The 141,943-nt window shown below is 38.8% G+C and overlaps 11 protein-coding genes and 1 non-coding gene across 26 annotated transcripts; 6 read left to right on the forward strand and 6 right to left on the reverse strand.

Moving 5' to 3' along the window:
• Nucleotides 1-6,918: 6,918 nt before the first annotated feature.
• LOC104426534 (probable LRR receptor-like serine/threonine-protein kinase At1g67720) lies at nt 6,919-15,285 on the forward strand. The gene is made up of 15 exons (XM_010039625.3): nt 6,919-7,583; nt 8,439-8,970; nt 9,133-9,638; nt 9,847-9,979; nt 10,092-10,163; nt 10,278-10,346; nt 10,418-10,489; nt 10,718-10,786; nt 11,683-11,834; nt 11,933-12,174; nt 12,597-12,723; nt 12,804-12,872; nt 12,958-13,144; nt 14,379-14,514; nt 14,616-15,285. The coding sequence occupies exons 1-15, from the start codon at nt 7,505-7,507 to the stop codon at nt 14,946-14,948; spliced, it is 2,778 nt and encodes a 925-aa protein (XP_010037927.2). The 5' UTR covers nt 6,919-7,504; the 3' UTR covers nt 14,949-15,285.
• A 7,839-nt stretch (nt 15,286-23,124) lies between these two features.
• LOC104426532 (probable LRR receptor-like serine/threonine-protein kinase At1g67720) lies at nt 23,125-32,517 on the forward strand. The gene is made up of 15 exons (XM_039305448.1): nt 23,125-23,793; nt 24,661-25,192; nt 25,355-25,860; nt 26,069-26,201; nt 26,314-26,385; nt 26,500-26,568; nt 26,640-26,711; nt 26,940-27,008; nt 28,035-28,186; nt 28,285-28,526; nt 29,043-29,199; nt 29,276-29,344; nt 29,430-29,616; nt 31,819-31,954; nt 32,088-32,517. The coding sequence occupies exons 1-15, from the start codon at nt 23,715-23,717 to the stop codon at nt 32,313-32,315; spliced, it is 2,703 nt and encodes a 900-aa protein (XP_039161382.1). The 5' UTR covers nt 23,125-23,714; the 3' UTR covers nt 32,316-32,517.
• Nucleotides 32,518-40,643: 8,126 nt separating this feature from the next.
• On the forward strand, nt 40,644-43,188 carry LOC104426535 (pentatricopeptide repeat-containing protein At3g09650, chloroplastic). Its single transcript, XM_010039626.3, has one exon. The coding sequence runs from the start codon at nt 40,735-40,737 to the stop codon at nt 43,042-43,044; it is 2,310 nt and encodes a 769-aa protein (XP_010037928.2). The 5' UTR covers nt 40,644-40,734; the 3' UTR covers nt 43,045-43,188.
• Nucleotides 43,189-48,782: 5,594 nt separating this feature from the next.
• Nucleotides 48,783-53,123, forward strand: LOC104426536. Of its 4 annotated transcripts, none has more exons than XM_010039627.3 (4): nt 48,783-49,154; nt 49,267-49,350; nt 49,493-52,630; nt 52,733-53,123. In XM_010039627.3, the coding sequence occupies exons 2-3, from the start codon at nt 49,309-49,311 to the stop codon at nt 52,622-52,624; spliced, it is 3,174 nt and encodes a 1,057-aa protein (XP_010037929.2). In that variant the 5' UTR covers nt 48,783-49,154; nt 49,267-49,308; the 3' UTR covers nt 52,625-52,630; nt 52,733-53,123. The 4 variants fall into 4 exon arrangements, with proteins under 4 accessions (XP_010037929.2, XP_010037931.2, XP_010037932.2 ...); XM_010039629.3 differs by having other exon boundaries at nt 48,784-49,154; nt 49,267-49,364; XM_010039630.3 differs by having other exon boundaries at nt 48,784-49,154; nt 49,267-49,364; nt 49,497-52,630.
• Nucleotides 53,124-54,298: 1,175 nt separating this feature from the next.
• LOC104426537 (40S ribosomal protein S23) lies at nt 54,299-56,391 on the reverse strand. The gene is made up of 4 exons (XM_010039632.3): nt 56,260-56,391; nt 54,927-55,082; nt 54,699-54,825; nt 54,299-54,602 (listed from the first exon to the last, which is right to left on the reverse strand). Exons 1-4 carry the CDS (start codon nt 56,262-56,264, stop codon nt 54,462-54,464), a joined length of 429 nt encoding a protein of 142 aa, XP_010037934.1. The 5' UTR covers nt 56,265-56,391; the 3' UTR covers nt 54,299-54,461.
• A 6,387-nt stretch (nt 56,392-62,778) lies between these two features.
• LOC104426538 (interactor of constitutive active ROPs 2, chloroplastic) lies at nt 62,779-69,073 on the reverse strand. 3 transcript variants are annotated; one of them, XM_010039636.3, is made up of 4 exons: nt 67,291-67,477; nt 65,832-66,018; nt 63,705-65,369; nt 62,779-62,986 (listed from the first exon to the last, which is right to left on the reverse strand). In XM_010039636.3, the coding sequence occupies exons 1-3, from the start codon at nt 67,308-67,310 to the stop codon at nt 63,717-63,719; spliced, it is 1,860 nt and encodes a 619-aa protein (XP_010037938.2). In that variant the 5' UTR covers nt 67,311-67,477; the 3' UTR covers nt 62,779-62,986; nt 63,705-63,716. The 3 variants fall into 3 exon arrangements, with proteins under 3 accessions (XP_010037938.2, XP_010037937.2, XP_010037936.2); XM_010039635.3 differs by lacking the exon at nt 62,779-62,986 and adding an exon at nt 62,996-63,158; XM_010039634.3 differs by lacking the exon at nt 62,779-62,986 and adding an exon at nt 68,482-69,073 and having other exon boundaries at nt 63,237-65,369; nt 67,291-67,387.
• Nucleotides 69,074-73,395: 4,322 nt separating this feature from the next.
• LOC104426539 (beta-1,4-xylosyltransferase IRX9) lies at nt 73,396-75,860 on the reverse strand. Its single transcript, XM_010039637.3, has 3 exons — nt 74,952-75,860; nt 74,427-74,640; nt 73,396-73,717 (listed from the first exon to the last, which is right to left on the reverse strand). Exons 1-3 carry the CDS (start codon nt 75,125-75,127, stop codon nt 73,574-73,576), a joined length of 534 nt encoding a protein of 177 aa, XP_010037939.2. The 5' UTR covers nt 75,128-75,860; the 3' UTR covers nt 73,396-73,573.
• Nucleotides 75,861-76,462: 602 nt separating this feature from the next.
• LOC104426541 (importin subunit alpha-9) lies at nt 76,463-84,587 on the reverse strand. The gene is made up of 11 exons (XM_010039638.3): nt 84,362-84,587; nt 83,586-83,847; nt 82,220-82,373; nt 81,871-81,973; nt 80,737-80,921; nt 80,291-80,370; nt 79,482-79,632; nt 78,319-78,400; nt 78,182-78,240; nt 77,804-78,109; nt 76,463-76,949 (listed from the first exon to the last, which is right to left on the reverse strand). Exons 1-11 carry the CDS (start codon nt 84,408-84,410, stop codon nt 76,776-76,778), a joined length of 1,605 nt encoding a protein of 534 aa, XP_010037940.2. The 5' UTR covers nt 84,411-84,587; the 3' UTR covers nt 76,463-76,775.
• Nucleotides 84,588-89,266: 4,679 nt separating this feature from the next.
• On the forward strand, nt 89,267-94,959 carry LOC104426542 (lipid phosphate phosphatase gamma). The gene is made up of 2 exons (XM_010039639.3): nt 89,267-90,196; nt 94,526-94,959. Exon 1 carries the CDS (start codon nt 89,489-89,491, stop codon nt 90,164-90,166), a length of 678 nt encoding a protein of 225 aa, XP_010037941.2. The 5' UTR covers nt 89,267-89,488; the 3' UTR covers nt 90,167-90,196; nt 94,526-94,959.
• A 358-nt stretch (nt 94,960-95,317) lies between these two features.
• On the reverse strand, nt 95,318-102,463 carry LOC104427912 (MLO-like protein 3). The gene is made up of 15 exons (XM_010040922.3): nt 102,058-102,463; nt 101,894-101,951; nt 101,333-101,661; nt 100,626-100,742; nt 100,437-100,497; nt 98,612-98,700; nt 98,333-98,407; nt 98,133-98,224; nt 97,839-97,888; nt 97,672-97,712; nt 97,384-97,557; nt 97,196-97,231; nt 97,016-97,083; nt 96,293-96,353; nt 95,318-96,190 (listed from the first exon to the last, which is right to left on the reverse strand). The coding sequence occupies exons 1-15, from the start codon at nt 102,187-102,189 to the stop codon at nt 95,810-95,812; spliced, it is 1,764 nt and encodes a 587-aa protein (XP_010039224.2). The 5' UTR covers nt 102,190-102,463; the 3' UTR covers nt 95,318-95,809.
• Nucleotides 102,464-105,461: 2,998 nt separating this feature from the next.
• Nucleotides 105,462-105,533, forward strand: TRNAP-AGG. The gene has a single exon. It is a non-coding gene; the product is annotated as a tRNA-Pro (tRNA).
• A 363-nt stretch (nt 105,534-105,896) lies between these two features.
• LOC104426543 lies at nt 105,897-115,060 on the reverse strand. Of its 10 annotated transcripts, none has more exons than XM_039305524.1 (8): nt 114,906-115,057; nt 113,298-113,381; nt 109,140-109,241; nt 108,010-108,738; nt 107,523-107,920; nt 106,710-106,808; nt 106,494-106,631; nt 105,897-106,218 (listed from the first exon to the last, which is right to left on the reverse strand). In XM_039305524.1, exons 2-8 carry the CDS (start codon nt 113,311-113,313, stop codon nt 106,069-106,071), a joined length of 1,632 nt encoding a protein of 543 aa, XP_039161458.1. In that variant the 5' UTR covers nt 113,314-113,381; nt 114,906-115,057; the 3' UTR covers nt 105,897-106,068. The 10 variants fall into 10 exon arrangements, with proteins under 10 accessions (XP_039161458.1, XP_010037942.2, XP_018720925.2 ...); XM_010039640.3 differs by having other exon boundaries at nt 108,010-108,783; XM_018865380.2 differs by lacking the exon at nt 114,906-115,057 and adding an exon at nt 112,060-112,314 and having other exon boundaries at nt 108,010-108,783; nt 113,298-114,896.
• Between the last annotated feature and the right edge of the window lie 26,883 nt (nt 115,061-141,943).

The following is a 141,943-nucleotide window of genomic DNA, read 5'->3' on the forward strand; positions in this document are numbered from 1 at the left end:
ATCCTCACTTCCTCCTCCCCATTCTTCTTATTCTTTTCTTTTTTAATTCGAATTATTTTTATTTTTATTTTTATTTTTATTTTCTTATTTTTTAATTTTCTTTTTCTTTTCTTTGTTTCTTAGCTTCTTCTTTCTTGGCCAATCGCCAACCACAATGGCTGGCGACTAGCCATAGGCGAGCCTTGAGCTCACTAGCGAGCATGAGGCTCGCCTACCTCTGGCAAGCTCAGGCTCGCTACTCATCAGCCACAAGCTCGCCCTCGCCAATCTGGTGAGCCTCAACCTTACTGGACTCGGGCGTTGCTAGATCGACGAGCCTTGTGCTAGTCATTGAGCTTGAGACTTACTTGTGGCCGTCATTAGCCATCACCATGGTTGGCGACCGGCCAAAAAAGATGGAAAACAAAGAAAAGAAAAATAAAAATGAAAAAATAATTTAATAATCGATTTTTAAAAATAAAAATAAATGAAAGAGAGTATATGGAGAAAATTATTTTCCTTACCGAATAGCGAAAAATATTTTCCACTTTATTTTCAAGTTTCACCCTAATATTGAAAAATAACTATATTTTCCTAAAAAATGACTTATTGAAAAATACTTTTCATAAATGTCATATTTTTCGCAAAACGAACAGAGCCTTAAAATGTTAATTTTTTCTCTTTTCTTGCAACAGCGACGGAATTTGCACGTATCTCCCATTCATTGAATGGGCAGGTTAGCAATTTTTTTTTACCACACATAAAGGAAGAGTCGCTCCCAATGCTAATCTCACCTTCACCTACCCCAACTTTCTATTTCCGCTTTCACGCTTTTTTTGCCCTTTACTTTCAGCGATATCTTTTCTTATTTTTTATGCAATTGGCTGGAAATAAATTTGTTCGGTATAATCATTACTTAAAACAAATTAATCTCTCCTACTCTTTGTTTTCATGAATTCATAGTGTAATAGACTCTCCAACATCAACTGACTTTTTAAGCATTTCATTCATAACACCAATCTCAAACTGCATGGCTAGATGCACATCGCCGCACCGACACCATGCATCAACGGGCCACATCCCCGATCCCTATGTCAAATCCGCGGCGGCGTCGGGCTTTCTTTTTTGATTCCGTTCGGCTAGAAGCCAAGCAAAACAAGCTCATTCAGATCAGAATGATCCTTGGGCTACTTCCCCGATCGCTTGTCGTGAAGCCCGTGTTGCCGCTCTCGCATGAATCTTAGACACTAAGAAATGCTTTTTGTAATATCACTTTACCTTTTCGTTGGCCAAAGCTTTTGTTATAGTTGTCTTCCTTTTTTCTGGATTAATGCTCCACTCACTCCTTAAAAAAGAACGGCGAGTGCATTGAATTGAATATCCAGCCCGCCTCGTGGCGTGTGGCTCCAGTCCTCCTCATGCTCCAACGGGGCAAAGTAGCGAAAAAGGGGTCGAGGCATTTAGACAAAACCAGCAGAGATTGATTGTTTTCTTTTTGAAAAGCCAATCGCCACCCAGCTTTTGATTAATAAAGTCGAGCATCAAAAGGACTTAGCTTTCGCGAGAAAGATTGGATCCTCTCAGGCAGGACGGGCTGACTAATTTGATTACTTGGTTTCCACCTATAATGAATGAACAAAGAGCATCCAGGTGCATGGGTCATGACATTCTAAGGTTTTCCCGATATCATTACATACAATTCTTACATAGATATGAAATTCCTTACTATATGCTTAATATTGTAAGAGAGAGAGATACAGAGAGGCAACGAAGTGACCCTAAACAAAGGTGATGACTGATGTTAAAACTAGCAGTGTTCAAGGTTCGCGATCGCACTATGATGGTAGACTTTTTTACTTTTGTTGATCAATGCATCTCTTTTAAGAAGTACAAAATTACTTGTTAGAAAGCACCGTATCTTTTAACTAATTCGTGATGTTGATATACTGGGTAAGTGAGCATATGGTTAGGACTTGGGTTAACTTAATTTAGGTAAAGAAAAGGGAGATAAAGGAGAGCAGGAACTTTTTTATGATTCAATGTCAAAAGGAAGAAAAAGAAAAAGAGACGTTGCGACTAATGTGCTCATCATTTCGAATGGTGGGCTGGGTAAACCCTCCTTATCCTGCTTTTGAAGACTTTCCTCCCGTGTTGGAATCATCTCCCCTATGCCTCAAGTATATATGGTCAAAGGGGCAAACCCTTCTGATACAGAATCATCTTTTGGCTTTGAGTGTCGAATTTGGATTGGATCCTACGATGCATAACCGGATTTGGACGAAACGGGGACCAATCTCATCCTCTGTTGAATTATTCAACTTAAGATGCATTATCAATTACTCATTTGACAAGCTCATCACCACTGTCCCTCTAAATACGAGGGATGCCTGAATAAACCCAATCCTCGTCTTTATAGACTAATCAAGATTTATTGAGATTAAGATAGACTGATTTGAGCTGTATGGCATTGATGTGAAATGGCAAATTGTAGTCTGCATGGCTACTTGCTTTCTTTTCTTCCCTAATATTTTGGAAGGAAAAACTACTAAAGTAGAGGTAATCTTACTTATGAATTCCCTCAAAAATTAAAAGATGAAAGATAACCATTCTAAATCTCAAAAAATTAAGAAAACGTCATAAAATAGCATGTGTACTTTTTGAAAGATTTTATGCATATTGCATTAATTAAACGTTAAAACATATGAGCGCAAATTTTACGAAGAGATAAAAGATAAAATGTAGTAATCATCCTAAATCATAAAAACTAGTTGTGTAAACGGGATGCAAATGGAGCTGTGAAGTCTCGTTCAAATAAAAAAGAAATTCAAAGGGAGAAACAAAAAATGGGCAAATTGGTTAAAATTTCCATTTCAATCTTCACCTAATGTTTCCTCATCTACGAAGCAAATGCTTGTATAATCTAATAGATTAAATCTATGACAAAAATCAGTGCGGAGGACTGGCCAACGAATAATGCGTTAATGACTAGAATATCAAGAAAGTAAAAAAAAAAAAAAATCAAAGAAGTGTGTCGCAATATCATAAAAAATAAACGATAAATTGAAAAGGCAAATAAAAAAGGTATAAAGTCTAGAAATAAAAATAGTCCCCACTGACGATACAATTTTGCATTTGATAGTTGGTGTGGCGATAGGTTTCATACAAATTATATATGGATCCCGTCGAAAAAGTCTTAAATAAAAGTAGATTAAATTAAATTAAATAAGAGCGACGCATCCGGCCACACCATAGTCAAAAGAAATTTTTTTTCTAATGTATGAGTTAATGTCAAAAGTCGAAACCCTGACTTCAAATCTGGTTTTATTCAACCAGCCGACATCCATGTTTTCATTACCCTCGCTTTCGAGGTAAACGGTCTGACTGGGAAGTCAACCATCTTGGCCTTGTCTATTTCAACACAAGTCCCGATCACCACTATTGTCAATGGTAATTCTCGCAGGTGGAGGTCTGCGCAGAGCCGAGGGCCTAGCTAACCTTGGACTTTTCCATGTAGATTGTTTTCGCCCACTAGGGAAGCTTCGAGAGGAGGGCTTCACGCCTCGTCAAAATAGACTACTCGAAAAAAGATTTTGATACGAAAAAAATACTTTCATCGTCTATAAAAACATTTAAAACTACATTATCATGAGTAATGAAATCATTTTTCGTCTATTAATTATTTAAAACAACGTCGAAACAAATAAAGTCTAAACTGATGGAGAAACAGTATTTTCTTTGCTTTTTTAACTTTTAGAAGAAAAAGAAAACTATTGCTAATTTTCCTTCTACAATTCCCTCCAAAAATTGGAAAAAAAATGAAAAATCAATTGAGGTTTTGAAATATTATGAAAATATCATTTACAACATTGCATGATTGTAATCGTAATTTATGAAATGATTCAAGTATTTCCCATTAAAAAGAATGTAAAGCCCCACATGTGTGTAGCAAGATTGACAAAGAAATAAAATTTCAAAACTAGAAGCCACCCCAAATCATCAAAACCATTGGTATAAAATGATCAACACGTGAAGTTTCATTCAGAAAAAAAAAATCAACAAAGAAATTTTCTTTAAAAAAGGGCGAATTAGTAGGTTGATCTTTAAAGTTTCCAATTCAATCTTGACCTAATTTTCCTCGATTATTAATCACGTGGTCGTTGTAGTGGCCAACAAAATACTTTTTAATGACTGGAATATGAGAGATGAAGAAATCAATCGAAGAAGAGTCAAAGATAAATGATAAAATAAAAAAGTGCAAATAATAAAAGTTTTTAATCTCTACAAATAAAAATAACTGCACGCGCGGACGATCCCGCGTATCCACACCCCTATATAATTGGCCATGGCCCAAAAATCTGAAATTAAAAAAAGAATAAGATAAAAAAAAATTAAATAGGTTAAAATAAGAGGGAAGCATCCAGTTACTGGCTTACAGCGACGGTCAAAAAGTAATTTTTTTGCTAAAGTCCAAAATGGTTTCTTCTAATCTGTTTTTCAAACGATTCTCGTATTTTCTATTTCATCGTTAGTTTCGTCCTTAGCCCTCGTGCCTAAGCCTTGATACGACGATGCTGCCGTGGTCAACAAGTTGACTGAAAAGTCAACAGTCTGGACCTTTGCTCTCAGGTCCTTGATCACCATTAGTATAGTAACTTTTTAGGGTTGGAGGGGGGCTAAAAATAAAGATTTCGACAAAAAAATTTCATGAGCGATCCTTGAATTTTCACTGGGTTTTGTACTAAGGTCATTCAAATTTCATTTTCAATTTCTAATGGGCTTGATTTTTCATTTCCATGCAATTGATGTGCTAGGAGCAGCTGCCGAAATATAGGCTCGAGACACTGAAATTTATCAATTGGAAAAAAAATGAAGGAAAATAAATTCAGCTCATTGGAAACAGGAACACCCTATAGTGCTATTTAAGCCAATCATGCCATTGAAAGTTAGTTGGGCTTGATGGGAATAAACTAATCTATGCGTAGGGTCAAGAAGTGACCTCCACATACTTCATTCGATAAAGATGTGAACTATTATTCTTTTATGAGTCCTATTTACGTATGTGAATTTGATGGTTTGATGACAACCTAAATTCTCTCAACCGGATTTATTTAACTTTTCTGTGATGTTACGATTAATAAGGCTTGTTCAATTATTCAAGGCCCACTTGTTTAGATTATCTTCATGGTACGGTTGAGGCCATGATTTGTATTGTAGCTTCATTGTGAATCACATGGAACCCGATAGCAATCTTAACCTTATATATTATAAAAAACTTTCACGTAATGATTATATTTAAGCTAAAGTGGTAATGATCGTGGTGGTTCCGAAACTTTTCTTCATTATTCCATATGGTTCGTTAACCTAGTTTTATTCAGGGAGAGGAGGAGGGTTGAGTTCTAAGCTCAAATTAATTTGTGGATACTAGTTTGCACACTTAATAACGCTCGTTTAATTATTCACGGCCCACTTGTTTAGGTTATTCTGATTTTCATTAATTCGAATTCTTCTTAAACTTTTTCGTTCACTTGCATTGCATGTGAATTTTTTTTTTTTTTTTGGGCATACGATAAAGATTTCGGATGAAGACAAACTATGCTAAAAATCAGGTAATTACTGAAAATCAGTTTAAATTCAAAAGTAAAATCTAGAGGAATCCGGTTGTTATCCACAGCAGATAAAGTATAAAGTTAGTCTAAAACTAATTTTCCAATTCGAAACTCGTCAATATCCTTTTAAATTTCGCAAAATCACATTAAAAAAATTTCGAAACAATATGGAGGTTTCGCTCCAAAGAGTCGCCCAAAAGAAAAGGAAAAAAAAAAAAAAAAAAAAAACCTCCTCCAAAGTTCACAACCCACTAAATTTTGATATTTTATTGTTGCGAAAATTTTCTAAATTCAAATACCATTTTCTCAGCACAAGGAAATCCACTTTTTTGGTCTTTGGAGGTTGTTTGATCCGGTCTCAGTTATTGCGCCAAGGACCAAGTCTCCAGCGATAGATGACCGGAGCTTAGGGCAACCATTTAAGGAGAGTCCCTTGTCCTTGTCAAAACTAGAAAGCTCTCTCGAAAGTGCTCATGGTCGCATTAACACTCGATCAATCACAGCCGTTGGATTGCACGACTCTCATTTCGAGCCCGACCCAATAATTTTCATGAATTGAGCGCACATGGAACGATTCATCAATGCATCCACGGTTCACACCCAAAATCAAAGATCGGACGTGTAGACACTCGATTTAATCACAACAATCGGGTCACATAGATGACTCTCATGTAGAGCGCACATTCATTGATTAGCCGATGCATCCTTAGTCAAGCTGTAATGTCCGCATTAATCTAATTAAGGTGTGGATTTACACTAAATCCTCTAATCACCACCATGCCATCCCAAGGAGGGTTTTGCCATCTCTCTCTCAAGCCCTAATGTCAAAAATGGTCTTCAATTTTCATTCAACATGTAACGTGATCTCTATCAATTTATTTAATGTGATTTCTGGACTTTTAATACATGTTTAATGTGATTTTTCAGACTATATCAAAATATTGAAAGTAGTATTAATTCAAGATTATATAATTCAAGATTATATATCTTGAATAAATTAAAATTTTAACAATCAAATTAAATAAATTAAAAAAGAGCGTAATCGCACCTGAAGCCAAATTTCTCCTCTTGTAAACGCCCCGTGGACTTGTCAGGTCGCACTAATTAGACCAGACACGGAGAATTAAGCCCTGCCACCGCAATAATGACGCCCTACGAAGGCGACGGACGAGAATGTTGGCGGCGCGTGAGGGCACGCGATCCTCGATGCGAGCGCGCCACGCCATGTGCCGAGACCTGAACCTCCAGATGGTGATGGCGGTGGGTCCCTCCCTCCCTCCCTCCCTCTCCCCCCGCCTTAAAAGATTATATGATGGCTGCTGAAGATCTCGTCTTGTTCCCAAGTTTTCTCCTCTCTCTCTCTCTCTCTCTCTCTGTCTCTGTGCAAGCGAGTAGTCGCGAGAGTCCAGCTTCCACACTGTCCCCCCTCCACTCCCACTTTTCGTGCGCACAGGCCACCCCCACAGCTCTTGTCTCTCCATTTTTGTCACCACGAAGCTCCGATGGGTGAAAGCAATGATCGAACGAGCGGATTTGAAGCCTTTTTTGCAGTTTATGGTGATGGCGATTTGTGGCCCGTTCTTTCTGTAAATGGCAAGTAGCTGAGTGGTTCCTTCTTCTCCTCTCACGGGATTTTTTTTTGGAAACTATCTGCTCGAACTGCAGCTTCCGCCATTACCAAACCTCTTCTCTCTCTCTCTCTCTCTCTCTCTCTCTCCTGTAAAGCGGCTCCTTTTCTTGGTCCTTTAAAATAAAGAGAAAAAGGGCTTCGCTCCAGTGGCCCTCTCTTTCTCCCTCTGTGTTCTTTTTTTTAATCCGAACGTTGCTGACAAACGGAGTGGCTTTTCTCCGTTCCTTTCTTCTGGGCAATTTTTCCTCTCCCTCTCGCCTCTCTGGGACTCGCGGGAGAAGATACGGATATGGGAAGAGGGCTCTTCCTGTTCTTGCTCGTCTTCTGCACTTCAGTTCTTATGGAGCTCTCCACTGCTCAGATGCCAGGTTCTCTCTCTCTCTCCGCCACTGTTGAATCTCCCGATTGCAAAGCCAAAGAATCTTTAAATTAAGACTTGCCTTCATATTTTATAGTAATTTGTGATTTTTGTATGACTTACTCCTATGAGTTTTCAGAAGTTCTCCGGATGATGATTCTTACCCTTAGTTTTTGTTCTTCTAAAAGGCTCCTTCTTTTGGTTGCTTATTTCAGTTGTTAGAATTACCTGTCACTGTTTGCTTCGACGTGCTAATTGTGCGGTTGCTCTGTTGAGGTTGAGCATTCCTCCACGCATCTGCACGAGCAATCTTGTGTCTGCGGGTCGTTTCCGTGTTTAATTTCGATGCGTTTCTTCGTCCTCTGCTTGTACCGAAGAAATTGCACAACGAATCGCTCCCGTGTAAACGAAAATGCATGGTCTTCCTGTCTCGTTAAAAATTCTATTTAGCATCTATGTGAAAGTTCATAGCACAATCTGTTATAGACAGATGAAGGTGTTTTTATTTTGATGTTTTGAGTGAGTGAATTGAAGAATCAAAGACATATCAAGATTGGTACCTCATTGCCCCTGGTCAATTTGCTGGTAATTTGTATGGCCTGTGATTGTTGTTTTTCTAATATATGGACATTAAGAGCGTCATAACCTTTATCCTACCCCTGTTAATTTCATGACATATTTCAGGTAAAGAAACGTTAAAAATTCTTTGAGACATGCATTCAGAATCTGTAACTGGTGACAAGATTGCTGCTTTTTTGCAGTCCTTTGTTGATGAGATACAGATTTCCCGCATCTGCTTCACGATTTGCTGATACACATCACTTTTTCGGGTTGGCCAACTGATATGCATGATTTCATTCGGCAGGTTTTGTTAGCTTGGATTGTGGAGGATCTCAGAGTTTCACTGATGAGATTGGGCTTGAATGGACTCCGGATGACCATTTCACCTTTGGAGAAAGAACTAACGTTTCTCTCACGAATGAGACAAGAACACAATATACGACATTGAGATACTTCCCAGCCGATGACAGAAAGTACTGTTACACTTTAAACGTGACCACTAGGACAAGATACTTAATAAGGGCGACATTCTTGTATGGGGACTTTGACAGCAATAACGTCTACCCAAACTTTGAGATCTCCTTGGGACCTACTTTTTGGTCCACAATTGTCATTTCTGATGCCAGTACTATAGAAGTGCGAGAGCTCATATTTCTGGCCTCAGATCCTACCATAAGTGTGTGCTTATCTAATGCTACCACGGGCAACCCATTCATATCTACCCTTGAGCTTCGTCAGTTCAATGGTTCGATGTACTTTACTGGCTTTGAAAACCAGTTCTATCTCAGTACCTCTGCCCGGATTAATTTTGGTGCAGAAAGTGAAGAGCCAGTCAGGTAGATCTAGAACATTGTGGATGTATTTCTTCTGGCTTTTATTTCTCGGCTGTTTGACTAGTTTCTCACCAACCTTGTATTGTATGATTCCAGTTTTAAAAGAGTCTAGACTATGAATAAGTTGTTTGTCCTTATTGCTCACATGCGGTTCTTCTTTGGTAGGTATCCAGATGATCCATTCGATAGAATATGGGAGTCTGACTCTGTAAAGAGAGCAAACTACCTTGTCGATGTGGCCTCTGGCACCAAAAAGGTTTCAACCCAATTGCCAATTGATGTTAACCGTGACGAGAGGCCACCTCAAAAAGTTATGCAGACTGCTGTGGTCGGAACAAATGGATCGCTCACTTACCGCTTGAACTTGGATGGGTTTCCTGGTAATGGTTGGGCATATTCCTACTTTGCAGAAATTGAAGATTTGGCTCCCGAAGACACAAGGAAATTCAGGCTGGTGCTCCCAGGCGCGCCTGATATCAGCAAAGCTGTTGTCAATATAATGGAAAATGCTCAAGGCAAATATCGCCTGTATGAGCCAGGATTTGAGAACCTAACCCTCCCATTTGTACTGTCCTTTAGGTTTGGGCGGACAATAGATTCTTCAAAGGGTCCACTATTGAATGCCATGGAGATAAACAAGTATGTGAAGAAAATCGATGGTTCTCCAGATGGTGGGTCCCTTGATCAATTTCCATTGAGTTTGTTACCGTTTGCAAGATTGTTGCTAATGCAATGATCATATTATGATTTATCACACTTGGTGTGGGCTTGTAGAGCCCTGTTTCTGGCACATCTAAATTATTATGCTAAATCCACCCTTTGTCAGCATGATATATGTAGTTTTATTGATTTAACTTAAGGTTTTTCCATGAGCTGCAGGAGGAGTTATTGCTAGCATAATTTCACCCTATACCTCAGCTGCTTGGGCACAGGAAGGTGGAGACCCGTGCCTGCCAGTTCCATGGACATGGGTGCACTGCAGCTCAGATTCACCTCCACTGATAACTGCAGTGTATATGTCTACTTCTTGTGATGTGCTTGTGTGAACACATTTTCTTATTCTAGGAGCATGTCAACGCTGTATGAACGACCAAGTTTTGAAGTTATAAATTGTATTTCTGCAGCAAATTGTCTGGTCAGAATTTGACCGGAAACATTCCTTCAGACATTACAAAATTGAGCAGCTTGGTTGAGCTGTAAGTTTATGTAGAAATTCCCTTTTCACTCGATAGTAGTTGATTTCTTTTCGATGTCTATGCTCGAACTTTTCATGCCAAATGTTGAAGTATGCCTTGGCCTATTTTCTGAAGGTGGCTCGATGGGAATGCACTCACTGGTTCAATACCCGATCTTTCTTCATGCGTGAACCTGGAGATCATGTAAGCTCCATGGATTGTCCTCTTTGAATGGACTTAGATAATTTAATGCTGATGAATCTCTTTTGTGATAGTCATCTTGAGAACAACCAATTGACTGGTGAGCTGCCTTCTTCTCTCGCGACTCTGCCAAAGTTGAAGGAACTGTAAGCATTCTTAAACTTACATGAGGATTTCTCATTTACCATGGCGACAATTCAAAGAACTAGTGTATCGTCTTTCTGAATTTCACATGTGGATCTGACCGATATGTGATTCTCAGGCCTCGAATGAAGTATTGATATAATTTTTGATTAGTGAACAGTTTTCTGCTATGACTTTTGTGCTGTGTCTGAGTAAAAACCTTATGCACATGCTAAATTTGATGGCTGTAGGTACCTCCAGAATAACAAGTTATCAGGCACAGTGCCATCTGGTCTTCTCAACAAAAAATTGAATCTGAAGTGGGTACAGCCTCTGATAAGTCTTACTGCGATGCTGAATGCTCCTGCAATCATGCACACATCACACTTTATCTCATTACATTTAACTTAAATCGAGTTATTCCGTGTATGTTGGCCTAATTGCAAAGGGCCAACAAAAGCAAGGGAAACTTTTTATTTTTGTTGGCATGATGCAGTAGATAATGCCAAAATTATGGCTGTTGGCCAGACCACACAACACACTGTTACTTTGTCATAAAAATTATCCAGTATTTACTGTTGGCCTCATTAATTTGACTGAAAGGTTTCTCAGACGTGGGTAACAGATGTTTTGGAGCTCAGATCCTTATCTAGCTAAAAGTATTATGTGTCATTCTGTAGCATTGTGTCGGGGTTAGCCTTTTGATCTGTGGAGATCCTTCATTCTGTCACCTGCTTTCATTTTGTAGTTACCAGATTAACTTTTGATCAGTTGATTATGGCAAAGCAAACGGCTTGTTCTCTTGCTAAGCTTTTGGTGGTACTATGCCTTCTAATTGCTTCAATCTATGATTGAAGCTGCCACAATCTTTTGCAGAACAATATAATCATCTTTATATAATTTATACGTCTCTCATAGTGAAAGGATGTCTCTTAGAGATCCATATTTTAGGATTTTTATTTTCATACCCAGATTTTTAGGCGCAGTTTGTGTTTTGGCGCCAGATGTGGGATTACAGCACTACAGATAGCTTCTACTGCCAAATTATCTCGATGCTTTTTCACATTTTCTTGAAATCTTTCTTTTAACCCTGTAGATATTTATATCTGGACTTGGTTCATCATTCTTTACTGAGTTTTTACTTTTCCGTACTTTTTACTGCACCTGTATCCTTGTCAATTATTTACCAGTAGCTTCTTAACACTGTTCTCAACAGTTACACTGGAAATATGAATCTTCATGAAGGAGGGAAAAGTGGAAGCCAGACTAAGATTATCATTGGTTCATCAGTCGGAGCTGCTGTTCTCCTGGTAGCCACAATTGCCTCCTGTCTCTTCATACGGAAAGGAAAGAGAAATTCTAAGCATGGTATGAGTTTGGAGCAATCAAGAGAATGACGTATCCATCTTGTTGTGTTGACCTCTCTATTCTGCAATATTCTTATTTTTTCGTGAAATCTTTGCTAGATGACAATGTGCAAATATTGCCGACGCAGCGGCTAGTTTCTTCCTTGAGTAATGCTCCTACAGAAGCTGCTCATTGCTTTATGCTATCAGAAATTGAAGAAGCTACAAACAGATTTGAGAGAAAAATTGGTTCTGGAGGATTTGGAGTTGTCTTTTATGGGAGACTGATAGATGGAAGAGAAATTGCAGTCAAGGTTCTGACTAGTGATTCCTATCAAGGAAAGCGAGAGTTCTCAAATGAGGTAATTGTACCAAATTTTGAACCCTTTATGTTTAGGGATGCTTAGTAGTCTCTGCCGGGATCTGCCACATGAATTTGTCACGAGTTAATGTGCTTTTCTTTACCCACAAGGAGTAAGCACATGCTACTACTGGGATCTTCTTGACTAAACTCAAATCCCTAGGGGAGTGAGTAATGAAATAACTCCTTGCCTGTTTAATGGGAATTCAGTATATTTACCTTTTCTTGTCCTTAAATTTTAGTAGCTGCAAAGTCTTTTGTGTTGATGTTTCTGAAGCATTTTTCTTTGAATTACTATCTGAATATCATCCAACCCTTTGTCACTTAGATTAATTTTCATGAAACTAGTACTCTGCACTGACAAAATTGTCATTAGCATCAGTTATCAGCTACATCGTCTAACTAATGCTGTATGTGATCTAGGTGACTCTTCTTTCAAGAATACATCACAGGAATTTGGTACAATTCCTTGGATATTGCCAAGAAGACGGGAAAAACATGCTGGTTTACGAGTTCATGCATAATGGAACCCTTAAAGAGCACCTATATGGTAAGCTCATACGCTTTCGTCATGCCGTGAGCCTCTGTTATCACGTGTCTATATTAATTCTATATATATGTATCTCTAAGGTCCATTGACTCATGAGTGGAATTTTAATTGGATCAAACGCCTTGAGATTGCTGAAGATGCTGCAAGAGGTCGGTAGTCCTCTATAAACTGGTTTAATTCCCCATAGAAGTCATTTTAGCTACCAAAGTTGGTAATCTTATTCATTGTGTTCAGGGATCGAGTACCTTCACACTGGATGTGTTCCAGCCATCATACATAGAGATTTGAAAAGTAGCAACATTCTTGTGGACAGCAACTTGAGAGCAAAAGTTTCAGATTTTGGTCTCTCAAAATCTCAAGTTGATGGAGTCTCCCATGTCTCAAGTGTGGTTCGAGGAACTGTTGGGTATCTGGACCCCGAGTAAGGCATCTTTTTGGTCACGCCTTCTGTTTTTCAATGGATATATAGTTTTTTGAAGTTGAAGCAAGTTAATATGGTGTCATTATGTCTTCATGCATTTTTATCTTTGAATTGGGAATACATCACCTTGGGCATGTTTTGAAAAATCTGACTAGGCAAGCTTTGCACTTATTCATGAATGTGTCTCGGCCTCCTCACTTTCCCTTCTTTGATAATTATAAGATCTGTTGAGAAGCATATTCCATGAAATTGCATTCTTTGTGCTAGCTCTACGCTCCACATGTGAAGACTTTGTGTTTGTGTCTTGCCTTATCATTCTTCTGGGCTCAATGCTCCTACTCTCACCCCAACGAGGAGATGCAGTTGTCTCCACTTTGTACCTTAAGGCCATTAGAAAATGATGTTCATTGGCAAATTGCATTCGCAACTTATCTAACACCACTCACCAATGCAACTTCCAAGCCCATATGAGTTTGACTCATACTCACTTATGAAGCTGCTATGTCATTGAAGGAAACCTTATTCTGTTAGTGTGGATTGTTCCAGAGGGAAAATGGTAGCAAACTAATTGATGCAATCGTATACTATGTAAATGCATTGGCTGCTAAGCAGCCCCTTGTGCTAGAACTTCAGGCATACAATGTTAACTGGACTTTGATTTTTAGAATCAGACACTTTGTATGTGTACTTTTATAAGCATATGCATGAGTTGGTACTCTTCCCTAATTTTGTTGATGCTTTTGCATGTACATTATATAGTTTAATGATATAAGTGACTAGTTGGTTGTAAAATTATGTGGGTTTACAGCCAATAGTTCTAAAAGCTTAAACTAATCGATAGAGGGAGCCCACATGCATATAAGGCCCATTGATATACCATGGACAAGTAACGTGGGATATTTTAATGTGGAATTGACAAGGGGAGGGCCCCACACATGGCATAAACTGAGGTGAAATTTGGCTCTACTATAATGTTAAGTCCAACATAAAATGCTTAAGTTGTTAGAAGAGAGCATGGTTTAATATTTTTGTACTCTTAACACTCTCCCTTACATGGTGGTTGGACTTTGACCTAAGACTTAAGCATGAAAATATATAATCGGGGAGGTAAATGGCGGCTACAAAAATTTGAATTCAGGACCTCTCATTCTAGTACTATGTAAAGCTTGAACTATGAGAAAATGGCATAATTTAATTTAATGGTTCTCTTCTTATCTTTGTGGGAATTTGACAGGTATTACATCTCCCAGCAATTGACAGATAAGAGTGATGTCTATAGTTTCGGCGTCATTCTTCTTGAATTGATATCAGGTCGAGAAGCAATTTCTAACGAAAGCTTCGGTGTGAACTGTCGCAACATAGTCCAGTGGGTAAGTCCAGTGTAATAAGTACTATGAAACCTTCATTTTTAATTTCAAAGCAAAATCCGGCACGTGTATGTTCCTTCACATGTTGTACTCTCTAATTATAGGCGAGACTACACATAGAGAGTGGGGACATCCAAGGCATCATCGATCCGAACCTACGTGAGGACTATGACATCCAGTCGATGTGGAAGATAGCGGAGAAGGCTCTGATGTGCGTCCAGCCCCACGGGCACATGAGGCCATCGATCTCGGAGGTTCTCAAGGAGATCCAAGACGCATTGTTGATCGAGAGAGAAGCCTTGGCGGCACGAGAGGGCCTGTCGGATCTGTCGAGGAACTCGTTCCACTCGTCTGTCAACATGGATGCCTTTGATATTCCTGGGACTGAGAACTACGTAGCGATCGACGAGTCTATTGCGCAGCCAACTGCTCGGTAGAGCTTCATCTTCTCTTTCTTTTAATCCCTTGTGATGTTTCCTCTTCATTCTTGGGAGCGGCTGGTGATTGTATTCCTTGTTGTCTGGGGTTAAGGTTGAAGTATCTGGTGATCATGATTAGAATTGCCTGCCTAGTTGATCTACCCCGGTGAACCGTGGTGAGATCTCTTTCTGTCGGTTGGCTATATCAAGATATGTGCTAGCTAGCCCAGTTGATACGCTTGGTTATATAAAGATAAGGGTTTAGCCCAGAACATTTAAGTGGGAATTGTTTTCTATCACTCTTACTCGACGCCATGGTTCGAGTAATTATATCTGTGCATTCTCTTGATTCCAATGCTGAAAGCAAAATCCTGGTGGAATGATGAACTGCCACACCTGATTGGAGTTGGGATTATTCGGGTATTCATAGAGTCTTGCTGATAAAAAGGGGAAAAAATGATTATTGTGTCAGATGGACTCCCAGGTTTTAAAAATGATGTTAATATGTAATGACTCATGTAATAAATTTATAATTCATTAAGTGATATGATATATTCTTTGTGGGTTGGCTTTCTGACGGATGCTTTTGTCTTGTCATTTAGTAAACCAATTTCATAAACAAGTCCTACCGTCCCTAGCATTTTGCTTTTGCTACGTGTTGGGTCCTAATGAGCAATGCTGGAGATACAAAAATTGCTCTGCTAGATTGATTTACTAAGTGGTGGCGCAAGTCTCTAAGTGGATATTAAATTTAGTGGGCGTTGAAGCATTTAAATATTAAATTTTATGCTCATCTAGGGCCTAAGGTAATGACCTCAGGTGGCATGATCCTGTTGACCCCAAAGTCGAGGTCGTGTGACCCCAGTAAGGGCCGCCCGTGCAACCTCAGTGAGGGGTGCCTAAGGTCGCATGAGGTGGAAATAGCGAGGGTAAACATTAAATTTCGAGAGTTTATCAAGAGGGAAGTCGGAAGAAAAAAACTGAATAGTATTTCATAAATGCTTGAAGCCCAAAGCTTGGTAGAACTTGTATTGAGCTAAGGGTCTTTAGAGAACTTTGAAAATGCAATCGCATGTCTCCAAAACTAGCCAAAAAAATTGTCAAACGCCAGTGGCATATGGTCGGGGGCCTTCAGAGCCCAAAACCTAATTATAAAGTACAACCAAATGCATTTTTTGTTGAATCGTAAAGAGGGTGAAATGAATAAAGAAGGAAAAGAGGACGAAAACCCTTTTTAATGTTATGTTGGGAAGAAAAGCAAAAGAGGAAAGAGAAGAAAGTGAGGGAAAAGAAATTGGGCATGGAGAGAATACTTTGGCCTTCTGTTCTTGGAGATAAAAAATATTGGTGGATGAAATATGGAGAGTTTTCAAAAGGAGAAAGGTAAAATAGGGTTTTAGGACCTTTTTAATATCCTAAGATGTAAATTTTGAAAATTATGCTCCCCATGTTTTTGTCCTAGTCATGCTTCCCATCCTTTAAATTTCTCTCTCTCTCTCCATCTTCAATTTACTCCCTCAAAAGGCATTTGGCAAGATCAAAGAAGTCGGAACTTTTTCTATAAAAATATCTTTAAACTAGACATAAAACATGAAAAGCAATAAATTCCAGCGATATCAAATGGGGATAATATGTTTCGACCAAAAAAAAAAAAAAAAAGAAATGGGGATAATACAATCATACTTAAGATGTAAATGTATAAGAGGCATTGAATCCTCAAAGAACATAATTTACCAAGAAAGTTTGGTATAGTCATCACTTTTACTTCTCATATTTAAAGGATTTCAATTTTAAAAAAAAATAAAATGCAATGATAGTTTCCTATCAACGAAATCGATCTAAATGAGTAAACTTACTCAATTGAATCCCCAAGTGGAGTTCGTAAACATTCGCAGTATAAATGGTTGGATTACTCGATTTTCAAAGCATTTGTTGCACGTGTTAGAACAAAACTCAGTGACTAAATGTTTCACAAAGATCATCTCTCTAGTTATATAAAAACCCAAAGGCATCAATTAAGAGAAATCCTTCTGACAAAATCCGACCAATAATTAATGAGTTTATCGGTAACCTTAGAAAATGCGAAAAACGGTGTGAATATTATATGAATCGCATGCTTCGGATGAAACAGATCAACCAATGATGTGGCGAGAACAAGGGGACAGAATATACTCGACGTAGTCCAAGTCCATCCCTCTTCCACTCGAGCAGTTCTTCCCTACACCTCGGCCTACGCGTTTAACTCCATCTCAGCCTTAGATGAAGCGGGTCGGAAGCGGGGCCCACATGATCTAACGATTAAAATCCAGTGGGCTCACGTGCAAGAACTCCGTCTCTCTCTGTCGTCATCCTCTCCTGCTCCTCTCCTTCTTCGTCGTCCAGTCATCGTCCTCTCGTCGTCATCGTCGAAATCGTCGTCATTGTCGCATCGCTCTCTCTCTCTCTCTCCCCTCGTCCTGCTCTTTTTCTGAGCAGAGCCGAGCAAGGAGAAAGCAGGGCTGCCGTCGTCTTGCCTCCCTATCTCTCTCTGTCTCTCTGTCTCTCTAGAGAGAGCGTTACGCATTGTGCCAGGCTCGAAGCAACAGGCGGCGACGGCTTCATCTTCTACACTGCACGACTCTGCCCCTCTGTTTTCCCGTCCTCTTCTTTCAGCTGGGGGTTTAAAGGTGCTGTCTTGACGCGCGAGACGAGGTACGATATGGCGATTGATCTCTCTCTCTCTCTCTCTCTCTCTCTCTCTCTCTTTTTCTGGGCTCTTGGCTCGATTGTTTAATCTGATTTCAGTGTTGAAATCTTGTAGATTGATGAATTTGATGGAGGGGACCGGAAGGCATCGTTGGACATGACTGAGGATGAAATGGTGTGGATGGATATACCGGACGAGATAAATTCATGTCCATGTTTTTGCTGACTTGTATTTTGGTTTGGACCTCTAATTCAAATAAACGCGTGTGCATTTTCAACGCGATGCGCGAAATCAGCGCCTGCTGAGTGATTCTCACTTGTCGTCCGGCAGAGAGAAGCAGGAATCGCATGACTGCAAGTTCTGAACTTGAAACAGAATACTGCAGAGATAAAGGAGGACGGGAATAGTCATCTTTTGCCATACATGGATTGTGTTAGTAATGTGGGTGAGTGTATGACAGCCGCACCCATTTTGCATTATGATGATTTTAGGGATGGAACGCGGAGGTATGAAAGATCGGCAGAATCAGGTCGAGAGATCAGTATATTGGATCTTGTCTGGTGCAAAATAAGGGCCCTTATTGGTGGCCAGGGAAGCTAATTGGTTGCTCTGCCGGAGTGACAAAGGATTATTTTGTGGTGGCATGTTTTGGGGATCAGGAACGTGCTCCTGATCGAGTTTCGCTGATAAAGCCATTGTGGGAACATTTCCCACTGATGGAGAAGCAAAGCGGCTTGGACAAGCTCCGTCATGCAGTGGACTGTGCTCTCGGCGAACTCTCTAGGTGGGTGGAATACGTGCTGACTTGCCGGTGTGTGCCCAGGGAAGTGCAAACCAGGTTCGGAGCTCAGGGTGAAGTTAATCTGCTTTGGTGAAAAATTCAAGTCAACAGGGCACTGAAGATAGTGTCCTGAGTACGGCTTCTTTTACACCTCGAGAACTTGTCAAGTATATAAAAAAAATGGGGTGTCTCGCCTTGTGATGGACCTAGCAGACTCCTGCTTTCCGTGGCAAAGAGTCAACTGTTGGCCTTCTCCCGATGGAAGGCGTTTTCTCGGCTACCTGAATTCATATCGTTCAGTGGGAAGTTGGAGAACGAGACCGATATGACTCCATTAGGAGATTGTTATCAGAACCCTATAGAGATTCATGGCTCTAATCCAGAGTTTTGGGGCTGTCATGGGATGCCTGTGGTGAAGACAGGATGTTGCATAAGCAACTTGAGTGAGCGTAAGAACAGTTTCCAAGACGGAGTGCATCCTGGAAACAAGAGAAAGACCTGCCTTGCCTTGTGCACTGAGAACTGTCTGTGTACTTCAACCGAAGAAGTTGGGTCCGTCAAAAGATCTCGTGTGGGCTCCTCTTTGTTTGGCAAAACTGCTGGTTCTAATGAATCAGTATCACCATGTACAGGTGCTCTGACGAAGATTAGCACGGACCAATCTGTGCACATGTTCGAGCAAAATCACATGGGAATGCTTGAGGTCCAGAGGAAAACAGAATGTCACATAAACAACTCAAATGAGCTTAAGCACATCCCGTTTAATGTGGTGCGTCCTGGAAGAAAGAGAGAGCTTCCCAGCCCCGTCAGCGAAGAATTGTCAGCATATCTCGACAGATGAAGTTGGGACAGATAAAGGAGCTTGTGGGAACTAGTTTGGCAAAGCCGCTGGTCTGAATGAATCCGTATCAGCATGTACAGGTGCTCCAACCACAATTAGCGTGGACCAATCCATGCAGTCAAAGCAAAATCATAGAGCAATGCGCAGAATCCATAAGGTTGCAAGTGAATCGAATGAGTCACTTTCATTGGAGGAGCATCTTAAATAAAGTCCCTCAGGTAGGAGCAACATTAACGCCCATCCTGGTCTCATTCCTCATGATTCCTGGAGTAGAAAACACCTCCTTGGATATGCCTCTCCTAATCAGAAGCTGTTGCGGCTGTCTTTTTGCCGCCAATTCCATGAGACAGAGTAGATTTCCGACTTGCGCAGTGAGATACTTCTCGGAATTCAGAAATTCGGTTGTTCCGGATCATCTCCCATTGAAGTCGTGTGGAGAGTCTGCACAAGAAGCATCTATTGTTAAAACTCGAGTACTTTCACAAACTTTAGTGTCGCAGAACCTTTGGATCTCAAGTGCTTCAAGGATTCTGTCAGGACCAGCACAATAATTAGTAGCATTCCGGAACCGCGACTGCCGCTTGAAAATTGGAATGCGGGGGATTCTCTGCTTGAAACCCCTCGCGAGAGGCCTGTTCCTTCCGTGGTACCTAAAATGGATATGAAATCCCTGACCATATGCTCAATATTGTAAGAGAGGGACAGATAACGACAGGAGTGACCCTAAACAAAAGTGATGATCAATGCTAGAACTAGCAATGTTCAAGACTGGTGATTGCACCATGATGGTGGATATTTTTACTTTTGCCGATTGATGCGTCTCCTTTAAAAAGTAGAAAATTACTCATTAGAAAGCAATATCTTTTAACTAATTCATGACATTGATATAATGGGTAAGTGAGCATACATCGTTAGGACTTGGGTTACCTTAATTTAGGTAAAGAAAAGGTAAATAAAGGAGAACAGGAACTTTTTACGATTCAATGTCAAAAGGCAGAAAAAGAAAAAGAGACGTGTGACTTATGTGCTCGAATGGTGGGCCAGGTAAACGCTCGTTATCCTTAAAGACTTTTCTCCCATCTTGGAATCATCTCCCTACGCCTACATTTGGGTGGTCAGAATAAAATTCATAATATGATAAAATTTATCCTATCTTACATTTGATACTTGTTCAAAATAGGATAAAGTCGGCCAAATAATATAAGTAGGATAAAATTATTCCATAGGAGAGGTAAGATAAAAGTAGATAAAATTTATAATATTTAAAATAGGAAATTTTTTTTTTGCTCAAATAAAAAACTTATTAAATTAACAAATTTAAATTATATTTTAATATAAATAATATTTAAATTCTAATATAATAAATTCAAAATAACAATTTATATTTAATTTATTCTTAATTTTATTTACATATTTGAATTTAATTTTATCTTATAAAATAAATTCAATATATAAAATTCATATATTTGTTACATATTTTAGGTGTTTTAGTATTTTAAGTATATTAGTACAATTTTCTATTTATTTTTTTAAATATTAGAGAATGATGGAAGGGAAAGAAAGAAATAAAGAAGAAATTACTTTAAAAAGAAAGGAAAATAAAATAAAAACAAAGTAAACAAAAGTGTCGCAATATACTTTTAACATCTCTATTTGTAAAATTTGTGATTCATTTATATCGATATGTCATTTACACCAATCAATATATGTAATATGATGTGACTATATCCAACTTTATTAATACAATTACCAAACAGTTGATGGGATATAACAAAATCTTCTAGATTTCATATCCTTCTAGTCCACTCCTATCTTGTTTAGAAATCCTGAAGACCAGTCGTAACCCAAGGGGGCAAACCCTTCTTATCTAGAATCATCTTCTGGCTTTGAGTGTGGCATTTGGATTGGCTCCTATCTTTTGTTTGGCAAAGAATGCATAATGGGATTCGGACAAAACAGGGACCAATCTCATCAGCTACTGAAATATTAAAGATGCATTATCAATTACTCATTTGGTAAGCTCATCACCACTTTCCCACTGGATACAAGCGAAGAAACCTGAACAAACTCAACCCTCATCTTTATAGACTAACCAAGATTTATTGAGATTAAGATAGACTAGTTTGAGACGTACGATATTGATGTGAAATGGTAAATGGCTAGTTGCTTTCTTTTCTTCTGTAATTTTCGGAAGAAAAAACTACTATACTACTGGTAATCTTACTTATGAATTCCTTCAAAAATTAAAAGATGAAGGATAACCATTCAAAGTTTCAAAAAATTAAGAAAACATCATAAAATAACATGTGTGTTTTTTGAAAGATTTTATGCATATTGCATAAATTAAAAGTTAAAACATATGAGCGGCAAATTTTACAAAGAGATAAAAGATAAAATGTAGTAATCATCCTAAATCATAAAAACTAGTTGTGCAAACGGAATGCATATGGACCTGTGAAGTCTTGCTTAAATAAAAAGAAATTCAAAGGGAGAAACAAAAAATGGGCAAATTGGGCCCTGTTTGTTTGTTTGTTTGTTTGTTTTTTTTTTTTTTTTTTTTTTTTTTTTTTTTTTCTGGTCATGAACATAATTTCTGTTTTTTTTTTTTTTGGGGAACAAAAAAAACGCTTTTTGTTTGCGTTTTTGTTTCATATCTATTTTTTTGTTTAGGAATAAATTTGGAACATAAACAAAAAACAAGACCTGGAACACTTCCGAGAAACAATTTTTCTTTCTTCTATTTTTTTTCTTCTCTTTATTTTCTTCTTCTTTTTTCTTTGGCCGGTAGTCGGCTTCGACCATAGCCGACGACTGGTCGTCGAGGGCCGGCGACGCCATTGAGGGCCGGCGACCTCGCCGGAGCATCGCCAGCCCCTGGCGAGGCTCAACCTCATCGAATCTGGTCAAGCTCACCCAGCCAAGGCGAGGCCGTCAACTATGGGCGAGGCCGGCGACCGCCAAAAGGAAGAAAAAATAAAAAATAAAAAGGAAAAATAAAATAATAATATTAAAAAACTAAAAAAAAAAAAAAAATTATACAAGTTTACAAAACGTGTTTTTGTTCTTTTTCTATTCTAGGAACAAATTTACCAAACGCGTTCTTCTATTCAAAAATCGTTCCTCAAAATAAAAATAGTTTTTTCTATTTCGCTTGGAATAATTTTTGAATAAAACGTTACCAAACGCACCATTGGCAGGTTGGTATTTAAAATTTCCATTTCAATCATCACCTAATGTTTCTTCATCTACGAAGCAAATGTTTGTATAATCTAATAGATTAAATCTATAATAAAAATCAGTGTGGAGAACGGCTAACGAATAATGCGTTAATGACTAGAATATCAAGAAAGTAAAAAAAAAAAAAAATCAAAGAAGAGTGTCGCAATATCATAAAAAATAAACGGTAAATTGAAAAGGCAAATAAAAAAGATATAAAATCTAGAAATAAAAATAGCCCCCACACAGGTGACACAAATTTGTATTTGATAGTTGGTGTGACTATAGGTTTCATACAAACTATAAATTGATCCCATCGAAAAGGTCTTAAATAAAAAGTAAATTAAATTAAATAAGAGCGTTGCATCGAGCTACACGATAGTCAAAAGTAAATTTTTTCTAATGTATGAGTTAATGTCAAAAGTGGAAACCCTGACTTCTAATCCGGTTTATTCAAGCAACCGATCCCCGTGTGTTTTATACCCTCGCTTTTGAGGTAAACGGTTTGACTGGGAAGTCAACCATCTTGTCCTCGTCTACTTCAACACAAGTCCCGATCACCAGTGGGGAGAATTTCCTGATAATGGGAGCCCACGGTGGACACGTGGTGCAATTAAATTTGCTTTCGTATTTGCCGCGTTGGACGTGCTCAATATTTTCCCACCAAAAAAGATTAAACGATGGCTGACGAAGATCTCGTCTTGTTCCTAAGTTTCCTCCTCTCTCCGTCAGCGAGTCGTCGCCAAAGTCCAGCTTCCACACACTGTCGCCTCCAGTCCCACTTTCCGCGTGCACAGGCCACCGCCACAGCTCCGTCTCTCCATTTTTATCAGGACGAAGCTCGACAGGTGAAAGCAATGATGGAACGAGCGGATTTGAAGCCTTTCTTACGGTTTATGGTGATGGCGATTTGTGGCCCGTTCTTTCTGTAAATGACAAGTAGCTGAGTAGTTCCTCTTTCTCCTCTCACGGGATTATTTTTAGGTACTCTCGGCTGGAACTGCAGCTTCCGCCATTACCGAACCTCCCCCTCTCTCTCTCTCTCTCTCTGTCCTGTAAAGCGACTCCTTTGCTTGATCCTTCAAAATATATAGAAAAAGGGCTTCGCTCCATTGGCCCTCTCTTTCTCCCTCTGTGTTCTTTTTTTAGTCCGAACGTTGCTGACACACGGACTGGCTTTTCTCCGTTTCTTTCTTCTGGGCAATATTTCCTTTCCCTCTCCCTCTCTCTCTCTGTGGGACTCGCGGAGAAGACACGGATATGGGCAGAGGGCTCTTCCTGTTCTTGCTCGTCTTCTACACTTCGGTTCTCATGGAGCCCTCCACTGCTCAGATGCCAGGTTCTCTCTCTCTCTCCGCCCCTGTTGAATCTCCTGATTGCCTTTACTTTGGTGAAAGCCAAAGAATCTTGAAATTAAGACGTGACGTGCCTTCATTATTTTATATTAATTTGGTATGACTGAGTAGTTTTGAGAAGTTCTTTGGGTGACGATTCTTACCCTTAGTTTTCGTTCTTCTGAAGGCTCCTCCTTTTGCTTGCTTATTTCTGTTGTAAGAATCACCTGTCACTGTTTGCTTCAACGTGCTAATTATGCGGTTGCTCTGTTGAGGTTGAGCATTCCTCCGTGCATCTGCACGCGCAATCTTGTGACTGCCGGTCGTTTCTGTGTTTAATTTCGATGCGTTTCTTCGTCCTCTGCTTGTACCGAAGAAATTGTAGAACGAATCGTTCCTGTGTAAACGAAAATGCGTCCTGTCTCGTTAAAAATTCTATTTAGCATCTATATGGAAGTTCATAGCACATTCTGTTATGGACAGATGAAGGTATTCTTTTTCATTTCGATGTTTCGAGTGAGTGAATTGAAGAATTAACAACCTTCTTCACTGTGTATCAAGATTGTTACCTCGTTGCCCCTCTTAAATTTGCTGGTAATTTGTATAGCCTGTGATTGTTATTTTTCTGATATATCAACATTAAGAACATTGCAACCTTAAACCTACTTCTGTTAATTTCATAACATATTTCTGGTAAAGAACCGTTAACTTCTTTGAGACATGCATTCAGAATCTGTAACTGGAGACAAGATTGCTGCTTTTTTGAAGTCCCTTATTGATGAGACACAAATTTCACGCATCTGCTTCACGATTTGCTGGTACACATCACTTTTTTGGGTTGGCCAACTGATATGCATGATTTCATTCGGCAGGTTTTGTTAGCTTGGATTGTGGAGGATCTCAGAGTTTCACTGACGAAATTGGGCTTAAGTGGACTCCGGATGACCATTTCACCTTTGGAGAAAGAACTAACGTTTCTCTCACGAATGAGACAAGAACACAATATACGACATTGAGATACTTCCCAGCCGATGACAGAAAGTACTGTTACACTTTAAACGTGACCACTAGGACAAGATACTTAATAAGGGCGACATTCTTGTATGGGGACTTTGACAGCAATAACGTCTACCCAAACTTTGAGATCTCCTTGGGACCTACTTTTTGGTCCACAATTGTCATTTCTGATGCCAGTACTATAGAAGTGCGAGAGCTCATATTTCTGGCCTCAGATCCTACCATAAGTGTGTGCTTATCTAATGCTACCACGGGCAACCCATTCATATCAACCCTTGAGCTTCGTCAGTTCACTGGTTCGATGTACTTCACTGGCTTTGAAAACCAGTTTTATCTCAGTACCTCTGCCCGGATTAATTTTGGTGCAGAAAGTGAAGAGCCAGTCAGGTAGATCTAGAACATTGTGGATGTATTTCTTCTGGCTTTTATTTCTCGGCTGTTTGACTAGTTTCTCACCAACCTTGTATTGTATGATTCCAGTTTTAAAAGAGTCTAGACTATGAATAAGTTGTTTGTCCTTATTGCTCACATGCGGTTCTTCTTTGGTAGGTATCCAGATGATCCATTCGATAGAATATGGGAGTCTGACTCTGTAAAGAGAGCAAACTACCTTATCGATGTGGCCGCTGGCACCAAAAAGGTCTCAACCCAATTGCCAATTGATGTTAACCGTGACGAGAGGCCACCTCAAAAAGTTATGCAGACTGCTGTAGTCGGAACAAATGGATCGCTCACTTACCGCTTGAACTTGGATGGGTTTCCTGGTAACGGTTGGGCATATTCCTACTTTGCAGAAATTGAAGATTTGGCTCCCGATGACACAAGGAAATTCAGGCTGATGCTCCCAGGCGCACCTGATATCAGCAAAGCTGTTGTCAATATAATGAAAAATGCTCAAGGCAGATATCGCCTGTATGAGCCAGGATTTGAGAACCTAACCCTCCCATTTATACTGTCCTTTAGGTTTGGGCGGACAATAGATTCTTCAAAGGGTCCACTATTGAATGCCATGGAGATAAACAAGTATGTCAAGAAAATCGACGGTTCTCCAGATGGTGGGTCCCTTGATGAATTTCCATTGAGTGTGTTACCGTTTGCAAGATTGTTGCTAATGCGATGATCATATTATGATTTATCACACTTGCTGTGAGCTTGTAGAGCCCTGTTTCTGGCACATCTAATTTATTATGCTAAATCCGCCCTTTGTCAGCATGATATATGTAGTTTTATTTATTTAACTTAAGGTTTTTCCATGAGCTGCAGGAGGAGTTATTGCTAGCATAATTTCACCCTATACCTCAGCAGCTTGGGCACAGGAAGGTGGAGACCCGTGCCTGCCAGTTCCATGGACATGGGTGCGCTGCAGCTCAGATTCACCTCCACTGATAACTGCAGTGTAAATGTCTACTTCTTGTGATGTGCTTGTGTGAACACATTTCCTTATTCTAGGAGCATGTCAATGCTGTATGAACGACCGGGTTTTGAAGTTATAAATTGTATTTCCGCAGCAAATTGTCTGGTCAGAATTTGACCGGAAACATTCTTTCAGACATTACAAAATTGAGCGGCTTGGTTGAGCTGTAAGTTTATGTAGAAATTCCCTTTTCACTCGATAGTAGTTGATTTCTTTCCGATGTCTATACTTGAACTTTTCATGCCAAATGTTGAAGTATGCCTTGGCCTATTTTCTGAAGGAGGCTGGATGGGGATGCACTCACTGGTTCAATACCCGATCTTTCTTCATGCGTGAACCTGGAGATCATGTAAGCTCCATGGATTGTCCTCTTTGAATGGACTTAGATAATTTAATCCTGATGAATTTCTTTTGTGATAGTCATCTCGAGAACAACCAATTGACTGGTGAGCTGCCTTCTTCTCTCGCGACTCTGCCAAAGTTGAAGGAACTGTAAGTGTTCTTAAACTTACATGAGGATTTCTCATTTGCCATGGTGACAATTCAAAGAACTAGCGTGTCATCTTTCTGAATTTCACATGTGGATCTGACTGATATGTGATTCTCGGGCCTTGAATGAAGTATTGATATAATTGTTGATTAGTGAACAATTTTCTGTGATGACTTTTGTGCTGTGTCTGAGTAAAAACCTTATGCACATGCTAAATTTGATGGTTGTAGGTACGTCCAGAATAACAAGTTATCAGGCACAATGCCATCTGGTCTTCTCAACAAAAATTTGAATCTGAAGTGGGTACAGCCTCTGATAAGTCTTACTGCGATGCTGAATGCTCCTGCAATCATGCACACATCACACTTTATCTCATTACAATTAACTTCAATCAAGTTATTCCGTGTATGTTGGTCTAATTGGAAAGGGCCAACAAAAGAAGGGAAATTTTTTTATTTTTGTTGGCATGATGCAGTAGATAACACAAAAATTATGGCTGTTGGCGAGACCACACAACACACTGTTACTTTGTCATAAAAATTATCCAGTATTTACTGTTGGCCTTATTAATTTGACTGGAAGGTTTCTCAGACGTGGATAACAGACATTTTGGAGCTCAGATCCTTATCTAGCCAAAAGTTTTATGTGTCATTCTTTAGCGGTTGTCGGGGTTAGCCTTTTGATCTGGAGAGATCCTTCATTCTGAAAGGTTTCTCAGACGTGGATAACAGACATTTTGGAGCTCAGATCCTTATCTAGCCAAAAGTTTTATGTGTCATTCTTTAGCGGTTGTTGGGGTTAGCCTTTTGATCTGTAGAGATCCTTCATTCTGTCACCTTATTTTGTTTTGTAGTTACCAGATTAACTTTTGATCAGTTGATTATGGCAAAGCAAACGGCTTGTTCTCTTGCTAAGTTTTTGGTGGTACCATGCCTTCTAATTGCTTCAATCTATGGTTGAAGCTGCCACAACTTTTGCAGAACAACATAATCATCATTGTATAATTTATACTTCTCTCATAGTGAAAGGATGTCCTTTAGAGATCCATATTTTAGGAGTTCCATTTTCATACCTGGAATTTTAGGCGCAGTTTGTGTTTTGGCGCCAGATGTGGTATTACAGCACGACAGATAGCTTCTACTGGCAAATTATCTCAATGCTTTCTCACATTTTCTCGAACTCTTTCTTTTAACCACTAAAGATATTTATATCTGGACTTGGTTCATCATTCTTTCAAACTGAGTTTTTACTTTTCCATAATTTTTGCCGCACCTGTATCCTTGTCCAATTATTTATCAGTAGCTTCTTAACGCTGATGTCAACAGTTACACTGGAAATATGATTCTTCATGAAGGAGGGAAAAGAGGAAGCCAGACTAAGATTATCATTGGTTCATCAGTCGGAGCTGCTGTTCTCCTGGTAGCGACAATTGCCTCCTGTCTCTTCATATGGAAAGGAAAGAGGAATTCTAAGCATGGTATGAGTTTGTAGCAATCAAGAGAATGACGTATCCATCTTGTTTTGTTGACCTCTCTATTCTGCAATATTCTTATTTTTTCGTGTAATCTTTGCAAGCTGACAACGTGCAAGTATTGCCGACGGAGCGGCTAGTTTCTTCCTTGAGTAATGCTCCTACAGGAGCTGCTCATTGCTTTATGCTATCAGAAATTGAAGAAGCCACAAACAAATTTGAGAAAAAAATTGGTTCTGGGGGATTTGGAGATGTCTTTTATGGGAAACTGAAAGATGGAAGAGAAATTGCAGTCAAGGTTCTGACTAATGATTCCTATCAAGGAAAGCGAGAGTTCTTAAATGAGGTAATTGTACCAAATTTGGAACCCTTTATGTTTAGGGATGCTTAGCTTCTGTAGTCTCTGCTGGGATCTGCCACATGAATTTGTCACGAATTAATGTCCTTTTCTTTACCTACGAGGGGTAAGCACATGCTACTACTGGGATCTTCTTGACTAAACTCAAATCCCGAGGGGAGTGAATAATGAAATAACTCCTTGCCCATTTAACGGGAATTCCGTGTGCTACTATTGGTATCTCTTGACTAAACTCAAATCTCTAGGGCAGTGAATAATGAAATAACTCCTTGCCCATTTAACGGGAATTCAGTATATTTACCCTTTTTTTGTCCTAAAATTTTATTGCTATATAGTCTTTCGTGTTGATGTTTCTGAAGCATTTTCTTTGAATTACTATCTGAATATCATCCAACCTTTTGTCACTTAGATTAATTTTCATGAAACTAGTACTCTGCACTGACAAAATTGTCATTAGCATCAATTATCAGCTACATCGTCTAACTAATGCTGTAAGTGATCTAGGTGACTCTTCTTTCAAGAATACATCACAGGAATTTGGTAGAATTCCTTGGATATTGCCAAGAAGACGGGAGAAACATGCTGGTTTACGAGTTCATGCATAATGGAACTCTTAAAGAGCACCTCATGCATAATGGAACTCTTAAAGAGCACCTATATGGTAAGCCCATACGCTTTCGTCATGCCGTGAGCCTGTTATCACCTGTCTTTAGTAATTCCGTATATCTATCCCTAAGGTCCATTGACTCGTGAGTGGAATTTTAATTGGATCAAACGCCTTGAGATTGCCGAAGATGCTGCAAGAGGTCGGTAGTCCTCTATAAACTGGTTTACTTCCCTGAAGAAGTCATTTTACCTACCGAAGTTGGTAATCTTATTCATTGTGTTCAGGGATCGAGTACCTTCACACTGGATGTGTTCCAGCCATCATACATAGAGATTTGAAAGGTAGCAACATTCTTCTGGACAGCAACTTGAGAGCAAAAGTTTCAGATTTTGGTCTCTCAAAATCTCAAGTTGATGGAGTCTCCCATGTCTCAAGTGCGATTCGAGGAACTGTTGGGTATCTGGACCCCGAGTAAGGCATCTTTTTGGTCGCGCCTTCTGTTTTTCAACTAATATATAGTTTTTTGAAGTTGAAGCAAGTTAATATGGTGTCATTATGTCTTGATGCATTTTTTATCTTTAAATTGGGAAAACATCACCTCGGGCATGTTTTGAAAAATTTGACTAGGCAAGCTTTGCACTTATTCATGAATGTGTCTCGGGTGTCTCGGCCTTCTCACTTTCCCTTCTGAGTGTTGACAAAAGCCTTCCTGCTTCTTCGATAATTGTAGGATCCCTCAAGAAGCATATTCCATGAAATTGCATTCTTTATGCTGGCTCTAGGCTACCCATGCGAAGACTTATGTTTGTGTCTCGCCTTATCATTCTTCTTGGCTCAATGCCCCTACTCTCACCGCAACGAGGAGATGCAGTTGTCTCCACTTTGTACCTTAAGGCCATTAGAAAATGATGTTCATTGGAAATTGCATTCGCAACTTATCTGTCACCACTCACTAATGCAACTTCCAAGCCCATATGCCTTTGATTCATACTCACTTACGAAGCTGCTATCCCATTGAAGGAAACCTTATTCCGTTAGTGTTGATACCTCCAGAGGGAAAATGGTAGCAAACTAATTGATGCAATCATATACTATGTAAATGCATTGGCTGCTAAGCAACCTCTTGTGTATAGCTATTAAATGGGTGGGTCGGGTCGGGTTATTAATGGTCCGACCCAAATTGACCCATTAACCCATTTATGATCCATTTATGTTTAATGTAAATTTTACGACCCATACCCAACCCGACCCATACCCAACTCATATTAATAAAATATTTTCATATTTAACCAAATTTAGAAAAACTTATTTCTATGTTTCTTTTTTAAGATTATATTACTAAGATACTTACAAGCTTATTTCTTTTATATATATATATATATATATATATATATATATATATAATTATTTTTTTTTTAAAAATAGTATTGCTAAAATAGTTTTATACAATACAAATTTAATGGACAATTTTGCCGGCGGCCGGCCACAAGCGAGCCTTGAGCTCACTCGGCTCGCCAATGCCGGCAAGCTCGAGGCTTGCCAAATCCGGTAAGCTCGAGCTCGCCCCTCGTCGGATCTCGGCGAGGCTCGAGTCTCGCTGAATGTCGACGAGGCCTCCGCGTCACTAGATCTGGCAAGCTCGAGGCTCGCCCCTCGCCGAATTTGGCGAGGCTTGAGCGTCGCCCGATGCCAATGAGTTCGAGTCTCGCCGGGCGTCGGCGAGGCCTCCGCCTTGCCAAATTTGGCGAACTCGAGGCTCGCCTAGTTGGTCACCGGCCACCCTGGAGGAAAAAGAAAGAAAAAGAAAAAGAAAAGAAAAGAAAAATAAAAAAATAATTATAATTTTACCACCTCTAGTAGGGTAGACTAGATTGTGGGTTATCTTTAATGGGTTGGTAAATGGGTCTTAAATGGGTACAGAGTAAACCCATTTAAGACCCATATATTTTAGTCATTTTATTTTTAAAACCCATCATGGGTGCCTTGGGAAATAAAGCCTGACCCATTAACGATCCATTTAAGCAAACATGGATCCATAAATGGGTTGTGTACCCATTTTAACACCTCTACTCTTGTGCTAGAATTTCATGCTAGAATTTCAGGCATACAAATGTTAACTGGACTTTGATTTTCAGGATCAAAAGCATATGCATGAGTTGACACTTTTCCCCAATTTTATTGATGTTTTTGCATGTACATTATATACTTTAATGATATAAGTGACTAGTTGGTTGTAGAATTATATGGGTTCACAGTAAGCTTAAATTAATTTATAGAGGGAGCCCACATGCATATACGGCCCATTGATATACCATTGATAAGTAATGTGGGATATTTTAACACCCCATCTCTTGACAAGGGAAGGCCACACACGTGACTTAAACTGAGGTGAAATTTGGCTCTGATACCACATAAAGTCCAAGCTAAAAAGCTTAAGTTGTTAGAAGTGAGCATGGTTTAATATTTATAGTACTGTTAACACACTCCCTTACACGGTGGTTGGACTTTGACCTAAGACTTAAGCATGAAAATATATAATCGGGGAGGTAAATGGGGACTAAAAAAATTTGAATTCAGGACCTCTCATTCTAATACTGTGTAAAGCTTAAACTATGAGAAAATGGCGTGATTTGATTTAATGGTTCTCTTCTTATCTTTGTGGGAATTTGACAGGTATTGCATCTCCCAGGAATCGACAGATAAGAGTGATGTCTATAGTTTTGGCATCATTCTTCTTGAATTGATATCAGGTCGAGAAGCAATTTCCAACGAAAGCTTTGGCATGAACTATTGCCACATAGTCCAGTGGGTAAGTCCAGGGTAATAAGTACTATGAAATCTGTTCATTGATGTTCTTGCAAACTCTTCAAAACCCTCATTCTTAATTTCGAAGCGAAATCTGGCACGCGTACGTTCCTTTACACGTTGTACTCTAATTATAGGCGAGACCACACATAGAGAGCGGGGACATCCAAGGCATCATCGATCCGAAGCTACATGAGGACTATGACATCCAATCGATGTGGAAGATAGCGGAGAAGGCTCTGATGTGCGTCCAGCCTAACAGGCACATGAGGCCATCGATCTGGGAGGTCCTCAAGGAGATCCAAGACGCATTGTTGATCGAGAGAGAAGCCTTGGCAGCGCGAGAGGGCCTGTCGTATCTGTAGAGGAACTCGTTCCACTTGTTTGTCAACATGGATGCCTTTGATATTCCTGGGACTGAGAACCACGTAGCGATCGACGAGTCTATTGCGCAGCCAACTGCTCGGTAGAGCTTCATCTTCTCTTTCTTTTAATCCCTTGTAATATTTCTTGTTCATGTAAGAGTTTTCCTAATGTGGACTAAATTAATTGATATTATAATTTACTGTTTTTATGGTTACTGTAAAACAGGGTTGGTCTAAGGTGAGATAGAAAGTTTCTTAATTAGTCTAATATGGGACTAGCTAGTGTGGGCCGAGTTAAGTCTGGCCCGTAATGAGGGGGTCTAGTTGGAAACTCTATAAATAGTGCTCAAGTCTCTTCTCTAATCTTAATTCTCACATGTATCCTCACTTAAGTAGCGTTTACCTAACGCTAAACGTGAGGGGGCCGCCTCATTGAGCCAGTGATACGAAGGGCAATAGAGGAGAAGGACTTGATGTGTGGATAATCCATTTTTCTGCTCCCGCTTTATGTTCGATGGATCCCAAAATAGGTGTGTTAATCTTTCTACTCAATTATGCATGTTCTTGTTCTGGTTATGGAGATCTTGGGGTTACGCAATTTGCATCAAACATATGATATCAAAGCCTTCACAACCCTAGAACTCGAACACATAGTGATTTTGCCATAATTTGTGATTTTTTGTTTAATAAAAATAAAATTAAATCATAAATTCGGATTGGGCTCAATGAGACGAGCAAGACGGTCGGCGGCGTGTCGCCGAAGGAGGCCACACGCGCCCCCACGCGCGGCCACGCGCCGCCTGGGCGTCGAACGTGCACCGCCTGGGCGTCGAACGTGCGCTGCACATGAGATCCACGCGCCGCGCACTCAGGCGGCGCGTGTAGGCACGTGGAACCTCTGTTCGGCGCGTGGATGGTGGCGTTAGGTCCGTACGATCATCCTCTACACCGTGGTATATTTATTTTACATGTTTGATAATTTTATGGATGTGAAAATGCATACGGAACCCTAAATATATGTATTTTTAGTGTATTTTTGTGTATTTTTCTTATATTTTCTATAATTTTGAAAATATAAGTGTTGGGTTACAGGTATGTTATCACATAAACATTATAATTGTGTGATTCATTAATAAAAATTAAACTTTATTGTGAACTGAAGTTGGCTTAATGAGATACAACCATCATATGATAGTTATTGAGTTATGTATTGATTATAAATTTTTTGTTATTTAAGCATACTCCTTTACACACTGGTAATTTTTTAATAATAGACGTCTTAAGAACTCATGACCAAACTGATTGTATTGATTAATATATCTGCTGAATGTGGGTAATGCATGTCAATTAAGTTACTGCATATTGTCTATGAACTCATTTGGTTATTTGTTAATGTCTATCAAGTTGAATATTTTTATAGTTAATAAGTATGATAATATTTACGCAGAGCAATAGTATCTACTGTTAAATTTTAGATATTTGGTTCTCTGGTTTGACTCAATTAATAGGCCACTGGTTGATTACAATGACAATTTGTTACTTAAAAATTAGCTAATAAATCAGTCGTTGGCTTTGGAGTTATTTTTTTCCTTATGAACTTACGAGTGATAATGGATCAACTGTCAAGCTTGTCAATTTGGTGTACACTGTATTACTATTGATGTTAATTTGTGAGAGATATTTTATATCAGCATTCTTTTAATGTTGTTCTAGTAATCAGTAATTGGAGTGCACAAGAGATGCTTATTTCTATGTTATGAGAAGTTTCTTGTGTTGCTGTCATCGGTGATCTCATTTAAATCTGTCTTTCAGGTTCGCTATATATATTATTAATTAATAAAGCAATGTAATTAGCATGATATGTGATTTTGGTGATATGCTGCCCCTATCGCTAAAGTTAAAATCACATGTATATGGTGTATGTGAGAAGTAAAGTTGAGAGAATTTCAATGATTCAATTAAGTAGTGACCGCCAAAGTGGCACGCTTGATTGGGTTTGAGAAATTTCGGTCTCATATGATGATTGTGATGTCTCCTGGTCTAGTACGTAGTCATACTCCCAAATTAGGTGATTGTGTATTAGTTCATAGAGGGATACATAATAGTGTGGTGGATGATTCATATGCCCAAAGATGATGAATTCACGAAAAATTGGAATATATTCTTATAACCGCTATCATGTGAGGAGTGTACAACTGCATGTCATGTATTCTGCCCAAAGGTGATTATATGATTATGCGTGTAACTCTTTGGATATGTACTTGTACGTCAAGTTACACGGTGCTTACATGGTACTAATTATATACATTGCTTATTTTTCAATCACATTTTCTATAATTAATAACTTCACTATTATTGAGGTTTTTACTACTTCAAATTTTAAGTTGTAGACATATGATTTGTTGCTTGAGAAAAGAGCAATTGAATTTAATTACTGTCCATGAAGCGTTTCATTCTGGAACACATGGAAAGAGATTTGTCTGCGGATTGCACTACTATAAGATGACGGAAGCCTTAGTTGCTTGAAATTATGTCTTGTCTGATATTGAAATTAGGACACATCTGCAAAGATTGTGTTTAAGATATACATCTCGTATATGGTTAAAAGGTTGTTTCCGAAAGTTTTCTATTTAAGGAAAATGGCCGAGATAAAAAATAAAATAATCACAATTAGTCTTAAAAGGTTGTCAGGCTTAACAGTGGCCGTGAGTATTTTGGCAAGTATGACAATGCGAAATAGTTTAAAGGGTCATTTATTAAATACTTGGTAGATTCTGGGATGGTAAATTAATTACTATACCTGAAAATCCTAATAAAAAGATTTGGCCAAAAGGCATAAATACACCATATTGAATATGGTGATGAGTATGATTAGTAAGACTAATTTATCTGATCTTTTGAGGGCTGATCTTTTGAAAGTAACATTTTCACATACAAAAAATAGTTTCATAAACTTATTTTGAGTTATAGAGTGGACATAAATTACTTGAATCATATGAAATTTAGATGTGTCATACAAAAGTGAAGTTATCTAATCCAATATTAAGTGCGTTAGAATTCAGATCCACTCGGATTTATTTTATATTTTGTCTACATTGTTAAAAGGGTATTGATTTTATAACCCTAAAGAAGGTGCAAGAATTATGGAATCACATACTCTAAAGTTTCTAAAGATTGACGTAATTGTAGAGGATAGCTACTCTCAGACTATTAAAAATAATAGTATGATGGAGGTTACTGTATTTTTGTCTTTACCTATACAAATAATTATGAAATCTCCTGTACCATAGACTAAAATTGTTGAGGTTCAAGGTACTATTCTTGATATAGTTTATTATGAAATTTCTTAAACCTCTCAAGTGCAAAATGAAGTGATTGTAACTTTATTAAGGAGATTTGTTAGGGAAAGACGATCAGTTATATCATCAGACTATATAGTCTATTTGTGAGAGCATGATTACAATATCCACTATACGGTTGATGTAATGGCATATTTATAAATGTCGTTTTTTGTTCTCAATCAAGTATGTGATTAGATCCCAGAAAAAGGCGATATATAATTTGTGAAACATCATAATGTTTGGAAACTAACTTACTTACCTAAAGATCACAAGTTTATTAGTTGCAAATTGGCGTACAAAATTAAAAGGATTTCAAAAGAAAATTGTGAAGTTTAAAACTAAACTTGTAGCTAAAGCTTTCACTTTGAAAGAAGGGTGGATAGTTTATAGTGAAGAAATAATTATTTCTTTCTACTATTTTTAAAAATTCTTTCAGAGTGAACGTAGCATTAGTAATTTATTTTGATATGGAGTTACGCCAAATAAATACAAAATCTATATTGTGTAATTGGAGGATTTTGCAATAGATGTTTCAAATAAACTTGTGTGTAGACTGAAAAGTTTTATTCATAGTTTTAAGCAAGTTTCCAGACAATATTATTAAATTTTCATAGTGTTATTATTTTATTCAATTGGGAACAAAGTAATTAAATATACTGCAATGTCAGTGAGAAGAAATTTATTTTTTCTCATACTCTTATGTATATGATTTTTTGCTTACAAGTTGTGACCTTGAGACATCTTATATCTTTTGTACTGAGATCTGTAAGAATTGTTTTTATCATATTATATTAGATTTTCTCGGAGGACATTTGCTGATTGTATATTGGAAATATTCAATATACATCATTGCAAGCTAGGAATTGCTCCTGTTGTTAAGGGTGATGGACTGAATCTATCACATTGTCCATATTTATATATTGAGAAAATCTAATTAAATGGTGTACCTTGTGTCAGTACACTTAAAAGTATAATGTATGCTCGAATTTGCACTAAACTAAATATCGTCTTTGTGACGGGACTTCTAGGAAGATATCAGTCAAATCTAGGATGCGATCACTGGGTGGCTGCCAAGAAGATTTTAAGGTACTTAAATAAGACAAGAGATTATATACTAATTTAGAGACATGTTCAATTCTTGCAGCTAGTATGGTATTTAGATGTAAACTTTGATGGCTGTTAAAATGATATAAAATCAATAACGGAATACATATTTATGTTAGCAGGAAGTGCAGTAAATAAAGTTATATGTTATCTTCTACTATGTAAGCAGTGTTAGTAACATTCTTTTAGGCTGTTACTTGGGCTATTAGGCTCCAGAACCTCATTCATGACAGAGTTGATCGTTTTAACTTTATGGATAAAACCATACGGTTGTATTGAGATAACAAATTTGTAGTATTATTTATTTGCTACAGAGGTCTCAAAGGGTTTAAATATATGGTGGTCAAAATTTTTGACCAAAAGCAAACGGTACAAAAATGTGACGTTTTAATATAACATATTTTCACAGATGATGTGGTTACAGATCCATTAACTAAAGGCCTACGTCTATGTGTATTTGAGCGACATATCGTTAGCATGGGCCTAGGAGCATCATGAGATGCTGTTGTTTAGTGGGAGCTATTTTGGCTTTACTTTGATAAAGGTTTCATCTGTGTTCGTTATACTTTGTAACGGTTTAATATGTATCAACTTTTGCATTCAATAAAATATTTTGAATGTGTTGTTATTATGTTGAATACATATTGATAAAGTCTCAAGGGACTGTATAAATCTTGAGTGAAGGCTAGGGGCATCCGGGCATCCAGTTATTAGCCTTGTGCATATGTTTTGTAATACATAAAGAAAGGTTAACCATAAGGACAAGACATATGTGGGTTTATTGGAACCATAAAGCATTCTCTAGTGGCACAAGTTTTTGTGACGCCTAAGGTAAAAGAATGGTGACTGACAAATGGGATCTCTCTATGAGAGATGTTATCCATTTGACACACTACCATATTGAATCCATATCAATAAAGTTGAGAGCACTCGTGACCATGGAAGGCTCTGTGTATATACATGCAGTTACAGCCATGATTTAGTGTTTAAGACTTTATGGAATATGATTGATTATTAAGAATTATCTCTAGACCAATGTGCGCACATACAGTACGATTTCAATTAATATAGTCCAAGTGGGAGAACGTAAGAGTTTTCCTAATGTGGACTAAATTAATTGATATTGTAATTTACTGTTTTTACGGTTACCGTAAAACGTGATTGGTCTAAGGTGAGATAGAATGTTTCTTAATTAGTTTAATATGGGATTGGCTAGTGTGGACCAAGTTTGAGCATGGCTCGTAACGAGGGGGTCTGATTGAAAACTCTATAAATAATGCTCAAGTCTCTCTTCTAACCATAATTCTCATATGTATCATCACCTAAGGAGCGTTTACTTAACGCTAAACGTGAGAGGGCGCCTCATTGAGCCAGTGATACGGAGGGCAATAAAGGTGAAAGACTTGATGCGTGGATCCCCTTGATATGTGGGTAATCCCTTCTTCTGCTTCCGCTTTATGTTCAATGGATCCCAAAATAGGTGTGTTAGTCTTTCTACTCAATTATGCATGTTCTTATTCTGGTTATGGAGATCTTGAGGTTGCGCAATTTGCGTCCAACAGTTCATTCTTGGGAGTGACTGGTGATTGTATTCCTTGCTGTCTAGGGTTAAGTTGAAGTATCCGGTGATCATAATTAGAATCGCCAGCCTAGTTGATCTACCCCCGTGAACCGTGGTGAGATCTCTTTCTATCGGTTGGTTATATCAAGATATGTGCTAGCTAGCCCAGTCGATACACTTGGTCATATAAAGATAAGGGTTTAGCCCAAATCATTTCAGTGGGAATTGTGTTCTATCACTCTTACTCGAGGCCACGGTTCGAGTAATTATATCTGTGCATTCTCTTGATTCCAATGCTGAAAGCAAAACCCAGGTGGAATGAGGGACTGCCACACCTGGTTGGAGTTGGGATTACTTGGGTATTCATAGTCTTGCTAATAAAAACTGGAAAAAAAATGATTATTGTGTGTCCGATGGACTCCCAGGTTTTAAAAATGATGTTAATATATAATGACTCGTGTACTGAATTTATAATTAATCAAGTGATATGATATATTCTTTTTGGGTTGGTTTTTTTGACGGATGCTTTTGTCTTGTCATTTAGTAAAGCAATTTCATATACAAGTCCTAATGAGCAATGCTAGAGAAAACAAAATTGCACAACTAGATTGATTTATTAAGTGATGGGGCAAATCTCTAAGTGGATATTAAATTTAGTGGGCGTTGAAGTATTTAAATATTATATTTTGTCTTCATCTAATACCGTAAGGGCTAATGTAATGACCTCAAGTGGCATGATCCCATCGACCAAAGTCGAGGTCGTGCAACCTCAGTAAGGGCCGCCTCACACAACCTCGGCAAGGGATGCTTGGGGTTGCACGAGGTGGAAATAGTGAGGGTAAACATGGAATTTCGAAATTAAGCAAGAGGAAAGATGGAAGAAAAAAACTGAAATAGTATTCCATGAATGCTTAAAGCTCAAAGCTTGGTAGGACTTGCATTGAGCTAATGGTCTTTAGAAGACCTCGGAGGGACAATTGCATATCTCCAAAACTCATCAAAAAGAATTATCGAACGCCAGTCGCAGATGGTCAGGGGCCTTCACAGCCCAAAACCAAATTGTAAAGTACAACCAAATGCGGTTTTTATTGAATCCTAAAGAGGGCGAAATGAATAAAGAGGAAAGAGAAGAAAGGGGGGAAAAGAAATTGGGCATGGAGAGAATTCCCTGGCCTTCTACTCTTGGAGATAAAGAATATTGGCGGATGGAAAATGAAGTGAGAGTTTTCAAAAGGAGAAAGGTAAGATTAGGGTTTAAGGACTTTTTTTAATAACCTAAGATGTAAATTTTGAAAATTATGCTCTCCATTGTTTTTACCCATATTCTATACCTAAAGGAGAGGCTCCATCTTCAATTTACTCGATAAGAAGGCATTTGGCAAGATCAAAGAAGTTGGAACTTTTTCTATAAAAAATACCTTTAAACTAGACATAAAACACGAAAAGCAATGAATTTTCAGGTGATATCTAATGGAGATAATACAACCATACTTTTAATGATGTGGATATATAGGAGGCATTGAATCCTCAAAAAACCATAGTCTATCAAGAGAGTTTGGTGTAAACATCACTTTTACTTCTCATATTTGGAAGATTCCAACGTTAAAAAAAAAAGCGATCATAATTTTACGAAACTTAATATCTGTGAACGAAATTGATCTAGAGGAGTAAATGCCCAGATGGAGTTTGCAAAAATTCGCTGTATAAATTTTTCGAATACTTGATCTTCGATTGCAATATTTTCCATGTCAAATTTATGTAATCCAACTTTTCTTTTTTTTTCATCCACACCATCTACGGTCATGAGATTTTTAAGGCACTTACGGGAAAGGCTTTCATTTCCTGGGCATTCATTGCACATGTTAGAACAAAAACCATTGACTAAAAGGTTTAACAAAAATCATCTATTATGTCATATGAAAATCCCAAAGGCGTCAATTAAGAGAAATCCTTTTAACAAAATCCGAACAATGATTGATGAGTTTATCGGTAACCTCAGAATTTACGAAAAACGGCGTGGATATTATGTGAATCGCATGAACCGGATGAAATAGATCAGCCAATGAGGTGGCGAGAACAAGGGGACGGAATATACTCGACGTAGTCCATCTCTCTTCCACTCGAGCAAATTCTTCCCTACACCTTCGACTATGCGTGTTACTCCATGTCAGCCTTTAGATGATTCGGGTCGGAAACGGGGCCCACATGATCTAACGATCGGCATCGAGTGGGCTCACGTGCAAGAACTCTATCTCTCTCTGTCATTATCCTCTCCTGCTCCTCCTCTCCTCCCTTCTTCTTCTTCTTCTTCTTCTTCGTCCCTCATCTTCGATCTCTCGCTGAAGCAGAGACGACGAGAAGGAGAAAAAGTTCGAACCGCTCTGCAAAGAATCCGTCCGTCGATGGACCAGTCATGAACCCTCTACCACTCCCCACCTCCTCCTCTCCGCCGTCCCCCAATCCCTTCCCGCCCTCCCGCTTTCACTCCCTTCGCCGCGTCCCCCGCCGCCAGCCCCTCCACCAACACCGCCTCCGCCTCCGCCGCCGCCGCCGGACCCTGGTGGCCACTCCGCGCCCACGGCGCGGTGGACGCGCGAGACCTCTCCCTCTCCTCCCCGCCGCCGCCGCCGCCAGCCTCTCGCCCCCGAAACCGTACTCCCAAGACGCCAAGCTCCTCACCCTCCTCCGCCAGAGGAAGACGGAGGAGGCCTGGGCCGCGTACACCCAGTCCCCGCACCTCCCCAACCCCACCTGCCTCAGCCGCCTCGTGTCGCAGCTCTCCTACCAGAAGACCCCCGAGGGCCTCGCCCGCGCCCAGTCCGTCCTCGCCCGCCTCCGCGATGAGCGCCAGCTCCGCCGCCTCGACGCCAACTCCCTCGGCCTCCTCGCCGTGGCCGCCGCGAAGGCCGGCCAGACCCTCTACGCCTCCTCCGTCGTCAAGTCCATGCTCCGCTCCGGCTACCTCCCCCACGTCAAGGCCTGGAGCGCCGTCGTCAGCCGCCTCGCCGCGTCCGGCGACGACGGCCCCGCCGAGGCGATCGCGCTCTTCGAGGCCGTGACGCGGCGGCTCCGTAATGTCGCCGACCCTACCGCGGTCGCCGACTCCAGGCCCGACACGGCCGCCTTCAATGCTGCGCTCAACGCGTGCGCGAACTTGGGCGACACAGGGAAGTTCTCGCAACTGTTCGATGAAATGCCTGAGTTCGGAGCCAAGCCGGATGTGTTGACTTATAATGTGATGATTAAGTTGTGTGCTAGAGTAGATAGGAAGGACTTGCTTGTGTGTGTGTTGGAGATGATTCTTTTGAAGGGAATTCCATTGTGCATGACTACATTGAATTCACTCGTCGCTGCTTATGTTGGTTTTGGCGACTTGGGTACTGCGGAGAAGATAGTGCAGGCTATGAGAGATGGAAGGAGAGATCTTTGCAAGATTCTGAGGGGTGCCAATAGGGAAGATTTGCCTGATGAGGAGGAAGACGAATATGACGAGGAAGACGAATATGACCAAGAATTGAAGACGTTAGATTTGGTTAGAGATGATGGTGAAATGGTTGTGTTTGCAAAGTTGCTTCCAAATTCTATCGAATCAAATTTAAGCGACCCTCCATTGTTGCCGAATTCATATGCTCCCAATTCCAGAATATACACTACCCTAATGAAGGGATATATGAGGATGGGACGTGTAAAGGACACAGTCCGACTGCTAGAGGCAATGCGGCATGAGGAAGACAGCTCTAGACATCCGGACCACATCTCATATACTACTGTCATTTCCGCGCTGGTGAAGGCTGGGTCAATGGATCAAGCACGCCGGGTCCTTGCTGAGATGAAGAGAATCAGTGTTCCTGCTAATCGGATCACTTACAACATACTCTTGAAGGGCTACTGCCAGCAACTGCAGATGGACAAGGCGAAGGAGCTGATCAAAGAAATGGTCAGTGATGCGCAGGTACAGCCTGATGTGGTATCATACAACACCTTGATTGATGGATGTATAATAATCGATGACAGCTCGGGGGCGCTCGAGTTCTTCAACGAGATGCGAGCGAGAGGGATTGCCCCGACCAAGATCAGTTACACTACATTGATGAAAGCGTTTGCCTCGTCTGGGCAACCAAAGCTGGCGCACAAGGTGTTCGATGAGATGATCCAAGATCCAAGGGTGAAACCTGACGTGGCAGCTTGGAACATGCTGGTCGAAGGGTATTGCAAACTCGGGTTGGTTGAAGAAGCGAAGAAGGTTGTTCAGAGGATGAAAGAGAACGGGTTATACCCTGATGTTGCCACTTACGGTAGTCTTGCCAATGGCATTGCGTTGGCCAGGAAACCTGGAGAGGCCCTTTTGCTCTGGAATGAAATAAAGGAAAGGTGTCGCTCGAGTAAAAGATGCGAGAAACCCGATTCTTCCCCTTCTCTCCCGCCATTGAAACCGGACGAGGGCCTTCTGGATGCTTTGGCCGATATATGCGTGAGGGCCGCCTTCTTCAGGAAGGCCTTGGAGATTGTGGCATGCATGGAAGAGAATGGAATTTCGCCTAACAAGACCAAGTACAAGAGGATTTACGTGGAGATGCATTCGAGGATGTTCACCAGCAAGCACGCTTCTCAGGCCCGGCGAGCCAGGAGGGTGGAACGGAAGAGGGCAGCCGAGGCATTCAAGTTCTGGGTTGGCCTGCCGAACTCATATTATGCGAGCGAGTGGCATTTTGGATCCGATTGAAGGTGAATGACAGAATTTACAGTGGAAATAGTGGACGGTAGGTTTAAAATGTATAGTTAGTTACGCTACACAGATTGACATTGGAAATTGTACGCATATCTTTGTAATTTCCTTTATAATAAAGCTCAAACATCAATTGCAATGCGTGATGGATTGCTGAAGTCGCCATGAATCATTGGCCGGTGTGGTGGTTTCCATCAGCAAATTCCAGGTGAGTTCAGCAGTTCTTGGTTTCGTATTAGGCCGATCGATTACTTACTGGTGAACAAGAAGATTCGCGTCCAGGAGATGCGGCAGGACATTCTTTCGGGGCCCCGGCGGTCTGGTCCAAGTGTTCCAGAGGCATCTGCAACGCCAAATCTGGTAGACTCTGTCTGCTTAAGTGCCAAGTCGATATTATGGGCCTATCCGTTTCTTTCAGGTCAAAGGTTTGATCGTGAAATAACCAATTTAAAAAAACACGCATTGTTTTTTTTTGTCAAAGAAAAATTCCATTCATTTCTGAAAATAATAATTGTGAGGTACATAAAAGGCTTTCCAGCCTAACAAATCCCAAATATCTGCCGAACAAAACAAATGCTTGAAGGCAAACAACAATGAACAATATGCAAGTTGAAGCACACTCTCATCCTTCAAGAATAAATCTATTATCATAAACGTTTGGCTGCTGATAATCAGATTCAATGATGAGCACACTCATATTTAGACCTAAATCTAAATCGGGAGAAGAGAGCGCCCTAATCTTGGAGAGGTTGTGGAGCCGTGTGTCACAAACATTCTTCTTGATGATTGTTGACTGGATGAATGACCAAATTGGGCTTCATGTTTTCTCAATGCTGCAGAAATTTATTCACACACATATACTTCCAAAACAAGTCAGAAAAAAAGTGAAGACAACCAAAGTAAAGTAAAAGAAATCAAAAGCTAAGTAGGCTCTAACTGAGAGCCTACAGGAGAGTTTCAAAGGAGGAAAGAGTTGCTAGGAAACATGGGGGTTTGCCGACGCTGGTCTTCATGGCCAAACTAATCTTCATATTTTCTCAATATCTAAAGAAATTTATTCACACACACATACTTCCAAACTAGGTCGAAAAAAAGTGAAGACAATCAAAGTAAAGTAAAAGAAATCAAAAGCTGAGTAGGCTCTAGCTTAGAGCTTACGGGAGAGTTTCAAAAGAGGAAAGAGTTACTGGGAAACGTGGGGGTTTGCCGACACACACGCCTTTATTCATCGTATTTTATTAATGATTCGAAGCCAATCCATGTACCTTCATGGATTAATAATTTTTTCTAGCTTAGAGATACAAGAGAGTTTCAAAAGAGGAAGAGTTATTGACAAAAGGCATGGAAGGAATATTGGATGGAAATTGAAAAGGAAAAGATCTGAGAGTTACTTTCATGAATAAGGTTTAGGAAATTACAAAGGGAAAGGGAATTTCAGTATAAAACATAAACCGTTATATAATCTTGCTATATCTTGGCCATTAGCCAGCAGCGCTTCAGCAATGTATCGTTTACAGAAATTTTAAACATAATTTGTTGTAGGTAATGAAATTTTTTCACTAATTAGGTATTTCAAATGATGCAAACGATCATTTTAATAATTCATTTTTTCAGGAAAATGGAACCTAAATTAATATTTTTCTTATTAATATATGAATGGTGGTTATGGAAAGAAGAAAAAAATGGATTAATTGAGGTTTCTTAATTTAATAAACGTTTAGTGTGATGCAATTGTATTGGTAAATGAAGTTCTGTGAGAATGAGCTCTGTTTCAACTTCTGGAACTGGTTTCCATTGTCGGAATCAAAGGAATTTGTAAAACGATTTAAAATTGATTTTCTTTCTAAAATAGTAAAGAATGCAGAGATTTTGGCCAGCAGGGGCTTCAGAAAGGGGAAAAGAATTGAAGTACCCACTGCTGCGTGAGAAAGGATGCTACGCCTGGCGAGTACGCCGTGTTTGGCAATTTGAATAAAAGCCAGGATAGGGTAAAAGTTATGATTAATATTATGAAAAACTCTAAATTAATATATCAGTGATAAATTTATTTCAAATTAATCTTTTTTATTATGAAAAATCTCAAACTGATATATTTGTGACAAATTTACCCAGATAACACAAAAATTCCAAACCGATACATTTGAGACAAATTGACTCAAAACTATTTTTTTACTACCAAAAACTCGATCCATTAAATTAGATTAATACCACAAAATAAAATCAGTACAACTGTGACAAATAAAAAGTAAAATCTCAAATTGGTACACTAGTCAATTGTCACGTGTCATCCAACTTAGCAATTTGATAGTGAAATTTAATAGAAATTAACATGAGATAAATTTATTACAAGTGTATCAATTGATGATAAATTTGAGATTTTTGGTGATCAAAAATCCCAAACTGGTACACCTGTGACAAATTTATCCCAAACTATTTTTTGATTACAAAAATCTCAAACTAGTACATATGTGACAAATCTACCTCCGTTAGCTTCCGTTTGATTTTGCCGTTAACTTTGTTGACGTGGCAAGCCATGTGGAAATTCATAAGTTTTTTTTTTTGGTGACCTAGGGAATCCCCGCACAGTCGACAGCTGAAAAGTAAACCCTAGGGAGGCACGTAGGAAACCACCACCCACGCACCCCGGGTAAGTCGCCAAATGATCCATCAGCCTCCCTGCAACTTGCGTTGCAGGGGCTTCGAACTACAGACCTCCTACGTGGAAGTCTGGAGCCTACCCAACAGAGCCACCGCGGTGGGTGGTGGAAATTCATAAGTTTAATACCATTAAAAACCCCAAAATTGTATATTTATGACAAATTTACCACAAACTGGTATATTTATGACAAATTTACCCCAAGTTGATATATTTATGACAAATTTACTCTAAATTAATTTTTTCAATCATAAAAAACCTAAATTGATACATGTGCATCACATTTACCCTCTCAATTTTCCCAAATTTGACCGATTTGTGATATCCAATCAATTTTATTTTCCGGATTACTCTAACATTGCCTCCATATCATTAATACTTGATTTTTTTTTTCTTTTTATTGGAATCATTATTAGAAAACTATTCAAAGACTACCAAATGCGCACTTCATTCTTGTGCTGAGAGGATGCCTATTAACTAAAAGATGGACAGATCGCTTGCGCACATATACAAAAGAAGTGCACATATTGTGGTTGCTTCGCTCATTTTTGGTTTGTGACAAACTTGGCTTTATGTTTATATATCTTAGCCCCACATGGTTTACTGCTAGTCCGCAATTTGTTTGTACGCTTACATATTACTCTTACTTTGCTGGTCATTCATGTTAGTCCATGTCCTTATTAGCGTTACATAATTTTTCCTATCTTGAATCGTAAGTCTGTCAAAATTTTAATATGGAACTTTCATGTGAATGGTATGATTGACTCGTACATCACATGCTCGTTGAAATGCCGGAACCAAAATCACTTATGTTTGTTACTAATTTCAAGTGTACTTTGAGTGTGATTCTTTTGTATATGTGCACAATCGATGGGCATCCTCTCGGCACAATAATGAAGTGCACATTTGGTAGTCTTCGAATAGTTTTCTAATAATGATTCCAATAAAAAGAAAAAAAAATCAAGTATTAATGATATGGAGGCAATGTTCGAGTAATCCGAAAAATAAAATTGATTGGACATCACAACTCGGTCAAATTTGGGAAAATTGAAAGAGGGTAAATGTGCCTCACGTGTACCAATTTAGGTTTTTAGTGATTGAAAAAATTAATTTAGAGTAAATTTATCGTAAATATACTAGCTTAGGGTAAATTTGTCATAAATATACTAGTTTTGGGGTTTTTAATGGTATTAAACTTATGAATTTCCACATAACTTGACGTGTAATGGCAAAATCGAACGGAAGTTAATGGAAGGTAGATCTGTCACATATATACCAGTTTGGGATTTTTGGTGGTCAAAAAAATAGTTTTGGGTAAATTTGTCACAAGTGTATCAGTTTGGGATATTTTAAGATATTAAACCAAAATATTTTGAGATAAATTTGTCATAAATCCATCGGATTTTTTTTTTTTTTTTTGTATTAATCCTAAAAGTTATTCTATCCTTTCTTTGGTGATACACTTTAAATAGGATAAGTTCGGATGAATGCCAATAAATCGAGAAGGTTGCCACTATTTTTCAAATTTCTTGTTACAAATATAGGGTTGAATTCTGCACTTTTGACTCTCAGTAAACCTTAAATATATAGCATTGCAATTAAAACTCTAATATTGAATTATCTTAGTAGATGAGTATTTTTTTTTTCTTAGAAGATGAGTTTTACATATTTATTTTTGGGAAGAATGACACCTAAAGTGCCAAAATTTGGCACTTGACACGAATGAACACTTAAGTGCTAAAAGTTTCAAAAGTGACAATGTCATTTTTTTTAAAAATGAGACATTTGAATGCAAAGTTCAATGAAAATGGTCATAAATTCTATGTGGCAATTTTTTAATAGTATAGCTCACTTACGTGGCATGTTGGAGAGCTAAGTTAGCAACAAGTCATCAGAATGACATCGTTTTGTCTTTTTTTGAATTTTAATATGCACATTAATTGAATTAAAATATTTATATTTATTAAAAAGGAGGAGGCAAAAGGCAAGGGCTCCTTTTTTTTTTTAATTTAGTTCTAAATTTTATTTGATTAATATATCCACGTTAGCGTGTAAAACAACTTTGTCATTGCTTCGCTGAAAAATCATCACATCAGTATTTTTGCCGGATTTTTTCGCCGTTGATACTTAACTGATCTATTTTGTTCTGATTTTGACACTTAAATGATATTTTTGTGACTTTTTGATACTCAAGAGGAATCCTCCTTGTGAAATTTTGTCACTTCAAGTGTTCTTTTCCCTTTATTTTTTAGGTGAGCCCCATTGAGATTCGTGGGGACTTTTTTTATGCTTTCTTCACAACCGGCGAAACAGTAATGGGCGTGGGCTTGTCTCATTTATCAAAGTAAAAAACAAAGCTCCTCAATTATTATAATGTAAGATTATATTATATATATATATAAAGCATATCGAGCGATGCCCTTATTTAATCACAAAACTTGTTGCCTAAAATATTTCACGATGGTCAATGTTCGCTTTCTGACATATATAACGACGAGTAAAAAGCGTATTTTAAAAATAGTCAAACGTAACAGTATTAAGTTAAATTATTCGAAACATGGGGCCATCTTTTATGACAGGAAAAATTATCCGTTATCTGAAGTAGAGCTACAAGTATAATTCATACAGTGCGAACAATCAATGAAGATGAAAAAATAACCGTGCGAACAATCAAGAGAACGAAAAAGTAACCGATTCTTAATTTTTATGCCACTTGTTGTGTTAGAGTTAATTTTTTTTTTTTTTTTTGAATTGCACGGACTTCATTTCGACTACGAATTTTCGCTTTTGTATCCGATGAAATCCAAATAAATTGAATTACACATAAAGGAAAATGACTCTATGATAAAGGCCACACGGCAGATCCCCTTCCAAAAAAACTCAAGATCTTTTTCCATAAATGCCAACGTCTCAAGCATTCAATATTAAAAAAAGAAGGAAAAAAAAATCGTACGGATAGATTCACTAGCAAAAAAGCATTTGGAGAAAAAAAAGAAAAGAAAAGAAAAGAAAATCCCCCATTAATTTACAAGCAAATTCCGGAGTCAACGAACCCTAGTCAAGAAAGGGAAAAAGCAAGCAGAAGACAGCAGAGGGAACAAAGACCTGGGAGTCATCTTCCTCTCGTCGTCATCGTCGAAATCATCGTCATTGTCGCATCTCTCTCTCTCTCTCTCTCCTCGTCCTGCTCTTTTTCTGAGCAGAGAGCCGAGGAAGGAGAAAGCAGGCTGCCGTCGTCTTGCCTTCCTACCTCTCTCTGTCTCTGTCTCTGTCTCTGTCTCTCTCTCTAGAGAGAGCGTTACGCGTTGTGCCAGGCTCGAAGCAACAGGCGGCGACGGAAGGAACACGTCGACGGCTTCATCTTCTGCACTGCACGACTCTGCCCTTCTGTTTTCCCGTCCTCTTCTTTCAGTTGGGGGTTTAAAGGTGCTGTCTTGACGCGCGATACAAGGTACGTCGCTCTCGGCCGTTGCCACGTGAGACGTTAAGGCGATTGATCTCTCTCTCTTTTCTGGGCTCTTGGCTCGATTGTTTAATCTGGTTTTAGTGTTGAAACCTTGTAGAGTGATGAATTTGATGGAGGGGACCGGGAGGCGTCGTTGGACATGACTGAGGATGAAATGGTGTGGATGGATATACCGGACGAGGTAAATTCATCGAGGTAAATTCATGTCCATGTATTTGCTGACTTGTATTTTGGTTTGGACCTCTAATTCAAATAAACGCGTGTGCATTTTCAACGCGGTGCGCGAAATTAGCGCCTGCTGATTGATTGTCACTTGTCGTCAGGCAGAGAGAAGCAGGAATCGCATGAGTGCAAGTTCTGAACTTGAAACAGAATACTGCAGAGATAAGGAGGAGGACGAGAATTGCCGTCTTTTGCCATACATGGATTGTGTTAGTAATGTGGGTGAGTGTATTACGGCCGCACCCATTTTGCATTGTGATGATTTTAGGGACGGAACGCGGAGGAATGGAAGATCGGCAGAATCGGGTCAAGAGATCAGTATATCGGATCTTGTCTGGTGCAAGATAAGGGGCCCTTATTGGTGGCCGGGGAAGCTAATTGGTTGCTCTGCCGGAGTGGCGAAGGATTATTTTGTGGTGGCTTGTTTTGGGCATCAGGCACGTGGTCCTGATCGAGTTTCGCTGATAAAGCCATTGTGGGAGCATTTCCCACTGATGGAGACACAAAGCAGCTCGGACAAGTTCTGTCATGCTGTGGACTGTGCTCTCGGCGAACTCTCTAGGCGGGTGGAATATGTGCTGACTTGCCAGTGTGTGCCCAGAGAAGTGCGAACCAGGTTCAAACCTCAGGCTGAAGTTAATGCTGCTTTGGTGAAAAATTCAAGTCAACAGGGCACTGAAGATAGTGTTCTAAGTACTGCTTCTTTTACACCTCGAGAACTTGTCAAGTATATAAAAAAATGGGGTGTCTCGCCTAATAATGGACCTAGCAAACTCCTGCTTTCTGTGGCAAAGAGTCAATTGTTGGCCTTCTCCCGATGGAAGGGGTTTTCTCAGCTACCCGAATTCATATCGTTCGGTGGGAAGTTGGAGAACGAGGTCGACATGACTCTATTAGGAGATTGTCATCAGAACCCTATAGAGATTGATGGCATTAATCCAGAGTTCGGGGCCTGTCATGGGATGCCTGTGGTAAAGACAGGATGTTACATAAGCAACTTGAGTGAGTGTAAGAACAGTTTCCAAGATGGAGTGCATCCTGGAAACAAGAGAAAGACCTGCCTTGGCTTGCGCGCTGAGAACTGTCTGCGTACTTCAACTGATGAAGTCGGGTCCTTTGAAAGATCTCGTGGGAGCTCCTTTTTGTTTGGCAAAGCTGCTGGTCTGGATGAATCGGTATCACCATGTACAGGTGCTCTGACGGAGATTAGCACAGATCAATCTGTGCACATGTTTGAGCAAAATCACATGGGAATGCTTGAGGTCCAGAGGAAAACAGAATGTCACATAAACAACTCAAACAAGCTTAAGCACATCCCGTTTAATGCGGTGCATCATGGAAGAAAGAGAAAGAGCTTCCCAGCCTCGTCAGCAAAGAATTGTCAGCATATGTCGATGGATGAAGTTGGATCAGATCAAGGAGCATGTGGGAACTCATTTGGCAAAGCTGCTGGTCTGAATGAATCAGTATCAGCATGTACAGGTATTCCGACCATGATTAGTGTGGACCAATCCACGCAGTCCAAGCAAAATCATAGAGCAATTCACAGGATCCATAAGGTTGCAAGTGAATCAAATGGGTCACTTACATTGGAGGAGCATCTTAAAGAAAGTCCCTCAGGTAGGAGCAACATTAATGCCCATTCTGGTCTCACTCCTCATGATTCCTGGAGTAGAAAACACCTCCTTGGATATGCCCCTCCTAAACAGAAGCTGTTGCAGCTCTATCTTTTTGCCGCCAATCCCATGAGACGGAGTAAATTTCCGACTCGCACAGTGAGATACTTCTCAGAACTCAGAAATTCGGTTGTTCCGGATCATCTCCCATTGAAGTCGTGCGGAGAGTCTGCACAAGAAGCATCTGTCGTTGAGACTCAGAGTACTATGACAAACTCTAGCGTTGCAGAACCTATGGATCTCAAGTGCTTCAAGGATTCTGTCCGGACCAGCACAATAGTTAGTAGCATTCAGGAACCGCGACTGCCACTTGAAAATTGGAATGCAGGGGATGCTCTGCTTGAAACCCCTCATGAGAGGCCTGTTCCTTCTGTGGTACCTAAAATGGATTGCCAATTTTGTCCTGCCTTTATCCGGGACCCTCGATTGCCCCATGAAAATCCTCTGATGGAATTGAAAAAGCCAACTCATGATGTGTCTGGAATGAGGATTGAGTGCTCAAAGGATCCATTTTCCACCACCAGGACCATCGAAAGCATTCCCGTACAGCAACCGTCGATTGGAAACCAGAATGCAGGGAATTCTCTGACTGAAAGTGAGAGGCCTGTTCCTTCCATCGAACCACAAGGAGGCCAGTTTCGTCATACCTTGATTCAGAAACTACAAATCCGCCGTCCAAGTCCTTACAAGAAAGTAAAACAACCAAACGATGACATCCTTGCAATGATGCCTGAACGCTCCGAGGATTCATTTATGTCCAGCAGGATAATTCAAAGCATTCCTAAACTGCAGCCGTCTCTCGGAAATCAGAATGTGGGGGATTCTCTGCTTAAAGCCCCATGCAAGAAGCCTGTGCCTTCTATGGAACCACAGACTGATCACCAGTTTTGTCCCCTATTGATTTGTAAATCACAGGCTCCTTTTCAAGATCCTTGCGTGAAAGCCAAATGTCCAAGTAATGATGTCTCTGGAACGGCACTTGAGTTCTCAAAGGATATGTTTATGACTGACAGGATAACCCAGAACATTTCTGAACAGAAAGTGTTGCCTGAAGAGGAGGAGGATACAGGGAATTCTGTGCTTGATTATCCAAGCAAGAGGCCTGCTCATCTTATGGAACCACAAATCATTCACCATTTTGGTCCTGCCTTGATTCAAGAATCTCAGTTTCCTTGTGAAAATCCTTACGTGGAAGTAAAAAAGCCAGACGGTGATGTCCCCGGGAGTTCCAAAGAAGACTATTTTTCGACTGCTCTGATTTTAACCTTTACCAACCTTAATCTAGCTCCTTCAGTAACTAAGCTGCACAAGATGTTCAGCTGCTTTGGTCCCTTGAAGGAATCAGAGTCGAAAGTGTTGAACAAGAGCAAGCAGGTCAAAATAGTTTTCAAGAATCGTTTGGATGCAGAAACTGCTTTCATCAAACTTGGAGAGCACCGTATTTTCGGGCCATTACTTCGAAGTTATCGCCTCAAGTATGTGCGATCTTGCTCTCCTGAAGCTTCTCCTTCTCACCTAAGAAAGCACAAGAAGAAGTTTCAGCAAGATAACCTGTGACTTCAGGTCTTCTATCGCTATTTACAGTCTACTTACTTTTTTAATTCATACATGAATCTTGAAAAAGTTAAAAAAGAGTTGTGTTATTTTTTTTGTTTGCCTTGTCAGGGATCTATAATAAGGTCTGGACCTTTTGCATTTGGAAGACTTGAGGTTTCTAAATAATGCTCTGTAAGGCGTCATTTGCTGCGAGTTGCTGATGATTGATGACACGGTGTCAAAATTGCCAGCAAAAACCTCCTCTTCGATACTTTGCATAATCGACCGCCAGCATCGGACTCAACCTTCATGGTCCTTTTTGTTAGATCTTGAGGGCAAAAGTGATGTCGATGAAAATGTATTTACTCTTCTGTGCCCTCCATTTTTTTTGTTTGGCCAGGAAAGGTAACCTTGGTTGGGATATTAAGTTCGGTCTCTGCCATGGGAAAACAAAACAGGTTTTCCATATAATTTATGGAGTTGAGAGAGGATCTGAATAGCATGCTAACAGCTTTAGCTACAGTTTCCTTTCCATTTCTCTTACTGCATAACATGCCCAAATCTTCCTCAATTCTGTGTTCTCATCTCTGGGTGAGTACTGCATTTTTTCACGCATAATTCTTCATCCAAGTGTTACAATTTGCATCGGTGCACTAGATGACCACGTTTCTTGTGCGCCAAGAAATGCGCTATAAAGGATTGAATGTTGAGCATAAACTTACAATTCCTATCCTATCGCCAGTAGTGAAGGGAACTTTCTACATGATACATGTAGCCATGATTTCATACCAAAAATTGTGACAATTCAGCTAGGTTCACTGGATCAAAACATGATACGGTATGGAACATGTATTATCTTTCCATGTTACATTTGATATAATTGTGAACACTATTTTTCACTTTGCTCTCCATATCAAATGCGGTTCTCATGTTTCAATCTTACTTTTTACACCTACAGGATCCATTTGCCCTGAAAAGACCCGTGCTCACATCAAATACCATCATCCTTTGTCCCCACCTAAAAGACACCCATTTGCCTTCTCATACACCCAAAATCTTACCCAAACCCTTCCCCCATTTTATCTTCCTTCAATCTGTTCTCTCTCCTCAGTCCCCTCGCAAACAGCACAACCCTCACCTCAAGTCACCCATTTGCCCTACCTCCCACGGCCCCGTTTTGGCCTCATTTTCTCTTCTTTTTTTTTTTTTTTTTTTTGTCTCTTATGGTCGATTTATGTCTGGTTGCCTATGTTTGTCCCTCTTCTTGCTCGCATGGCCCTGAGCTCAAGGTCGCCAGGACCGCGGTCAACCATGCGAGCATCTCTGACAGAGCTTGGCCATGGCTGCCAGATCAAGGTCGTTGATCTCAAACTCCTCGAGCTGGTGCGACTGCCATTATTGGCATCAACTCTTGAGGTCCACAATGGTTGCAACGACCGCTGCCGGAACGACAACGGTGCGCAATGGAGAAGTTGAGACGCAATGGTCTGTGTCTCGGGCCTGTACGCTAGGAGAAGAAACGGAGCGCATGTGGGGGGCATGGTTTAGGGGTGAGGGTACTTCAAGAAATAAAATGCATGAAGGTTTGACGTGGTGCTTTATGGTCGGATGTATCCCCTCACAATGGAATGTCATTACCTCGCGCGAGAGATGACTTCAAATCGAGTCACTTTAAGTGAAACCGATGCAACAATCTATAGAAAGAGTCTTCATATCAAATCACTTGAAGTGAAACCGGTGCAATAAACTAGGTAAGTGGATCATGTCGTTCAAAAGGCCAAACTCAAAATTGAAAGTATTATCCAAAATTTAATAAAGCTCTTAAACTGACACCAAGGGCCAAAGCCATAATTCAAACTTAAGACCGAGGCTTCTCCTTCTTTTCCTTGAAAAGGGCCAGGAGGGACACGCCCGACACCTTCACCACCTTGAACCTGACACCAGGAATATCTCCCACAGCATGACCCTTTCGTCCAAAACCGGCAATCAAAACTTCATCCTGGTTTCAAGGTTGCAGTCATGGTCAGTAACCAGAAGGCAACAAGAGGAGGAGAAAACGATCAAATACTTGATAACAAGCTATGCAAGATCTTACATTTTCCTCGATGTAGTTAAGGCAACCGTCATTGGGCACGAAAGCAGCTATCTTCTTTCCGTTTTTGATAAGCTGAACTCTAGCACATTTTCTAATGGCAGAGTTAGGCTGCTTAGCCTCAATGCCTCTGCACATTAAAATATTATCATTTAGCAATTCTCGACATTTACTTGATAAAAGAGGCATTAGTTTCATTTCTGTCTGGTTGAGAGAGAGACAAAATCTTACATCTTCTCAAGGACAATGCCCTTGGCGTGAGAAGACCCAGCAAATGGCTTCTTCCACTCATTGCCAAGATGGGATTTCTTGTATGACTTGTCAGCCCATCTCTGCCTCCTTCGGTGAGACTTCAATTTGCGACCAGCTCCCATACCACGTGTCTTCCTGCAAGGAAATGTCTGCTTAAAAATCTAATAACCATACATAACATCATGTCCTATAGTGACTGGCGTCACCTACATTTTCATGATGTTACCTATCTCCGATGAAAAATAGCTGAAAGAAGTGCCACAACTCAAATTGAATAGGCACTCCCAAAGTATTGATAGAGGGTAGCTTGTCAATAGAAATTGCGTAGCTATCTCTTCATAATTCAACTTATCCTTGAAAGGATTACAGCCCTCTTTTAGGACAGAGAAAACTGCTATTCCATCATTTGCCGATACACATCTCCTAATGCTATGTAAACCCTATTTTGTGCCGATTATTTTTATCTCCTCTATCGTTTTGTTAATAACCCCTTCAATTTGAAGCCAACAGAGGCTATTTGCCAAATAGAAAAGCCATTAACATACTCTTAAGGTAATGTTCCAGCTTAAAATTTGCTAGCTTGCCATCGGAGGGAGTAATAGACTGTACAGCTACATTCAGATGTGGCATAATGTCCAACGTAGCATAAGTCATTTCATATGGCTCTACTGATAAAAGCGCAAATTGATGCCCGAAATCCCATTATCCATAGTACAGAGATAGAACTAAACATAACATTGAGGTAAAAGAACTAAAGACACACCCGAAAAAAAGAAAGTTCGCATCAGTATACAATCAAGCGAGAGTTTTTTATAAGCCAGACCTCTCCTCTAACGAACTGATGAAGATTGAAGAACCAAAAATTACAGACGCCTAGTGGAAATTTACGGAGCTGCTCAAAGCTATCTTAGCCATTATGATGCTAAGTAAAACTCAAATCACAAAGACGTAACTTTTCACCTCCAAATTCAACATGACTATCATAACCTGCCAGGATTATCGACTCGGGCCTAAATCAAATGGGGGCTAGACTTCAGTTCTCAAGCACTGATGCTTTTTCTTCGCTCAAAACGAGCAAAGAAACGAAACGAAAAGCAGCAGCCGCATCCATTACATCGTCTGGTTCAGTAAAAAAACACGACCTAGAGCAACCTCAAATCTTCTACTGCTCTAAAGACGAGATCAACACTCATCTAGCTTCCAATCCGAAAACGAGAATCCAAACCACCAGATCAAGAACCGAGTCACACGTTCGACAATCAAAGACTGGAACAATCTCAAACACGAGAAGGAAAAGCCGCAGTGCAGTTACCCCATGTTGGCTGAGTAGGCGTTGTCCGGCCTCTGGAGGAAGTTCGGAGAGGTTGAAGAAGACCCGAGCGGCAGCTGCTGCAAGAAGAAACCCTAGACCTCAGGCGCTTCTCGATGACGGGTATATATATCTGTGTGCGGTCGGGCTTGTTTAGGCCTGTTTCCTGATTGGGCCTGAGTGTCTTGGGCCCAAAGGCCTGGTCTCTTTGAGTCCTCTTGGGCCTTGAGTGGTTCAGGTTTGGGCTCTTTGTGAAGCCCACGTGCCCCCGTATGAAAGTCGCACAAGAGTGGAGCCTCCTGTCCCGTCAAGTCGGTCCCTTGATTACTAAACTCCCGCAGCCATTATTGACCGAGGAGGACATAGATTTGATATGAATTTGTTTCATTCGTGAAAAATAAATAATTTAAAACATAATTTCTTAGAAATTACTATTTGTATCACCTATAAAAACATTTTCATTTTCTTTCTTTCTTATTTCATTTTTCTCTCCACTAATTGTCAAGGCCTCAGTAATGGCCAACAACCACAGACAACGATGGAGATGCCTTCATCAGCCATTAGATAAGATCCGTAACCTTCATCGGTCAATAACGTAACCAACCAGGACACTTGGCCACTCTTCGACCATTCCCACCATCAGTAGCCACGACCTCCCCCAGCTCTCACGGATTTGAAGCTGCCGATTCCACCGAAACGGCAAGAGAGATGCTCAGTTTGAAGCACCGAATGGTGCAAACGAGGAACATCCAACGCGTCTGCCTCCTCGCGTGTAACGACCGCTCGAGCGGTGGGATGAGAATTGTGCGTAAATATAAAAGCCAGAGAAGCCATTCTTTCTGCTTCATTCTTCATTTTGGCCAGAGGTGTCCATTCTCTTCTGTTTCTTTTTCAAAACCTGCATCTCCCTTTCCATTTTAGCCGCATAAGATAGGAAACAGCTGCGATCCTCGCTCGCTCTCTCTTCATTGCAGCTGCTCATGCCGCCATCCATCAGACACGCCATCACCCTGCCAAGCTGCCACCGCAGATCACAAGGAGCTGAGGTAAGTGGATATCCCCCATTCTATACTATATCAATCGTTCATCATGCGACGAGGAGAGTCCTCAAAAATATGTTGAGTCTAGTATTTCCGGAGACGTTAGCACCTAGTCGTCGGTTTCAAATAAAGTTATATAGTTAGAAGGTTTAAAACTTTAGTCATTGGATTTATATATGTGTTATGGGAAGGTTACATATTAAATCTGCATACATATATGGATTGAGGGTGCCGCAAGTTGAGCCGCAATGAGAAAATGTTGTCAAGGCCAGGTTCGATTTAGCCCGACCCCGGGTTTTTTGCAAATTTTGTAACAATTCATGTGATGCAAATTTCATGGGACAGTCTACACAAAATCGTCCCTTATTAGTTGTTCTATGACATACTTTAATTTCAGATTTTTTAGACTTTGTACAACAAAGATAAACATGCGGATTCCTAGAGTGCCATAACTTGGCAGAAAGAGACACCTAAGTGCCATAACTTACAAAAGGTATACTTAAGTGCCAAAATCGAAGAAAAATGGATCATGCCAATCCGGCCAAATTGCATACGTGGCATTTTTCCAGAGAAGCGAGTACACGCTAACGTTACCAAATAATATAAAAACGACGTCGTTTTGGGCCGACATAGTAAAAAAATAATATAAAATTAATTAAACTAAATTTAAAATTAAATATAGTTAAAATATGAAAAAAATAATAAATTTAAAATGAAATTTAGTTAAAATATGAAAAATAATAAATTTAAAATGAAATTTGGTTAAAATATGAAAAATAATAAATTTAAAATGAAATATGGTTAAAATATGAAAAAATAATAAATTTAAAATCAAATTTAGTTAAAATATGAAAAAAAAATTAAATTTAAATTTAGTTAAAATATTAAAAAATAATAAATTTAATTTTAAATTTAGTTAAAATATTAAAAATAATAATTTAAACATTTAAACATTTAAAACTTTAAAAAAGTTAAAAAATTATTTATTTTTTTTTTTAAAAGGAGGAGGGTCGCCGAGGTCGTCAGGCCCGGCTAGGGGCCAACCCTGCCGACCAATGGCCGGGCCACCGACCCTCCCCTCCGTCGCCGGCCCTTCCCAACGACAAAGAAGGATGTGACGGCGGTGGTTGAGAGCCGAGCCACCCCCTACCCTCCCTTTTCTTTTTAATTTTTAAAATTTTCTTTAATTTTAAAATTATTGTTTTTAAATATTTTAACTAAATTTAATTTTAAAATTATTAATTTTTCATAATTTAATTTAATTTAATTTTAAAATTATTATTTTTAATATTTTAACTAAATTATATTTTAAAATTATTAATTTTTCATAATTTAATTAAATTTAATTTTAAAATTATTATTTTTAATATTTTAACTAAATTATATTTTAAAATTATTATTTTTTCATATTTAACTAAAATTAAATTTAAAAATTATTATTTTTAAATATTTCAACTAAATTTAATTTTAAAATTATTAATTTTTCATAATTTAATTAAATTTAATTTTAAAATTATTATTTTCTAATATTTTAACTAAATTATATTTTTAAATTATTATTTTTTCATATTTTAACTATATTTAATTTTAAATTAAATTTAATTATTTTTTATATTATTTTTTACCATGTCAGCCCAAAATAACTCCATTTTTGCATTATTTGGCCACGCGATGCAAAACGGTGTTGTTTTGCACTTTTCGCCGGAAAAATGCCACATTAGCATTTTAGCCGGACTTTGGCGAGAGTGGTACTTAAGTGATTCGTTTTTTTTCGAATGTGTCACTTAAATGTACCTTTCGTAAGTTATGGCATTTAAATGTCCCTTTGTGCCAAGTTATGACACTTGAAAGGTTCTTTTGCCAATAAAAATATATTTGATAAACTATTGAGTTTGAAATCTATTTTTCGGATTTCTGAACCGATCTCCTTTTGCTTTCCATTTTCTACAGAATTTTTGATCAAGAATCCTAACACATGTCCTCCATGAAAGTTGTAGATTACATCCTATACTACCACATATAAAATTTGCATGATTTTTCGGTCTCATTTAGTCTATGAAATATTTATCTTTTTGCTCTATCAAATTCTGGAAATTCCTACTATTTTGGCTTGGTTTACTAAAACTTATTTAGAATTGTATATGCTGAATCGGACTTCAAATCCTCCATGGAAAATCTTTCCTTGGATCTTTTCTATCTTATGTTAAAGTTTCGTAATTTTTGAAGTTCATTTACCTAGACGATCGTTGTACTTTCTAGAAGTGCATAGGACAGCCTTATGAGGTTAATTTAAGAACTTAGATAGGGAATTCTATGCATAGTTCGTCCGATGTAGGCACATGTGAATATATATTAGTCTAGGGGTTAACAATGATTGAGGATTCAATATATTCATGCTTGAGTCCATGAATAGTAATAACGACAACATGCTTTTTAAATTTAATTATGGAATTGCTGCATCATGATGTGGATGTATAGTCGAGAATGTGGTTGGTCCTTAAGACGACAATATCCCGGGTTGTAGTAAAGATGCATAGAGGGGTAACTAGTTCCTCCAGATGCCTAAGGATGTAACATGGGTCCCCCAGATATCTTCATGATGCCGGATGAATGCAAGATGCGAGGAGGGTAACAGGTTCCTCAGATGATGATGGCAACAAGAATTCCTATTGAATATAACCTTGGCACATTTAAATTGATGCTTTTATTGATCTGTTATGTTATTTTGAAAAGATTTTCAAGTAAGTTGATGATTTGCTATACTTTATATTGAGGCTTTCTTTGTCAGTATGGTGATTGATTTATGTAGTATAGACTAGTATACCTTCTGTTTACTAGGTTTAGACTCACTAGTTGTTGATTTTATCTTTTCAGATCAATTGAAATGTCGATCTCACTTGCCTTCCCTATGGTCCCTTAAAGAGTTCCGGTTGACTTCACTTGACTTGAGAATAACTTTATAGACCTTGGTTTCCTGGATTTTATCTCGTTTAACTATGGATATAAGGACTCCGATAGGGCTTGTGACTCTTCGGTTCATTGGAATGTACGCCTGCATCAACGGGTGCACGGTGGTCCCCTCCCATTGTTCGATGACCGACCACGAAACAGAGACAACCCACCGAATAAAAGAGGGGTAGGAGGACAGTTGGATCTTTAGGAACTTGAAGATTTTTTATGGAGCCAGGAGTCAGGGTTAGGCAACCACATGTACAACTAGGTTGGGATGGGATGATTTGACTTACAACTAGGTGTAGTTAATAGTACTGACCTTTTTTAATTCCCAGTGTACCAAATTTGTTGCTTGACATATATATATATATATATATATATAAGAAATGAAGTTGCTCCATTTGTAGAAGTCCACGTGCATCCTGAGTCATTTTAGAACTCAAGCATAAATCTATTGAATCCTCGATCGTTGTTAACCCCTAAACTAATATGTATTCACCCGTGCCTACATTGGACCAACTATGCAAAGAATTCCCTATCGAAGTTCTTAAATTAACCTCATAAGGGTGTCTTGCGCACTTCTCGAAACTATAGTGATTGTATTCATAAACGAACTTCAAAAATTACGAAATTTTAACATAAGATAGACAAGCTCCAAGGAACATTTTTCGCAAAGGACTAAAAGTTCGACTCACCTTATACAATTCTAAATAATTTTTAGTAAATCGGGCTGAAACAGTAGAAATTTCCAGAACTTGATAAAGCAAAAAGATAAATATTTCGCAGACTAAATGAGACCAAAATATCATGAAAAATTAATATGTGGTAGTATAAGACGCATGTTAGGGTTTAGAAATTGGAAAGCAAAAGGCAGTCAGTCCAAAAATCCCAAAATCAGATTTCAAACTTTGTAGTTTTTCAAATATATTTTTTGTCGTACGAAGTCCAAAAAATTTGAAATTAAAGTATGTCATAAAACAGCCAATAAAAAGACAACTTTCATGAAGATTGCTAGATGAAATTCGCATCACATAAGTTGGCACAAAATTAGCAAAAACAGGGGTCAGGCTACACCGAACCTGGCCTTGACAACATTTTCTCATTTCGGCTCAACTCGCCGCACTCTCAGTCCAAGTCTGTATGCAGATTTAATATGTAACCTTCCCATAACACATACAGATCCAGCGACTAAAGTTTTAAACCTTTTAACTATATAACTTTATCCAGAACCTGCGACTAGGTGCGAACGTCTCCGGAAACACTAAGTTTGAACAGGTTTTTTAGAGAACTCTCATCGTCGCACAACAAACGATCAATATAGTATAAAACAGGGATATCCACTTGCCTCAGGTTCTTGTGAACTGCGGTGGTGGCTTGGCAGGGTGACGACGTGTCTAATGGATGGCAGCACAAGCAGCTGCGATGAAGAGAGAGTGAGCGAGGGTTGCGGCTGTTTCCTGTTGTATGCAGCTAAAATGGAAAGGGAGATGCAGGTCATGAAAAGAAACAGAAGAAAATGGACACCTCTGGCCAAAATGAAGAATGAAGCAGAAAGAATGGCTTCACTGGCTTTCATTTTTACGCACAATTCTCATCCCACCGCTTGAGCGGTTGTTACACACGAGGAGGCACTCGCGTTGGATGTTCCTCGTTTGCACCGTTCGGTGCTTCAAACCGAGCGTCTCTCTTGCCGTTCCGGTGGAATCGGCAGCTTCAAATCTGTGACAGCTGGGGGAGGTCGTGGCTACTGATGGTCGGAATGGTGGTGGAGTGGCCAAGTGTCCTCGTTGGTTACGTGGCAGCGGCGATGTGCTGGCTTGGCTCTCTGGCGGGGCGACAGGTCAAGGAGCGGTAGGACTGAGTTGGCGTCATGGCAAGACTGAGGTGGCTCGACGATGACGGGGACGAACTGAGGCGAGGCACAGCAAGATTTAGTGGCGAAGCCCAATGGCGAGCTTGGCGATGTGGCGTTAAGCGTCACGCACTCGAGGCCTGCGATTCTATTGGGCAAAACTCAAATGTCACAATCACCAAGGCCTCAAGAACCGGTGGAGGGAAATATGAAAAGAAAATAAAAAAGGAAAAAAAGAAGAATTTTTAAACATTACAAAAATCGTCCAAGTTAGTGTTAATTGTATCAACGATTTTCGACTAAAATTGATTGAAATACTGGAAAATTGTCAAAAAGAGGTAAATTAAATTGGCCAAATTAAAAAGTTGACTGAATTAATCACTATATACTAGGTTTGGAATTTTATTTTTGACAATTTTCCCTTTTTTTTGCATAGTCAGAATTTAAATGAATTTGAGAAGAATAGATAATGGCTAGAGAAATATTCTGTATTTGGGTTGTAATCCAACAATTCTAAATCTCTAATTTCTTAAAAAGGAGAATGGCCAGAGATTCTTTTCTTTTCAATAAAAAGGACTCTTTATTCTCTTGCTAAATCACATTAACTAGTGCTCTTAAAATACCGGTTAAGTATACTTGAGAAAGAAATAGTAGGTTTCAAAAATATCGATCGCAATGTAACGAAAAAGGTTCATCACCATAGAAAATTTGCAAACTTCTCTAATGGGTTCAAGTACTAAGAATAAAAGGGACCATACAATCATGTTCAATCATCCTCATTCGCATCATATTCTCGTTCTTGTCTTGCGTTTCATATCCATCTCTGCTGCTAATCATCAGTCGTTTCCGCCTTCACCGACATTCTCCGGAGCAATGTGGACAGATCCTACACAAAACCCACATGTTTCGACGATTGAGATTAATGAGGCTCCCACGCATCCGGCTCATGCATTAATAAGGCCAGTTTCCGCGAGCATAGTATTGTCGCCATGTTTCCCTAGCAATACCAATGTGTTCCCCAGTACTGAATCCACTCTTTGGAAACCCAACTTGCGTGTCTGCAAAAGCCATTCATCCGTACACTATTTCATCAAGCTGCAAATTGCCAGAAGGGCAAGCAAATGATCCTACAGATCTGACCAGAAGACATTGATTCAACAGATTGAAAAGATAACATGCATAAAGATCCTCACGAATCTTAGGTAACCAGTTTCGGTTTCCAAAGCTAGAATGAGAACATTCCGCAACCGACTTCTACATCGTTGCAGAATCATTACATTAAATTCTGCAGATTGTCGGGCAAACTTAGCATCTCTTTGCAGTTAAGGAAGCGGAGCGCTTCATCCAAGGCACCGCAGATAATTCTAAGCCGAAAAAGGCCTGAGTTTTTACATTACCTGCACATATTTTTGCATGTATTCAAGCCTAAACTTTACCCATATTATAAAGATACACCCAACAACGGACTCGTCCCCCGAGAACTCCCAAGGATTTAACGAGGATGGCAGAATAGGCGAATCATAAGGAAGCTCCTTAGAATGGATAAAAGAGTCATCTTTAACAACCAAAAAAGTACTGGAAGAAAGAAAGATCGGCTTGCCCACCTGTTACTCCATCTACTTATTCCCCTTTTTCCACAAGACACCGATTTTCTTCAGCACGTTTCCATTTTTCTTCTTGGGAGATTCATCATCCGTGTCTTCGAAATAAGGTGAACCAAGATTATGGTAATTGTCAAGGGAGCTTGGTCTTTCGACAAACTTCCCGTTGTTCCCAGAAGAAAGCATGGCGGCGGCAGCCTCGGCTGCTTTCCTCCACTGGTCAGATTGCACCTTCAGCCTCCTCAACTCGGCCTCCATTTCCAAGTTCACAGCTTGAGCTGCATCGAGCTGCTCAGTGACCCGAGCCGCTCTCCTACTGCTTTTATCGGCCTCCTCCGTCAGATATCCCAGTTTCATCAAAGCCTCTCGCTCCGTGGTCCGTGCAGCTTCCACTAAAGCCACTGCCTCATCACTTGCTTTGCTCTTGTCCACGTCCCTCTCATTTATTTCATGCCTGAGCCTTTTGTTTTCCTCGGCTAAATTCTGCATCTCTCTTGTTTTTTCCAACAAATTCTCTTTCAACCCTTCCAAATCCACCTGAGACTTGCTCAACTCCATCTTGAGTTCATATTCTCTTGCACTGTCCTGGTTGTTCTCCTTCTTCACACTTAGTTTCTGATTCTCATCCAAGACAGTCTGGAATTCTGCTTCCTTTTCCTTTGATTTTGCAGTCAGTTCTTCAATAAGACTCTTGGCCGCCTCTAATTCGCCCTCCAGTATAGCCTGCCTCTGGAAGGACTCTCGTTTTATATTTTCGGCAGTTTCATAAGCACTTCTGATTTGCAATGTGCTCTGGATATACTCGTCTTGATACCTGGTCTCAGCAGTACCCAGAGCCGACTTTAACTGAATTACCTCAAGTTTTGCGGAATTAAGCTCTGCTTTGAGTTTGTTTATGTCTTCATCTGTGCTAACTCCGGGTGGGAGGTTCACATCGCTTGTGGAATTAGCTTGACAATTGTTGCTGCCACTATGATCTGCTTGGAGTTTCTTCACTAGATCATCCAAAGACTTTTCTCGAGATTTCGACTGTTCTAGCTCATCAAATAGAGAGCTATAAGCCTCCTTGGCTTTCATGCTCTCTGAACGAAATATCTCAACAGTGACATTTGCCGCTTCCAATTGCTTCTGAGTATTGTTTACGACTTCTAGAGCCTGAGCTTCCGACTCTCTGCAGTTAGTAAGCTCGATCCTCAGGTTTTCAACGAGGGCTAGGGTTTCTGAAAGTTCCATCCTCATACGCTGGATCTCATGATGTGCTGATTCTGCATGCTTAGTTTGGGTAGCTTCAGATTCAGCCACCATCTCTAGGTGTGCTTTGAGCTTCTTTATCTCATTCATGGCTGAAGCTAATGCAGCCGAATCCAAAGAGTATTGCTTTTGGATGGCCTCGAGTTCAGACTGCCAGGATTTATCACGCTCTTGGGAAATTTTAAGCAGATCTTGAACCCGGGCTTCCTCAGAAGCCGAAATCTCGGAGAGCTGTTCTTGCGACTCCTCGAGTGTCCTTGACATGGCCGAGAGCTGCTTCCTGGCCTCTTCAGCTTCCTGCTGGGCTTGCCTCTTCGCCAATTCAGATGAGTCCAATTGGTTCTTTGCTTTCTTCAGATCTTCTTGGAGTTGAACGATCTGTGATTCCAATTCAGATGCTCTGCTCAGGCGTTTCTTCTGTAGCTCATGAACGCAAAAACACTTATCATTAAAAGACAAAATCAAGGCTCAGAGAAACTTCATAGAGATAACTTCCATGGTGTAAGTGGCCATGTATAAAAGTATTGTCTATTAACTAGTATTGCAAATGTTCTTATACATCTGGCGTGTTTAATTATAGCCAGATGATAACAACTGAAACGGGTTATTTTGTCATCCACAAAAGCAAGCTTGCTTAAAATCTGATTTCAAAGCCAGTACTGAATAAGTAGTATTAAAAACATTTTACAATGCAGAAACTTCTCAACTGTCAGCAGTCTTGAACAAAACAATTGTTTTTAAGAAACTTACAACAAAGACCAAAACAGTAAGCATAGAAGGGTGAGAGAATGCATGTGCTAGCATGCAAATCCATGAATGAGGCATCAATTTCAGATTTGAGTCAACAGTGGGTTCCGATATTGCTTTCTCAAAGAGTACCTCAGTTGATACCGAACTTCGAGGCGACTTGCGCACACCAACTTTAGGACTTTTGTCTTTAGGAGTCCTTGCGGTGGCATTTGGGGAGGACGAAATTTTCTCCAAATCAGATCCTGGAATCTTGAGCTGGCGTGAAGTTCGAGGTGTTCCAGGCGATTTCCTTTGAGGAACTTCCTGAGAATTGGTTCTGCACCACAAGTTCAACATCAAAATCAATTAGTACTTTGTCTCACCAACATGCACAAAAAATAAATCATATTAAATTACAGTAGAAGAAATACAGTTCTTCCGGCTGCAACATATTAGTCAATGCAGAACCACCATTATAGGAATGTTAAGAAGGGAAGGGCCAACAGCACTTAATAAATTTTTCAACGCTCATTGTGGTTCAGGTGCAACTTTTTAGTCATCAATAACCAGCAGATGTCTAGACTGCTGTCCTTTCAAGCTGGTGTACCAACACTTGCAGGCTAATTATGCATTTAAAGTATGTGTGCAAGGTGAAGATCACCATTAATTAACTAGAACCTCCTTGAGAAAACACAAGCTGCTTGACAGCAAAATCAATGAGGCATACATAATGTCTAACGTATATGTTATGAAGCTACCATACACTTGACATGTCTAGTCAGTAGCATATAAACCAAAAAGAAATGTGACATTTTTTTCATGGAGAAAAATAGAACCCATACTAAAATTGCCTAGGAATGTGAAAACAGAATATTTAGTATGACAAGAAATTGAAACCTGTTTTGGAGTTTTTATATGCACTCAATAAAAGAAAGTTAAAAAAGAAATTGCATAAATTTGCATACAGGTAGAGAACTTCCGATTTTTGAATTTAGAAGACATTATGATGATTGAGTCTTCAAGAAGTTGGAGGTGATTACCAACAGAAATGCATTCTTACAATCAGCAAAGAATTAACACAGAAGGTATGCATCTGATATAGCTCCGCAGGATTCCAGTTAGTAGCTGATACATAAATTTGACACATGGTAGAGAAAGATATCCAAAATGAGGCGAGAAGAACATGATCTATGCGAATAGCTAGGTTCCTGCCATGGCTCATACAATATCAGACTGAAAACAGAAACAAGTCCATGGATTAGTGCAGATAAAGGCTGTGTCTAATAGATCATTCGGCAAAGATTACGATGACACAGATCGTGAGAAGCACTTCCTTGTTCTGTTACCAGAACAAGCATCTTGCCCTAATTCTCTCACATGTTCTCACAAAATGCTCCCAAAGCAAATTCAAGAACATGCTGTTAACAACAACATGTTCACAACAACAGAATCTTTGTATTCTTAACTGGAAAGACACTGATGTTGGTCAGGTGACACTCATAGCATCCTATCGCAAGCTTTCCTCATTCATCGATAATCTCTTTAATTAATAGAAGTAAAAATACCAAGTCGGAGAATGCTAGCACATCAGATCAAACAGCTAACTCACCGTGCTTGTGGTGTCTGCATGATTCAGGTCCTCCTCAACCAAATAGCGAAACGAGTAGAGACCAACCCTCCCTTCACAACCCCCTGACCCACACCTCCTGCAGCATTTTCATTGAAACTCCTTGGAGAAATTAATGGGAAAGAAAAAGAAAAAGAAATAGGATGTGCAAGCATGTCGGAATGTAAGTATGATGATGTATAAAAGAAACTAAGGTTACTGGTCCTCAACAGGGACAGCCACCTCAAAGAGTATTTAGTACATTACCCAACAAACAAACAAACAAACAAACAAACACAAGATCCCTTCAAAGAAACTCTACAGAAACTTTCCACCCCACTACCAACCGCATCCACAAAACAAGGACCCTAAAAGATTTTAGCCATTTAAGAAAATAGAAAGACCATGAAAGAACTCACTGAATTCATCACCAACACCGTCTCTGCAATTTTTTTTTCCGCTCTTTCTTGATTATATTTTCCTCCTCACTTTCCTTCCCTTCTACTCTATCACTTAACTCTTGTCTTTAAGGCACATCATTGGAGGACAACCCAACATTAGGGACCGAAAAGCAAAAGGAGCAATAAATGAAAGTAATGGACCACGAAGACCGCCGTTTGCATAAGAAAATCACTGGCGAACCTCCTGAGGAAGAGGGAAGATCCCCAAAAAAACCTCAACATCAAGCACCGACAGCTTGCGTAACGCCTCGCAGGGCACTTCCGTTATGAAATCACGAGCGACAACGCCCCCACAAATATCTAGCGAAATCATTCAAAAAGCATGAAAACTGCCATTGATGGTAAATACTTATCAGGCGGGCAAAAGCAGCACCACCTTCGAGAGGGAAAAAGGAACAGGGAAGCTACAGTAGAAAAGGCTCGAACTTTACTTGACGAGCTCAGACCAAAGAAAATATGTCCCCAAGAGAAAATCTGCTTTTAAATTTACAAGAGAACCCCATTTCAGGTTTCTCCGCTTAAAGGCGAGCGAAGGAAGAAAGGTCCTAACTTGATGCGAACGGATATGCATTCCACCCGGAAAAAAAAAAAAAAAGCAGAGGAGTTATACCACAACACATGGCTCAGAGAAAAGGAAAAAAGAAAACAGAGTACCTGTGTAGTTACAAAAGAAGTAAACTTCAATGGAAAATGCGGGACAAAAGGAAGAAGAACGAGAGCATTTTGAGCTTACCACTGGCGGATGAGTTTTCCAAATGGCGGGTTTGAAACGGGGACACGAGTTGGCTCCTTTTGAACAATGCGGGCGAAAACAAGTACAAAGGCTCCGAGAAAAAGCCGAGAAAAATGGAGAAAGGAACCCTAAGGAGACGGAGGTCAGAGGAAGGAAGTGACTTTGACTATACTGGACTGGGCCAATGGCATCTTCGCCTTCTGGTTCTTCTTCTTCTTCTTCGTCAGCCTCAGCGGTCTTTCTTCACTTTGAATTTCTCCAAAACTCAGCCTTTGAAGTAAGAGGAAGAGAGAGAGAGAGACAGGGAGACCACGCTGACTCCTTGACTGTTGCAGTACTCTTCACGATGCCACGCTCTCTGCCTTCGCACGCGCCTTTTATTAGTGACCCGTCGTTTCTCGCAGTTCATCCCAGGATTAAAGTGGCTACATCCACTTTCAACTATGTCTATTCAGATGACTTCCCTTTTTTCTCTGTAACCTCTCTCTTTAATGACATGTTCCCTGCTTTTCTCTCAAACCCTGTCGTTGAAAGCGTCAAAGGAAAAGCTACTCTCCTTCTTGGCTCATCTGATGGAAAGGTTCAACATAAAAACCTATGACAGAGTAGGTGGCTTGAAGCTCTTGCTCCGAAAACATCAGCCAGGAGCGGAGGTCATATTGATTTCAGTACAGTAGTAGTAAACTTGAAGGAGAAAGAGACAACACTTCAGGCTTTTCTGATTTTACTGCATGATGATTCTCTTGAAAAAGATCAAAACCGCTGTTCTTTATTTCAGAGTTACTAAAATGAGGAGAATAAAATCCATTAGCGGATTTTTACTAAGAATGAACAAGGGAACCCAGGGCTTCCCCAAACACATTTGTTAAGAGCGTCATTAATTGTGTTTTACTTTTATTTGAAATATGTCACTTTTTTCTTAAATACTCCCTTTTGATTTTCCAGATACATCCATATGCATTATTCCCAATTTTAATAGTCTTAATTGGTATTTCAATGTCAATTGTTGATAAGATCCATTTCTCCAAAAGAAGTAGCGGAAACTCCAATTCCATCTGATTTGTGAAGTTGATATTGGAATGTGATGAGCAACAACCAATCATTAACCTTGAAATGAAGGGTACCAACGAGGGGCATTTGTTTGGGGAAAGAACAACAATTAAGTTAAAGGTTAATACCACAAAAAAAACTCTCAAAGTGGTACATCTATAACAAACTTACCTTAAATTAATTTTTTTATCATGAAAAATTACAAATCGGAACATATATGATAAATTTATGCTCCATTAATATTCCTTAAACTTTATAGTCATAAATTGACATATGATAGCTAATAAGTGTACCAATTAAGGGTTTTTTTTCTTCCATTTATCATAAGTGTAGCGATTTGTAATTTTCCGTTAGATTAGTCTAATTTAACAAAGAGTGAATTTACCATACATATATCGATTTTTGGGTTTTTGATGATTAAAAAATTCGTTTGGGTTCATGTATTAACCTTGATTAGAATCTTTGGAGAGAGTCAAACAAAGAAGAAGGGGAGAAACAGTACGGTTTGTAGATCCCAAATCTTGATTGGAACCCAAAATATCTCAAAGAATCTTCCTAATTAAAATTGCAGGAAGGGTGTCCTAGAACACGTGCTTAGTGCCCCCATTCGATGTATGTGCCGATTTGCTCGAAACAGGCTGGGGTCGATCGGCAAACGCTGAAATCGCCCCATGTTGCTGTTTGGTCGGATCGATAGGTCTAAAGTCACGGGCACAAACATCGCCGGTCAGCGTCACATGGGCAGCGGAAGAGGCCGACCCTTGCGATTATCAAGAGTTCTGCACGGGTCTCGGCCTCGTTCGTCCGCTGCAGAGAAGCACACGTCGTCAGCTCTTGCTTGCCTTAAAGTGGGGGAAGAGCTACGGACAAGAGGGGGCAAGAACAGTCGAAGCATCGATGTTGGCTAAACTGTTTTAAGGGACCCGAAAGGGAGAAAAGGAAAAGAACATGTGATAGCTTACTAAAAAAGCTTGATCCCAGTCTGGGGTTTGTGATGTTGATTGTGGGACATTTTGGCCTGGGTTCAAATACACATGATGTCCTTGGGACCAAGAAGATAGATAGGTTGCAGAGGACAGAGAATTTATTTTCGTAAGGAGTAATGAGGTTGGTAATCCTCGATTTCTTTCTTAAAAATGTCCGGTGTGGTTTTTGAAGTTGATGGTGTTAGCTATTATGGACACTAATGTCTTTTTTTTTTTTTGCTCGATCATATGCTAAGCCTACTCTAACACTCACTCGACTTTTTGTCTACCCCTCATGCGGGACGTGAGTCGAAACCTCCTCCTGAAATAAAATCGTTCCCACTCCAATCCTTCCTAAGAATGTGGGGATTTGAACCCTTCACCTCCCCCTTCCAAGTTGGAAGAGTGACCACTGAGGCGAACTCCTAATGGTTGGACACTAATGTCTTTGACTAGTCATCAATTTGCACATATTGGCATACACGTGGCTTTCGGGTGAGTGATCTCTCTCTGACTGTACGAAAAAGAAAATAAATTAGTGTAATCCAATTGCAAGCTGCTGATTTTGAACACTGCACCACTCATCAGTGCGACGCTCGACCAAACCGCCCGCTCCATAACATCTACTAGACACAATCGCCGCCCCCACCAGCACCTTAAACTCGACCACCACCACCACCATCATTGCTAGCACTAAAGACTCGACAACTTCAACATCACCATCCTATGCATCATCAAACTCTCTTCCCACTCTTCCTTATCTCCCTTTCTTTTTTTATGTCTACGATCTTGAATTTAGACATCGAAATATGAGGAGTAGAGATCTTGAATCAGAAGAGAGAAAGAGTCATGGCATTGATAGCATTGTTGGACATCATTGGCAGCTAAGGAGGAAGAACAAAGAAAGAAAAGGAAAAAGTTAAAACAGGAAAAAGAAAAAAAAAAAAGAAATATCTTCCATGGATTGGAAATACATAAATTATTTATCTATATTTTTAGCCCACATTCCTAGGTGGCAATCTACATTAGAGAAAAGCATGCTATATTACGTTGTATATAATAGAAAGACCACATTCAACCGACTTTTAAAAGCTTGCGGAAGAGATTGAATAAAATTGATTTAGGTTTGATATTGAATCCAGGACATGTCAGGAATCATTAGTATTATCCTTCTTCACAATCTTTGATCCGAAGTACATGACGTTTTCTGTTTTTTTTTTTAATCTTAAGAAGAAATCTATCATGGTTTCTTAACAAAATAGGCAATCCTTGGTGCAATTGCAACATGTACTTCTTCTTTTTCCTATTTAACAAATTATGCTGACATCAATGACAACATAAAGACTACTTGATTTGAGAAGACGTGCATGATTTCACAAATATTCAAAGCGAATTTCTACAGTCCCTCGGAAATACTTCTCCAGGGGATTTTTTTAGGGGATTGGAAGATGCATCACGGATGATTTCTAGAGAGATGGGTGGCGGGAAGGGGGGGTGTTGTCGGATCACAAATGAATAGATCGCATTCCCTCATCAAGTAACTTTGGAACGCTCATGCATCACAAGCTGTATGAAAATTAGTACAAAGCACATTTAAGTATAACAAGTTACAAGTGCATGGATCGAGAGAGAGAGAGAGAGAGGACGGTAGGTGAAAATGTACCATTTGGATCGTCAATCCACGACCATTCATAAGCAAGGAGGGAATAAATTAGAGTTCATATCATTGGCATGACATTGCCCTGTGACAAAGTAACGTCCTGGGATAACGTTGACTTGGTTTCATTCTCATGGATGACAAAGTTCAATGATCGATCCTCGGCCTGTGGAAGGACAGGCCCAGATTTCGCTGTAGCACCTGCAGAAAAATTGGAGAAGGAATGCAGCAAAATGTCCCAAACTTTAGGTACGGAGAACACTTGGACTCCACCTTTGTTAATTGAAGCAATCAAAATCCTAATATCTTTTGTTAAACAGTGCAACGGGGCTCTTTTGATTGCCCCAGCTCCGATTTTAGGCTGTCCTGTTGACACTGTTTCGATTGCTTCGCAAACAGTTTCTAGCGGAAGAAAATTTGATTGCACTTTTTCGAAAAGATTCAGGATCGGTTTGGATTTCCGGCCAGGACAATGTTTTAGGGCTTTGACTTTTCACCCGTGGAAGTCAGACAATTAATAATGTTTGGCGACCGCATCAAATTGGCGTGGTCTTCAAGGCTAAGCCAATATGCTTGGTGGTTCCTTAAATTTATTGTGTTCTGTATAATGTCTAATTGTTGGAGATAATTAGGAATTTATTTAGATATTTTTTATGTTAAAGATAATTATGATATTCCTCCGTATTTCTCAAGATTGTATGTATATTACATTTATATCTTTGATTATACATATCTTGATCGGATTATTATCTTAAAATAGTTATATCAAAATATATAGAATTCTCCAATTCTATCTTCTAGATTGTGCTCCTACTCTTATATTAGTGTTGAGTGGTCCTGGACCTCTCTCAGTTCAAAAGTTTACTCAAATATTGAGACTTTCTCTCATACTTATAAATTAATAACTTGCCTCTTTCATATGCAATGTGGAGAAAAAACTCAACAGTCTCTCCCTCACACTTTATTCCTCTAGTCGGAATGACAACAACTTGTGTAATTATTGCATCCAGACTTGTTGATTTTGTTTTTACTTTTTATTGTCCGAATATTTAGGAACTAAGAACATTCCAATTGGTATGCAATTGAATTAAGGTCAAGAGAACCACTAACCCTCGTGTTAACTGGGCTATGATTTTATAGAAGATTTTGTGAGAATATTATCAAGAGTTCTAAAAGTTTAAACAATTATATTAATGTTATTTTATTATTCTATGAGACTAAATAAAGGAATTAAAGCAAAACTACACCAAAAAATAATTATGGCTTTATACTTGACTAATGATAAAATGAAAATGGACAAATTTACAGGGGAAAAAATGATACAGGATTATTAAAAAAGAAGAAAAGAAGAAGAAGAAGAAGAAGTTCAAATGAATTAGAAATGTCTTCAGTGCTTCGCTTGCATGTCTTTGGACTTTCCTCATAACTGTTCGATTTTTGACATCCCAGAATGAATCTGGAGTTCCTGATGCCAAACCATGTTCTTGGAGCAATCTTTTCCTTGAACGCCTTTCAGATTCGTGTCATCCTCAATAACAATTTGCTTCACAAACTTCAATAGATCCTACGCAAGCAAGACGAGAAAATGAAAAGACCCTTGGATCACAATTATAACGGTAAAGAACCAATCAGAAAAGGATAAAAAACTTCGGCGAGTTTTGTTTTGTTCGGTCAGTTTTGCTCTCGTGCGTGAATTTAGTATGTCTCCGAAGTTAAATGGTCCAAATCCTATATGGGTCCAAGAGAAGCACGTGTACAGATTCCGAAAATAAATCCAAAAGCTTGATGCTTTCATATGACCAACCGCTTATGCAAATCTATAAACTATTGGCAAAGGTTGGAGGTTGGCCAAATTTCTACTGAACTAGACTTATCAATTCAGAGAAGCTATATCATATAATTTGCAGCATAAAGATATGATCAGATTCTTAAGTACTCTTTAGCATATTTAATAATTCATAGAGCTGGAAAACTGATAATTTAAAAGAAAACCTCAATTGGCCATGTGTGCATGGACCCATCATTGCATTTGCACCGCACCTATAAAATTTTGTATCTTACTCTGAAGGCCATGCATCTCTTCAATTATGAAATGTCATAGACCAATTTTAAATATGCCTGAATCTGCTAGCCTGCTAACCCAAGTTCAATAAGGTCTTGATTCCACATATTTAAAGCTTGCTTGTGAGGAATTATTTCGAAATTCTTTATCACAAAAACAAGAAATATAAGGCTAGGTACATTAAGACCGGTGTAACTGCCTGTCTGTGTACCTGGCCGGCATTGTTCGTGGTGGTGGTAGGTTGAGCAGACGACGAAGATCGACCCCATCTTTCAGAGTCCCACAGAATCGAACTGTTGAATGCAAAACTTGAAGGATGAATCATCATCAATGGAGGTCTTGGGTCTGTGTCATTGCTCTTGTCACCATCATGCCATCCTCTAACTTGTGAAGCAAGTTTGCACACTGGCCACTTTCCCAACACCCTGCAATTAGTAAGCTGTAATGATATGATCCAAAAGCAAAATGAACTAATGAAGTATGTTCTCATCAGGAAGAGGGGAAAAAAAGAGTTCTAATAGTTTGAATTAGACTTGATGATGGAGTATGACATTCATCTCTGGCTTCTACTCGATCTCTACTTGGTTTGAAACAAAATCATCTTGTACAACCAACACCAGTTTCTTTCATTACCGGCCATTCCGAAGCAGCATTAAATGAAAAGAAGAAAGAATACCAGAAATATCATGACACAGATAAATTTTGAATGTAAAGCAAGTTAGATATTTGTGCATACTCTATCTCCCTGAGCCCCTCAAAGAAATCCAAATCATAAGCATTCGAAATCATCGAAAGATGGAGGATCCCACTTATCCGGTGGTGCACGATGTGCTGCAGAGCAACGTTGAACTGATGATTCGTTCCTGCTTGCGGGTCAGTGAAGTTCTCCTTGGAGACCAAATGCCTATACATAATGCCAGTGTTCCTGAGTATATCCGATACTTCTTTGGATTCGGATTGTCCCTCCACAATGATCCAGAGCAAAGGTGCAGGAATAAGTCTCAAAGTGTTGGACAACCTTCTTAGAAGATTCCTTGAAACTTATGTTTTGTCCCGGTGGGCGTGACAAATTATGAGAAGTCTTCTTGGAATCAATTTGACTTCCTCTTCTTCTTGCTGTAACTGAGCCTCTCCTCCAGCCAAAGCTGCCACGGCCGGTGTCTCAGCTTTTGAACTCGCATCGACGATGCTTATCCTCGGTTTTGGCGCTGTCTGAGGATAGAAATCTGCTTTATCCGAGGTAACTGCTACACGACCGGCAAAACTGGAGGCTTTAATTGTCTGAGCGAAGCCTGTGAAGAAACCAATAACGAGGCATACAGAGAAACGGAAAATGGCTCTCTTCCAACGCTGTGATTTCTTCCTTGATCTTTCCACAGATCCCATCTCTGCAAAAACAAGTTAAGAGTCCCCAGAATCTTGAGCTTTGAGACAGAAATAAATTAACCCGCTGACAGTGAGGGTTGATGCACTACACTAGTCATCCAGAATATTTTATGGGCAAAGGAGCTAATAATATGTATAAAGAAACAGGATTAAAATATGTTGATTTGGATCTAGAGTGAAGGTTTGTATTTGGGAGAGGTAGGGAGCAGGGCAAAGATTCTAATAGTTGTTGATTGTTTTTCCTTCTTTTCTTTTTTTATGTTGAAATAGTTGTGGATTGTCACAGGCAAAGTTAATGCGTATGCCTGAATTTAATCATTTATTCAACTTGGTGAAAACGAGAATTGCTTCACTTGAAGCAAAAGAAAGATGTCAACATATAAATGGACTTGAGCTGAAGATAGGACAAACGGGTTCGAATGAATTTTTCAATTCGATTACGCGAAAAGACAAATCTCTATCTACCGATGGCTGTCAGAATAACTTCGCAACTTGAAAGTTGAAAGTTGACCAGGCACCTTCCGGTCAGTCAGCCACTCTAAAATGGTACAAATTGCTTGTGATTTTATTCTAAGTTCAACTTGGAAAATAAGTTTCGGGATCTTCTGCTGTTTATCAGGTTGTTCTTAATGTCCTTCATCTGAGATCAGCTCATGCACCACGGCGAACATTCTGAAACCAATGAACATCAGGAAAGTACAGGCAGAAGGGATAATCTGAAAGAGTTGAAGCTCTGAATTTCCAAAAGATGCATATAACCAAAAGGTTTTGTGCGCATGTAGCCATGCACAAAATTGCTACGATATAGATTTTTATGCAAGCATCGGGAATCATTTGCCCACCATTTCAGGCTTATGGACGTAGAGAAAGCGCGTCCTCAATGTCACTAAGAAAAAAATATAAGGATGGAAGAAAATGTTTTCCCCGTATTGCTATTCCTTGAACAAAGAGATTCCAACAAAAGACATGCCCAAGGAGGCCGCGAGGGTGTACACAGCCAAACACGGCTAGTGATGACCAGAGACAAAAAACCCATCAAAATTTGCACATCAAAGAGATGGAATTTCGCAGCTAACTCATCTTGTTAAACTAGCTAAAATGATCCACCATAATTTCACAGGCCTAATGTACATAATTGCAAGTTCAAAAGCCAAGAATCAGGGTCATCCTTGAATTAACCAGCCAATTCATCATCCCCGTAATCCTCCCCAAAGTACTTGTCGACCAAACCATTTGCCATATTTCGCAGGTCCTCATTTTCGTGAAACTGGAACCTTTCCATGGCTTCAATCCCATCTTCTCGCTCTACAAGCTTCAGCCCCTCACCATTAGGCATTCCCCTCAAAACCTACCAACATGGATAGCAGAATTAGTAAGAAAAATCCAAGAGTAACTTTCTTAAGCTTGGGAAGCCCAAAGAATTATTTACTACTTTTACTTAGGACTTAACCTCCAAAATTTGAAATTGGAAGAAAAAAAAATATATATATATATAATATATATAAGTCTCGGAAAATTGTAGAAATATTTTATACATCTCTAAGAACCGATATCATGTATTGAAATGGTTTTTAGATTCTTTCAAAAGGTCTGTACGAGCTGCCAAGTTTAAGAAAAGTAGTAAGTTAAAAGTAGAAGTCACTGCAAATAGGTCACTGCCAAGATCAAACGATCTGCCATTCTCATTGCAACACTTTTTATCAATTATCATCACCGTCAGTAACTTCCCAGGCAGCATATTTCAAAAAAATTTCATCTAACAGCAACTGGTCTAGCCAATGCATGGCAAACAAAACACCAAACCTTTCTGACAGAAAGGAATCCCATGCTTACTGTCAGAAAAACTTTCATCAAGTAAATCTTCGTCTGCAGGTTATCATTCTACAAGAGACAAATTGAGAAACAAAAAGAATGGAAAATAGGATGGTTGAATTCAACAGAAAAGGTCTGAAAAAGAAAGCCCGGGATCACCCATGAAAGTCCAATATTCTGGGAAAAAATTTATCCAACTTTTGGGGCTACAGTAGTTGGGAAAGTTGACCTACGAAAAGGTAACTACAAGGTCAGTTACCCAGAAAAGTTTTCAGTCATTCGAGAAGACTAAGCACCCAATATGTGGCCCAGAGAACTTATAAAATCGATGTAAGATGAAAGACATCCTTTAGGGAAAGTTCTATTAATCAAATATAATCTTTTCCTTACCAGCTCTATAAATTGAAGTCCCACTCTTGCCGCCTCAATATCAGCAGACCTTACCAGATCAATAAACCCTGAGAGGCATCCACCACCCACAAGTGAAACTAAGTGTTCCTGAATAAGATAGGGCCTTGCGTCACCTTCTGTTGGGCCAACACAAAGATTTCCCAGGACATATGCCACCTCCTTCCTTACATCAAATGGGGCTGATGAGACAAGGCGTATTAGCCATGGCAATGCCTCACTCGAATATATTAACCTTTTGTGTTCAACAGAACCAGCGGCTATGTTAGATAACACCCATGCTGCTTCCTACAAAAGTTGTGGTTTTCAGCAACAAGGGAAGCTTAAGTTTCGTACTAACAAAAAAAGGACCAAGTATACCTTCTTCAACACTCGGTGCTCACTCTTTAAACATTTTACAACGACCTTCACCACCCCATCTGAGATTGTCAAAATAAAAATTGATAAACACAAAATGCAAAGGGAAACTACTCTTCTTCTCCATATAATTTGCTAACCTGTGACTTCACTCCCGGGGAGGAGAAGAGTATGGGTGGTGTTTGTATCACCAGCCACAAGGTTACCTAAACCCCGCAATACCTAGACGAAAAAAAGCATACACATATCAACAAGATACCAAGAGCAAGCATCTTGAACTAAATCACACCAAATCCAAGACTGAATGACATAAATATGAAGCTGGGAGAGACAGTAACAGAAAAATTAAATTTTATGAACATGTTAAAAGAACATTTATTTTACCTTAGAAGAGAAAAGCTCAAAAATCAACTAGGGTTATTCAGGTAACATAACATTGATGATGATCCATCTAAAAAAAGGTTACTAGTATTAGAATATGGAATGCTCTTTAGGCTTTACCCATATTGGAGAAGCCATCACAGAGAAGCCAAACGCAAGCCAATTTTTGTCTTAACATTACCTACCCAATCCATCCTTAACCTCCAATCACTTTTATAACTTATCCGCACATTAACCAAGATATGCACCATGTTTTCAGTTCAATTTTTTTAAAAATAATGTGTAATAAATCCAGCAGATTGACAAGAAAATATAGTATTGCCTTAATTATGTTACAGAGAGACAAAATGGCAATGATTCTTTCATTTATAAATGACAAGACTAGCATGCGTAGTTGAAATCAGTAAACCTCCATCAATAATTTGAAGGAACATTGAAAGTTCAAAATAATCTCAACATAATTGGCAAAAAAAAAAAAAAAAAAAAGGTCACTCCCTCCCTCCCTCTCCACCTTTTGTTCCTTCTTTATCCTTCATGAATCCATGGTTCTAAGCACCATTGCCATGCTGCCTGAATCATTATGGAAGCAAACACAAGGTGTGGTCATTTCCCTCATGATCCACATCAGAGTTCATATGTTGGACTTGCTTAAAGGAACTGTGGACTCCAATCGTATGTATTGTTTCGTAAAATCTTTACTCCAAAGACTAACAAAAGGGTTGTGCTATGATGCCCTTAAAACCTACCTCAAGCTTCAAAACTACTTTCAACTCATTTTGTACAAATCTGTCAGAAATGTGCTAGGAGATAACTTCAAACAAAACAAAGAAAAACGAATATATTGCGTACAACATGCACCTCTTCCTTTTCTATACACTCAACAGTACTAGGTACGAGGTTTCTGTTAATCCATCGTGCTTACCGGAATGAGCAATTGCAGACTACTCGATGTTGCCAATCTTTCCACAAGGAGTTGAACAACATCATTCTTCACCAATAAATTAGTAGCAAAATTTGAAAGGGCTGAGAGATAAACAACTACCCAAGCAATCTCTGTTGCTAACTCCTCATCCCTGATAATGCCAAAACATTGCCACAAGAAAAGGATTTTTCAGAGAACATCGTAGAATTTCCAAAATAAGAATACAGCAACAAAGCCAAGTCCCCCATCAGGAATAACTTCCCAAGCATTACCAACTGCATTCCTACACTCATAAGCATTCATCAAACTGCTACTAAATCCAATGCCATCAAATCTACGCAATTTCCATACAGGCTCCCACTTGTTCTTTATTTCCATGGTACTTCACAAGAACCAAATTCCAGCTTCTCTATCTGCTTAAGTGGTATCTATGGGATATACTGCATATGACATATCCTCAAAGCAGGGAAACTAATTCCTCACCAAAGCTCTAGGCTAGCCAAAATAACCATACTCCTGATAGAGTTCTCAGCTAAAAGTCTCCATTTACCAAGTCCCAGGCTGTCTTCAGAAGCTTTCTCTCAGGTTGATCATTCTATTTACATAAACAGAAGCCAGCAATGCTATAAAATGCATTCTATGAATTTATGTGGATTATGGACTAGTTTGCCACTGCATCTATAAAGCTTAAAAACGGGACCACTCTGACCAAAACCAAGTACAAGATAAAGAAGACAAACCAGTTGCCACCTGTACATCCATAAACTGAGATAATAGAATTGTCTTTGAGATCAACAAAACCCACTTACGCCTTTTTCAAGTGCCGAACAATTGCATCCAGCACCCCATCAATTTTGATCAGATCGGTCGCTCCTCTAGAATCAGGTCCCTGCATTCAGGCACACAGGAATTATTTCTTAAGTTAAATCTTAAAAAGAGAACAAAAATACAACTCAAGTTAGAGATGCATAATGAATGTAAGATAAGAATAAATACTTCTAGTGCCCTATGAACTTGCATTTCCTATAGCCAAAGTATATCGGCTTAGGAAGCATTATGAACACAAGGGACAGACAAATTACAAAAAAAAAAAAAAAAAAAAAAAAAGACTGAAAAGAAGAAATAAAATCTGTTATCAAATCAGATAACAGAAAGAAATGACAACCAAGCAGGTGGGAAAGAAAGATCCACCATTTCTTAAGAAGTTTATTTAACTACAGTACTGGCATGTATGTCCTTAGTGAAGAATAGAAACCTTGATTAAGTTAGACAATGCCCAGGCAGCTGTTCTCACAGTTGAACCCTTGTTTGGAAGCATCATTCTTGCAAGAGGTAGTAAGGACCCTTGTGAGAGCAAAATGTTTCTCAGCTCCTCTCCTTCACCGGCCACATTTCCCAATGCCCATGCACACTGCTCGGCAACAGGTAAAGAACTCTTCTCTGAGAAACAAATGCAATTTCATGAGCGAAAACTACTCGGAGACGAGACTTAGCTTCAAGAGGATAATTTCTGATCTTATCATTCAGAAGGGGCGGGGTGGTGGGCAGGAACTAGCCTAGGATGGCAAAGAGTCAGATAAAAAGATTAAAATGAACACGCACAGTCAATTATGAACATCTGGAAAGGAATAAAAGTATGGTCCATGCTTTAGGAGACAACTATAGATCCTTGATCAGTATAGAATACAATAAAAAATACTGTGTTATTTTGATCCCTTATTGGAGGTAGAATTTAACTGAAGAATAAGAAAAATATACAACACACAGGAAGATAAAATATACAAATTGGCGCTTTAGCTCAGACTGATAATTCACACTTTTAGAATGGAGAGAACCATGGAAAGACACTATGATCAAATATCACAAGGAAAATGTTTCCACCAGGATATCATATCAAAGATGACATTTAGTTGGATTAATATTTACCACTCTACCTGTAGAAGAATACATCTAGCACAGCGACACACCATAGATAAGATATACTAAATGCAGATAACTGACTTAAGACAAAAACAAAATCCTTACATGTAGTAATTGCTATAAGTTCAATAATTTAGGTTTTTGCCACAGATCAAGTAAACTCTCCGCAACTTTCACAGATTTCATGAAGCAGTGAATATTTTTAGCCCAGAAGAAATGTGAGGGACATCTATTGATGCTCTCAGCGAGCAAAGTGACAGAACACTCTAAAAATGGTAAAAGGCTAAATAATTAGGTTGTTTTTGGATATATTCCTTTCTCTTTCAGCTTCAGCTTTCAGCATAAAAATTCTATTTCAATCAGTTTCAATGGGATCCACACCATAATATGACATATTTACATTCCCTGGCCCAAAAAAGCTGGTACGACATCATTTCTACAATAGAAGATGTTGCAAAATCCAACGTACCACCAATATGAGCAATAAGCATTGGCAATCCGGGCAACAAAGCTTTAGTTTGTTCTGGTTTTCCTGCAGCGATGTTTGTAAGGCACCATGCTGCCTCAAGCAACTGCGATGTTCAAGAAGAGATGTCTAAATGGGATAATTCTTACTGAAGCAAGCGCCACACGAAATAAAAGAGAAGCTTCATGTGCCCATTAAATTTGAGCATGTCTACACTTTCAGCAAACAAGAAGAGATGATGATTGTTCATCCTATTATAGCAATTAACATCATTTCCTACATGTTTATGGTATAAACACAACCATAAACAACAATAACCAAAAGAAGAGCGCACTCAACATAATCTTTGAACCTGTTCATCTGGAGAGCCAAAAGAAAGACACTGCACAAGAATGGGTATTGCTCCTGCGTTGAGAGCAGCTTCAACAGGAGGAAACTCGGATTTTGATAATAAACGCCTTAATTCACGGAGAGCACTCACTCTTTTCTGCATTGCACCTTTTCCCCTTAAAAAACAATAAGCACAGTATAAGATACTTTGAACATTTATAAATCCCTTAAGAATATGAGAACATTCAGCCGTTAGCAGATAAACCGTATCCCTCAATGAAGTAATTCAAAAAGTCTGTGAGCTTACTATCAAGGTCACTTAAGCAAATAAACTAATCAGCTTCTGTTAAAATTATCTAACTCTAAAGACTTGTCTGAGTTAAACTCAATGATACAGATGCTAGAAGTTGCAGGCATCTTTGTTGTTAAAAATGACAGGTTGTTGTCACACTTGCACATAGAACACACTTATTCGGAAACCAGAAAATGTCCAAAGTAGAACTCATTGAGCCATACACTAGGAAAAGTTAATATGATATTAAAAACTAGTGAGTTAATATGATATTAAAAAATCAAATAGGTAGATTCCATGTGGGAGGAGTCCAAAGCATTGTTGTCAGATAACCATATCTAGTTGCCCTAGACAGAATGCATGCCTTATTAGTTTACCCCACTTGCAAGTTACCATCATAGAAGTCATAGTAATACAACAGCCCAATGGTACATGAATGTAAACAAAAAATGTTAAGATATATGCTCGATACATATCCTAGATATGTATTCCGATGCTTAACATGATGTTAAAGCTGAGATTATACTTTCGATTCCTAGCACTCCCTTACTTTGTTGTATGGTTACCAGGTATCCTCATTGACATGGTTATGGTCACATCTGATATTATGTTCTGCATGTAGGAACAGATCGACCTTATTGCATGTGGGGTCAAGTGGCCCCACTAACTTTTTGCCAAAGTACTAAGTTGGCACACGTAAAAAACTCTTTCAATTTTGCCCCCACTAAATTTCTAAAAGTACTAAGAGAAGCCTTTTCCTTCAATTGGCCCCACCGTTCAGAATCCCATCTGAACATTATATACTTGTTTGAAAATATAATAGATGCAGACAGAATCGTTTCAAGTAAAAAAGCTCCATAAATTTATCAAAATCGAATATGATACTATTATTAATTATTAAGTTTGCTTCCCACTGAGAACAAAATCTACATCCATCCATGTTGGCATGTAAGGCCCCATCTATACACAATACAGAACAGTTACTTGATGTACGTTGTTAATCTTTTAATTAGAAGTCAGCCATTGAGAAATATGCCCCAACTTTTCACTGAGAATAGAATGCATCGTAATGACAAGAGGGTGAGGAGACACATACTGGTATGCAATAGCAGCCTTCAACTCTTCAACAGCCGAGGAAGTTTGAGCTTCCAAAACAGACTGCTCCTCATCGACCACCATGTCAATGTCAGGGGAGACATCACCTTCGACGTCGCCATCGCCATCGCCATCGCCATCGCCATTAGCACTACCACTAACCCCAATCCTGCATAACCGCTTCGCGCGAACTAATGATTCTCTTCTTTCTTTCCCCACAGCCACAGCTTGTCGCCGCCTCCTCTGTGCCGCGACATTGCCAACTAAATTTCCGAGAACAAAAGAAACAATTACTCACAAAATTATTCCCATGAACAAAACTGCCCCAACAAAATTGAACTCTTCGGAATACCCAGAATGCCCATCTTCACGTATTTAAATAAATAAATTCATAAGTAAAAATCCAGATGTGAGTTTCAACCCTACATAGTGTTTTTGACAATAGACTGAGAGAGCCCGCTATACAGCTATTAAGCAAAAGGCTTGATGGGTCCATTTCTATTCTCCGCCCACGCGACTGTGGGAAATACCAGAACGAACGATCAAAAGGAAGCCGAGCGCTTACACACACGCAAAGGGACAAAAAAATAAAAAAGAAGAGGAGAAAGAAGGAACCCCGAGCAAAGCTTGGCTCAGAAAAAAAGGAAGAAAAAGCTAGTTTCGAATATACTTCGCGATCGACTGTTCAGATTCTACGCCGATGCACCGCAAGATCAAAACTTTAAGAGCATACCGGCGTCAAAAGATAGAGGGAAATGATCAGAAGCGAAAGGCTACCTGAAGACTTGATGGGGTCTCTTCGGAGGGGCGAGGCGTCGTCGGCCATTGACGCACGCCCGATTGCAAGCGGGGAGAACTTAATCAGTCGCCGGCGACGGCGAGGGGAGGTCGGAGAAGAATGGCGCAACGCCTGAAACCTCTCACCGTCTCGCCCGGTGGGTTTTCTTCGGCGGAGAAGTGAATAGAAGAGGAGCCAAAAATTCCCTCGCTGTGCGGGGAAGAGCGTGATGCGTGATGAATATTTTAAATTATATTTACTTAAATAATTTCTTCTTCTTCTCTTTTTTTTTTTTTTTTTTTTTTTTTTTGGGGGAGGGGTCTGAGTACACTAATAATTGAAAAGGCAGGGTACAACCGGGAAATTATTATTCACGAGAGATGTGTATAAAGTCGTTGAAAATTGCAAAAGTGGTCCATGTGCATTTATTATATTTTGGTTCTCAAAATTAGTATATAATGTAGTCTGAATCTCCAATGAAGATTTCGAGAAATTACATAATTGATTTTTGTATTATCGCTAATGTTCAAAATTGATGTTCGTGCTTTTATTTTGTGATGCTTGACATCTGAATTTTATTTAAAGGTCTTTCTTGCATTTAAGAAAAGGAGAAAAATAGAAAATTGAGATGCAATTTCCTACTTGAGAAACTCTATGAAATTTGGATTTTAAAACTCATTTTCACGCAAAAAGGGGTCATTTATTTTTCAAGAAAAGTTCCCAGACTCTTTACCAACCTCTATTGGGTTTACGTTGGATTTAACCTTAAAAATTAAATTTGAAATTAACTGACGAAGCGCTCAGATAATATTCAAGAGAAAAAAGGAACCCGTCGAATTTATTTGTTTTCACAGGTTTGCCTGCATTATTCAACGCCAATAGAAATTCACACATATTTTCTTGCTTGTATTCAGACTATTATATTTTTTTTATGGAAAAAATTATCAAAAAACATTTCTCTCATTTTCTAACATTTTGATTGTTTAGGAAAATATTTCATTATTAACAAATCTATGCTTAAATTAAAAAAATGATTTTCTCCTCTAAAAATCAAAAATAATTTCTCATAATATGACTAGACAATCACACTTTAACCAAATATCTAATAGCTGGGCACAAAAAATCCAACGTCCATGCCTAAGTCCTCAACAGTCAAAATGGGGTCCACAGATGTTGCACTTGGGAACTCGGGTCCTTAGTAGCCAGGCTCAAGTTTTCCATACCTGTGCCCAAGTTTAGTGGCCACATTTGTGCACTCAACTCCTAGTCCAAAGTCCATCGAACCAATTCCTTGACAACCTATGTCGAGTCCACAAGGCTAGCCAAGGGCCTTGAGACTTACTTGAGTGCTTGACTCCTACACCCAAGTCACTATTACTAGGGATAAAGTTCATGGAGGCTGGCCTCGAGACTCGAAGACCGGTGTAGGTGCTAGGGTCCCCAGAGGCTATGCCAAATATTCAACTCCTATGCCCAAGTCACTAGAGCTCATTCTTAGGTTTATCGAGGTCAAACCTAAGTTCATAAAAAGTGAGGCTCAAGCCTTGGTGCCCATACCTAGGTACCCAATTTCTATGCCCAAGTCATCGGTGCCCGTGCCCGAGCCTAGGTCATGAAGGCTAGATCGAGACTCGAGGCCCTAAAAGCCGATCCTAGGTATTCGGCTTTGAACGCCCACTTATCATCACCTAAGACTAAGTGCACAAAAATTGGGCCCAAGCCCCAATGCTCGAGCTAGAGTCCTTGGTGGCCATGCCTATGCAAAAGGCCAAATCCAGGTCCACAAGAGTTGGGCTCAAAATCTCAATGCTCATGTTGGGGTACCCAATTCCCTCGCCTTAGTCACCGACTCTCAAGCCTAAGTCTCTAACACCCATGCTTGGGTTCCTAATGGTTGGGTATGAGAAACCTTGGGTCTTATGATTGGGATCCCGATGGCTAAGTATCATTTATATCATATAAATAATGCATGTCTTTTAAGGATAACAAAATCAAATTTGCTTCTTCAAACTATGGAAAATAATGTATAATTCATTTTTTGATTTTAATTAAATATCGAAAAATATTGTCATTTTTTTTTAAATCATTTTTCACAAATATCATTTTTTTTTAATGAAATAAAAAGAGGTTCGAATTCATATACAAATACAAGGCACGGTTGAGGGGACAATCGTCTCTCATTTCTTTTTAATGACATACCAGGGATGAAAGTATTTGCCAATTGCAAACTTAGGGAAAACATGTTGGAAGATTTGCATAGTGGAACAATAATTGAGTTATGAATTATGATGTGATTTGTTGTGATGGAAAAGATGCTCGAGTTAGATCATGTCACCCGAAGATGCTTGCAATCATCTCTTCCCACTATAAAAGTTAAAATGATAACATTCAGGACTCTTTTCACCAACTAATTCATAAATAAGAAGACGAAATCAATCGATTTATTATTTGTCTTAAGACATATATAAAAGATATCAAAGCGTTGAAAATGCTAACAGACTCTCGATTACATAAGTACTCGAATCGATGTTTACAAAAGAAAACAAAAATTAGAGCGACTTGCTCATTAACTTTTTTTAATAAAAATGCACACATATCATGTGATATTAATAAAATATGATATATTTTTATTGTTACTATGTTTATCCTAGTGGACTCCGAATTAAGATCTTGGCAACCTTGGAGAGAGAATTGAAGAAAAAATAAAAGTCGATGCGTGTTGATATTTAGGTATTGTGAAAGTTTCAGGGATAAAGTTGTTAAATTGCATGTACAATAAGATTTGAATAATAAGAAATTCAAAAATAAATCCGACGAACTAACCTCTAAAAAAATATTTTATACTTTCTTCAATCTCGCCAAAATTTTAAATGTTTTTGAAATTTCAAGAAATTACAAAAGAATTATGTGCGAACCTATGGATCAACTTTTTTATATAGTAAATTTCAGATGTTTTGGGTAATAAATAATTCAAGTGTATCCGCTGCAAGGTTTAAATTAATTAAAAAGAAAAAATTAGGTCATAATCATAAGATTTAAAACAAGTAAAAAGCAAAAAAAAAATCTGTCTAACAAGCTTTTAAGTCTTAGGGACAATGACACAGATGGCTTGTTTGATAACCATTATATTATCGGGAATAATTTCTACTTAAAAATGTTTTTTCTTATTTTGTTCCCTCAATGAGTTTTTGAGCATTTGAAGGCATTTTGCAACTGTCTAAAAATTCTATTTCTATGATAGAAATATGTTTCGTAGGACTTAATTTTTTTTTTTTTTTTTGTGATTTAGGATTTTTTTAATTTTTAAATAATTTTATTATATTTTTCATTTTTTCTTTCTTCATTTTCATCTTCTCCTTCATCCTTTGGTCGGCAACCTCGTTGGAGCGTTGCTGATAGCTTGGCCGAGCCTCATCGAGCGAGCTCTCCTAACCACTCGTGAGGCTTGCCTAACCATGGTAAGGTCGACCTTGCGATGGCTTGATGAGACCAAGCTCGCCTAGCAAAGGCTTGGCCGATGCTCACTTAGTTGCCAAGGGCCGACAAGGCAATGCTCCATCGAGGTCGTTAGCTCTTGTCTAGCTAATTGTTCGTGTGACTTAGGCTAGGGACCAACCAAAGGATGAAGGAGAAGATGAAAAGGAAAAAAAGAAAAGAAAAAATAACATAGGAAAAAAAATGGACTTGATTTTGAAATTGTTTTTTGGAGCAAAAACAACTTTTAATTTATTAATTATATTCCAAATCTATTCCTATAAATAAATTTGTTCATGAGAACAAAAAATTAGGGTTAAAACTTTGAAAAATTTAAAATGGATACACATGTGATAACTTTACTAAAAACTAATTTTTTGATTATAAAAATTCTAAATAGATATACATGCAACAAATGTATCTCAAATGATTGCAAAAAACTTGAAACCAATACACTTGTGATAAATTTATCAAAAACTAATTTGTTCGACCGTAAAAATTCCAAAATGATACATTTGTAATAACTATAACATTCGTTGAATTTGATTAATACAAGAAAAAAACTATAAAAATCGTACAACTTTTGTAAAATCTCAAATTAATACACTAGTCAACTTTTACGTGTCATCATATCTAGTAATTTGATGGTAAAATTAACGAAAATTAATAGGTGATAAATTTATCACAAATGTACGATTTTATAGTAAAATCGTCAGTTTGAGGTTTTTGTAAAAAAATTAATTTTGAGTAAATTTGCCATATGTGTACGAGCTTAAAGTTTTTAAAAATATTAACTCAAAACTTACCGAACACATTTTTTTAGAACAAAATAAAAGAATAAAATTAGATACTATTTGGCTGATTACCAAATATGCCCAAATTGTCATCAAGTTTTAACTCAATATACAATATGATTTATAAACATTTAATTTGTTTGATATGGTTCATAAATTTTAACCCAATGAGTAATATTGTCTCTAGATTTTTAATTTGTTTAATATAATCATAGCCTTTTCGTAAATGTTCAAGTTGTCATGAAAATATTTAATATTTTCTTTCAATTAATTCAAATTTAAGAAAAACGTTAAACGGTTTCGCATAGTTGAAGAATTAGATTAAATATATATTAAAAGTTAAGAGATTACATTAAATAAATTGAAAATTAAGGGACATCGTTACATATTGAGTTAAAGTTCAATTATTATATTAATTTAATTAAAAGTTCTTGGACTGTATTACACATTGATAATTTATGTTAGTGATCCTAAATCTTACGTTTAGGAACAAAAACCTAACACGTAAGCGCGCGGCAAGATTGGCCGATCGGCGAATGAATCAATACCCTTTTGGGTAAGTGAACGGATCCGGCTCCCCGTAGCAGAACGAAGCCGTCCAAACTCTATTGTAACCTCCTCCACAGGTCCACGTGTCATCATCCCCGTGGCTCTTCAACTTTCTCGACCACGCTTTTCCTTCCGCTTTCTGGCTCTGCAACTTTTCCCGTCAACGTTTCTCATTTTCTCGAGAAAAACCGCATAAATCTACCTTTCTCAACCACCGTTTGTCGTCTTCTCTCGCTCCTTCCCCTCCCACGCGTCAATCCTCACGCCCGCGGGCCCGCTCCCGATCTCCGGCCTCCGCCCCGCGCCGCCATGCCTCTGCCGCCGCTGCCGCCGCTCAAGGCCGTCACGGTGACCCACGTGCGCTACCATCGGGGCGATCGGCTCGGCCACTTCCTCGCGTGGATCTCGCTCGTCCCGGTCTTCATCAGCCTGGGCGGCTTCGTCTCGCACTTCATCTTCCGCCGCGAGCTGCAGGGCATCTTCTTCTTCCTCGGCCTCCTCGTCTCCCAGTTCATCAGCGAGAACATCAAGGCCTGGGTCCAGCAGGCCCGGCCCGAGACGTGCGCGCTCCTCGAGATGTGCGACTCCCACGGCTGGCCCTCCAGCCACTCCTCCTACATGTTCTTCTTCGCCACGTACTACACCCTCCTCACCTACCGCGGGATCGGTCTCGCCGACACCAAGAACAAGCCGCTCGCGTGCTTCCTGCCGTGGTTCCTGGCGGTGCTGACGATGTACTCTAGGGTTTACTTGGGGTACCACACGGTCGGCCAGGTCTTCGCGGGGGCCACGCTCGGGAGCGTGATCGGATGGGCTTGGTTTTGGCTGGTGAACACGGTGTTCTGCCGCTACTTTCCGGCGATCGAGGAGAGCGCGTTCGGGAGGAGGTTCTACATCAAGGACACTTCGCATATCCCGAACGTGTTGAAGTTCGAGTACGACAACGCGAGGGCCGCGAGGAAAAACTTGGAATTCAAGTCCAACTGAGGCCGACCGATCGGGAGATCATCTCGACAGGTTTGTTCTTCATCGCCGCTCTGCTCATTGTTCATTTTCTCCCGAGTAGCCTTTGCTCATTATTTTGGAAGTTTCTCTGCTCTTGTCCGATTGAATTTCTCGTGTCCGTTTGCAGTGTGGCTACCCGACATATTTTCCTGGAAAGCTGATTTACATGCCGAATTATAAATATTCATAGTTTCTCTTCCCTACATCACCTTTTTAGCGTAAATTAATGTTTTAATTTGGAGCTATTTAAGGATTGAGCTGTCGAATTGGTTACAATGGAATCGTTTAACTTTTACCAACCATTCGTCAATGAAGTTGTTCAGAAATGTCCCTCTTTCTATAGTAAGAGCAGAAAGGGAAATGAGCACGAAACAAGGAGGAAAATGTAGCGGGAGTTTATGAGAGTTCAAGGTCGACTCTTGTGATTGGTGTATTACATTGGCCAAGGAACCACAATGAGAATGGAACTCCCGCCAGTTAAAGAAGTAGTGTTTTTCGTGCAATTATCTTTGAAACTGCAAACAGTAATTTGAATGAAGTCTAACATCTAACAAAGTTATTCAGTTTCTTCAGCAGATCTATTGCAATAGGTTACAGTGAGTGGACTCTTTGATATTCTTTTATGGCATTGGTGTTTAAGGACATTCTTTTAAGAAGAAAGAACCTGGAAGTCCTCCTCCTTTGTTTTTCACCTTTTGTGCTTTCTCAGTGCGGTTCTTCTTGTCATAAGACCTGTATTACAGAACCAAGCAATGAAAAAGAACCCTAGTAAAGGAGAGAATCTGAGTAAAGTGAGTTGCAATGGAGTTGATGGTTATAAGTTCATGAAGTTTGCATGTGAACTTTTCTTGTTTGAACATGGTAGCTTAGTTTCTTTTGTTTTTTGCCACAGGTGTCATAGTTTGTTGACTTGTCATAACATGTGAAATTTTTTGTTTAGTTATGCTTCATCTTGGTTTTGAGAAGATAATGCATTGATGATGGCTTTGGAAGTCCTTGCCTAGTGAAAAGAACTACTTGATTTTATGGGCAATGTCCATTCTTCCTTTGGCACTCTGTTAATAATCGGAGACAATCGACAATTCATAAAGTTACTGAGGTTCTTTGAGCAAATCGCTTGTGTCACTATTTCAGTGTATAATATGCACTTTTGTCTGGTATTGGTATCTATCGACATTCTTGCAGCGAAGATAACCCAAAGAATTTCTGCACACTTCATTGTACTTCTTCATATTAGATCCTTTTCATTTTTGAATCACTAACGTCAAAACCAGGAAATGATGAAATAAAGCTGAAAATGTAGAAAAGGAGATTATGCTAGACTTGATAGTGGCAGAACATGTGTTACACGAGTTTTTTCATTCCATTGTTTTTGCTGATTGAATTGAGAAAAATGAAGAATCTTTAAATTGGTTATTCACTTTTCTTTGGACTTCATATTTGTGAAGCAGCATCCGGATTTACTGTCATGCCATTTTTTAAAAAGTTACTTTGTTTCTTGGCCTTTTCAACTCTTCTTGCTTTTTCTCTCTTTAAGTATTTATAATTGCTAGGCAGTGTAAGTGTATCCATCATTAATGTGATTGAAGAATGATCTATGGTTAACTCCAGTAGTTTGACTTCTCCGGACTTGCAGCTTCTTTCTTGGTCTATTTCTGAGGGCGTATTGCTAGGCAATCTTTCTTCCCCTCAATAGAACTGTTTAACTTAGGCTACCTGATTTATACTGCAAATTCAGTATATTTGTAAGACCACAAAATCCGCTCATATTTGGCATATGATGCAGTGTGTTCAATTGATATGCATACATGTCTATTGAGAGATGAACACTTACTACTTTGAGCTGCAGCCCAAATTATAAGATACGTGACTGCTGAAAATTGCTGAAGAATTTTGTTCTTAGCTACCTAGGATGCGAATGATGAATTAAAAGAGTAAGAGGTGATCATCTGCTTGGAGAGCAAAGAACCTTTGCAGATGAAATACTGGATATCAACCCCAAGAATACTGTAGAGGTTGTTACTTGGAATATCCTTATGTTCTTGTGTAACTTCGATGTACTACAATAATTCTTTATAAATAAAATTTGACCTTATCAAGAAAACTTGTTATTTGGTTCATGATCTTTCCTAGCTAACACTCTCCATACTCTCAAGATTCCCAACCTGTTGTTCCTGTTTATTCTGCTAATTGAATCAAATTTGAAAATGAGCTTGTTATCTTAATTATCGAATAGGCAAGAATTGAATAAATTGGTCATCCAAAAGGACCATTCACATCTCTAGTTTGACTAAAGTAGTTGATTTTCAAACTCACTAAAAAATGTTTCTAATAATGATTATCTCCTGAAGTTGGTAGAGTAAATGTTGATGAAAAATTCTTTTATTGTGTATTCATTATATTATCTTGAAAGGCAGAGTTTGAAATGTTACTGCATTCATCTGCTTCAAGTAAAAAATAAAATAAAATAAAAATCCAAGAGCAAATTGAAGTTGTGGTGGCGAATAATCGATATCAAAGATAGGGATATAAATGCATATTACTAATTAATAAACTAGCATGGAGAACTCATTTACTGCTTCCTGAAAACTTGGAAGGAAAATTTCTTGAAGCTTTGATATTTACTATGTTTCTCACTCTGGTTTCAATTTAAATAATTACAATTGTGAAATTATCATCGAAAGATCCAAAAGTCCTGGCAAGGAGTGAGTCTATGAGGGATAATGAGTTTAACATGTTACTATTTGCAAGTCTATGGACACAGTGAAGTTGTAGTCATGCTCTATCGTCTTACCTCGAAATTTGCAACTACTTGATACATTTATCAGTATTGAGAGTCTATTGGAAAGTTCTACGTCAGGAGCACAACTTACATACATTTCCCCCCCTTTTCCCCTTTTTGGTGACTAGATCTTCCAATTGCAGTATACATGTTTCATATCACCTGTTGGGGGAGATTGATGGCAATTTGGTCAACAACAATTTTTGAGCACTTCAGTTACCTCACCTCTTGTTTAGAATAGTTTGTGCTAATTTTCCTTGGACAATGAGTTGTGTAGTTGAAGTTATAATCATTCATGACTATCATATCTAGCATGGTCAGGCAGGCAAAAGAAATGCAGATTAAAATTTGTTTGATTTTCATGCAGCACAAGAGGAGTCTAGATGGTCATTCTTTTGGGACAGACTGTGTGGGTCATTACCATGAGACTAGTACTAATAGTGTCTCCTCTGTTTTGATGGCATGGCAACATTTGATGTCATTGGCTGATTCCACGACTTATTTTGCTGGTAGAGCACTCTGGGAAAAAAGTTTTGGATTTTGAGGCTTTCAGCTTCCCTGGAGTGCAATCTTTTTCCCTGTCTCCTGGTACATCTGTCATCAATCTGAGCCAGGGGAGTTGGTTTATTAGGATATTGCTTTCACAAGCCTCCCTTTTCTAAATTAAAATGTTGAGTCTGTCATGTTGATCTATGTGCTGGACATCTAGATATTCCTTGGGGGCTTTCTAGTTTCCTGTACTTGCACTTTGGCTGGCACAAACCTTTCAGAGACATATCATTTTCTCATTTCCAGTCTGTAGATTTTGAATATTTTTAGAGAAGTGGTGAAAAATGATGTGTGGAGCTCATTTGCATGGTGCAAGTGCCTGGGTGGATGGACTTGGTGAGCACTAGCAGGACCTGTGCCCTAGATACTTCTTTGATTAAATTGGTTGAAATTGCGTTGTACTTCTGTAAAATGGAATTGGACCGAACTATCTTGGTATTTCTCTCTCTCTCTCTCTCTCTCTATACAGACAGCCACTCACATAGATGTATCCTTGCATGTGCCTGTCCTTGCACATCCTTGTGCTTGTGTGCGCGTGCAACAAAAGTGTGCACCTTTCTCACATATGTTCAATGGTTGTTGTTCTGCCAGAACTTTTTGATACTATCATAATCTGATAACAAAAGTGGAGCTAATTTGCACGGTGCAAGTGCCTGGGTAGATGGACCTGGTTAGCACTAGCAGGACCTGTGCCCTAGATACTTCTTTGATTAAATTGTGTTGAAATTGCATCATAATTCTGTAAAATAGAATTGGACTGAACTATCTTGGTCTCTCTCTCTCTCTCTCTGTATGTATATATATATAAATATATACACACACACAGAGCCACTCACATAGATGTATCCTTGCATGTGCCTGTCCTTGCACATCCTTGTGCTTTTGTGCGTGTCCAACAAAAGTGTGCACCTTTCTCACATATGTTCAATGGTGGTTGTTCTGCCAAAACTTTTTGATATTATCATAATCTGCATTTTAATGACTGTTTTCATAATCTTTGTTCAATTCAGGTGAAGTGCTCTAGATGATTAATCAGTACAGATGAGGAAATAATATACGTCCTTACCTTCTTCGGGTGGCATAAGTTCGAGGCTAATCTGAGTTTCCCAGACTAGATTCCAATCCTCAGATTAGACTGACAGAATTTTGATATTCTTGGAGAATTCTGCTCGGTGGATGGAAAATTTGAATCTTTTGTTTTTTCAGTTATTGGAGAAACTGGAAAGATTTGCTTCTAATCTACTTCCAGAGGTTCAAATAACGAGTCTGTTGTGACGAACTGAAAGCAAGAGTCATGCAAATGTGCTTTCTTTTTCAATGTTATTACATAAGAATGCAGATATACTTATAGGATATCTATAGTAGAACTCTTCTTTAAAGTTTGAAATGCCATTGCCATCTTTCTCGAGTCTACTTATCGAATGGGAGCTAGTTTAATCGAAAAGTTTCTGCTGTCTTTGGTTCTCTTGCTGAACCTGTGAATCTTTTCTTTTAGTCTAGAATAGAATGGCCACATCTTCCATTGGTTGAATCGCCTGTATGCAGTATTAGTTTGAACCCGTAACACGATTTCTGAGGACAGTATTGTTTCACCATGGCTTGGGCTTCACTGTCCAACTTCATTGATACATTGATGTTACTTATTCGGCTGCTACAGATCGGTAACCCTTCTTACTAGAATTACGAAGCAGTAATAGTCCTTGAAAAGTAACATAATAGATAATATGGTACCTACTGGCTGGCGATAACGAGTGAGATTATGGACTTATGACAAGTACATCTAAACATGCTCAACTGCAGCTGTGGCAGGATTCTTAGGCATATACCAACAGATTTTCACCTAATGATCTCAAGCTAACATTCAAGAAAGATCACTTTGGTCATGCACAGATATGACGCTAATCATGCTTTTAACGACGCGTTCACAGTTCAACCATTAAACCTTGCACATGTTAGCTGATGATGATATGAGTAGATAAACATTGACCGAGTCGTGTGTATATTGCTTCTCTATATGTCGTTTAGCTACATATCCCTGGTAGGCTGGAATAAATCGTCCAACTCCTGTTACTGTATATGTATTCTACTGAAATTGATGTACACGGTGGCCGAAAGATCTAAATAGATCTGTCCTCCTGTATGGCATTTATATCCCGTCTGGTGACTCTAATGCGCAACGATGCCATCGCCAAGTAGCTGTCCTGCAAAGGCCCGATTCGCGCGCATCTTCTTCTACATGCCCAGTTGTAAAACAAATACTCATCCATCGTTGGCTCTTCAATTTTCCGACGCCATCACTGCCTAAACGACGGCATTTCCAACACGGAAGCCCGAGAAATGCCCCTGGAAGAGCCTTCCTCTCTGATTCTCAAATCGTAATCCTCGTTGAATTCTTCCTCCGTGATCTCTCCTTTAGCGTGACTACTCGAGGAGGGAGTGCTATGGTCCAGCGCCCTCCTGGCGGCCCCGAAAGACGACCGTGGAGGGTCGAAATTCGTGGCGGGGCTAGCCCTCGAGTGGTTCGACTCGAGAGACAGAGAAGTCCGCGGGGATTGAAAGAAGGATTGTTCCAGTTTATGGCTGTTGTTCCTTCTCTCCCTCACTTCGGCATGCCATTGCTTTATTATGTTTGCCATTTGCTCATCCAGGACTTTGCCTTTGAAGTGCGAACCCATCTGGTGTCCACCAAAAAATAAGCGACTGGTAGCGAGAAGATAAAACATATATGCGATATTTTATATCATAATCATAACAATTATAATTATATTATATTATACCTGCGTGACAAGCGCATACAGGGGAAGAGTGATGTAGCAGCAAATCACTTGAACTGCAACCCTGATAAAAGCCAAAAATAAATAAAACAAATAAAAAATCATACTCTTGAATGTTAATAAAAAAAAAAAAGAAGTATATATATGGGCGCGTGCGCATATATATATATATATTCAAACATGAAGTAGGGTTAATATTCTAAAAGAATCCAAAATTAATACATTTGTGATAAATTTACTCTAAATTAATTTTTTGATAGTGAGAAATTCCAAACTGGTATATTTGTGACAAATTTATCCTAACTTAATTTGTTCAACAGCCACAAATACCAAATTGATACATTTGTGACAAATATACCATTTGTTAAATTAGATTAATATTACAAAAAACCACAAAAATTGTATAACTATAACAAACGGTGAGTAAAATCCCAAACTGGTACAATGTCATCCAACTTATTAATTTGACGATAAAATTTAATTAAAACTAACATAGGATAAATTTGTTACAAGTGTACCAATTTAGGATAAGTTTGTCAAAGATGTATTAGTTTGGAATTTTTGGTGGTCAAAAAATTAGTTTTGATAAATTTGTGCCATGTGTAATATTTTGGGTTTTTAAAGGATATCAACCCTAAGAAATAAGAGTAGAGGCTAAATAAAGATATGTAGATAAATAAACCAAAAGAAGAAGAAGAAAGAAAGATATGTAAGGTAAGTTCTTACGCCAACACCACTCTTGTCACAAGGATCACGGTGTGCTCATGGTAGCAGGATCCCACCCCGAATTGTACCTGATGGAAAATACACAAGAAAATCGAATATTAATTCTAGTAAATTATTTTACTCAATAAAATAAAATAAAATTGAGAGGTGCATTAGAACAAAGCCGGAAAAACTGCTCACCGTGACCCAAATGAAGAACGCGAGTTCGAACGCATTCTGAAAAGATCACAGAAGCAAAAACGAAATGCGTTAGTTTCCCGGTAAACCCTAATCTGCGAGCTTTCGAATGCCGGGGTTTCGCAAGCATCCGGCGCCCTCTGGCATTGCCATTTCGAGCCGAGACGCGAGCTGTACAAACACGTACGTACCACGAAAAGAGTGTAGTGAAGAAGCGTGAGGACGAATTTGGGATGGCCGAACCAGAAGAGGTCGTCATTCGGCCGAACCAGCGGGGTGCCGATGATCACGCTGTTCTGGTTCTTCATCTGCAGAGCCATTCTCGCCACGATCACTTCCAGTTTGGTCCCGACCACCAACACCAACTGCAGTTTTCGATTTCATCGACAGGTAAAAGTCAATTCATCTTGTCGGACTGAAGGCCTAGGGAGAAGTTATGCATATATGTCATGAAATCATGCTGAAGTTATGGTGCTTACCAGGAGCGGGACGTAAGAGACCCAGAGATAGACATTCCACCCTTAATTTGTTTCAAACGATAGATTGCAAGAATAATTGTCAGTCGATACTGAAGTTAATAGAACAAAAGCATTGGAAATTAAATCAACATTGTCGAAGAATTCAGAAATTGGACTGAAAGAATTACCATGGACATCGACAAGCATGAATATGACGACCACGAACCACATCACGGGGCTGTCAATAATCAAGGAATTAAAGTTATGAGTAGAAATTCGAATTGAATGATCTGATACCTTAAAATTATTTGAAAAATTCGATATATTGGTCGAAAGATGAGGTATGGAAATTTCTCATTTTAAATTAGAGGCAAATAAGGGTACGAAGAATTCAAATCCTAACTTTCGATAATTAATGCACCAGACCCATCACTATTTATTGCAATTTGGAGTTAAATTGTAGAAATGAAGAGTATAGTCACCTTATGCTGACCACAACCTTGAAGTCTTCCTCTAAAGACCGCTGTATGTACCTTTGGAAATTGAAATTATTATGGCGAGCCGATAAGTGAGCCTGAAAATGAAATTTTGTCACTATCAGATATGACCATTTCACCAAATTAATTAACTAATTAATCTCCAAATATGCTTTTAATTAATGTGATTTAGCTAGGACACTTACCGAGATGAAACCGTGTCTGAGGGTGAGGTAATCGACTTTCGCGACAGAGCGAAAGAATTGTCTGAAAAAGCATTTCTGGACCGAACATCGAAATTGGACATTCATATTAGCAAGAATGTGAGATTTTGTGGGATTCCTATGAACTATTCCACAAAATTAAACTAACATATGATGGTATGAATTATTATTTAAATATTCTAATAAGCAATACATATTGACCTTGCTTGTGAAAAAATTTAAAATATAAGAAAAGATCAACTTGGGATAGAAACGACTTACGATCCATAAATTGATGGATGTGTCGGAACAAGTCGTCATGTGCCGTCTTCCAAAAGTTGTTTGTCTTGTGAATCTGAATCTATTTGGATCTGAAACATTAATACTTTGTCATATTAACAATCAACCATACCATTCCCTCCCCCCCCAAAAAAAAAAAAAAAAAGAAGAAGAAGAAAGAAATAAAATAAATTAATTGCCTGACTGAAATTAAAATGTTTTAAAACGATTTATATATAGAAAAACTATGAAATTGATTTTACATGGCTTAGAATAATGAGAGAGAAATGGGGTTCATCTAGAAGGCCAACATGAACCGGTCGTTTTAAGGAATGTATATTTCATAAAAGTCAACGTCGGCTTATCGGTCTCATCACGACGAGCATATGTTCACATCGAGATCACTCTCTACACCAATTTCTTTTCAGTTTTATCAACTATTTTTTTTAACTTTTTATTTTGAGAAAAAAATTATCAGAGCCCTAGAAAGGAAATAAATCTTTTTTTTTACACGGAAAAAGCAAAACTTGCAAATTACAACTTGTACTTATAATTTTTCACTAGTAGACATATAGCGAAAAAGTTGTATGGCTAGTCACTAGAAGTTTTGCAGAAGCAAAACTATTTGTATTTGCAACATATGCTCGAGAATGTTCAAGGGTTTAACTTTTGCTTGAATGCGTTATTAAAGTGTCCAGACAGTTCGAAAATTTAAAACCACATAAAATTCGGATACAAAAAAAATTGAAAGCAATAGAAAAAATATATAAACAAACGATAATTAGAACTTCAAATGATTTATTTATTTATTTATTAAGGTGGACATGTAGATTTCTTCAATTCATAGAATTACATGTTTATCCCCAAAATTCATATACTCAAAGCCTAGAATATAGGGTATCTTAGGAATAACATTAGAACCGGTTACTAAAATTGAAAAAAGAAGAAGCAAAAATCATCATTTATATTAGTTTGCCATAATATTTCTTTATCAACCAATTATTATTGATTTTTCTGATCCCGGTTGACTAATCTATTAAAGTGTCTCCAAGTCCTCTGGATTCTGAAAACAAAAGCTTCTAAACCGGGTAGTGGGATTTTCAGAATGCAAGCCAATTCGTTGAATAAACGCTTGATTTCTGTAGATTTATTTTTCAAAGATCCGAGACTGGCCCTCCATTTTAGACTTGCCCTTTGAAATATGTAATTATTTAGTAGATAGGTCACCGGCCTAATTTAGTCATGCAAACGAACATCAAATTGGCTGAAAAGATCGTTCTCCCAAATTGAGGAACTTCTAGATGGTACCATGGTCATATATAAATATCATATGAGAGAAAAACCGTAATTAGGTTCAAGTCAACTTGGCCCCCAAAATTGGAATTGTAAGGACCCATCTTATATGCCGTGTAAAATAACAGAAAAGTGGACCTTCTACATTTCCCCTCTAGAAATTTATATGCAAATTTCTCATGATCAAATGAGATTTAGGCCTTTCAATATTTCCAACATGTAAATGACTCCGGTCACAAATATGTAATTGCAATTTTTTCTCATGCACGGAATTTGTTTTAGAATATATGTCATGATCCTTTGAATTACTTGGACTGAATTCTCAAATTGATTGCCATATCTCGTATCATGAATTGTTTACTTTTTAAGGCAACATTTCATGATCACATAGGGATAAAACATGAGTGATTTATTCCTCCTAAAATGATATTTCTCAACCCTATATTATGATGAATTCTATTTTTTTCCTCTTAAAAAGAATCCATCTGCAGTGAAAAAGAATAAAGAGCTCGGGTGTATATAAAGATGAACATACCATTGGCGACCAGATACTCGGTAGTTTGAGTTTCTTTTTCCCAAGCTTCCCAACGCCTCATCTGATGATTTTTATCAAAATCAAAATGTATTTTTGTACTTATTTCGACACATAAAACTTTAATCTATAATGACATCTAATTTCTGCTGTATAAATGTGTATAAAGTGGAGACTAATTTTGTTAATTACCTTTAATCTGCCCAAACCCAGGGCGATCACACTGTACGCAATCTGCATTACCGCCAACACGAAGATGAAGATCGAGAGCTGCTGCATCCCTTCTTGGGTCACCAATGACACCTTCCCCTGCAATTTTTTGTTTTTTGTTTATGTTAAATCATCTCCACAAGAAAGAATAAAACCCAGAACGGTAGCTTTTCCATGCATGACTTTTCAACGGATGTCATGCCTAACGATTTGACTACAAGTTTTCGTTATCATTATGAAGTGATTAGTCCTATTTTACATGTCCTTGGGACTTCGAATAATTGACGAGCGACCTATACATGATGTTCATGAATAAGTACTTCATCAATCTTTGAGCTACATAACGACCATTTGTCATGACGATGAACATCGCAATGAAGATGATCCCAAACTTATATATAACTCACAAGGGACGAGAGTTACTGGGAACATCGCTTATAAGGGGTATTATACTGCAACGAAGAAAATGCGATTGAAAAAACATGAGCATTCGAATACTTTCCATCATATTGTTATTAACTAGATTAGTTGAATCTGGGTACTCTCTCTCTTTCTCTCTCTCTCTCATTCATTCATTCATTCATCAAGAGAAAGATCGATTGTACTTCTTCGTTTATAAATATTTCATAGACTCTAGCAAGAAAAAGGATAATAACGGTACAATATATAAACTGCTATCAACGCTCTACCTTTGAGCTGCAAGGATCGGTGGCCGTGCTGTTTGTAGTTGTTGCCGTTGTCGTGTCTTCGTCATCTGCCAGTTGCCGCCATGGAAGCCATAGAAGTTTCCGATATGCAGCTCCGTCGACCACCATCGACAAGTTCACAGCGGCTGCTGTCATTACCATCTCTCCCAAGAAGCGCTCGACTTGGAATTTCTCCGTCGTTTCGACAGACGTCGAATTTTGCTTCTTACAAGGAAGCATGGTGTCTGCGAGCTTGGCAGAGATGCAGATGTTTGATATCGATTCTTGGGTCACCGCTAAGAGCAGCGATACGAACCCTAGCAGCATCAACTCTGCAACGAGAATGAAGAAAACTAACTAAACAATAAAAAAGAATTATATGATTTTGTCAAGAAGAGTTAGGTAAGCATTACTTTTGGAATGCACATATAGTCCAAAACGATACCTAGCCATGAGATATTGAGAAAGACACTGTTTAAGACATGAACTACTTCCCTATACTAAGCTAAGTTCCATATTAAATTTCATGGACCAAGCCCAGTGATGATTGAAACAAGAATATACCGGATTTAAGTCTCTCAACCGCCTCCGTCAAGGCACGCTTCCGGTGTCTCTTGAGCCACTGCGAGACCATGGAGTTCATTTAAGTTCAACGATCGTGGTATCCGAAAAAAAAGATCAAGAAAAAAAGAAACAGCAAAATTTGTATGATCTGATCGATTGCTTACGTGTGTGAGGAGATGGATGAGGCGCTCGAGAACGAGGGAGGTCGATATGAACAAGAAGCAAACCACCGCTAGCGCCCATGTCGGCGTGTACTCCAGAGAACTCTCGTTGCTGGATCCGCTGCCGCCCGCCATGCTACTTGGTACAATTCTCTCCCTTTCTTTTGTCTTTCTTCTTTTCCCTTTGGTTATCCTTCTCCTCTTTTTCAGGGTGAAGTGCAAGACAAGATGAGCACCGGCGAGATGGAAGGCTGGGGAGGATATTTCTGTTTGATAAGCGAAAGCTGGAGAGGGATGATATAAGCAGAAGATCCGCAAAGTCTTTATGCAGAGACAGCTCTTTTGGGGAACGAAACGTGGAGCTTCGTCCACATTGTGCTGCGTAGTTTACTAACGTTCACACCACATTCCAAATCGTCGGTTTGGTTTCTGAGTGTTGCGACTCGAGTTATTATTCATGTTTTGGGGCCCCAAAGAAAGTCTCCATTGAAAACTGCTCTTTGTGTCAGTCCAAAAAGCCTTCAATTCCCACTGCTACGCCGCGTTGAAGATCGGTAGATATTTCAGGCACGACCAACCCAATTCGCAGGGATAGTAAACATGTCCGGCCTTCGAGAATCTACAGTGGGTTTTCATTTGTATATTGCCCATCATCAACTCATTCGTTTCTTTCCTTCTTTCTTTCTTGTTCCGTTCCTGATTCATTCGGTTTTCGCCCTCTTTCGTTTCCAACGTACCGAATGCGTGCACTAGGAATAGGTCTGTGAAGACTGGCACAGCGCCATTCGCGAGAGATCCACAGTTTCCCTAAATGGCAAAACAGTGACAAGGAACTTTGAGAGAGGATTTTCGATGGTGTCCGACTTCGACATCCGACCTTGCACTTAGATATATTTTCATGGCTTTTGTTATTCTATTCTCACGCTTCGACTTGGGATTTTTAGTAGTCTATGGAGAGAAATTAGCCGTACTTGCCTATGATCCATATCGTCCCAGACATTAGAAGCATAACTTTGATCGATACCGGAAGATTTCTTGGCTAAAAGCATTCGCTTTGACTGGTTCCGACAAATGCCGTACATCCGCAACAAGTGTACGTGTTTCTTGGAAAGTTTCGTGTAACGATATATGTTTGACTGACTGGTCTTTTTGTCTGACCTTTTTATAGGCTAATTGAAAGAGTCGTCAAATGTTCATTTGATTTGGAAAGTTTCGGGAGACCACGAGGTTTTAAAAGAAAAGTAATCAAAACGTTTTTATAGGCTAATTGAAAGAGTCGTCAAATTGAAGCGTTGTGACGTGATTTTTATAGGTAACTTTCTTCCGAAACACGTATCTAATTGACTAAATTAAAGTCTTATTTCCATATATAAGTATCTGGAAATTTTTTGATGAGATGGGTTAAGTCGAGATCAGAATGAAGTTCAATGCATTTGGGCATTGACACATCACTTTTGCTTCAGTATACAATTTTGACCGCAATTGGGCATTGACTTTCGTGGTGCCCCCATTCCAATTTCCTCTTTTTATTTTTTATTTTGTTCAGAATTCCAATTTCTTCCTTGGGAAGTTGATGTTTTGGCTCCTTTAAAAAACAAAATATTATTCATATTATTCAGTCAAAACTTGTATACCTTTAATAAATTTATCCAAAATTAATTTTTTGACAACAAAAACGCAAAATTGATGTACTTGTAATAAATTTACCACAAACTAATTTTTTATCATCAAAAACCCTAAACTAGTAAATTTCTTTACCCTCCGTTAATTTTGTTAAATTGGATTGATATTATGAAAAATCATAAATTGATACACCTGTGATAAATGGAGGTCAAAACTTCAAATTAGTATGCTCGTCAATCGTCATATGCCATTAAACTCGGTAATTTAATAGTAAAATTTAACAGAAACTAATAAATGATAAATTTGTTATAGTTGTATCGGTTTAGAGTTTGTGATACATTTGTCACAAGTGTACTATTTGGAATTTTTCGTGATATTAGTAATTTATTTTTTGCCAAACAAACGTAACCTAAAACTTAAGTTACCATTTGATTATAGTTAAAATGACATATGAAGATATCCGTCCTTATATCAGTGAGAGAGATCTAGAACCTAAAGTAGCTGGAGAGACGTTCTTCCTATCCATCTTTATTTATTCTTATACGTTGATTATTTAATATAAAGGTCCTAATTTATGAACGTGTTATTTCGTTCTAGTTACAGGTCATTGAGCACGTACCATATGACGAATCAAGTCGCAAGTGCCTTTTTCCCCTCTTTTCAAATTTTCAGGTTCCCTGGCGTCAAAAGTCAGAAATGACCTACGAGTTGCAGCGAATTGACGTCTAAGTAGTCAACCACGGTGTTTTATAAAGAAATTGGTGTTTATAAAATGACAAGAAATACGTGGAGACTGCTGGTTAATAAAAATGCCGACCAAGTCGGGAGTCTTCGTCAAGGAAAGCCGAAAACTAATGACTGTTGTTCCAAAATGTGGCTTTGATGAAATCAATGAGGGGATTATAGAGTAGTAAAAGGTGACTAATGATTATGTTAATTCGACGTTCAACCGAAGATTAAGTTGTACTGCATGCAAGAATTACCAATATTGCCACTGTGACATCATTGTCACATGATTTGTGTCAATACAAATAACTAGTATGTGTTGCATTTGGTGAATTGATATTGGATTGAAATTAGGATTCAATATCAAGATATTTAATCTCCGATGTATATCTAAACAATATCTTCAAATGATGGTTTGGCGTTAGTAAACTAAGGAATTCGATATCTTAAAGATCAATCAAGTGTAAGTTTGAAATAGAATAAAATGATCAAAGTGAGAGTTTTAGACTTTTGATGAGTATTTTGGAGCATGAGACAGTCGATTTTCTAAATTCAATCACGCAAAAATCAATGTCAACTTTTTAAAGAGATTCGCTAATCAAAGTTCACAATCGCAAGTATACCTATTTTTAGAACTTTCAAACCCTCGAAATGATCTGCTCATTTAAAAAGACCAATTAAGATACGAGACAAACCCTAAATGCCTTGGCCTACACAAGGAATGGCAATCATAATTATGTCTTGCGGTAATGATAATCCACATACCGACATCGTGTTTTCTAAACCCTAATTCAAAATAAAAGAAAAGGACATTATAAACCTTGGCCCCTGGATTTGGTTTTGGACGTCGTGCCCCTTGAATGAATTATGGGATCCAGAGAATCGTCCCACGCGGCAATCCTGGTTAAACTTTTGACTATGGGGCTCTTGTGCTCACTGCTCACGTAAAGCATTGAATGTTGAGACAAGAAAGTCTCACAAGTCACCCGTGAATGAGATTAAAGACAAGGCGATACAAAGTACGAAGAAAGATCAACCGTCGTGAGCAGGTCATCTACGGGCATTTGGTCTAGTGGTATGATTCTCGCTTAGGGTGCGAGAGGTCCCGAGTTCAATTCTCGGAATGCCCCCGTTTCCTTTCTTTTCATTTTTTCCCATGACAATCCCATTTCATTGGATTTGATTATTACATTTGAATCCCGCGGCTTCATATCCACGTCACCGACGCGTCCGTTTTCCCCCGGAATACGGCACTAAGCTCAGAGACGTCTCTTGATGATCATTTAAAGGAAGGGATAATGATCCGAAAAATACTAAACATATTATAAGGCAGCCAACTCAGTCCTAAAATTTTTTGGACGATTTTCCCCTTAATAGAAGTGAAACATACGACACTCGGTATGTTTGTCCTAATGAGGCCCCTCTCTCGATTCCCCTTTTTATATCAATTCCAAAGGAACTAAAGAATCATATGATACGATCCACATCCCCACTGCATAGTAAACTTAAATTGGCGTCCACGAATCATTATGGAAGCCTGAAATAAATGAATAGAATCTTTCAGATGATCACTATACAAGTCCCCTAAGCATCTTCAGACCCCATTTAGAGCCCAGTATCTTTTTGAATATGTACATAACGACAGCAAAGACTAGAATAATAAACTTAGGTTTGCTTTGTGCCCTCGTCCATCGCCGGAGCTTTGCAAATCGGACATAAGTTCTTCATCGATAGCCACTTTCTTATGCAGCCAGCATGGTAATCATGGCCGCAAGTTTTCAGTGCCCCAACGTAGTCCATGTTTTGGTACTCCTCCTGCAGGAAACAGCAAAATTTCAAGCTGCTAGCGAGACATTCTATATTTTACGCACAACACTAACGTCTAGAGTAAATACTTGGCAGATTGATGCAAAAATTCATGGAGACAGCGGCTGCCAAAGTAATTCAATTGCTACCATACTACCGAGTAAAATGATCAAGAAACTTGAAGGAGTGATAATAGGTTGCATTTTGGGCATTTCAACAAGTCCCCAACATGTACAGTATCTGTTCATGCAATTAAGACCAATCAGTCAAAACTGAAAGCTTACCAGGCAGATAACACATCTACTCTGATCCTGAAATTTCTCTGATGAATATTGTACCGTTTCTGTCAAACATTTTGCTACTGAATCCTCAGACAAGCCTGTACTGACATTACCAATCCTTTCCCCCAATGCCAGCAGCTCCTGCTCAAATACAGACATTTTAATATCGAGGAACCAAAATATCAAGAATATTAGGACACATGCAATACTTGTATTCACCTCATAGCTCATGTTATCTATGTCTAGCCTCAAGTCCCGGTGCTCATCAAACGCACCTCTTGAAGCATAAAAAGCTGAGCGATCCGCAATCATGAATCCCTTCAAAAAATTGAAGACCAAGAAATGAGAAACAACGCAATTAAACTAAGAACAAATATTTTTGTAGTAATCTGCTTAGGCGTTAAGACATAAAAATAAAAAACTACGTAGAGACATCGATGCACTTCATGCATTCATCATTATTTACAGTCCAAACAACGGAGACATCAACCAGGTAGTCATTAACAGTAGAATATTAATATCTGTCCCTACCAGACTCTTCCTTTAAATAACCAAGTGTCAAAACAGTTTTCTCAGAGAGAATAACATCATCTTCTAACTAGCATAAGGCTGTATCGCTGCAAGGGCCTATGAACCAGCCGCACAAATTTCATAGGGCAGGTTTCATAAAAAAATAAACCTGGATCTAGAACTGTCACAAAGCCACATGATATTTACGCAGCTTCCAATCAAAAGAGATCTCGCTTAAAGAAAACCTCTGGAAAACCTTTTCCCCAATGTCAACAATTTCCTGAAACTTCAGCTCCTCTCAACTTATCATATATCATTTCTAGTTACTGCGAATAACTATAAACTGGGAAAAGCTTATACACTTTTAGCTAAAACTTGAATATCACAGAACATCTTGATGAAAACCAAGTGCCACTTCTGTAGCTCCTATCGATTTGGTAAATAAGTTGCAAGTCCTGCAACCCAAAAAAAACAATTTTCCCCCTGAATGCATTATAATCTTCCCCAAAAATGACTACACACCTCATATTCTAATTGATCACGGCCACTTCCTTCATCAGGAAACGACCGAAATCTTTCAGTAGATACCCTTGATCTCCGAGCCCCATCATTATTACGCCATCCTATGGCAGAAAGTGGCCTCGAATGTCTTGAGTAACCATCTGCAACTGATGGCAGTCTCTCTTCTGAAGGTCCCACTTGTAAAGATCGTAAGCTGCTTGAAGAAGGCCGGGGATCTCGGCTAGATCTTTGAGAAGAGATGCTACGAACACTTCTCAGTGGCTGGCTTGAGGATCCGAGATTGCCTTGACGGATGATAGGATTTCTCCTCGAAATAAAATCAGATCCACCAGTCTCCAGGGGAGAACCAACAGTACTGCTTCCACCAAAAGACTGGTTTGGCCCGTCTCTATATCCACCTACATCAACAAGTTTTCCAAATTGGACCCCTAAAAGCAGCATTATGCAAAATCCAAATACACACCAAAAAAATGAGTTTAAAATGTACCTGAAATTAACATCCTCCCATGAGCAGGAGCAACAGTGGTATGGTTCCAGTCACATGTCAGACCATTAGATTGACCTTGAAGATCCACCACGCGAGAATGCTCCACAGGGTTGCTTGTATAAATAAAATTATGTGGATTGGTTGGCATATGTGTCCTGGACACATTGGTATCTATTTCGACCCCATAACGACTTCTCACATTCCTTAAAGGACCCTCACCCCTGATTGGAAGGCTGTTGGGCCCATTGTAGGAATAATCTCCATTAGCAGGGAGATGATCCCAAGGCGCATGAAGCGAGTCAATGTCTGGTTCCTCCAGCCGTAATTCAGAAGAGACAGGAGGAGCAGAGGAACTTCCACTTCCTGGACAGTAGTATCTGCTACTACTGCCCCTCTCACACAATGACGGTATTACAGGGCTTTTTCTCTTAAGGTGTCTTCTTCCACCATCAGCCGTGAGATCAATAAATCCGGCATCAACACCATATGGCGCATGACCATTGTAATGTGACGATGATGACGACGACGACGATCCATGACATGCATAGTTATCCGTCGATGTCCTGATTGTCCCGATGTTTGGTGCATGTGGAAAAGATTCCTGAGATAGCCCGGCGACATTGGGCTGACAATGTGGCAACACATCATTGTGACCAAGTGGACCATATTCACTTGACCTTGGTGCAGTCCAATGAGAAGCATAATGCACTCCATTCACGCCCGCATTCTCTACAGAATAAAAGAAAGTACCATTTTCTACAGAACTTCCCCTGGCTGCGTTCATTTAAAGAATTAAGTAAAGCAGAGCAAGAGCTATAAATAAATAACCTACAAACACTTAAACAACTAAAGTCTTATGCATTTGCCTTAATTAACTCATGAATCTCTGATATGTTGAATGGATACCCATAAGTAAAAATGCATTGGAATAAATCATCTATCTACATAAAAGTTAGCAATTTATAAGTTCTAATTGTTGCCTAAACAAGAAATTAATTCATCATGGAGGGATAAAGACAGGGCAGATCTGACACTGTCAAGCAATGATTGTCCTCTTTTTGGGTGCTAAAAGACACAGGTGCAGTGAGCAAGAAAAGCATGCCAACAAATAACAAGTGACAACCAAGTACCTAATTGCATATTCGGTTGCTCCATATTCATGTTATTCCAGCTTTGAGCATGGTTACCCTCAAATGTCTGAGATGCACCAAATAAATGCCTATGCCCCATAACTGCACAAAGAAAGCCAAAGATGAGTTGAATCCCAAAGAAAAGGACACCCTGTGTCGGATGAAAGATAATTGAAACATTGCTCATTAACATAACATTTTTCAGATTAAGTAATCAGTATCAATCCACCAGAGTTCATATAAATTATTTCCTATTTCATGGCATGCTACCTGTTCTGCTAAGTACTGGCAAACCCTTCTATGGTACATTAATCTGATTTCTTCAGGGAGAAGCCATCTTCTCTCAAGTCTCAACATTGGATCAACAGCCTTCCACTAGATATGGTAAACACTAAAGCTCGGCAATGCATTCTTAAAAGGTCTAGGGCCATTATCTGATGAAATTTTGGTTCAAAACCATCTCTTGCAATAACTGTACGGTTTCAACTTTCTATTCTTGGAGATCACTGTATGTATAGCTGCAAGAGATTCATATTGGAAGTCATAAGCCCTTTTAACATCTTTCTCAATCAACAAGGCAAGAAAATACAAAAAGCTAATCTTTGCTTGGGAGAGAGTAGAGAGTGGATGGTCATTTGGAATTTTTTTCCCCTTCTCTTATTCACATGTCATCCACATCACAAGGTAAGCCAGCACACCAAACTTCAACGCCTCTGATGAAATTCAATGTCCTGTCTAAGCATAACATCAAGAACTTTAACAGCTAATGTAGCTGGCTTGTTCCATCTCATCATTTTCATTACATTAAAGGATTTTGTAATGTAGGTGCATGGAGTGGGTAGGTAAACAAGCATGCCCAGATAACATTTTAATCAAGTTCATCCTTCTTATTATACCGCCCCTTTGCATGACACATATCTAAAACCCGCTATACTTTCTAGGTGAATGTCAACATTAGTAAACTATTTTCACTATTCAGGAAGGTTTTAATCTTGAAATTTCCAGAGTGTACTATGCATTTGCAACATAAATATCCCCACCATCATGTTTGAGACGTATACATATTACCACAGTCTGTCAAGAAATGTGGAAAGACCAAGTAAGAATAGAAACTTCACAAATACAATCAAGCTTCTGTTAGCACTGACAAAGAAACGTTTGCTAATGCATTTTAGAAAGAAAGAAGATCAAAACAACCCAATCCTCAAATGCACACCTTACTTCTTCACTGGTACTGAAGAATTTTAAGACCTAAGGAATATGGTCAAACTAAAATCAGCCAATTACAGAGACAAAAAACCAAAGAACTGCGCAGAGTCCTCCATTTATTGCTTCTAAACTTTTCAGCTTTTACAGTAATTTATTTAGAACATTAAGATATTTGGCCAGAGTGTTTTATTAGATCAAACTTGATTCTGAACAATTGGAGATATATTGTAGAATTTGTCCACCGATGATTGATGACATATTGAAGATAAACCAAATTTAGATTTGCCCGCTGAAGAAATGAGCCAATTATAATTTAGAGTGCAGTATAGTACTCTTCAAACCAATATTGTGTACTCTCTTTAAGACGGACAAATTATAGGAGATCAGATAACAATGCAGTATGCATGTACTGATTAAATCAGCTCATAGATCATGAAGCAGGAAATGAGATACAAAACAGATTTTGACATGCTTTTATCTGATCCAACTCTCTTTAAACTCCCCCCCCAAAAAAAATCTTGAAAATAATCAATAAGACTTCATAGATCATGAAGCAGGAAATAGGATACAAAACAGATTTTGACATGCTTTTATCTGATCCAACTCTCTTTAAACCCCCCCCAAAAAAAAATCTTGAAAATAATCAATAAGACTTCATAGATCATGAAGCAGGAAATAGGATACAAAACAGATTTTGACATGCTTTTATCTGATCCAACTCTCCTTAAAACCAAAAAAAAAAAAAAAAAAAATTCTTGAAAATAATCAATAAGACTTCATAGATCATGAAGCACGAAATAGGATACAAAACAGATTTTGACATGCTTTTATCTGATCCAACTCTCCTTAAAAAAAAAAAAATTGCTTTAAAATAATCAATGAGACTCTTCATCTGCCCCATTAATCATAAAGATCGAGAACTTATCTTCTGATACCTTCAACAGAAAGGATGCATCAGTACATAACATCCCCAAAAAGTAAAAGACAAGACAAGAAAACCAATGTGGTTATAAAAATAAAAAAGGAATGCACGCAGAAAGAAGGCTGAGAGGAAGAAAGAAGATGACATATGGCACGTGATTTCCCAAGACATCTCAAGCATAACATAGACCGTTTGCAGTGCAAAAGCACCAGAAATACAGCATATTCAATATCAATAGCCAGTGGTCCATTTCTTTCTTTACAGGAGCCCAAACTGGATCCAGCTCATAAAAGAGGAGTTTACTCTTGTTTCACAGTATCAGCTTGCCATGCAGCAAAACAAAAGTGTAAAGTGGCGCAGCAGCACTCTTTTCTTCACTTGTTTTCCCCTAAAGGATGTCAAGTTAAACTCCTTTTAATTGTGAAGCTCAAAGTAAGAGACAATTACATAATGCTGTAACATTTTTTCCTGATAGTTCATGCAACAGATATTAGACAAATGGAGAACTAGAGGCGCTTACAGCCATACAAAGAGGGCTCATTAATTCATTAACATTGAGGAACAGAATATCAAGACAGAAAAAGTTTGTATATTAGAAAAGGCCAAGCCACACTAAAAAATCTATTGCTGTTTTAGTTATGAGTGAATAAAGGTTTAACATGTGAGGTTTCAACTTAGTGACTATTTTTCATTTCTCTGGAGAAGCAAGCTATTGAGTAACCTGATAATGGAATTGACAAACTTCTCACAAGTTACATAGAATATAACAAATTTCCAAATACTGCTCACATTTTCATTCCCTGTAAGATTGGTACATCTAATCTCCATGAGAAGCACAGAGTATTAAATATGTGTCTCTCCAATATTGACAAAACAACCATCAAAAAGCCCACCAGCAGAGCCAGGGTGATCACTATCCTTTCTTCAAGCGAGTGTGTTTACTAATACAAACAGACGGAGAAACTCCTAGATAGGGGGAGCCTTGTGAACATGGTCAACTGGACTTCCTGGATACAACCACCGTCAAGCTAAGAGAAAAAGCCCCTGCAAGATTAGTTTAGCCAAAATCTGATGAACTGTTAGACCCCATGTTCAGAGAAGTCATAGCTAGACAATGGGATAAATCCTACAATCAGGACCATATGCATCTCCATAGAGGGTGATAACTATCTTATCTTACAATGTCAGGCCCCTTGATTTTGGATTAATGATCAAACTGATGCAAAAGCCAATTGCTCATTGGAAACTCAATTGGATCTCACGAGGCCCTCTAACAGGGAGCACACCGGGAAAGCATTATTCCACTTCTTGTTAAAGGATTACTAACTCCCAGTCCTCAACACTACAGGAGAGTGTTGCCACAATATATGGAACTTCCATAGGAGTGCACACAGATCTGAAGGACCAGGGCTAGTCAGCAAAATCCTCATTCTCATTGTCATAGGCTTTCCTTCAAATAGGAGACAGTAGTAATGTACAACTAGAACCCTGTGGAGAAGTTAAGTGGAGTTGTGGAGATCTATATTGATCAGAGGAAATTGGAAAGTCCTACTACAATAAAGATCAATTGATATCCCAGGAACCAGACCACTGAAAAACACTCCAAGGAAGCAGGGCACCATAAAGTCCAGAAGATGGGATCACACAATCAAATTAGGTAGCTTCTCCAATCACCTGATAAATCAAAAAAGGGCCTGCATTGCCATTGGCAGTTCAGAATGTATATAGCAAAGGCCATGACTAAGCTAAAACTAGTCATCAACATCTAACTAAACAAAGCGCCTCTAAAATAATTACCAAACGAAGTAAAATGAAAGCTACATAACCTGTTTTATTCTGAAAAATGAAGAGAAGGCTACATAACCTCTTGAGCACCTGTATTTATCAACTCAAACATGACTGAAAAGGGGACTCAGACAAGAATTTCTTACAGAGAGAGAGAGAAGAAGAAGAAGAAGAAGGAAGAAGAGAAGGGGGGGGCAGAGAGACTCAAGTAGGTGGATACCACACGATCCAACAATCCTCACCTGTATTTGTAGACATGTCCTTCCAAATTCTCCATATAATAAAAGTCAAGCAAGAAAAATCATACCACCCGTACCCAACAAAACCTGCACAACAGAAACAGGCAAACCTAGTCGATGCCAAAGGATATTCAATTTAACTCTAGGTCCCAATGATATCAAGCCATCACACTTGCAACATTAGGGCTGGGAGATACTATAAGCCTAGTCCACGCACCATGCCATCCTCTGTGATTTTATTTTCAATGACTTCAGTATTTTTTACAACTCTACATTCATCAGGCATTATGAAAAACTAAATCAAATGTACACTTTTATCTGCATCATAAAACAATGATTAAGTAAATATTACGTCCACTTGAATTGACATGAAACTGGTACATAACCCCAAAACCATAAGCGCTGGGGAGGTACTTATACTTGTTGGCCTATGTGAAGATGTTAATATACTCTCAAGCCTAAGAGAAGGGCTTTCTATTTGAGTATCTAATAGGAAAAAAGAAATTGTCCATATTAGACAAATAAACCAGCAGATGTTCAGAAAAAAGCACAAGTGGGCATTCTTTGTGTACGATAGGTGCTGCTAATTTTAAGGCCTCTTGGAGGTAACACGATAGTCTAAAGCCTGAGCAACTGGCTTTCTATGTGAGTAATTGACTGATCATCGTTGCCACTGATTTTGCATAGAGACACCAGAAAGAAATGTTAGATGAAGATAAATAGAATGAATACTACCGGTTGTCTTAATCATCGCATTTCCATTTGTGCCATCAATCTTCAGTTTAAACATTCCACGACATCCAAAATGATCATCATGTAGAGTAATCCTATTGTAATATTAAACCCTCCCCACATAGAAACCTTCCCAGTATCGATGATCCACCACCCTGACTACATCTCAAAGACAGAGCCAGAGAGAGAGAGAGAGAGCAAGGATCTTGTAACTGATGGTGTAACTTTTTAAGTATTCATAACAGCAAAGCTGTAGCATATAGCCTAGGAGAAAGATGAAAACTACAAGGTAAAGGGTTCTAAGTAGCAATTTCTATGACCAATAGAGTACCGGCAGTGTTTATAATTGCCATCCTCGAGGTAAAATCAGGATCAGCGGACCTCAGCCCAGCGATGACCAACCCAGTGGGAGGAAAAACTTCTTACGACGGATGAAACGATCAATTAAAGGGAGGCGGGGGGAAAACATAAAGCCAGGATACGGAAAATAAACCAACTCCTCACATCCAAAAGCCCAAAGCTAACACATCCTCACGGTTCACGCCACCGGATTTCCTCGCGATTCAAGCAACGGTCGGGCACAAAATCACAAAAAATGAGGTAAAACACGACAGCTAGAAACGAACCCCCGCAAAACGACCGAATACCCCTCGATTTCGAAAGGATCGCGACGGTATCGCCGAACTTATCCTCACGACAGGTGATCGGAGCCGGATAATCGAGAATTCCGCGGCACGCGATCATGATCGGACCGTCTACGCAACCACAAGAACACGCAAACCGAAAAGAGAAGACAGACAATCTTAAAAGCGATGACCGATCGATCGATCGATGGAAGCGAGTTAGAAAGAGCTTCTGCGGGTGGGGGAGAGAGACTACCTCCGGGGTCGATTCGATCGCCGGTCGCCGCCGCGCCGAGGAGCAATCGCTGAGAGCCAGAGAAAGCAAGCGAGGAAGCAAGCGAGAGAGAGAGAGAGAGAGAGAGTCCTTCGGTCGCAACAAGAGGGTGGTTTATATAAGGAGGTCTGGGGTGCGCTGCAGAGATGACAATCGAGAAAAACAAGAGGAGAAAATTTGTTTGCTCTGCCGAGACGTTATCGTATTCCCTCTTCTGAGGTACGTATCCGAATACTTCTCCTGCACTTTACCAATTAATAAGTGAATCTTTTCTTTTGGTCTAATTTGATTAGTAAATTAGATTAGATTAAACTAGGAGATTACGTATATAGTTCACCCTCTTTATCGAAGGACAAAAATCGTATGGATTTTCGCTATTTTCATAGAAAATAGCTTACGCAGCAAATCATCAACAAAATAATAATTGACTATTAGAGAATTTGGTTAGCCAATCTTAGAAAATGCAATAAAATTAAATGTTAAGAAACATGGTGAAGAAAGTAACAAAGTTAATTTCTGAGCAGGAAGAAAAATGATGAGTCTGTTCTTTATTTATTTATTTTTTGTTATTATAAAGAAATCGGCGGGGAGGGATGATTGCCAATGGCTCCTCTATTGATCGTGATGTATATTGTATGGGTGTCATATTCATGTATGGCAACAATAAGGACACATTTTCGAACTTAAACTCGTATTTAATATCACCATTTTGATAAATATCTTGGGCACTTGTTAAATATTTTTAGGGTCCTAGAACTTGTTGTAAAAATGTAATTGAGTTCTAAAACTTTCAAAAAATACAATTAAATCTTAAAAATTATCAAGTTGGTAGAATTGAATCATTTCGTTAACATCGTTTATCTAATAGAGACTTGGTATTTTTAAGTTAATTTATTTATCTTACGTGGCATTTTTATTATTTTTTCTTTAAATCTTATTTAAATAATAGTAAAAAAAAAAACTAAAGAAAAGCTAAAATAATTTAAAAAACAAAATTGGAAACGAAGAAAAGAAAAGGGCAAGGATCATGCGAAGAACGCTGCTATCGCCACCCATTGTTAGAGGGTGTTGGCAATCTCATCAACCCCAAGCAACAGAGGGGGTGGGGCCATAGTCCTCGCTAGCCTGAGCAAGGCCATCATCGGTCCAGGCAAGGCTGGGTGAGGCTTACCTAGATTTGGGAGGCACCTCAGCTGGGCCAGCATGGCTAGCCCAAATTTGGGCGATGTTGACCCTTGCTTAAGCTTAATGAGGGTCACCAACCCTCACTTGGGGCTAGCGGGGCCTCGTTTTGGGGCCGACAGGCTTGCTAGTCATAGGCGACGGCCGGCATCGTCTAGATCTAGGCGAGCCTTGCCAACCCTTGCCTATGCCGATGATGAGTTTGCCCGAGTTGACTAGGGCCACACTCCCTCTACTTGCTGACTCCCTCCGATGATGGATAGTGGTGGCATGCCAAGCACGATCCTTGGCCTTTTTCTTTTCTTTGTTTCTAATTTTGTTTTTCAAATTATTTTAGCTTTTTTTTAACTTTTTTTACTATTATTTAAATAAGATTTAAAGAGAAAAGTAAAAAAAAATGTAATGTAAAATAAATAAATTAATTTAAAAATGTCATGTCAGCATATTTCATTAGAAAAATTGACAATGTTAACGAAAAGACTTGGTTCCACGAATTTGATAAATTTTAAGACTTAATGACACATTTTGAAAGTTTTAGGCCTCCATTATATTTTCACAATAAGTTTTAAGACTTGTAATATACATATCTCATATTTTTATTAAGGGGATTTTCGATCTTCAACATGTAATCGAGTATATTATGATGACAATCAAGGTATCAAGAGTCGCAATATTTTCTTATTTAGTTGTTTAATAAGTATTTTCGAGGCACTTTTAAGTAAATCCTTTAAAAAATGGGTCCTTATACTTTTTTAAGACACTTCGTTGCTTCGGCTTGGATTAGTAAGTTCTTCGAAAGGACTAGAAAAACCTAGTGGAAATTTCCAAGTATTATGCAAAGAATACAATCAATTGGTAAACTTTTTGGTTTAGCACATCAATTTCTAAATCTTCCGTAAGGAGAAAAGTTCAACGAGATTTTCCCGTCGAAATTTGCCATTGTTGCTATAAAAATCGCTTTAGTGCACGTATGAAAATTAAATAAAATACAACCGAAAGAATTTTCTGATACTCTTTCTAATAAAAAAAAATTTCAAGATTCAACTAAACTAATAAAAGGTTTAAAGCTTGATTGCATTTTTCGTGTAAGACTTTGGACATGGTACTTTTCTTTTACGTCATCGTATCGTACCAGGTACAAAAGGAAAGAAGAAGAAAGATAGGCGGATGCGTCACGCAGATATAGGTGCCCAAAGGGAAGGTTAGGATAAACATCACCGGTTGGACCGGTTGCTTTTGGCCTTTCTTCTTTTCTTTCTTACTTTTGCTGCGTTTGGGCAAAGACGTACTTTCGTTTCTTGTTTGACGAGTTCCAAACCAAACCACCTTCTTTTTTTTTTTTTTTTTTAAATTAAAGAAAGAGTTGCGAGTCTCTCCTGGCCGTTTGACATGGTGGGAATAGTTATATGGATTAGGAGTTGTTTATTGCGGTAATTAAGAGGGAAAGACGCCCTATAATTATGCCAATCAAGCTTGACTGTATTCCTTTCCCATTATTGAGAGGACTCCTTGTGCAATTTTCTTGTTTTGCTTTCGCCTTGACTCAAAGTTGTCGATCTCTTATTTGCATCTTCTTTCCTCCTCTCTTCCTTTTCTCAATCTTCTCTCTGCTCAAAGTTTCACCGCAGGCTATGGTCTCGCTCTGTAGTCTCCCTTCTTTCTTTCCTTTTCCTTTGTTTTTCTGTTGCAATTCTCAAACTTCATTGACGCTCAAGCTCAAAATTATGATTTGCCAACAGCCACGACTTCGACTTAGTGGGTGAATAACACAACAGCTACTCACGTCACTCGACATGTAAATGGATCCATCGTGCTGGCAATTCTACTTCGAGGCAAAGGAGGTTCTGGCCCTACCTGCGGCTACTGTAATGGTAACTGCAACACTTATCTCTTCGTTGTTTTCATCGTCACAATTTATGGTGGTGGCATAATTATTGAATATACTACTTGTGGAATATGGTTTGCCAATCAAAACAATCCCGTAAAGATCGAGCGACCTTGGAGCTCATGTTCGAAGGCGATTTGGTGTCAAAAGATGCTGATGGTACGGTCGCTTAGTCCATTAATTCTTATCGAAAGTCCGTTGTAGGCTTGAACTTGACAAATCGTGTTGTTTGATGAGGACAATGTGACTGTTTTGCAGTCTTTTGATGAGCCAACCGACTCACTTGTTGTCCGACAAAAGTTGACGCGGGGGCAAATATTGATGCTGAGTGTTTCCCAGGCAAATTGGACTGTTAATGATATGATTTTTTTTTTTCCATGATTGGCGATGTTTTACACACTCAAGTGGAGACTAATCCTTCTCATATATATTTTGAGCATGAAGGTTTAACTTGGAATGCAAGCATCGAGTTTCCATATGTTGAGTTTGTAAATGAAAGCTTGTCTTGGATCTCATATCCTAGCTGTAGTAAGGGCTTGATATCGTTCACTCTAGCATCTTCTACACAATACATGAAGTTTGGGCCCGGATGGGCCTTTGAGATTGTATGATTATGATTATGATTGGTCCCGCAAGCATAAAGAAGTGGCCGATCTTTTCAAAGATGATCTCAGCGATTGTGCCTATCTGACACTATGTGGGCGCTATGGAATTTGTTCCAACAGGCAAGGTAGTTGTCCGGCTTCGACTGGGGGACGAGCTATTTCTAACAAGTAGATGATAGGTGGCCTAATATTGGGTGTTCTGAGATGTTCCGTTGTCTTATGGGGCTTCAAAAAATCAAATTCTTTTGGTGCTCGAAAATGTCATGTATTTCACTTTCAATCTAGATTTCGAGGACATAAATACTTTAAGTTGTATAGAGGCCTATGCAAAGAACTGTTCCTGCAAAACAGCTATATTCCGGCATGAATCGAATCGCACTAGTGGCAGTTGTTACTTATCAAGTTAGGTGTTTTCATATATGAACATTGACAAGAAAACGTTTTTCTATAATTCTACTGCTTACCTTAAAGTACAAAATGTTACCCTTATACTCCAGTTGACAATCGTAAGAGTAATCGTCCCCCTAAAATACTTGGGTCTAGCCTCGGAGCTCTCTTTGCCATGATGATTCTCATTGTAGCCTTAGTTTTGTTTGTTCAAAAGAGAGCAAAGGAGGATTATCTTGATCAAGTACCTAGAGTGCCACTAGATTCACGTATGATGATTTGAAAACCATCACAAATGGATTCAGTAAAAAGCTTGGCAAATGCAGCTTTGGTTCTATTTTCAAAAGTACTCTAAATGACATCACAGAAGTTGCAGTAAAACGCCTTGATGGTTTTAGGTAGGTTAAGAAATTCTTTCTAGTTGAAGTTGAGACTATTGGCAGCATCCGTCATGTGAACTTGTACTGTGTTTGGTACTAGCTTTGGGGTATTGTTTGTCCAGTGAAGAGTACTCTTTGGGCTAATGTTTGGGTGTTTGGTAAAAAATTTTAATCGCACCTTGAGACAAAGTTTGCATTTAAAAGGCTGAAAGCCCAGTCTAGTCTTAGGCTGCCTTGGGCTTTCAGCCTTCTTGAAAGGGGAAGTAAAAAAATTTCTTCCAATTTTATCCTCATTGATTTTTTGATTTTTCGACTTAACCCTTGTTTGTGACTATTCATCTTCTTCTCTCTAGGGTTGGCCGACATATTTGTTGTGACTGCGAGGGTCCGACCATGGGCTAAAAAGAGGTCGGCGACGTTGCTTGCGACCCAGGTGACCGTCGCCGAGAGGTCGTGCGACCCTCATGAGGCTAACTGCGATTGCTCGATCCAAACAACAGAAGGTCCTCGGCGGTCGCACGACACTGGCGAGGGGCTACTTGGTGTTGGGTGACCTAGCTGGCCCTCGTTGGGGTCGAGCGACCTTCGCGAGGGTCATGTTGGTGAGGGCCTAGGTTTGTATGACCACTTGGCCCTTGCCGAGGTCGAGCAAGCGCCACCTAGCTAGCTCTCGCTAGGGGCGAGTGACCTCGGCGAGGGGTTGCGACAACCCTAGCAAGGGGTTGCGCAACCTTCACCAAGGGTCCCTCGGCCCTAGTCGACCTTCGCCAATGGTCCTTGGGGGTAGACGATGACCACCGGCGATCCGCCGGCAACAAATCTGGATCTCTAGCGACCATATGATCTATTAGGGGCAACTTTTTTTTTTTTTTAATAACTAAAGTGCTTTGCATGAGTATAGTTTTTCCAAACGCAATTTCACTTAAAAATACTTCACAATAGACTTTTAAATCATGATTTAACAAACATAATTTGCATTTTGGAAAAATCTTTGTACTTAAAATCCTTTGCATTTTCTCAAATGCTTTCCCTAAAAGTCCAACCAAATGCACCCTTGGTAAGACTCATGGGATTTTGCGCTGGGAAATCCCACAAGCTCCTTATCTATGAGTAGATGTCAAATGGGTCTCTAGATAGATGGATCTTTCACAAATCCAATGAATGCGTTCTTCGTTGGCAACAAAGGAAGAAGATCATTCTTGATATAGCAAAAGGACTTAATTATCTTCATTAAGATTGTAGACAGAAGATATTTCAATTAGAAATTATATCCCTAAATATCCTCTTGGATGGAAATTTAAATGTAAAAGGTTGTTGATTTTGGATCCATGTTATCATAATCATGAGAGGAACTCTTGGTTATTTGGTCCTTGAATGGTGGAGTAAAGCAATCACTGAAAAGGTTGACATGTATAGCTTTGGTGTGGTAATCTTGGAGAAGCATGTGCGAGAAAAATCTTGGATCACTCTCTAGACAAAGAAGACAGGCATTCACTAAGCCTTTTTTAGAGAAAGCAGCAGAGAAACGATTGTTGGATATTATGGATAAGTCTAGCTATGACATGCAACTAAATGGACCGCATGCGCTGAATATGACGAGGACTGCTGCATGTTTCTTGCAAGAAGACTATACAAATAGGCCCTCCATGTCTATGGCCATCAAGGTATTAAAGGGTGTCATGGAAGTTCCACAAGACTTGGATTATGACTTTACTACCCAGGCTTCCACTAATGGAGAAGCGAGATTCAGTCGAATGGACATCGAATTCAATGCTACCACTACATTATTACCCTCGGATTTAAGTGGTCCACGATGACGCTACAAATTTGTAAGAACATTTCTTCCCAATACGTCAAGTGGTAAAACGTTCAGGTGATTGAATTTTTTAGACTATGAGGACTCCATCTTGTCATTAGCTTTTCAAGCCCAAAAAAGGCCTGTGGCGTGATTTCATTTTTTGTTTTCACTTTGCTAATGAGTGGACTTCGCCATAATTTGGCAAAGGATTGAGTTGGTTAGGATATTGCAATTTGGTTTTATTGCTTATGTAGAAACTGGTCATACTCAAGTTTGTTGTGTGCTAGTCTAGGGAAATGGGCAATTTGCCGAGTCGTTTGTGCAAAAAGCTATTAAAAGACTAGTCAACTGCTGGTAATGTCTTTTGGTAGCTTTGCCACGTTGTGGATCCAAATCAGATTTGCCTTTTGGTTCCAACACTTGATATCTTTCAAATTCAAGGACTCTACCTTCCATGTCTTCCTCATCTCAAGGTTGGTGGCTATTTTTAGTCCGTTCTGCAAGCACACGATTAAAACTTAGAAAGATAACGAGAGAATTTCATCACTAATAAGTTTGGATTCTTCCTAGCGACTCCTGATGTATCCTAGGTTAATAATCTTAACTTACAGCTTCTTAAGGATCCATCTAAGTCGTCCTGGGACATATATTCACCAAAAATAAAGAACCGAGATGTTTGGGCGTTCAAGATTCAACTTTACGATCTTTAGATAACACTGATCATTTGTAATAACCTTGGCATTTTCACGGTCATTAATCAACATTGAACGCACACAGATTCATCAAATTTAATCTGGGATAAGAAGCTTGTTCATGTCTTATTGGGTCCTGGAACTGTTCACACAATTAACGAAAGTTCAAAGCGATCTGACGAGGACCCCCCGCCATGCCGTGGCACCTCTTGATTGGATCTGATCACGGCCGGTCAACAAACCAGATCCCCCGTGGAGCTCACCCAAAGGCCCAACCTACGGTAACCTCTCGCAAAGTCCTCGCTCTTCCCGGCACAACCCACTAGCGACGGAAGTATTTCTTCTTATTCTTCCAATTCCTTTGCTTTGTGCCCTTCGCCTTCTCTTCTTGAAGTCTTCGAATCGAAGTCGCCACAGTAACTTATCGCAAATCACGTAGAGAAAGGATAATCTCGCGATGAATCTGTCTATCTTCTCCGCGGCCATGGAAGGCATTGCCTGGAGAGGATGGCTCTACACGTTGTTCATTCTGCACTTCGCGTTCGCTTGTCAGTTCCTTCATCTTCAGCCTCTCGTCTCTACCCTAGGTACGTCATTCTGGACTAATCTGGGAACTCGTTGCCTGATGGAGACTTTGAGAGGCTGTAGTGGGCTCTGAAGCCTGAGCTACTGGCTTTCTATTTGAGTAATTTCTCGATCATTGTGGCCCCCGACTTTGCATAGAGACAGTGGAAAGAGAATGCTATATGAAGAAAATCATAATGAATAGTACTGATTGTGTCAATCCACGTGTTCCCATTTTTGCTTTTTGATGATTGTGAATTTGATTAGAATAAACTGCGAAAAAAATTAATTTATATTAGATTAAATTAGATTATGTAACATAACTCACCCTCTTTATCAAGAAAAAAAACAATTGTATCAATTCGCACTTTTTTCATGATAAATAACTTATTTCCGACCCAAAAAAAGAGAGAGTTATAGATGGTTTACACAACCATCAATTAAATAATACTTGACATTATTATATTAGAGAAATTGATTAACTAACCTTTTTTTTTTTTGAACTAGCGATTAACTAACCTTAGAGAACGCAATAAATGCTAAGGAACATAATGAAGAAAGAGATAAAGTTAATTTTTGAGTAGGATAAAAATGATAAGTCGATCTTTTCTTTTTAAAGAAACGGGCAAGGAGGGGCAATTGCCGGGTAGCCCTCCTGCTCCCCACTCCCCTTCCCCCTCGATTGTGATGCGCATTGTATGCGTGCCAGATTCATGTATGGCAAAGGTAAGAATGTATTTTCTAACTTTAACTCGTATTTGATATCACCAAACTTTATTTTGATTATGGACAGTTTTTATTTTTATTTTTATCATTATCAGTCTTACTCTACTCCTATTTTAACTCTCGCTCTCAGATTTTTACTTTACATCATTGCAGGACGTGGGAGTCAAAACCCACACTTAAAACTAATTCGTCTCGATCCCAACCCCTGAGAATGTGGGGATTCGAACCCCCACCCCCTTCCAACTTAATGAGTATCTTAAGCACTTGTTAAATATTTTTATTAAGGAATCTTTGATCTTTGATGTATTATCAGGTATATTATGATAACAATTAATGTATTGGGAGTCGCAATATTTTCTTATTTAGTTGCTTAATAAGCGTTTTTATACACTTTTTAAGTAAATCTTTTTTATATTGGGTCTTTATACTTTTTAAAGACCCTTCACTGCTTCGGCAGATTACAAGTTCTTTGGAAGGAAAAATCTAGTGGAAATTTCCAAATATTATGCAAAGAATGCAATCGACCAGTGAATTTTTCGATTTGATCCAATCAATTTCTAAATATTTTATAAAGGGAAAAGTTCGACAAGATCCTTCCACTGGAAATTTGCATTTGTCATTATAAAAAAATTGCTTAAGTGCACTCAAGACGTATCAAATTATTAATAATCAAAAGAATCTTCCGATGCCTTTTTTCAGTAGAAAATTCAAGACTCAACTAAACTATCAAAAGATTTAGAGTCCGATTGCATTTTTTTTGTAACATTTCGGACACGGCATTTTTTTTTTCCAAATGCATTCCGTACCTCGTGCCGTATCAAATTCGAGTATTCTTTAATAAATGTCGCAAGAGGAGAGAATAAGGAAGGTGGATAAGTCGCGCATATAATGTAGCTGCGGGAAGGGGGACATTAGGATAAACACCGCCGGTTGTACCGGCTGTTTTTGGCCTTTCTTCTTTTCTTTTTCTTAGTGGTTTCGTATGTAAAGAGAGATACTTCGTTCCTTGTTTGACGAGTACAAAGTCTCTTCCAATCCAAATCACCAAAAAAAAAGTTGAAAATAAAAATGAGAGTTGCGAGCCTAATGTTTGATATGGTAGACAGAGGCGATGTTCATTAGATAGGCAGTACGCTAATCCCGATTTGAGTTTATAGTTGGGATGCGTTTATTTAATGAAAATTAAATAATTTGGAAAATGTTTTTCTAATAATAGTTGCTTATTTAACTTACAAGAATGAATGAAAAACATTTTTATTTTCCATATTTAGATATAAATTGTCATGATAAAAATACTTTTAATTGACAACTTATTTCAAGAATAGAAACGATCAAATTTTTTTTTTTTTTGTTCCTTTGTTGTTGTTTGGTAGTGCAGGTTTTGCCTGCCTTTTCCTTGTTCGCTGCCTTTTTGTGAGTGGCTTTTTGCATTCGGCTCCCTTCCACTCAAGTTGACTTGTTGTCTTCTTAAGTGCAAGTTTTATGGAGCCAAATCTTGTGTGTATTGTTCGTTAAGCTCAATATATTATTACCTTCTAAAAAAAAAATTAGGAAGATATTCCCAAATTATTCTTTTTTCAAGAAACAAATGAAATATTCATGAGCCTTAAAACTTATTTTGGGCCGGCTTCCCCTTTGCATAAGGTTACGTGCATCAGTTTGGCTCATATTGTGTGGTGCGATGGATTATGAGTCCAATTTAACCACTCTAAGAACACTCGACTAACGCACTATAAAATCTACGAGCAAATTTGTGCGTTTTAGTAGCGTGCGTTCTTCCATTTATGGGAAATTAGTATACATATTTCAGCATAAATTATTCGCAAAATTGTATCATATTCCAAATAAATCTCCCTCTCTGGAATAAAACAAAGGGAGAATTCTTAGTTCAAATGATGTGTTAATGTAAAATATAAGACTTGATAACAGTTAGGAAATTGTTAATTTTTGTTATTATATGACATAGGGAGAATTTATATGTAATCAATGACACTATTGTAAATTTGAGAGAAAAATAATAAAAATCTTTTAAGGAAATACTCGATAGGAAGAGTTGAAAAAAATGTAAGAATTTTCAATAATTGCTAATTTACAACATCAAAACTCATTAAAACTAATTTCTTTTCCTTTTTTGTTGAACAAACTCGTGTTATTCAATGAGGCAAAGTACAAATTTTGGTCGAAAGCAAAAATCAGTAGAGGGTGCCAAAAAGAAGTCCTTGAAAGGAGAGTGATCAATCCATTCCAATCTAGAGTTTTGGGATAATTCCATTAAAAATTATAAATTTCGTACTCCATGGCGCATTTATTTAAACTAACTAATAGATGGTAGATTTGCATCAGAGGTATAGATTTGGTATCTTTTGTGACATGAAAAATTAATTTAGGGTAAATGTGTCATAGAATGCTAATTTAGAATTTTTGTGAGACAAAAGCTAATTTGGGATAAATGTGTCATGAGAGCATCAATTTGGAATTTTAATAGTATTAGCATAGTTATTTTTAGAGACAGTTCCTTAAGGAAGAATTCGGTCTAATATATTTAAATAAATAGAAAGTCATCCGAAGAAAATTTCTTCCTTGCATTTGGGTCCACCAATTTGAGTTCAATATTTTCTCTAGACAACCATCCTTTCATCATTTTGAGGTGATAGTGCATTGCATGCTTCAAGACGATTCCCTGCTTTGAATGAGTTTAGATTTAGGATTGTAGGTATTAGAGTAACAAAATATAACTTTGAAAAGATAAACGTAAATGAAAAATAAGCCTTGGGAGCAAAACATATTTTCGTTTTACAAAACAAGGCATGAAATCCTCAATCTCGGAACCTTGTAACTTGATTACAAAGCTTTGGTTCTAGCAAGTAGTGTCACAACCCATCAAGAATTGAACCGTGGTTGCTAACATGAACAAATAATAACATAACCACAAAACCAAGGAGACATTGCGAAATTGCGGACGAAGATTGCCACTGTAGCTAAGAAAAAAAAAGCAAGATCTGCAATTACTAACACAAATTTCTACAAATAAATAAATAAATAAATAAATAAATAAATAAATAAATAAATAAATTTTATGCTCATTACGAACAGAGAATTTTTACTTGGGAAGAGAGGCAAGAGTGAGGGCAGGTGTGAGAAAATGACACATGAAGAAGAGAGCTCGAGGGTGGTAGGTGTGGTGGAACATGGTGTGAGGAAGAGAGCTCAAAGGTGGTGAGCATGAGGGAATGCGGCTTGAGGCACAAAAGAGGGGGAGTCGTGAGGCACGAGAGAGGCGAGTGAAGAGAGAGTAGTGTTTTTAGGGTTTTTAGTTCATGAAAGGGCAAAAATGAAATTACGTCTAATAAATGAGAGTGGGTTGGGAAGCTAACATATTTTCATTAAACCAACGAACTAGCGTACTTCTAATTCTATGTAGTCACCTAAAGTCTTTTGCATATGCTTAAGAGACTTCAGAGCCCTAATGTCCATTCCAAATGCTAAACCAAATAGAAAAACTTGGGCTTAGGCTTTGCATTGAAATGCTCCAAGTCTTGATGATGGGACTTTGGGGCTGGATTGGGCCTGGATTCAGAAGAGCCAGTCTCGTTCATCACATCAAGAACCCTAAAGAAATACAGATCCTGCATGAAAGTTACAGGCCCAGATAAAAAAGTTTTTGTATTTGGTCCAAACCCGCTTGATGGCAAAAGATTTATCCAAACCCAGTCAAATAATGAGTCGTCAATTGGCATCGGTCATGGCGAGTCACCTCCACTTGTTCTGGTTTTAGGTCAATCATTGCGGAGAGGGCCCTGAGTCCATCGTGGATGTAGATCACAAATCAATCGAATCTTCTCTGTTCTCGACTTTATTTGTTGCTTTGTCAAAAGCTGACAGTGCATGTGGGATTGATTGAAAATGCTCGACTTCATTTGTTACGTCTTCCTCGGGAGTCTCGAGGGCGGTCCACTTTCTCCCCATCGTGGGGAGCACCAGAACCACTGTTCTTTCCTTTTTAATTCTTTAATCCGAGCTCTGTCAAAAGAGGGAAAAGAACTTCCATTTTACCTCTGCTTTCTGTCTCTGTCTCGGTGTCTCTCTCCCCACCTTATCTTGTCCCAATAGCCTCATGAATCACGATAACTTTTTCATCTTCTAATCTCCACCCGTGAAATGCGTGCAATGAGTCGTGTTCGGCCCGGAGCAACGATCGTGAAGTCGGAAGTGCCCGCCCGCATCGATGTTGGAGCAGCTTTGTAACTGTGGTGCCGCCGAGCAAAACGGCATTAAGGCGCTGAGCTAGAGTGGGAAGTGAATTTAGGGTTTCCTGGTGATTGAGCATAGCAAAGTGTTAGGAGCATTTTGGAGTAGAAAGTATCAGTTTGATTTTTTTTTTTTTTTAAAGTCACGTGGTTGTTTCTTGTGAGATGGAATGTGGTAACCTAAATACAAAAATAGGGTGTTAAAATTGGATTAGTTTAGGAGATTATGTAGCATAGCTCACCCTCTTTATTGAGAAAAATTCATATGGATCTTCACTATTTTCATAAGAATAGTTTACATAATTATCGAGAAAATAATAATCGACGTTAATATATTAGAGAATTCAATTAATCAATCTTAAAAAAAACAATAAAATTAAATGCTAAGTAACATGATGAAGAAAGTAACAAAGTTAATTGTTGAGCAGAAAAAAATGATGAGCTGATTTCTACTTTTTTTAATAAAACAATGGGCAGGGAGAGGCAATCGCTGGGTGGCCCCTCCACCGATTGTAATGTGTATTGTATGGGTGCTATATTCATGAATGGCGAAGGCAAGGACACATATTTGAACGTTAACTTGTATTTGATATAAGCAAACTTTATTTTTATTTATGGCCATTTTAATAAATATCCTGAACACCTGTTAAATATTTTTATTAAGGGGATTTTGACCATCAATGTATAGTTGGGTATATTACAATGACAATCAATGTGTTAGGAGTTGCAATATTTTCTTATTTATTCGCTTAATGAGTGTTTTAGAGAGACTTTTTAAGTAAATATTATTTATCTCGGGTCTTTATACTTTTTTAAGACACTTCAATGCTTTTGCTTGGATTAATAAGTTCTTTCAAGGGAAAACCTAGTGGATTTTTCCAAGTATTATGCAAAAAAAGCAATCGACCAATAAACTTTCGGTTTGGTATGATCAATTTCTAAATCTTGTATAAAGAGAAAAATATAATGTAATCCTTCCATCGTAAATTTGCCATTGTTTATGTAAAAAACTGTTTAAGTGAGCGTATGTTGAATCAAATAAGGTATAACTGAAAAAAAAAAAAAAAATCTCTGATACTCTTTCCAATTAAAAAAATTTCAAGATTCAACTAATCTTTCGATTTTGAGTGTGATTGCATTTTTCGTGTAAGATATTGTACTCAGTATTTCCCCCCTCTCTCGTCTTCCGTCCTCGTATTGTACCAATTTCGAGTACAAGAGAAAAGAAGAAGAAAGATAGGCAGATGCATCACTGCATCACGCATATGCAGGTGTGCAAAGGGAATATTAGGATAAACACCACCGGTCGGACCGGTTGCTTTTGGCCTTTCTTCTTTTCTTTCTTACTTTTGTTGCATTTTGGCAACGACGCAGACTTCATTTGTTGTTTGACAAGTTGCAAGTCTCTTTTCCATCCCAAATCACCCCCAAAAAAAAGTTAAAAAAAAAAATTAAAGAAAGAGTTGCGAGTCTCTTCTTGCTTTTTGATATGGTGGAAAGAAGTGATACGGAGTAGATAATTATTTAATGGGATAACGATGGGGGAAAGACACCCTGTAATCATGCTAATCACGCTTTGAATGATTTAGGCAATTCACATGCTATTCATCGAAAGGACGTCACTGCATCCCATTCACATTATTGACAGGACTTCCTGTGCAATTTTCCTATTTTTCTTTCATGTTTTGACTCAAAGTTGACTGCTTCTTTCCTCCTCTCTTCCTCTCTTCCATTTCTCAATCATCTCTCTGCTCAAGAGTTTCATTGCACGCCATGGTTTCAATCTTTAGTCTCCCTTCTTTCTTCCTTTTTCCATATCCTTCATTTTGCCATGCCGTGGACCCAAATCCGATTTGCATTTTGGTTCCAACAGGTTACATTCTTCGAATTTAATGACTCCACCTTCCATGTCTTCCTCATTTCAAGGTTAATGGGCTATTTTTTAGTCCATTCTACGATCACATGATTAGAACCGAAAAACATAATAGGAGCATTTCATCATTGGTAAGTTTGAATTTTTCCTAGTAAATCCTAATGTATCCTAAGTTTAATAATCTTAACTTAGCTTCTTAACAATCTGTTATGGTTGTTTCGAGGCATATGTTTGCAAAAAAAATAAAGAATCGGGATGTCTGGACATTCAAGATTCAACTTTGTGATCTTTAGATAACACCGATCATTCTCGGCTTTTCCACTGTCTTTAATCATCATGATCCAAGCGTGTTGATCTATTGAATTTAACCAGGGATAAAAAGCTCATTCAGGTCTTATTTCGTCCTAGAACTGCTCACACAATTAAGGAAAGCTCGAAGCGATCTGATGTGGCCCCCCCACCATGCCATGGCACCTCTTGATTGGGCCTGACCGCAGTAGATCAAGAGACCAGAACCCACGTGGAGCTCACCCATGGACCAAGCTACTTGTAACCTCTCGGAGAGTCCTCCCTCTTCCCGGCACAAACTCAGTAGCGACGAACTATTTCTTCTTCTTCCAATTCCTCTGCTTTATGGCCTTCGCCTTCTCCTCTCCTTGAAGTCTCCAAATCGGAATTGCCATAGTAAGTTATCTATCACCTATCGTGGATAGAAACGCTATTGGGATATAATACGTAGAAACAATAGGATTCTGCAATTTATGTCAACGCGAAATCACTAAAGAAATAAACGAAAAAAAGGACATCAGAAATTTACGTGGTTCAGTCCGAGTATCGGTACCTACGTCCATAGGGAGAGCCGGCAGTAAATAATCCACTAAAATCGGAATATTAGAGTTTACAATCGCTCAAACGCTCAAGTGTTTTCCACACCTAGATTTAACTCCAAACCCTAAGTGTTTATAAATAAACAACTTACTTGGGTATAAACTCACGGTACAAAATTACCATGCATTCAAGCTCGAACGAAACGCTCTATGTACGTCAAACAAGAACAGCGTCTATATTTTTCTTCACGTATGTATCCTCTTCGAAGGGATTCTACAAGCGGTGCGGACGTTTGAAAAAAAACTTCTCTAACGTGCGGCTCCTCTTTTTATATTGATGAACGAAACCTTGCCCTTTTTATATTTTGTGTACGTGTGTTTTGACCTTGTGCCCCACCAATTTCAATCTTCACGTGCAGAGCGAATCCGCATGAGGGCTTCTTTCTTCAATGGGCATATGAAGTGGGTAAATAAAAGAAAATCTTTCCTTTTTCTTTTATTTCCCCTTTTAGTAATTCTTCGCGAGTCCAGCGAATTTCGTTTTGTAAACACTTAAACTCGAGACATAATTTAACAATTCTCCACCTTGGCTCAATGTTTGAAGTCAAGTTATAGTGCTCATCATTCATGCCGCTATCTTAACGCCCCGACGGGCACTCACTCTCCACAGATGCCAATAGAGCTCAAGCAGAGCTTAAGCTTCCCCAAAGGAACAAGCTTAGTCATCATGTCTGCCGGGTTATTTGCTATAGGAATTTTTTTGACAGTAACATTACCCTAAACTAAGACATCTTGGATGAAGTGGTACCTGATGTTGATATGCTTTGTTCGCTCGTGATAAACTGGATTATACGCCAAATATATGGCACAATGTATATCCACACTTTTATGTTCTAACCCAAAGTCCGAGAGCAAACTCTATAACCATATCGCCTTATTCGCTACAAAGGTTAGTGCCATGTACTCTGCCTCAGTCGAAGACAATGCAATGTGATCCTGTAAGGACGCTTTCCAACTAACTACACTATCTGCTAGCGTAAATACGTACCCTACTAAAGACCTGCAATCATCCAAGTTACTGGCGTGATTCGAATCCACAAAACCAGTGGTCTCACTGCCATTGTTGTCTTTCCGGTACACTATATCCACGTCTGTTGTTCCTTTCAAATATCTGAGGATCCACTTCATAGCTTCCCAATGAGCTTTACCACACTCACAGCTTGTGAAATATTAGGCTTAGTGCACACCATAACATACAAATACTACCCACGACACTTAATTAAGGAACTCGGGACATATGTTCCTCATCCTTCTCAATCTGCGGTAATAATTTATTTGAAAGCTTAAAGTGCTTCGCTAAAGGTGTATTTATAGATTTTGCTGACTGCATATTAAAACGTGTCACGATATTCTCAATATATTTCTTTTGAGATAGACGTAAAACTCCCGCAGTCCTATCATGCAAAATCTCCATACCCAAAATTTTCTTTACAGCACCTAAATCTTTCATCTCAAATTCAGCATTTAACCGCCTCTTCAGCACATCAATATCAGACATATTCTTAGCTGCTATCAGCATATCATCAACATTAAGAGTAAATAAATCAAATAATCATTCTGACTTTTTGTGTAGTCTTAATTAGCCATGAAAGCATCAAAACGTTTATATCACTGCCTAGGAGACTGTTTTAGTCCATAAAAAGATTTCTTTAACAAGCAAACATGATCTTCCTTACCCAGAATAGCAAATCCCTCTGGTTGCCTCATGTAAATCTGCTCCTCCAACTCACTATGTAGAAACACAGTTTTTTCTAGCTGCTCTAACTCAAGATCCTGCGAAACAACTAAGGCAAGTAAAACACGAATAGAAGTATGTCTTACCACAGGAAGAGAACACCTCATTGTAGTTAATGCTTTCACGCTATGTATATCTTATTGCCACAAGTCTTGCCTTATACCCCGCTGCCTCGATATTGAGAATGCTCTCTTTCCGTTTAAAGACCCATTTACTTCTGACAATCTTTTGGCTCTTGGGTATTTTGACCATCTCCCATGTCTGATTTCGATGGAGAGATTCAATCTCTTCACTCATAGCCCCTAGCCAAAGCGACAACTCCGAACTAGCCATCGCCTCAGAGTAAGACAAATGCTCATCTGTCTCCATCTCATCACCTACAGTCAATGCATAAGCAATATATGTATAACCATAACGTATCGGTGGTTTAATTTGCCTTCTTTGTCTATCTGCGGCTATAGTCTGCTGCGGTTTTGCTGGTTGTTCATTATCACTGACTTCAGGAACTGCGGCTTCATTTGCAGTCTCAACTTCTGTTACGGTTTCTGAAGTCTCCACTTGAAGCTCCACCTCACTAATAACACCATCATCTATCTTCTCACTTGTTTGTGTCTTAGAACTCCTCCGTTGAAGCATTGTAGTCTCATCGAAGATCACATCTCTGCTGATTAGAAAACCGAGTAATCTGGGATCGATGCACCACAGCCGGTAGCCTTTCATCCCATGTGCATAATCCAAAAATATGCACTTCTTCACCCTCGGCTCAAGCTTACCATTACTTACATGAGCATACACAGGACATTCGAATATACGTAATCCGGAATAATCAACAGATTTCCCCGATCATACTTCCTCAGGAGTCTTCCACTTGATAGTAGATGATGGAGATCGATTAACCAGATAACATGACATGTTCATTGCTTCGGCCCAAAATTCATTGCCAAGTCCTGCATGAGAAAGCATGCATCGAGCTCGCTCAAGCAAAGTTCTGTTCTTTCGTTCTGCCACACTATTATGCTATGGTGTCCCAGGTACTGTGCGGTGTCGCACAATACATTCTTTCTCGCAGAACTCGATAAAATCTTTACCGTAGAACTCCATGGCATTATTGGTTCTCAGGTACTTGATTTGTTTATCTGGCTGCTTCTCAATCAATGCCTTAAATTTCTTAAACTGATCAAACACTTCATATTTATGCTTCAGAAAGTATACACATACCTTGCTCGAATTATCATCGATAAATGTTAGCATATATCGGGCACCTCCTTTCGAAGGAACCGAAGACGGGCCCCAGACGTCTGAATGAATATATTCAACTGGTCGTTTGGTCGAATGAATAGTTGTTTTAAACTTAACTCGGTGCTGATTCCCATAGATGCAATGCTCACATAAGTCCAGCTTCCCTGTCTTTTGACCATTCAACAACCCCCTTTCATTCAGTATTGTCATACCTGCCTCGCTCATATGCCCCAAACGCATATGACATAATTGAGTCAAGTTAGAGTTTGACTCACCTGATGAAACTGCAGCAATTCCGGTCACGGTATCTCCCAGTAGATGATAGAGAGTATTCATTTTCTTCCCATTCATCGCTGTCATGGCACCTTAAGAGACTTTCAGTACTCCACCTTCAGCGGTATACCTACACCCGATGTCATCGAGTGTCTCTAGAGAAATAAGGTTTTTCTTGAGCTCTGGTACATGCCTCACATATGTCAATGTGCGCACCACCCCATCGTGCATCCAGATCCGAATTGTCCCTATCCCCATAGCTTTACAGACTGCATTATTCCCCAAAAGAATTCTACCACCATTTGCAGCCTCGTAAGTAGTAAGCTAGTTCTTATGAGGCGTCATGTGATAAGAACACCCCGCATCTAGCACCTATTCGTCTCTTGACGAAGTAGCAGTCACACATAAGATAGCTTTTGCATCACCATTGTTCCCATCGGCAACGTTTACCATAGTGCTTGTGGCATTCTGCCTATCAACTTTATTCCTCCGCTGTAGACAATCTCTCCTGATGTGCCCATTCTCGTGACACTCAAAGCACTTCACGCGTCCTTTGGACTTTCTATGGCGTGATTTTGATCTGCTTTTACCTCTGCTACTGCTAGGCTCTCGATGTTGTTCTCTACCCCGAATCGTCAGTGCTTGTGCTACTCCTTTCGCCAGACCATCATCTCGCAACTTTCTCTGTCACTCCTTAGAGAATAAGGCGGACTTTACCTTTTTTGAGGTAATTGTAGTACGCCCCTGCAACAATGAATCAGTAAAGTGCTCCCATGACTCTAGTAAAGAGGCTAACAACATCATGTCATGTTCTTCATCATCAAGTAACTTACCAACGTTCTTCAGATCCAACATGAGTTTATGGTGTGTTCTGATAGACGTACTTTCAGTATATCTAAACTGAAACATCTTCTTCAACATGTACAAACGATTGTTCAAACCTTTCTTCACATAGAGTGTTAGAAGTTTTGTCCAGAATGTTGCCGCATCATTCTCTTCAGCAACCTCTATTAAGACCTCATCTGACAAATTTAACAAGATTATACTCTTTACTTTTTCCATCAGCTCTACCCTCTCAGAGGCTTTCATTATAATCGGCAACTCATCTTCACCATCCAATGCCCTGATCAAATCTTGTGTTGTCAATAATGCCAGCATCTTGATGCTCCATAACACAAAGTTGTTGCTCCCATCAAACTTTTCAATCTCAGATTTCCTCTCAGACATAATTGCAGTAACGGAATTTCTAGATAATAATCAGACAAACAAAAACTCTAAATCACAATCAAGAAATCCAACCTCAAGCTCTGATACCAATTGTTGGGATATAATACGCAGAAACGATAGGATCTTGTAATTTACGTTAACACAAAATCACCAGAGAAATAAACAAAAAAAATAAGGACACAAGAAATTTACGTGGTTCGGTCCGAGTATCAGTACCTACGTCCACAAGGAGATCCAGTAGCAAATAATCCACTAAAATCGGAGTATCATAGTTTACAATCGCTCAAACGCTCAAGTGTTTCCCACACCTAGATTTAACTTCAAACCCAAAGTGTTTATAAATAAACAACTCACTTGGATATAAATTCATGGCACAAAATTACCGTGCATTCAAGCTCGAATGAAATGCTCTACGTATGTCAAACAAGAACAACGTCTATATTTTTCTTCACGTACGTATCCTCTTCGTAGGGCTTCTGCAAGCGGCGCGGACGTTCGAAAAAAACTTATCTGACGTGCGGCTCCTCTTTTTATATTGATGAATGAAACCTTGCCCTTTTTATATTCTGTGTGCGTGTTTGCCCAAGGTCAAACTTTTGACCTTGGGCCCCACCAATTTCAATCTTCATGTGCAGAGCGAATCCATGTAAGGGCTTCTTTCTTCGATGGGCATATGACGTGTGTAAATAAAAGAAAAACTTTCCTTTTTCTTTTATTTCCCCTTTTAGTAATTCTTCGCGAATCCAGTGATTTTCGTTTTGTAAACACTCAAACTCGAGACATAATTTAACAAACGCTAACCTCACGATGAATCTATCTTCTCCTCGGCCATAGAAGGCATCGCTTGGAGAGGATGGCTCCACAAGGTGTTCATTTTGGACTTCGTGTTCGCGAGCCAGTTTCACCTCCTTCAGCCTCTATGGACACCAGACCATTGAAAAACACTCAAAAGAAGCAGGGCACCATAAAGTCAAGAAGATGGATCACAATCAAAATAGGTAGCTTCTTCAATCACCTGATAAATAAAAAAAGGGCCTGCATCGCCATTTGCAGTTCAGAATGTGTATAGCAAAGGCTATTATTAAGCTAAAACTAGTCATCAACATCTAACTAAACATGACTGCCAGATGAAGTAAAATGAAGACTATATAACCTGTTTTAATCTGAAAACTGAAGAGAAGGCTGCATAACCTCTTGAGCACCCGTATTTATCAACTCAAACAAGACTGAAAAGGGGACTCATACAATAATTTTTCAGAGAGAGAGAGAGAGAGAGAGACTCATGTAGGTGGATGCCACACGATCCAACAATCCTCACCTGCATCTGAAGACCAGTCCTTCCAAATTATCCATATAATAAACGCCAAGCAAGAAAAATCATACCACCCGTACCCAACGAGAGAGAGAGAGAGAGAGGGGGAGAGACTCATGTAGGTGGGATACACTATAAGTCCAGTCTACGCACTATGACATCCTTTGTGATTTTCTTCTTGATGACTTCAGTGTTTCTACAACTTTACATATATCAGGCATTAGGAAAAGCTAAATCAAATGTACACTTTTATGTAAGTAAAAAAACACCCCAAGTGTCAAAACTTGACACAATTGGATATTTAAATATCAAAAGTTAGAAATCTTACGTGGCAATTTTTTTTTTTTTTAAATAGGACACTTGAGTGTCACATCCGGTGAACCCTGCTAGAAATCTTACGTGATAACTTTTTATTAATTTTGCTCGCTTACGTTGCTCGCTGGAAAGTTGACTCAGCAAAGAAACACAAAAACGATGTCGTTTTGGCACTTGAAGAATTTTAATATAAAAATTAATTAAATCAAATTTAAAACCCAAATATATATAAAGAAGAAGGAAGATGAATAGCAATTGATAGCTTAGGGCTTAGCACTCGCTATCGCCGCCTCCCCGCCGTTGCTTTGGGAAGGTGGGGGAGGGTCGAGGTCGCCGAGCTTGGCCGCTAGCCGCTGTTCATCTTACTCATTCCCTTTTTCTTAATTTAGTTTTAAATTTAATTTAATTAATTTTTATATTAATTATTTACCTATGTTAGCAGCAAAACAACGTCGTTTTGGCACTAATATAATCACGTTAGCGTGCAAAATGACGTTGTTTTGCACTTGGCTCATCGGAAAATCGTCACGTTAGCATTTTGGCCGGATTTTTTTTTGCCATTGGCACTTAACTGATCCATTTTACTTCGATTTTGGCATTTAAGTGTTACTTTCATAACTTTTAGCACTTAAATGTTCCCTCGTGCAAAGTTTTTGCACTCTACGTATCCTGGACTCCTTTTATGTGCATCATAAAACAATGATGAAGTAAAAATTACATCCACTTCAATTGATATGAAACTAGTAGATAACCAGAAAAACCATAAGCTTTGGGCAGGTACTTATTGTTGGAGAAAACTTTTGTATTTGTTTTGAAACTGACAAAATGTTTTCATCAGTTTAGTCTGAAGACTTGCAGACTCTTTTGTCAAAGTCTGAAGACTGCTTTTGTCAAAGTCTGAAGACCGCCAGACCACCAGACTTAAGATTCAAAGTCTACCCTCATTGACAGTTTCTAGACTGTCAAAGAAGACTTATCCAGAATTTAGTATTTCTTTAAGGATTTGATTCTATCGACTAAAGAAGATCTTTCGGCTGGATATAGCATCTCTGAATCTTTTATTCGTCTTGATTTTAATTCGAGTATTTTGGATCCGTTGATTGGTAAAGCATACTTGGAAGGTTCTACTTATGGAAACCTAGATCCTCATTGTATGGGCGAGCATGATTGGTGGGCTATCGTCATATTCCTTAAATAACTCGAAATCTCCCTAATTGATTCTGTCCAATGGGTTGATTGGAAGAGCTCCTTTGGAAAGTGCCAACGGTTATGAAGGTATGGAGGAGTATATAAGGAAGATGTTCCAGTTTTTTGAGTGTGTACGCAATAGATAAATTCCAAAGTCTGACGCTCCTTGTTCTTTGCCAATTCAATTGTTGAGCATAATTTTGTACCCAAAAGAGAGTTTATACATTTGTGAGACTTTAAGGAAGTGTAGCAGAGTCTCTACACTGTGGAATCAATAACGTGATACTGTAACGACTCTTTTGATTCATAGTGAAATCCAGTCGATAGGCTGTCAGTGCGGGAGAGTGGACGTAGGCTTGGATTAAGCCGAATCACTATAAATCTTGTGTTCTTATTCTCTTCCCTAAACTCTTTTACTTTACTTGTAACTTTATTTAATTGTTAGAGTCTCGTTTCTATTTCAAAGTCTACTGTTAAACAAACTCAGGTTAAAAGTAAAGTTTTACACTGTACTTCACAAAAGTTTATTTTCGCACATATTCACTCCCTCTAAGTGCTCATACTAGCATTCACACTTATTATATATAATCATTGCGATATACTTGTTGGTCTATGTGAAGATGTTAATATGCTTTCAAACCTAAAGAAGGACTTTTTATTTGGGTATCTAATTGGAAAAAAGATGTCCATATTAGACAAAAGAAACCAGCAGATGTTCAGAAAAAAAGCACAAGTGGGCATTTTTTGTGTTCAATGGGCGCTGCTAATTTGAAGGCCTCTTGGAGGTCACATGATAGTCTAAAGCCTAAGCAACTGGCTTTCTATTTGAGAAATTTATTGATCATCGTTGCCATTGATTTTGCAAAGAGACATTGGAAAGAGAATGTTAGATGAAGAAAATTAGAATGAATAGTATTGGTTGTGTTAATTCAGTGTTTTCATTTTTGCCATCATAGTACGGAGTTGGAAATAAAGATGCATAGAGCAACAGCTGTCCTTGTCCACCCTCCTTTCAAACTTCATTGTAGCATCAATTGACCCAGAAAGTTCGGTTTAAACATTCCATGACATTTTAAATGATCATCGCGTAAGGTATTATACCCTCCCCATATAGAAAACTTCCTGGTGTCAATAATCCATTACCCTGACTTCCACTCAAAGACAGAGCCACAGAGAGAGAGAGAGAGGAACTTGTAACTGATGTTGTAACTTCTTAAGTATTCATAACAGCGAAGCTCTAGCATATAGCCTAGGAGAAAGATGGAAACAACAAGGTAAAGGTTCTAAATAGCAACTTCTATGACCATTAACGTACCGACAGACACTGTTTAGAATCGCCATCCACTCTAGAAAATAGGATCAACCGACCTCAGGCCAGCGATCCAACTCAGTGGGAGGAAAAACTTCTTATGATGCATCAAACGATCAATTAAAGAGAGAGGAGAAATGGGAGGGGAGGGGGGGTGTTGGCGCCGGGCGACGATCGATCGAAGCAAGTTCAAAGAGCTTCTGTGGGAGAGAGTACCTTCGAGGTCGATTCGATCGCAGGTTGCTGTCGCTAGCGAGGAAGCGAGAGAGAGAGAGAGAGAGAGAGAGAGAGAGAGAGAGATTTTGTCCAGCCAGACAGTGACTATGGAAGCATTTGGGTTCGTTGCAGAGATGATAATTACAAAAACAAGAGGTGAGAATTTGTTTGCTTTGCCCTAACATTATTGTATTCGCTCTTCCGGGGTACGTGTCCAAATACCTTTCAGCTCTTTAATAATTAGTGAATCTTTTTTTTTTTGATCGAATATAATTGGTGAATTTAGGTTAGATTAGATTAAATTAGGAGATTATGTAACATAACTCACGCTCTATATCGAGAAAAAAATAGTATGGACTTTTACTATATTCGTAAGAATAGCTTACATAACCATTGACAAAATAATAATTGACATTAATGCATTAGAAAATTCGGTTAACCAATCTTAGAACACATGATAAAATTAAATGCAAAGAAACATGACGGAGAAAGTAACCAAGTTAATTTCTAAGTAGAAAAAAAAATGACGAGGTTGATTTTATTTTTAATAAAGAAATGGACGGGGAGGGGTGATCACCAGGTGGCTCTTCTGTTGATTGTAATGTGTATTGTGTGTCATATTCATGTATGGCGAAGGTAAGGGTATATTTTCAAACTTGAACTAGTATTTGATATCAACAAATTTTATTTTAATCTATAGTCATTTTAATGAATATCTGGAGTAGTTGTTGAATATTTTTATAAAGAGAATCTCGATCTCCGATGTGTTATCGAGTATATTATGATGACAATCAATGTATTGGGAGTCACGATATTTTTTTATTTAACTGCTTAATAAGTGTTTTTGAAGTACTTTCTGAGTAAATCTTTTTTATGTCGAGTCCTTATGCTCTTTAAAAGAAAAAAAAAATTCTAAATCTTTGACTATACCGGCGAAAGGTAATTTTTTTTTCAAATAGAAGAGGAAAGAAGAAGAAAGATAGGCGAATGCTTCCCAGATGTGTAGGCGCGGCAAAAGAAAGATTAGGAGAAACACCTCTAATCGGACCGGTTGCTTTTGGCCTTTCTTCTTATTATTTCCTACTCTTTTTTTTTCTTTTTTCTTTTTTTTAGCGTTTGGGCAAAGATGTAAGAATTATTGTGGCCCATATTATGTGATTTATTATATGGTTTAATAATGAATGAAAGGCTATAAATAATATTGGTTATGAGAAGGTACGACTCTAATAAAACGAAAGGGTATATCGCTTTGATGGAAGGCACCTTTTCAACGAACGTATAAATAGAGTCCGGTCCTCTCTCCACCCACATACGAACAACAGTAACCAAAAGAAACGTATTCTCTCCTCCATCAATTGAATACATTAAGGTTTAGTGGGTTAAGGGAGAGAAATCGGATTTCTCCTTTTGGTTTGAGATCATTGGATTTTCTACAACGATCATCATCAAGCGTAGCGCTATGGATAAAGGTATGTTTTCATCTATTTGTGAGAATCATGAAGATCATAGATCCTTGTTTTTACTTTGAATTTCCGCATCAAAATTTTATATGAATTGTCTAACAGTTGGTATCAGAGCGTTTGGTTTATGATCTCATGATTTTTCCGTTTAAAGAAATATTATAGTTGATGTTTGATGATTTGTTTAACGATCCTGTTTGTAGCATTTGTTATTGTTGAAATGTTTTGGAAGGTTCTGTTAAAGAAAATCCGAATGATGGAATGTTTTTCATGGACTAAAATGGTGAAGAAAAGTTATTGTGTGTGCACGAGTGGAAAAGGACAAAAATGGAGGAATTCGGAATTTTGAGGGCAAGGAAGAAACTCGCTGGTTCCGGGTAAAATCCGGCAACCCACCGCTTGATTTCGGACCCACACCGTCGTACTGTCATGAGGAACATTAGCCATGAGTTTTCCGGTATATCGGTGTTCGCCGGAGGCTAATCGAGCGGCGGAAGCGGCGGTGGTGGAAGTTTTGTGTTCTGAGAATTTTTCGTTTGATTTGGGGCCAATTTTTTGGTCATTTTCTCTGAAACTTGGACGCATGTGATCGTGCCGGCATGTTCTTCAAAACCCATTATTTATTTGTGTCCGGGATGGGCTGCCGGAGAAGAAACGGCCGGCGAAACCGCAGTGGAACGGCGAAAAACGGCAAAGAATCGCGTCTGTGCGCGAGGAAGAAGGTGCGTGGGCTCCACACGCGCTGCGGTTGCAGGCGCGTGGAACCCACGCGCCACGCGCCTTCATCCCACGCGCGGGGCTTCCGCGCGGTTGCGGCGCGTGCAACGCACGCGCCCGCGTGTTGGACGCGCGCGTTTGAGGCACGCGCCCGACGTCCCCGCGTGGCCTTATTTATGGTTTTGCCCCTATGCCATTTTTAAAATTCCAATTTTGTCCTTCTCGCAATTTATTTATTGTTATGCCCCTGTTTAATTAATAATTACAATTCTGCCATTGCTGATTATTTACCATTTTGCCCCTAGATATTAAATTTATGATTCTGCCCTTATGAAATTATGATTTTACAATTTTGCCCTTATGCTTTAATTGCATTTTATCCTTGTGTGCAAATTTGGTAAATATTTGTATTTTACAATATTGAAAATTCATATTATGAATGGTTTGTTAGTCACCAAAGTGGCCGAACCTTGAAGTCTTTTGAATTTTTGATATTGTAAATTATTTTATTCAATTACCCATGATTAAGTGATGCTATATATGAAATTGATATGTTTTATATCATTATTGGAGTTATGGGTATATTGAAGTTCATTTATTATAAGAACTTAGGGATTAACCCAAAAGTTAATTATTTTCTTATAATTCAGGAACATGATGGTTGATAATTAATATGATTTGTTAAATTTGTTTGTATATCCAAAGATAACAAATAAATTTTAATAAGATATATTTACAATTATCAAATAAAAGTTATTAGCATCATTATGGTTTATATATATTTGTATATCATAGGATCGCCC

The sequence above is a fragment of the Eucalyptus grandis genome, chromosome 11 (assembly GCF_016545825.1).
Source record: "Eucalyptus grandis isolate ANBG69807.140 chromosome 11, ASM1654582v1, whole genome shotgun sequence".
NCBI lineage: Eukaryota > Viridiplantae > Streptophyta > Magnoliopsida > Myrtales > Myrtaceae > Eucalyptus > Eucalyptus grandis.

What these genes read in the sequence shown, in the direction of transcription:
- LOC104426534 (XM_010039625.3), top strand. Translation starts at nt 7,505, where the DNA reads ATGGGAAGAGGGCTCTTCCTGTTCTTGCTCGTCTTCTGCACTTCAGTT. An exon ending in AACAAAAAATTGAATCTGAA is followed by an intron (nt 10,787 to 11,682) that starts GTGGGTACAGCC and finishes TGTTCTCAACAG; the next exon opens with TTACACTGGAAATATGAATC. An exon ending in AAAGAGAAATTCTAAGCATG is followed by an intron (nt 11,835 to 11,932) that starts GTATGAGTTTGG and finishes AATCTTTGCTAG; the next exon opens with ATGACAATGTGCAAATATTG.
- LOC104426532 (XM_039305448.1), top strand. Translation starts at nt 23,715, where the DNA reads ATGGGCAGAGGGCTCTTCCTGTTCTTGCTCGTCTTCTACACTTCGGTT. An exon ending in CTCCACTGCTCAGATGCCAG is followed by an intron (nt 23,794 to 24,660) that starts GTTCTCTCTCTC and finishes TTCATTCGGCAG; the next exon opens with GTTTTGTTAGCTTGGATTGT. An exon ending in GTTGGGTATCTGGACCCCGA is followed by an intron (nt 29,617 to 31,818) that starts GTAAGGCATCTT and finishes GGAATTTGACAG; the next exon opens with GTATTGCATCTCCCAGGAAT.
- LOC104426535 (XM_010039626.3), top strand. Translation starts at nt 40,735, where the DNA reads ATGAACCCTCTACCACTCCCCACCTCCTCCTCTCCGCCGTCCCCCAAT.
- LOC104426536 (XM_010039627.3), top strand. Translation starts at nt 49,309, where the DNA reads ATGACTGAGGATGAAATGGTGTGGATGGATATACCGGACGAG. An exon ending in GGATGGATATACCGGACGAG is followed by an intron (nt 49,351 to 49,492) that starts GTAAATTCATCG and finishes ACTTGTCGTCAG; the next exon opens with GCAGAGAGAAGCAGGAATCG.
- LOC104426537 (XM_010039632.3), bottom strand. An exon ending in GGCATTGTCCTTGAGAAGAT is followed by an intron (nt 54,826 to 54,926) that starts GTAAGATTTTGT and finishes TTTAATGTGCAG; the next exon opens with AGGCATTGAGGCTAAGCAGC. An exon ending in TTAACTACATCGAGGAAAAT is followed by an intron (nt 54,603 to 54,698) that starts GTAAGATCTTGC and finishes CCTTGAAACCAG; the next exon opens with GATGAAGTTTTGATTGCCGG.
- LOC104426538 (XM_010039636.3), bottom strand. Translation starts at nt 67,310, where the DNA reads ATGCAGACACCACAAGCACG. An exon ending in ATGCAGACACCACAAGCACG is followed by an intron (nt 66,019 to 67,290) that starts GTGAGTTAGCTG and finishes CTTGTGGTGCAG; the next exon opens with AACCAATTCTCAGGAAGTTC. An exon ending in GAAGTTCGGTATCAACTGAG is followed by an intron (nt 65,370 to 65,831) that starts GTACTCTTTGAG and finishes CATGAGCTACAG; the next exon opens with AAGAAACGCCTGAGCAGAGC.
- LOC104426539 (XM_010039637.3), bottom strand. Translation starts at nt 75,127, where the DNA reads ATGTATAGGCATTTGGTCTCCAAGGAGAACTTCACTGACCCGCAAGCA. An exon ending in GAGGGGCTCAGGGAGATAGA is followed by an intron (nt 74,641 to 74,951) that starts GTATGCACAAAT and finishes TACTAATTGCAG; the next exon opens with GGTGTTGGGAAAGTGGCCAG. An exon ending in CCACGAACAATGCCGGCCAG is followed by an intron (nt 73,718 to 74,426) that starts GTACACAGACAG and finishes TTGCTTGCGTAG; the next exon opens with GATCTATTGAAGTTTGTGAA.
- LOC104426541 (XM_010039638.3), bottom strand. Translation starts at nt 84,410, where the DNA reads ATGGCCGACGACGCCTCGCCCCTCCGAAGAGACCCCATCAAGTCTTCA. An exon ending in GTCTGCAATTGCTCATTCCG is followed by an intron (nt 78,401 to 79,481) that starts GTAAGCACGATG and finishes TTTTTCGTCTAG; the next exon opens with GTATTGCGGGGTTTAGGTAA. An exon ending in GACTTCAATTTATAGAGCTG is followed by an intron (nt 76,950 to 77,803) that starts GTAAGGAAAAGA and finishes CCATGTTGGTAG; the next exon opens with GTTTTGAGGGGAATGCCTAA.
- LOC104426542 (XM_010039639.3), top strand. Translation starts at nt 89,489, where the DNA reads ATGCCTCTGCCGCCGCTGCCGCCGCTCAAGGCCGTCACGGTGACCCAC.
- LOC104427912 (XM_010040922.3), bottom strand. Translation starts at nt 102,189, where the DNA reads ATGGCGGGCGGCAGCGGATCCAGCAACGAGAGTTCTCTGGAGTACACG. An exon ending in AAGGTTGTGGTCAGCATAAG is followed by an intron (nt 97,889 to 98,132) that starts GTGACTATACTC and finishes GATTATTGACAG; the next exon opens with CCCCGTGATGTGGTTCGTGG. An exon ending in TGTATGCGCTTGTCACGCAG is followed by an intron (nt 96,191 to 96,292) that starts GTATAATATAAT and finishes GGTGGACACCAG; the next exon opens with ATGGGTTCGCACTTCAAAGG.
- LOC104426543 (XM_010039640.3), bottom strand. An exon ending in TGGGAGGATGTTAATTTCAG is followed by an intron (nt 107,921 to 108,009) that starts GTACATTTTAAA and finishes TTGTTGATGTAG; the next exon opens with GTGGATATAGAGACGGGCCA. An exon ending in TAGATAACATGAGCTATGAG is followed by an intron (nt 106,632 to 106,709) that starts GTGAATACAAGT and finishes GTATTTGAGCAG; the next exon opens with GAGCTGCTGGCATTGGGGGA.